At 32.3% G+C, this 140,889-nt stretch overlaps 18 protein-coding genes and 5 long non-coding RNA genes across 31 annotated transcripts; 9 read left to right on the top strand and 14 right to left on the bottom strand.

Annotated features, from left to right (window-relative positions):
* Positions 1–176: 176 nt before the first annotated feature.
* LOC108452690 (egg cell-secreted protein 1.1-like) lies at positions 177–722 on the bottom strand. Its single transcript, XM_017750488.2, has one exon. The coding sequence runs from the start codon at positions 665–667 to the stop codon at positions 254–256; it is 414 nt and encodes a 137-aa protein (XP_017605977.1). The 5' UTR covers positions 668–722; the 3' UTR covers positions 177–253.
* A 1,606-nt stretch (positions 723–2,328) lies between these two features.
* LOC108450077 (putative E3 ubiquitin-protein ligase LIN-1) lies at positions 2,329–6,690 on the bottom strand. 3 transcript variants are annotated; one of them, XM_053029148.1, is made up of 7 exons: positions 5,339–6,690; positions 5,092–5,236; positions 4,031–4,998; positions 3,795–3,942; positions 3,360–3,602; positions 2,933–3,242; positions 2,329–2,714 (listed from the first exon to the last, which is right to left on the bottom strand). In XM_053029148.1, the coding sequence occupies exons 1-7, from the start codon at positions 6,382–6,384 to the stop codon at positions 2,707–2,709; spliced, it is 2,868 nt and encodes a 955-aa protein (XP_052885108.1). In that variant the 5' UTR covers positions 6,385–6,690; the 3' UTR covers positions 2,329–2,706. The 3 variants fall into 3 exon arrangements, with proteins under 3 accessions (XP_052885108.1, XP_052885107.1, XP_017603013.1); XM_053029147.1 differs by having other exon boundaries at positions 2,329–2,696; positions 2,939–3,242; XM_017747524.2 differs by having other exon boundaries at positions 2,329–2,696; positions 5,339–6,689.
* A 6,393-nt stretch (positions 6,691–13,083) lies between these two features.
* On the top strand, positions 13,084–17,205 carry LOC108453495 (uncharacterized). 2 transcript variants are annotated; one of them, XM_017751625.2, is made up of 9 exons: positions 13,084–13,401; positions 14,314–14,528; positions 14,758–14,846; positions 14,942–15,080; positions 15,463–15,537; positions 15,908–16,029; positions 16,102–16,177; positions 16,489–16,548; positions 16,874–17,205. In XM_017751625.2, exons 2-9 carry the CDS (start codon positions 14,388–14,390, stop codon positions 17,030–17,032), a joined length of 861 nt encoding a protein of 286 aa, XP_017607114.1. In that variant the 5' UTR covers positions 13,084–13,401; positions 14,314–14,387; the 3' UTR covers positions 17,033–17,205. The 2 variants fall into 2 exon arrangements, with proteins under 2 accessions (XP_017607114.1, XP_017607113.1); XM_017751624.2 differs by lacking the exon at positions 13,084–13,401 and adding an exon at positions 13,411–13,808.
* On the bottom strand, positions 17,140–20,750 carry LOC108453496 (ras-related protein RABF2b). The gene is made up of 8 exons (XM_053028351.1): positions 20,357–20,750; positions 19,646–19,723; positions 19,383–19,550; positions 19,004–19,052; positions 18,766–18,843; positions 18,419–18,508; positions 18,229–18,329; positions 17,140–17,503 (listed from the first exon to the last, which is right to left on the bottom strand). The coding sequence occupies exons 1-7, from the start codon at positions 20,393–20,395 to the stop codon at positions 18,229–18,231; spliced, it is 603 nt and encodes a 200-aa protein (XP_052884311.1). The 5' UTR covers positions 20,396–20,750; the 3' UTR covers positions 17,140–17,503.
* Positions 20,751–22,665: 1,915 nt separating this feature from the next.
* LOC108452408 (trihelix transcription factor ASR3-like) lies at positions 22,666–25,856 on the bottom strand. 2 transcript variants are annotated; one of them, XM_017750192.2, is made up of 2 exons: positions 24,463–25,856; positions 22,666–24,118 (listed from the first exon to the last, which is right to left on the bottom strand). In XM_017750192.2, exons 1-2 carry the CDS (start codon positions 25,160–25,162, stop codon positions 23,769–23,771), a joined length of 1,050 nt encoding a protein of 349 aa, XP_017605681.1. In that variant the 5' UTR covers positions 25,163–25,856; the 3' UTR covers positions 22,666–23,768. The 2 variants fall into 2 exon arrangements, with proteins under 2 accessions (XP_017605681.1, XP_017605683.1); XM_017750194.2 differs by having other exon boundaries at positions 23,843–24,118; positions 24,467–25,856.
* An 18,051-nt stretch (positions 25,857–43,907) lies between these two features.
* LOC128292894 (uncharacterized) lies at positions 43,908–45,263 on the top strand. Its single transcript, XR_008282870.1, has 2 exons — positions 43,908–44,025; positions 44,975–45,263. It is a non-coding gene; the product is annotated as an uncharacterized LOC128292894 (long non-coding RNA).
* An 18,028-nt stretch (positions 45,264–63,291) lies between these two features.
* On the top strand, positions 63,292–65,557 carry LOC108452068 (LOB domain-containing protein 4). The gene is made up of 2 exons (XM_017749804.2): positions 63,292–63,764; positions 64,900–65,557. The coding sequence occupies exons 1-2, from the start codon at positions 63,588–63,590 to the stop codon at positions 65,236–65,238; spliced, it is 516 nt and encodes a 171-aa protein (XP_017605293.1). The 5' UTR covers positions 63,292–63,587; the 3' UTR covers positions 65,239–65,557.
* A 2,729-nt stretch (positions 65,558–68,286) lies between these two features.
* Positions 68,287–69,460, top strand: LOC128293058 (uncharacterized). Its single transcript, XR_008283086.1, has 2 exons — positions 68,287–68,389; positions 68,532–69,460. It is a non-coding gene; the product is annotated as an uncharacterized LOC128293058 (long non-coding RNA).
* LOC108450651 (photosystem I reaction center subunit III, chloroplastic-like) lies at positions 68,858–70,023 on the bottom strand. Its single transcript, XM_017748370.2, has 2 exons — positions 69,137–70,023; positions 68,858–69,022 (listed from the first exon to the last, which is right to left on the bottom strand). Exon 1 carries the CDS (start codon positions 69,830–69,832, stop codon positions 69,152–69,154), a length of 681 nt encoding a protein of 226 aa, XP_017603859.1. The 5' UTR covers positions 69,833–70,023; the 3' UTR covers positions 68,858–69,022; positions 69,137–69,151.
* Positions 70,024–72,383: 2,360 nt separating this feature from the next.
* On the bottom strand, positions 72,384–73,028 carry LOC108452790 (uncharacterized). The gene has a single exon (XM_017750580.2). The coding sequence runs from the start codon at positions 73,000–73,002 to the stop codon at positions 72,577–72,579; it is 426 nt and encodes a 141-aa protein (XP_017606069.2). The 5' UTR covers positions 73,003–73,028; the 3' UTR covers positions 72,384–72,576.
* A 599-nt stretch (positions 73,029–73,627) lies between these two features.
* LOC108489963 (uncharacterized) lies at positions 73,628–75,208 on the bottom strand. The gene is made up of 3 exons (XR_001872064.2): positions 75,080–75,208; positions 74,398–74,452; positions 73,628–74,138 (listed from the first exon to the last, which is right to left on the bottom strand). It is a non-coding gene; the product is annotated as an uncharacterized LOC108489963 (long non-coding RNA).
* Positions 74,430–83,180, top strand: LOC108489961 (serine/threonine-protein kinase BLUS1-like). Its single transcript, XM_017794732.2, has 22 exons — positions 74,430–75,311; positions 75,409–75,446; positions 75,833–76,019; positions 76,890–77,144; positions 77,586–77,710; positions 77,968–78,012; positions 78,096–78,177; positions 78,272–78,340; positions 78,429–78,599; positions 78,708–78,773; positions 79,108–79,176; positions 79,280–79,399; positions 79,511–79,581; positions 79,796–79,966; positions 80,569–80,672; positions 80,811–80,908; positions 81,612–81,758; positions 81,842–81,890; positions 81,987–82,051; positions 82,565–82,626; positions 82,725–82,776; positions 82,867–83,180. The coding sequence occupies exons 3-22, from the start codon at positions 75,861–75,863 to the stop codon at positions 82,870–82,872; spliced, it is 1,986 nt and encodes a 661-aa protein (XP_017650221.1). The 5' UTR covers positions 74,430–75,311; positions 75,409–75,446; positions 75,833–75,860; the 3' UTR covers positions 82,873–83,180.
* Positions 83,181–85,460: 2,280 nt separating this feature from the next.
* Positions 85,461–89,787, top strand: LOC108450360 (putative glucose-6-phosphate 1-epimerase). The gene is made up of 8 exons (XM_017747943.2): positions 85,461–85,739; positions 86,801–86,875; positions 87,405–87,461; positions 87,544–87,704; positions 88,038–88,178; positions 88,713–88,815; positions 88,915–89,014; positions 89,253–89,787. The coding sequence occupies exons 1-8, from the start codon at positions 85,647–85,649 to the stop codon at positions 89,465–89,467; spliced, it is 945 nt and encodes a 314-aa protein (XP_017603432.1). The 5' UTR covers positions 85,461–85,646; the 3' UTR covers positions 89,468–89,787.
* Positions 89,788–90,756: 969 nt separating this feature from the next.
* Positions 90,757–93,208, top strand: LOC108453548 (uncharacterized). Its single transcript, XM_053028324.1, has 2 exons — positions 90,757–91,085; positions 91,687–93,208. Exon 2 carries the CDS (start codon positions 91,711–91,713, stop codon positions 92,833–92,835), a length of 1,125 nt encoding a protein of 374 aa, XP_052884284.1. The 5' UTR covers positions 90,757–91,085; positions 91,687–91,710; the 3' UTR covers positions 92,836–93,208.
* An 805-nt stretch (positions 93,209–94,013) lies between these two features.
* On the bottom strand, positions 94,014–96,325 carry LOC108453549 (uncharacterized). The gene is made up of 2 exons (XM_017751706.2): positions 95,835–96,325; positions 94,014–94,440 (listed from the first exon to the last, which is right to left on the bottom strand). Exons 1-2 carry the CDS (start codon positions 95,914–95,916, stop codon positions 94,238–94,240), a joined length of 285 nt encoding a protein of 94 aa, XP_017607195.1. The 5' UTR covers positions 95,917–96,325; the 3' UTR covers positions 94,014–94,237.
* An 8,977-nt stretch (positions 96,326–105,302) lies between these two features.
* LOC108450286 (ribulose bisphosphate carboxylase/oxygenase activase, chloroplastic) lies at positions 105,303–110,086 on the bottom strand. The gene is made up of 12 exons (XM_017747841.2): positions 109,698–110,086; positions 109,506–109,591; positions 109,092–109,101; positions 108,611–108,673; positions 108,120–108,233; positions 107,924–107,985; positions 107,083–107,137; positions 106,729–106,930; positions 106,482–106,588; positions 106,293–106,348; positions 105,942–106,034; positions 105,303–105,551 (listed from the first exon to the last, which is right to left on the bottom strand). Exons 1-12 carry the CDS (start codon positions 110,023–110,025, stop codon positions 105,444–105,446), a joined length of 1,284 nt encoding a protein of 427 aa, XP_017603330.1. The 5' UTR covers positions 110,026–110,086; the 3' UTR covers positions 105,303–105,443.
* Positions 110,087–112,194: 2,108 nt separating this feature from the next.
* Positions 112,195–116,327, top strand: LOC108452232 (uncharacterized). 4 transcript variants are annotated; one of them, XM_017750001.2, is made up of 3 exons: positions 112,195–112,437; positions 112,612–112,820; positions 114,870–116,327. In XM_017750001.2, exon 3 carries the CDS (start codon positions 114,975–114,977, stop codon positions 116,046–116,048), a length of 1,074 nt encoding a protein of 357 aa, XP_017605490.1. In that variant the 5' UTR covers positions 112,195–112,437; positions 112,612–112,820; positions 114,870–114,974; the 3' UTR covers positions 116,049–116,327. The 4 variants fall into 4 exon arrangements, with proteins under 4 accessions (XP_017605490.1, XP_017605489.1, XP_052884736.1 ...); XM_017750000.2 differs by having other exon boundaries at positions 112,195–112,442; XM_053028777.1 differs by lacking the exon at positions 112,195–112,437 and adding an exon at positions 112,440–112,502.
* Positions 116,328–117,655: 1,328 nt separating this feature from the next.
* LOC108450927 (E3 ubiquitin-protein ligase RSL1-like) lies at positions 117,656–119,049 on the bottom strand. Its single transcript, XM_017748692.2, has 2 exons — positions 118,086–119,049; positions 117,656–117,977 (listed from the first exon to the last, which is right to left on the bottom strand). Exons 1-2 carry the CDS (start codon positions 118,895–118,897, stop codon positions 117,905–117,907), a joined length of 885 nt encoding a protein of 294 aa, XP_017604181.1. The 5' UTR covers positions 118,898–119,049; the 3' UTR covers positions 117,656–117,904.
* Positions 119,050–120,845: 1,796 nt separating this feature from the next.
* Positions 120,846–122,470, bottom strand: LOC108452211 (E3 ubiquitin-protein ligase RSL1-like). Its single transcript, XM_017749978.2, has 2 exons — positions 121,423–122,470; positions 120,846–121,172 (listed from the first exon to the last, which is right to left on the bottom strand). The coding sequence occupies exons 1-2, from the start codon at positions 122,253–122,255 to the stop codon at positions 121,100–121,102; spliced, it is 906 nt and encodes a 301-aa protein (XP_017605467.1). The 5' UTR covers positions 122,256–122,470; the 3' UTR covers positions 120,846–121,099.
* Positions 122,471–125,194: 2,724 nt separating this feature from the next.
* Positions 125,195–129,838, top strand: LOC128292953 (uncharacterized). 2 transcript variants are annotated; one of them, XR_008282951.1, is made up of 2 exons: positions 125,195–125,281; positions 129,088–129,838. It is a non-coding gene; the product is annotated as an uncharacterized LOC128292953 (long non-coding RNA). The 2 variants fall into 2 exon arrangements; XR_008282952.1 differs by lacking the exon at positions 129,088–129,838 and adding an exon at positions 128,623–129,054 and having other exon boundaries at positions 125,198–125,281.
* LOC128292952 (uncharacterized) lies at positions 128,655–129,274 on the bottom strand. The gene is made up of 2 exons (XM_053027963.1): positions 129,036–129,274; positions 128,655–128,921 (listed from the first exon to the last, which is right to left on the bottom strand). Exons 1-2 carry the CDS (start codon positions 129,213–129,215, stop codon positions 128,655–128,657), a joined length of 447 nt encoding a protein of 148 aa, XP_052883923.1. The 5' UTR covers positions 129,216–129,274.
* On the bottom strand, positions 129,750–131,199 carry LOC108450928 (protein SUPPRESSOR OF GENE SILENCING 3-like). Its single transcript, XM_017748693.2, has 2 exons — positions 130,611–131,199; positions 129,750–130,534 (listed from the first exon to the last, which is right to left on the bottom strand). Exons 1-2 carry the CDS (start codon positions 131,036–131,038, stop codon positions 129,826–129,828), a joined length of 1,137 nt encoding a protein of 378 aa, XP_017604182.2. The 5' UTR covers positions 131,039–131,199; the 3' UTR covers positions 129,750–129,825.
* A 4,920-nt stretch (positions 131,200–136,119) lies between these two features.
* On the bottom strand, positions 136,120–139,545 carry LOC128292954 (uncharacterized). Its single transcript, XR_008282953.1, has 3 exons — positions 139,442–139,545; positions 138,422–138,493; positions 136,120–136,345 (listed from the first exon to the last, which is right to left on the bottom strand). It is a non-coding gene; the product is annotated as an uncharacterized LOC128292954 (long non-coding RNA).
* Between the last annotated feature and the right edge of the window lie 1,344 nt (positions 139,546–140,889).

Here is a 140,889-nt window from a genome sequence, read left to right as displayed (position 1 = left end):
AAAATTTTAAAATTTTAATCTATTTATAATTTTACTTGTTTTAAAACATGGATTAATTTTATATTTAAATTTTTTATAGATTATGTTATATTAAATATATATATATATATATATATATATATGATTTCATTCATAATTGGAACAAAATGCAAACATTGAAATACGCAATGAAGAAATTAATAATCTTCATATTCAAAGTAAATACTTTTTCCATTAAGCATGTTATTTCATTATTAGATAACAGATGATCTGCTTAGGGATTAAATAAGTTCGAGGAACCAATTTCATCAGTAAGGGCGATGGATGGCGGTGATCGATCATCTTCATGGTCGCAGTAACCTTCAATAACGTGGGACTCTTCAGCTGTAAAGCCTAATGCATCGATCATGGTCGGCCAGCATTGGTGGCTTATAGTACGAATCGCTAGGCAACAGCTTTTCCCTATTTCGGTCTCACCATTCAGGAAGAACATAATAAGCTCTCCAGTGCATGATTGAAGCTGAATCAATGAGCTCCAGCAGTCGGGTGATTCCTCATCCAGTTTCAATCGAGCCAACAGGTCGCTTGTTGTTGTCTTAGGGAGGTCCAACGGCCTTGCCTTAGCCATGAAAAGCAAGCTCGAAAGCAACAGCAATGCAAAAAAGAAGACTCTGAACGTGGAACCCATTTCTTAGAGATATAGACAAGTAATTGGGGTAGAAATAGATTGATGATAAGATGAGGAAAAAGACTGGGAATTGTTGTGGCTTATATAGGGATGGCGACATTGATGATGGAAAACAAAGGAATCTTAAAAGACCTTTTGCCTGTATTAGTAGGAAGAAGCTGATGAGACTCATCAGTTTTGCTTCTTCAATTGCATATGTTCACTACATTGCATTGAAAGATGTTAAAACCATTTGATTTAACCAGCAGTTACTTAAAACTTTTTATCTCTCTCTCTTGTCCTTTCAAACCATTTACTCTCTTGAAATCCTATATAATCAAAACTTAACTAAAAGACAAGTTTCTGTGGTTTGGATGGAAATTTCTGCAGTACACACTTTAGAGGTAAAAGCAAAAGACATGAAATGAAATGAATATGTTAGTTTCATAAATTTTCTGTATAAGATCAGTGATTTTCTGAACATTATTAGATTTAAAACTGTTCTGGTTTTCTTCTAACTTGAAGTCTTGAAGGTAATCAATTAAAATAAGTTGAGGAAACTCCAATCCTATGAACTGCAATTCTATGTAAGAAATGAGAATGCACCACAATTTCATGAACTACCCTTAGATGAGTTTAGTTAAAGATGTTCTAGATTATGAGCAAAGTTGAGGCTGCTGTTCTTGATGTTTAGTTGCTGAAAGCTTGAGCTCACATGGTTAAAAGATGCTATTTCCATCCGTCCCCTTTACCTAGATATGAACCGTACCATTGGGTGCCTGCCATTGCTTAGACCTGAGCTAAGATTCATCTACTAGGAATTAGTGATTGAACTTTGAATTTGGCGTCTGGCAATTGTCAACTTGCTAGAACTATTCACCAGTGAGTGACCCCATTACCTGGATGCCTTCGAGTTTGAATCACACATTATTGTTTTGCGACCATTTAGAATAAGTCATGTGAGGCTGGGTCAATTCGACAGGCAGAGCTGCTGGGGCAGGTTTTCTTCTAGTTGCTGCTGCCGCTGCCGCTGCTGCCATTTTATTATTCACTGCAAGGACCTTCCCCTTTTTTTTCCCACTTGAAGACACCACCACAAAACTCATTTTGTTGGATTTATGTGATGTCTATGGAATTCAGACATCCACTGCCTGCCAGCCACGTGCCATGACATATGTGAGCAAGTAATTTTTAAAGATTTTGAGGTAAAACAGCTGGACCGTGAAATCCTAGTGTCATTCATAGCTAATCGGACAAAACCTGTGACATTCCGTGGAGATAGGATGGTGACAACTGATGTATGTTTGAGAAAGTAGGGAAAGTACCCCTAAACCCTAATCTTTAACCAACGAATGTCTGAACATTAGTGAAAAAACTAATGCAACCGGTCGGTACTTGGAGACAAAATCCAGTCTTATTGCAGACTCAGATTTTTATACATGTCTTTTCTTTAGTGCATCATAGAATTCAGTGGTTTTTACCATTGCTGAATTTGAAAGCTGATAAACTCAGTGAAAAGACAAACCAAACCAAAAATTAAGGTCTGGTTCAAATTTTCCATTTCTTGAAACCTGGAGCCATTGGATACTTATATGTTATTTAGGGTCTACTTATGATTAAATTTTGAATCATATAGGTCATCATGTTTTGCAATTCTCCATGCTGTATTGGGGGAAACCATCTTTGTAGATTAGACATTTCACATCTCTCTAAATCGCTATATGTTAAATGTGCTGTATGTTACATCATTTACAGAGACACTCTCAAAAGATGGAAAGGAAATTGAAAGAACTACAATTTAATCATCCTCTCTAAGGTCAGGGTGGTTAATCAGACCCTCTGATAGTCACCCTTTACAATCAAGACTTCAAATGAGTTCCTGCATTTCTTTAACTGGCATGGCCAGATCTTCCAGGCTTCCAGCTAGGGCCACTGATGCCTCGCAGTGCTTGGTGATGGTCGAATAAGCTCATAAGCTATCCATGTGGACAATGATTGCCAAGAGGATTTATCTATGTCGCATCCAACGAGGCAATAATAGAGGCATATTCTAGCAAAGATTAAAAGACTGAAATTAAACAGATAGGAAAATGCATTGAGATCCCATTTTCTGCTTGCATGTAATTTTACAGATTATGCCTTGCCAGAAGTTTATCATAATGATCTTCGTCGGAATTTATATGAGCATTTACTGTGTATCATTGAGGATAACAAGAGGCAAGGAAGATAAAGAATTGAATAACTGCCGAGGGGTTAGCTTTGAAAATGTCTGAAAGTTTAAGATACCTGAACCTTTTATGAGCTGCTGCAATGAGATAGAAGCAAGCACCGTTTCCTCAATAGCTCTACTGTAATTTGAGGATTCAAGTAACCGAGGCACGAGTACTGAACATGCCATGGACTGGAAATCTTTATCTCGAACTGAATGGAGAAAGCTGCTCATCCAGGCAACAGTTAAGAGGCTAGCTCGTGCTAAACTAGGAATGCCATTGGCCATGGAATTTGAAAGAGCGGCCAAGAATTTCTTGTTGCCACTGTTTAGCAAAGCGATTGCTGCTTTTCTCTGCCAATTTTTTATTGCTTCCTTCTCTTCATGCTAGTGGTTATAGTAATAAAAGGGAACAAAACATTGGCAAGCATGGATTAGAGAAGAGCATTATTAAAACTTGATGTGAAGCAACTATAATGGACATTCCACAATTGACAAGCTTACCAAGATTTCGTCAACTATTTCCTTTCCATGGAACGAGTCCCCCAAGGTTTCATGAAAGCCTGCTTGTTCCAAAAGCCAGTTTTCTGTTGTTGCCTCTCCCACGTAAGAAAAACAGCCTCCCAACATCATAAGAGCTCTGGCGGCTTGTTCTTGAATCCTGTCATTACACTTTTCACAATCTAAAGCTTCTACAATGGCCTCAACTGCTTCTTCTCTGTAAACACTGTACCTCAAAGGATCTCCCTGCAAAAAGACTGTAATCCATGATTTCTGTATCAAAACATTGCATAATTGATACAACAAGATGATTTGGCTTCTGAATAAACTAAAGTAAATGGAACAAGATGGGATGAATATCTGATGGATACTATTTGATAAGCATGAGGCTTGGACTTCTTGGTGTATCATGCTTTGAATGGCAAGGAAATTAATTACCAGAAGGTCAAGCTGCAATAATATGGCTGCAACCAGGGGGCGTTCTTCAGGTTGAGCTTTCTGCAGGTATACCATTAAGATGTGCATGGTATTCAAGCCACCCCATCCATTGAGTAGATCGTTCAAGAATTTGGTAATCTGTGTTCTTCTGTTAAGATACCATATATCATCAGGATATGCATTTGACCTCTGGAACTACTAACAAAAATCATAGTTAATCATAAAGGATTAGCAACCTGTTTAGGCAGAGTAGCTCAGTTAGTAAGGCAATAACAGATCCATTAGAATCCTTATGATTCCCAACAATAAGTTCAAGTAGAGATGCCTTGTTTATTTTATCAGCTACGTAGTTCCGACAACTCCCATCGGCTCGAATGCAGCAGGATATGATCATGGCAGCATTGTTCCTTTCAAGAACACCTCCCATCTCAACATTTCTTATCAGAAGGTTCAATCCTCCAAGAGAAACTACTTGACTTGCATTCTCTAAGTTCCTATCTTCATTAAAACCAGTTAATAGTTGGTCTAGGACGTAAAATGCTGCTACTTGAGGACTACACCTTACTGTAAATAGAGTCTGCAACTGCTCACCGAACTCTAAAACTCGAAGAACTAGCGGAACCCAGTCCGTTGATATCATTTGTTTGGCCTTTGGCTTTATCAAGTAAAGCAGCACAGCTGCTTTTAAAAATAGACTACTATTTCTTAACAGTCTTAAGAAGATCTCAAGATGAGGATCTGAGTTAAGTATTATCTGCCTATTCACCTCACTCCTGGCTACAAATTCTGCTAAAATCGATATTGCTAGTTCTAGAATTTCATCATCACTGGAAGCAAACAATACCTCGAGGATTCCCTCGATAACGGGTGCCTTTGCTATTGCAGCTTCAATGGCAGGACCACCATGTGATTCCAACCATGCTTTGGTCAATAACCGGACTGCAATTTCACACTCAGTTAGATTGTCCGAGGAGCAAATAGTAGCAATGGATCTACTTAGATCACTCAAAGGAAGATGAACATTGTCCTTCCTTCTCATTGAACTATGTCTGACAACATTTTTTCCGTTTACCAAGCATTCTGTTGGCCCACTCTGGCAGGTAAACAGCCTAAAATGGTCTGATTTACGTGTTTCCGGTAATAAGTCAGTTCTCGGAGTTCGATAAATCTGGCTTGATGAACTTCTACGTGTCTTTGTCATGTTCTGTCAGGTTCAGAAACATAAATGATACTCTCAATGTAACGATATCTGAAAGCAAAGAACTGTAATTTTCAGAAAGAGACAGAATCTACCCACATGAACATAATTGCAACCATTGTAGTTTTCTTCATCGGTGAATTCGTTTTCTTCTGCCTGGAGGTGACATATGTCCATTGATGCTCTGATTCGATGGTCAAGCTCAATGGATTGCAACTCAGTTGTGCCAAACACAGTTCGATACCTTTCAAACATCATGGCAAATCAAGAAACAAGTTAGAAAATCAACATGATTAATGATGATAAAACTCTTGAATGATTAAAATTATCTAAGCTAATAGCTTACAAGTTTCTGTTGATTGAAGAACGCGAAGCAAAAGAATCAGATGATCGCCTTCTTGATGATCTAAAACTGGGACTCGATGGCAAAGGCACTGTGGGAACAGCAGGGGCTTTAGCCCCAATTTTAAGCCACTCTTTATAGTACATGGCGAACTTAGCTGTCCCCATATCCATTTGATCATTGTAGAGCTTGCACAAAACTTTCATTCTCTTCTCTTTCTCACCATAATCCAAGTTGGAGAGAAGTTCAAGCTCTTTGTGGTACCAAACCTTAAGGTGAAGAAGATGGGGAAGGAAAAGATGCTCCCATAGATCAGGAAGCAAGTGGGTTCTCGCTAGGAAAGCCGAATCACAAAAAACTTGAAGCAAATGCCTAGCCGAAATCCTATGATTCCTCTCGAGCTTGTAAAGTATAGATAAGTACAGCTGAGCACATGCCGAGAGATGAGAATTGGGAACTCCGCAAGTTGAACCATTCCTTGTTTTCTTAGAATTCAAGGAAGCAACAATGCTCAAAAGCTCAATCGAATTCCTCAAAGTTTTCATTCTAAGTTCCTTTTTGTTCCCCGGATTTTGTACTAAGCTGTCAATGCTCTCAATACCAAGTTTCATATTCTCAAAAACCCCATCATCGGAACCGGTTTTTCTCCTCGTTAAGCAGGAGCTGCATTTTCCTTTGATCATTCCGCGAAAACTCTCATCTTTAATGTACTTACCAGTGAATCCACCAAGTATGGATATCACTGCTCTAATGGCAACGTCATCGATTGCAGGCTCATCTCTCCTTGGCGTACCGTCGTTTGTCGATGATTTGGGTTTCGGTCTATCCGAATTCGACACCCTTCTAGATGAAAACACTGAGGATCCATTTCGAGTAATAGTCTCCTCAGCGTCGTGCTCGGGTTTCCCCAAGCTTTTTCGGGCATGGCAGATGTATATAGGCAGCGCTACCGACTCATCTGGCTTTGCACTACTTGGGTTTCTAAGACTGATTTCCTTCCCTCTCTCAAACCCTTCTTCTTTAAGCAAATTTTGTAAAGAAGAAGCCATTTCTTCAAAGATATTCCAAGCTTGTTCTTGACATGGAAAAGATTAATGGAGATCGAGCTATAAAGCTTCACTGACATTCTTGCAATAAACCATAAAAAAATAGAAGATAACGAAAGGACAGCCATAGAAGAAAGAAACAGCAAAAAAAAAAAGAAAAACAAAACAAAACAAAACAAAAGGAAATTATGACAAGAAGATTTTGCGGGTGGTGATTTTGTGTTTTTGTCCCTTTTCGACGGTTAAAAAAAAAGGATCAGGCCGGTTTGTTCCAGTTGAAAGCAGTTAAACTTCCCGCCATAAGGGGTTCAAGTGTTGTCAAAAAAAAATATTAGTGAAAAAAGGTCATTTTTATCAGAGGTCTGATTTATTTTCTTTTTTTGGTCGGACAGATGTCTGTATCTAATTAAAAACCAAGTTGTTTAAGGGTTAAAAATGGTATCAAACAAGAGAACAGCATATTTTGGGAAATGGGTAGCATGTGATCTGCTTATGTAATATCGACGCCACTTTGTTAATCACCCCCCCAATTTGTGTTTTACTCATTTGAGGCTTCATGATTCTCATACAAACCAACTTGTAATTTATATTAATGCTTGAGTTTTGCTGGATTGGTCAGGTACAATTTGCATTGCTTTTTACAAAATTTGGGACTCAAATAATTGTTTTTATTTAACCTTTTCACTTCACATTGTTAATAGCGGATCTTTATGTTTATGTACATGGTTATATTGGAAAACGTGGATGATGATAAATTTAGCTTTTAATATTTATATTTTTTAGTTAAATTTAGTTTTTAATTTTTTAAATGAATCTAATTTAATTATCAAATACTAACATTTTAAAAGAGTTGAATTTTATTTTTTAATGAAAATACAGACTAAAATGTTAAATTTTAATTATGACAACATGTATGGTAATTCACATTTACTTTATGATACTTTTTTAAAATTTTATGAACTTTGCTCTTTTTTTTGAATTTTTATTTTATAATTTTAAATTATTTGTTGATGTAAAATATAAGTCAAATAGTATCATATTAGCATGAAGTATATTCATGCTAATATTGTTAAAAATTTTAACATTTCAGTTATTTAAGCGATTTCACTCTTTTAAAAGAAAAATTAATAACCAAATTTAATTAAAAAATAAAGATGAAATTAATAAAAGAATAAACATTAAAATTAAAAACTAAATTTATTATTATACCTATTTTATAATATATCTATGGCTTCGGATGGAAAAATCCTCGATAAAAAAGGGTTTAAATATAACCTTGTATGTATCAAAATACAAAAGGATAAATCTTTGATAATTCTGAACAAACAAAACATAATACAAAAAACAAGACAAATAGGACAAATTGGACATATAAAAAAGTTAAATTAAGACTGTACCTGAATTTCATACACAAACATCGTTCACTTTCTCATGCACAACTTAAGTAGAAAGACAAATAGATTAGATCAAAGGATAAATAATTGTTAGCCAGGTGTATTTGATACCGTGAAGGACCAGTCCATATATACATATATATGGTGTGATTTAGAAGCCATATGCCAGATCATTATTTGTTGATTGAAACAAAAATTTGGACCGTTGGATAGCGACCTATCAACTTTTATATGACAAGGAAACTAATTCACGAGACAACGGAAATGGATATTTTCGAGGAATAGTTTGTCTATTAACTCTTGTTTATCCAAAACAGACCATGCAATAATAATCAATTTAATTATTGAACTACATAATTATATATTATATATAATTAAATCTATGTGCTACCACTGAATTTTTTTTATATAAAGTTAAAAGAAGAACATCATTTTGTCTATCCATATAGCAACTTGTAGGAAAATTTTCATTCTTCTATCTATACAACTTGTAAGGGGAAAAAATATTAATGGTCAATGTAGAATCAATGTTATTTGGTTTAAAAATGAGTGTTGACTATTTTTTATATATATTTGAATAAAAAAGAAATACGAATCTGGATAAAATAAGAAAGGGCAAGTGTTTTCTGCCATAGCTAGGATTGTAGGATGATTTTTTAACGTTTTGTGGCCTTTGTTTATTGTCTTTCTCTCCTCCTCTCATTTCTCTCTGCCATTTTGTTTATTTCATTGCAACTCGGCTGTTTTCTGTGTTTATTCTCTCTCTTTTTTCTAGATTTTATCTATTTATTTAGAGTTAGGGTTTTTTTTAAACTATAATTAGGTCACCTAAAAACTTTATGGAAAGATGAAAAGTGTAGCATATCACACACAACAACAAAGCTTTTGAAATCTTAATGCAAATCAGTGTCAATCATGTTTTTGTTTATTGAAATAATTGAGTGAATGAATCTAAATTAAGGTTACAAAATGAAGAATCTATAAGAAAAAAATAATAATTGCAGTACAGTTTTCTTTTGGCATTTTCTGCTACTTATTCAAGTGTATTGACAAAATAAATTTGCTAGCTAGAATCTTTAGTCTTTTAGCAGCATTGGTATAAAATTAAAGTAATTCATATGCTTTCGTAATCATTTGTAAAGTTGATACTTTAATTTCATGTATTATTTACATAAATAGTGATATTATATTATTTGAAATTAAAAATATTTAATTATTTGATCGCTGTAAAAATATTTAACTATTAAAAATAAAGATATTATATCTATTTGAAATTTCATATGCAGGAGAAGTACAATGGTACGACTAAATTCAATAGATAAGTTGCTAAAATATTAATAAATACAAATCTTAGGAAAGTGTGTAAAATTAAATTATTATGAGTGGGTTTATTTTATATATATAATTTCGACATTTACAAAGCTGTAAAACTGAAATATTTTTTAAAATTTTATCTATATTATATATATTTAATTGTATAAAGATCTTTTACTTAAAATAATTAATTAGAAATTTTTAATTTATGTCAAATTTGATATACATGATCTATAATCTATATGAATAGAGCGATAAATTAAACTGTTGAATTATTAAAATATTAATTATTGTTTATAATTAAATATAAATTAATTGATAAGAAAAATTACTTTGAATCCTAATCTTTTCTTGTTGATGTAGTGGATGCTTTTACTTTTTTACATGTAAAAGGAAAAAAGAAAGAATTATTTTAATAAATGTAAGTACAATCTGTAAGTTAAATATTAAAATAAATTAAGTATTACTTTTATTATTATTTTTTAAAAATACTTAGTTTAAGTTTGGGTAACTTTAATCAATTGAGTCTTAACTCGGTTAATATTAGCATCGTTGTCTATGCAGGGGATGTGAATTCGAGTGTATTAAAGGACATTTATCCTCCTAAAAGATATTCGGGTTGAACAAGACACAATAATACTTATGATTTTTGTCTCTTTAGAGAAAGTTCGAAATGCTCTTTTTGACATGACTCCGGCCTCCTCAAAGCTACTGGAGTGGTAGTATAGATGAAAAAATCAATCGAATTTTGTTGATATTTATGCCTAGTCATTGGATCGAAATATATAGCACAAATTCACCCAGTCAATTTGTAGAATGTTTTGCATAAAATCATCACGAAAACTATTACAAATCTTACTTGGCCAAATAATGAATAAACTCATCAAGCCTAATCAAACAAGTTTTTGGGTGCCATATAACTGACAATATTGTGATAGCGCAGGAGGTGATGCATACAATGCGGACTTGCAAGGGTGATAAAAGTTGGATTCCAATAAAAGTGGATTTGGAGAAGCGTACAACGAGTTGGACAGGATCATATAAAGGATACTTTGATGTGAGATTTCACTTCCTTTTGTTTAGGTTATAATGCATTATATCTCGACTTTCATTATGCAATTCCTTTGGAATGGTGAAGTCACTAAAACATTTGTTTCAATTCTGTCCAAGGGATCCACTCTTGTCATATTTTTTTGTGTTGCGAATGGAGCGAGACACCTAATTGAACAGACAGTTACGAACAATGTTTGGGAGCCTATTAAACTTTCTCACCATGGACTGGGCATCTCACACTTATTCTTTGCGATTGATTTTATTTTATTTTTTAAATCAGACTTAAAAGGATAGTTTGCAAAAAGTTTTGAGCTTTCTTAGGTTACAAAGTGAGTGCTCCTGAAACTCAAATCCTTTTCTTGAAAAACATCCCATGATATTAGCTTGAAGCTAGGGTTTGCAAGGGTGGATGACTTGAGAAAGTATTTAGGCAGCCCACTTCTTCATGGCCGGCTTATTTCGGGTTCTTTTCAGTTTACTGTAAAGAAGGTTCGGAAGAAGCTCAACGTATGGGATGCTAGGAAACTCTCCTTAGCAAGAAGAGTTACTCTTGCTAAGGTGGTCTTACTCGCTATCCTTAATTACCTTATGAGCTCGACTCTCATGCTGGTGGCAATCTGTAATGAGATTGAGAAACTTGTTCGCACTTTCATTTGAGGATCTACCTCCGAGACTAGAAGGCCGACTTTGGTGAGTTGGGATAAATGTTGTTGAACTTGAAGCATGGTGGTCTGGGGTTTCAAAATCTTCGTGAACAAAATAAAGTGCTGCTACTGAAGGCTGGTTTTTCACTTATTTCAAAAACAGAAGCTTTTTGGGTTCAAATACTTGATCAAAATGTAATGTGCATCACTCCACTCTCGATCCATAGAAGCTCTTGTTCTTATTTCTGGCAATCCTTGGCGAAACTTTGTAACGATTTTCCCCTTGGGCTTATGTGGTCTACAAGGAATGGTAAACATGGTGAATTTTTGGAATGATTCTTGGCTGGGAGGTGTTGGGCCATTGAAAAACTGGTATATTTGCAACGAACCTTTAAGGGAAGACACTTATGTTAGATACATGGTTGAACCTTCAGGGGTGTGGTCATAGCACAAATTGCGACCATTCCTACCAAGGGAAATCATTCAAAAAAAGGGGACTGTCGTGGCCCTGGCGAATGAAGCAGGCAAGGACACCCTTATATGGAGGTGGTCACAACACGGAATTTTTTCAGCATCGGATACGTACAAGGCAGTAGCAGGGACAAATGGGGGAGCGAAAATTTGCAGGCTGGGATTTAATTTGGAAGTGTGAAATCCCTCAGCGAGTAAAACAGTTCCGTTGGCTTGTCATTTCGGGGCACAAATGCTAAAAGATTAAGAAGAAACATAGCAGATGATGACCATTGTATGTGGTGTGGTGGAGCAATGGAGACCAACATCCACGTGTTACAGGATTGTAGCTTTCCGAGGAGTGTTTGGATGTCTATCATGCCGAATAAGTCCAATGAGATCTTCTTCTCTTTGTAGGTTGAGCAGTGGCTGATTTGGAACCTGAGAAACATATTGGTGGAATAGTGATAGAGGAGCCAACTGGAGCGCTTTATTTTCAATCATTAACTGGATGTTATAAGAAAAAATAGGAATGAATTCGTTTTTACTGGAAGCCACAATAGCATCAAAGAGTTGTCAACAACAAGCTTGTCATGGGCCCGTTCCTTAGCGGACTTGAGATGTCTGAAACTTGACTCCGACTACGTATGAGTCGTGGCAACCCCCTAGGGAGGGTTGGATAAAGCTTAATTCGAATACTAGCTACCATGAATAATGCCACAGATTTTTTAGCAATCGGAGGAGTAGTAAGAGATTCTAAAGCTGAATGGATTATTGGTTATGCTCAGAGATTAAAAGCTACTTCGGTATTTCAGGCAGAAGCTCGCGCATTTTTGGAAGGTCTTCAAATAGTTTGGAATATGGGTTTATGTCGAATGGTGGCTGAGAGAGACAATGCATTGCTGATAAAACTCCTAAGGGACAAACATGGAGGTGCCAGTAATATCACTGAAGTGCAATAGATTTAAGCTCTTTGTAAGAGAGGATGGCAAGTACTTTTTTATCATGTTCGGACGCCATGGCCAATATTGGAAGAACAATGGGTTCAACGATGCGCCTGTTCGAGCAACCCTCGCCAACTATTGAGGGAATGCTACAACAAGACAAGAATCTAGAGAATTCTGGGATTGGACCCACTGATATTGGTCAAAATTAGATTCCTTTAAATTTTTTTTATTTGCTACTCAAAATCGAATCGAATTAATAAAAACAAGTTTTTGAGTATGGGTCAAATTTTATAGAGATTTTATTATTTTAAATATGATTTTCCTTTTTCCTTTGCCAAACCCACGTATTATACACTCTCAATTCCATTTGCAATGTCTTTGGCTCTTTGCCCAATTTCCGTACAAACTGGTTGGAAGCCTTGGGGCTAAAATGATTGGTTTATTTACGATTTATACTTAAAATCAAGAGAATTTGGATACAACAAGAATAACAGCTCATGAAAAAATCAAACTCATGATTAATAGTTCATTGAAGATTGACAAACTTTTTGTCTAAAGGCAGCATTTTTTTTTTCAAATTAACCTCATGATCATGGGCATGACCCACTATCACAAATGAGGTAATTATATGATCTGGTTTCAACTCAAGTCAAACTCATAGGAAACTTGATTAAATCAATTCCTTTATGTAATATTTTTAGATATTGATATTCAATAACTTTGAATTTAATTTTAATATTTTAATTTTTTTTAAGATTTAAGTAACTAACTCTTTTTGTAAAACAGAAAAAAATCAGATTCTATAAAAGCCTAAATTTGATGATAATGAAAGTTTGAAATCCAATAGCAATGGCAATGCTAAATTTATAACTAGTATTTACACGATTATGAACCAACATGAAATCATAATTTCTGAAAGTAAAATCCAATTTCCAACAAAATCCTAAAAAAGAAAAACAAGTGTCACAAATTTACCATTTTTTTTTATCTCATTCTCATCTCCACCCCCAAGCTTTGATCTTTCAAAGGATAAACTAACACACCAATAAATTCATCTTTCAATCCCATCACCCCAAGTATCCAGAAATCAACTTTATTTCATTATCGTTATTATCCCTTATTTGATTTTGGTTTTATTCATTAAAATCATTCATTATTTATTCTGTTGGTAGGAGCTGGAGATTCAAAGTACTCTCCCAACATTGATTAAACTTTAAGGTCGGTGCTACACTTTGGTTATTGGTATCCAAATGATGATTGGATTGGATTTCCCTTTCTTTTTATTTCGTTCCTTTTTGCTTTAATTGAAAAGCATTTGTTTTCATTGTCATGGCCATTTCTTTTTTGCATTGATTTCCTATTGTCTTTATTTTTTACGTTTTTTTATTTCCCATGTTTGTCATGTGCCCATTCGTATTTTCTCCTTATTTTTGTCTTAAAAGTTTTCTCCTTTCTGGGTCTGGGGCATTGGATTGATTGGCCTTGGTTTTACTTCAAGAACCCTTCTGGTCCCTGGTTTTAGGTTTCTCTTTCAAATTTTTTTTTTCCTTTTCCTCTTTAAAGATCCAGCTGCATTTTGTTTCAATCTCACCGTTGCTTCTTCAAATATGTAGAACGTGCTTATGGTAACCACACTTATCACATTCCTCATCTTCTTCCCTTCTATTGTATTACCTTTGATTGCCTTGTGTTACTTTTCATGCCAATTTATTTGTGTTTTCCTCATGGATTTCTTATAATTTTAATGCCTTTTGCATTGTATTTACATTTGCTTTTCTGAAATGGAAATGTTTTTTGTATTTAGTCAAACATTTATTATTTGCTTTCTTCATTTTAATCAAACTTTCACAGTTTTGGTTGGTTTCTTGTTTGTTTCAACATGATTGAATTGAGGTTATCTGTAAATGGAGAATATTTTTACATCTGATATTTCTTGGATTAAGATGGATGTTGGTAACTGCTTTGATTACTCACCCCTTTTAGTGTTTGCTTGTGAGATCGTATGGTTGGTTGTAGCATCAAAATGTGGAAACTTCCTCCATATCCATGTTTCTTTATTACCTTCTATTCTAAATTTGACATGATTGAAGCTTTTCTTTTCTTGACTGCCATTTTTTGTATTTGTTATAGAATTGATGAATGAAGGAGGGACAAGACTAGGAGAAGGTACTCTTTCTACTAAGGTGATATTGAGATTGTAATATATGGCAGCAGTGCCTAAACAGACAACTATGGCAATAAAGTCTTACAAAAATCAGGCTCAGATGTTGGTTAAGAATTACTTATTAGCTGATCCTTTCGCTCCTTATACTTCCATCCTCGGTGGCATTCTTGCTTGCAAAGTGGTATGCTGAATCTTTCCCCTTGTAAATATGTTTTAACTTTTTAATTCAGGATCATTGAATCCTATGGCAGGATGTTTCCTTATACCCTTTAATGAATCTTGCACTGAATGAATTTTACATATTTTAAATTAACTCATATCTGTTCTGATATTTTTATGTAATTACATGCATGGTTGCTTTTCCCTTGGATTCTATTGAAATTCTGTTTACATGTTCCCTCATTCCTTAGGTCTATGATCTGTCTGACTTAATCAGCAGCTTTTACATCAAGACTTACCCTAGTCTTACTAAAATTCAACGAGTAGATTGGAACAATCGGTTAGTGTAGCGCATGCTCTAGTTTTTTCCTTCTCTTTTTTTTGGTTCTGTAATCATGTTCATTCTCTCATTGGTTATTCACATATTTTTGGCAGTGGCATCTCTACAACTCATGCGATTTTTGTTTCTGCTTTGTCATTGTACTTCGTTTTCTGGTCAGACCTCTTTTCTGACCCACATCTTACGGGTCTTATGGTCTTCCGAAGCTCACAACTCTCTACTTTTGGATTAGGGGTATGTTCTAACCTTCTTATATGATCTTTAAGTTGTCCAGCCATGTATCTTGTGGGCAAATTATCTGTTGGGTTTAGATTCTCAACTGTGAACTTGGAACCATGCTCTTTTCTATCCTTATTTAATGAGGCAATGAGGCATCACAGTAACACTATGCCCTATATATGCCTTCTAATGCCTCTGTGTTTTCAGCTCATTCATTAGTCTTAAAACTGATTTTGTTTCTTTGAACAAGTTATTTTTAATCATTTTCTCCTTTTAGATTGAAGTCATTATCGTCCTTTGTAGTTCTTAGCAGCTCCTTTGACCCTTTTATCGGATATTGAATTCCAACTTTTGTCATAAATCCTAGGACTTCTAAAATATTTGTTATATTTTGCAGGTTTCTCTTGGATACTTCTTCTCAGATCTTGCTATGACTTTATGGCAATATCCCGCTTTAGGTGGAATAGAATATGTTCGTATATTTTCTACTAGAAATGCACTCTGGCATACACTTTATTTATTTGTCTATCTTGTTACTGTTGTAAGGAACAAAAGTAACTATTCAACCGTTGCTACTGACCCTTAGAATTTGAATGACAAGCTCCAATATCCTTTCAAACTGTATCTTTAAAAACTGTGTTGTTTCCTTACACAATTCAACTTATGACAAATCTATTTGGTTCAGTAACTAAAAATGCAACAGAAAGCATGCAAGCATAGGGTTGTTATGCTTCTAGGTCAGAGGATTCAATTCAGTTCATCAGTTAAATTATTGGAATAACTTTGACTTACGGTGGATAGAGTTGAATCTTTTTAACTGGTAACCTTATCATCTTTTGCAGGTCATCCATCACCTCCTTTCTGGAACTGCAGTGGCATATTCAATGTTTACTGGAGAAGCTCAGCTGTATACATACATGGTTCTTATATCTGAGGTGACAACCCCAGAGATCCATTTGAGATGGTAAGTTCTATGCAATTAGGATTGTTTGCCGAAACCTACATTGTAAACCATCTAATGTTTCTGTGGTTGAAGGTATCTTGATACAGCTGGTATGAAAAGGTCCACTGCATATCTCATTAATGGTGTTGTCATCTTTATTGGCTGGCTGGTAAGCTCAACTCTTCTGAAGTTTCCATTATAAAATTAACACGCATTGTTAAATTCCACCCCACAAAAGTATGTCTCATAAAATAGGAAAAATAAGGGAATAAAAGTTGAATAGATGACTGATTAGACATGAATGGCCATCAAAACGAGCTGGCTGGAGTTTCTTCTTAAGTTATAAGCTTCTTTGATGATGTTGCATATAGATAGCAGAAGCTCCTTGGTTTTGATTTTCTTTTGTTGATGTTCTTCATTTTTTAGAAGTACCTTGAACTTTAACTTTTTCTATAAACTGAAGTAAGTTCTTAATCGCAGATTGCGAGGGTTCTTCTGTTTGGCTACATGTTCTACCATGTGTACCTACATTATGATCAGGTCATTTCACCTCCCTGGTTTTTAAGCTTCAATTAAATATTTTTGTTGTTGTAATTAACTAATATTTTCAGCCAAAGAGGGTGTTTGCAAGGTGCTATTTGATTACTTAGTGATAGATGAGTTCCAAGTTTCATGACCGTCTCCTTTTCAACATGAAATTCACCCACTTCTGAGTATATTCTATAAATTGCTATTATTTTTGTTGACTGGTCATGTACACCCTAACTCCTTAGAAATTCCATGGCCTAAATGCAAACTGTTCACTCATTGCTTTCCTGCAAGTATTTTGGTAAGTATCTGTTCTAACTTTTGAGTGACTCAGTAGGTGATCAAGATGCATGCCTTTGGTTTCGTCTTGGTTTTTGGTGTGCCGTCTGCATTAGGCATTCTGAACTTGATTTGGTTCGGGAAGATCATTAAAGGTTTAGCGAAGACTTTAGCGAAGAGGCGATCACGGACAAAGGAATTAGACAGTGAAAATTAATGTTCAGTCGTTCTTCTTTGTGTATTTTTCCCACTTGTGCAATGTATAAAAGAACTTTAAGTACCAAGAAAATTGCCCGATATGAATTTTTGAAGTTGGAGATGGAATTGTTGTAAATGGATCCCAACTGAATATACTGTTTCATTTAATCACTCGAATATTTTCTTGGAAAACTGCAATTATTTAGTTCTGGCAACAGCTAAACTTTCGAATATATGATTATATATAACGTACCAACTTTTAATACTCAAAACTAGGCCTAACTAATCATCATAATGTCTTAGAACAGATATAAACTGGTCAAGCTTTAAATCTTTTAACGCATGCCTACGTTATAATTGAGACAGCATTGATCGATCAAAACAATCAACTGAAGGAGTGATTTATAATGTGCTTTGTATTAATTGGGAGGAAAGTTTAGGCCTTAGCATGTCGAAGCTTCTGCAACTCCTAAAGCATGGCTAGCACCAGCTACACAAACAAAAACAGCAGCAGATGTGATAGCATCCTTCACTAAATGCAAAACGAATGAGCCAAAAACCCACTATTTCGGATATCATCAAAATATAAAATTATTTAGCACGTTAGCACCATGAGTATAGGGAAAGAAGAACTTTAAACTACGAAAAAATAGTAAGTGAAGAAAAATAATCTCCAACCGTAAAATTAGAACTGTCACAAGAATTCACCCTTTTGTCGTAAAATGAGCATTCTAGCCAAAATCTGTCTTAGTACTATTGGTAATGTGATTACCTTCTTTGAAATCCAAATATGAGAATGTGATTCTATAGTTTAAAATTTTAAGATTACCACCAAAAATATAAAATTTCTCAAACCAAACACCCCTTAACACTAACAGACTAAGAATTCAGCATCTTGTGATCAAGCAATACAGACAGCTGATAATGAACCGAACCCGAGCAACCATTTCGATAGAGGGGATGGCATTTTATTTGAACATTTAGGTTGTAACCATGGAAGTGAAACATAATACCATTATCAAACTTTAATATACAAGAATAATCAATCTTTAACACAATTGACTGGTAGATATCATCAGGTCTAGATAACAAGCATGCATGCACAACCCATAATGAATAGCACATAAACATGGCAAAGTATGGAAGATAAAACTTCGGTCGCAAAGAGTATTGCGTAAGCTACTTAGAAGATACAGGAAGGAAACCGTCCAATACCTAAGAGCAACAAGTGGCACTAGCACTCCGTTCTGCAGGTCTATCCATGAGAACCATTCCAGCAGGATTTTGTGCTGGCTGCACTCGAGGTAATCTTTTGGCTGCATGAAATAAAAATCAGTCAAATGCCAGTTTGTAAAAGAAATACAGCATTCTTATTGGAAACTCAACAAAGAAACAAATAGAACACCTATTTCGTAGAAAATCTCATTGACATTGGATGCTGTCTTTGCAGATGTTTCCTTGAAGAAAAGACCATTCTCCTGAGCATAAGTTTGTGCTTCCTGAGTCACCAATGAGAATAAGAAGTCAAATTGACAAGCATGTGCATTGAAGCCGAAACAAAATTGAACAAGGAATCCATTAGAACGTTTACCATCTCAAATGGAGAAAGAGTTGTTTTGAAATGTCAAAAAATCAAAATTATAATTATCCTAAAAGTCATTCTACCCTCAAAATCAGGCTCAGAATTATCAATTAACAGTAATATTATGTTTAAATTTTGAGGTAAAGAAATATGTAGTAAGAACTGATAACTTGCCTCTGCTGCCACCTTCCTTGCATCTAGTAAATCAACTTTGTTCCCAGCAAGTGCCATTACCATACCAGGATTGCCTTCAGAGGAAAACAAAAAGATTAAATTCAACATTAAAAATTAGAAATAAATTACTTGGCCATTTAAATTAACATGTTATGAGGATAAAAAAAAATAACAACAATAAACAAGATCCATTGATAATCAACAATGATGCCTTCAACGAATAGATAATGATACCTTGTGCTTGAAGTTCTTGGACCCATTTTTTGGCTCTCTCAAATGATGCCTGCAAGATACAAAGAATGCCATTACAAATCTTTTGGACACCATATGTCATCCCACATCTCTACTAATATTCGACAAACAAAATATTCAACAAGTAATCTTGATAGAGACGTCAACTGAACATAACCCAAGTAAAACTTGATGTTGGAAACACCATTAAAATAGATTCCAAGAAAGCTTGCCTTGAGACCATAAATGATTAAGGAATTTAACTAAGTGTGACCTCGACTACGTGCTTCATCTCCCAGTGTCATGATTAGAGCAATGCGTAGTTTAGTGTTTAAAAGACAAAAACAAACAGAGAAGACATTGGTTAGGCATCAGAACTTACTTGATTTGTAATATCATACACAATGATAGCAGCTGCAGCTCCTCTGTAATACATTGGTGCCAAGCTATGGTACCTCTCTTGACCAGCTGTATCCCAAATCTCAAACTTCACAGTTGCATCATTCACAGCCAATGTTTGGGAAAAAAAAGCTGCACCTATGGTTGATTCCTACATCATTATAAGACAAATTGTCAAGCTAATATTCCCAACTGAATTTTTAATTAATAAGGTTCTAACTCGCAACAATCCATAACAGCACCGACCTGAAATTCAACAAATTGCCCTTTAACGAAGCGCAAAACAAGACTAGACTTTCCAGCTCCAACATCCCCAAGTAGAACCTGAAGAATAAAATGCACATTAATAGCTAATATATAATAAAAAAACACCACTTCAAAGTTCAAACAAAAGACGTAATTTAACTTTCGGATATACAATTTGGTACTCAAATTCTCAACATGTTTGGATGCATCATCGCATATGAAAATATGAACCATTTACACCATACATGCATATAGAAACAGACATATACAATCTGAACAACAATTAAACCCAAAGAAATTAGGCAAAAATAAGCATATCCTCGAAAGTCAGACACAGTCAAAATCTTAACAAAACCTAAATTGCAAATTTGAGAAGATATGTACTAAGTTTTCGAGCTTGCTAAACTAAACCAATCTAAATCGAAAGCATAGATACAGATCAAAAGAACAAACAATTGACCCTTGCATGGGAATTGATCGGCTCTGAAACTACCAAAATCAAAACAGTATTTTGCAAAAATAAGCCAAAACTATATCACAATTCACATAAAAATCAAGTATGATCCACAATTCATCCAGACCCAGGTTAGAATTCAGCATCTAAGAAAGAACCAGAGCAAAAAATACTAGTATTAACTTTAAAAAGAAAAAAAAAACTACTCCTGAAAGCAAAAAGAGGGTTTAAAGAGAGAGAGAGAGAGAGAAACCGACTAATTTAGCATTGATGTTCTTGTTTCCAGTAGTGGCCATGAGATCCCTTCTAACCAGACTGATGCTCCGATCAAAATCAGATGAAGAAAATATTGATTAAGTAATATGTGTTGGAGGCGTTGACGAACAAGAACAAGAAAAGAGTGGCTGACAAAAGCCAAACGATAAAAGTAAAAGGAAGGATCCTCCTTAAGCCTCCACCCTAAAAACCAAATCAAACTCTCTTTAATTTCTAAAGACACCCTGATCCCGATTACCAAACTCGAAATTGATTGCAATTTTAATTTATCTTCCCTCTTAGATTTCCTTTTTATTTTTCCTTCACCTGCCTTTTTTTTAAAGAGTGCTTAACCCAACAACACACCTTTTGGCATTTTTTTCTTTCATTTCCGTATTAATAGTTTTTTAATTAAACTCAGGATAAAAATAGATAAAAATTTAAATTTTGGATTAAATAGTTCTGAGCTAATTGAGTTATTCAGATTTATTCAAATAAAAAATTAAATTTTTGGTTTAATTTAAATATAAATTATACAAATTAAATTGTTTTAAAATTGAATAAAAAAGTAAAATTATATCGTTTTAATAAATATTTATAAAATTAAAATTAAAATCATTAGGTTAAATGGTAAAATTATGTCGTTTTGATAAATATTTATCTCTTAAATTAAAAAGGCAAAACTATTATATTGTATATGTAGTTATATAATCTTATACTTCGTCTACTAGTTAAATAATCGATACATGTAAATACAATATTAAGTATAAATAATAGGACTTATTAACTTGACTTGACTTGACTCGAAATTTTTTGACTCGATTAGATTCGATTCGATTTGAAAAAATTTCAAATTGAGTTCGGTTGCTAAAATAAGATTCGTCAACTCAACTAACTCAATATTTTTTGACTTGATTCAACTCGACTCAATCGAATACTCAACTCTATTAATATATACGATGATAATCTTAACTAATAATATGTTAGTTTATCTTACAATATTTGTTTAAAGTATTTCATTGGTATATAGCTTTAGACATAGAGATAAATATTAAAATTATATTGTGTAATGTTGTATATTAATTTTATTTTGTTTATTTTTATATATTTGGAATTTTAGTTTGATTTAATTTTTACAAACTATAAATAAAATTATCGATTTAATACTATTTTATGTTAATATATTGCATAAAAATAATTATATTAATTTAATATAAAAATAAATTTATGTATTCATTTTTAAATGTATATAATTGAATCAAAATTTTATATATCAAATTACATATTAAAACATTGAAATTTTATATAAAAAACAATAATGGAAACTTTAAAAAACAATAATGGAAACTTTAAAAGCCCACGATTAGGATCCATTACTGAATGGACTCCTAACAAGATTGAGCTCTGTGAATCCAGTTTTGGAACTTCTAGGCTTGTTTGGGCTTTAATCTCATTACCAAGAAACTAAATTTTCAAGGATTGCTGGTACACCGAAGTTGAAATTTTATATAAATTTCGATTTAATATATAATAAAAATTTAAAAAAATTATTTTAATAGTATTATTATATATATATTTGATATTGTAATTTGATTGAAGAAATCGGTGCATAAATCTAGAGGGTCTAAATAGAAAGACTTTTTGACTTTATCTTAAGACAAGAAATCTTATTCTATCTGTCAGATCAGAACCAAAGCTTTTATTTTTAATTTTTTGGTTTCAGATCAAAGAAGAAGCAAGCAGATTTGGTTTCTTTTTTATTTTTATTTTTAAAGATTCCTGTATGGTTCTGGTATTAAATTTTTTTGGTAGATGATAAGGGAAACTCTTTAACAATTGGAATTCATGTTGTGGGCATGAATGGGGTCCTCCTCCCCTGCCACTGCCAACTAATTGCTTTTCAATTCTCAACTATCTATAACAACTCTTTTTTAATCAACTGTCCACTGTGCAACCACTATTACATACTGGGGTTTGCTAAGTCGGCAACCCCAACTACCCCTTTAACTTTGAATTCTGAATATCAACCTCAACATATATATATATATATATATATATATTGTTTCTTGGGTAAAAAGAGGGTAAATACAAAGAGAATTTATATAAAAATACAAACTCAAGACCTGTTAAATGTTTCTTTCTTTAAAGACTGAGTAGTGGGTATGATTCATCTAAGGTCAGGTTAAGTTTAACAAGTGAACTAATGTAGCAGCAGTACCGTTCTACCAAAAGAACCAGAGAAATTGTGAAACAGTAAAGTGTAAGAAAGGGGGAAACTTTAGTAATTTGAGTGATGATAACACAGGAAAAAGGAAAGAAAAGCTGAGAAATAATAGCCATTAATTTGCAGTGTACATACATTTATGTGTACATGTATCCGATCAGGCTCTCTCTATCATAACACTGTATCTGTATGAAGGAGAAAAGGCAAACTTTAGTAGGCACACACGCTTTTGTCAGAAGATTGCAAGCAAGCCTACCAAATTAGCCAACAGTGTCCACTTCCTTCCATTTCTGAATTCTCACTCTCAGTGGAAAATAAAGAGAAAGGAAGGAAGAAAGAAAGGCCCAACTTTTGCCACAGCCTTCTCAAGAGAATACGAGACTAGCTCCAATAATGGCCCCCATTATGGCATTTCTGTAAATCTATCAATACCTGACATCCCTCTCGGGTCTCTCAGACATCCATTGACCGGTCGCCTTTGACTAGTACCAGAGAAGTAATGCTCACTGCTACACATTTCTCTCACATTTTCTACCTCATTAATGATACACATGAGCAGCTCCTCCCACACTCCCCCTCCGTGGCATGTGTGACTCACACTCCTACCCCTCTTTCACAAATTATGTGAACTCTGAAAGCATTTGCTTTGCTTGAGAGAGTTCATTAAGCAAGGGAGAGTAGTGCATTTCTACCCATATCTGTCATGAATCTCCCCTTGGCATTTTTTTTCAAAGGAAAAAATAAAGGTTGTATGACAATCTAAATGTCAAGCACTTACGAAATACTTACGGATATATTGGATGAAGAATACAATCATTTTTTCTCTCTACAGCTGTGTATCAGTGTATGTATACAGTATAATTTCCTTGAAGATATAAACCCAGATACAATGTTGCTTATATTTCACTTTTGGTAGTATTACTAGTTTACAACCAACCAACCCTAGTTTGTGTTTAAACATAAACTATGAAAGTTTAAACACTTGAAATGACATAAGATAAAGATAATTTTTAAGGCTAATTAGAATGACCAATCAGAGTGAGTGCAACATAAAATATAGGTCACGATTAGTATAAACAACCACCGATTAATGTGATTAATTAATTAACCTCTCCCTCAGTCCTCTTGGATATTAATGGGTAGTATTTTCCTTTTTTTTTTTTAAATCAAGAAGAGGATATATACCCACTTCACTTGGGAGCTGACTGTTTCATGTGGGTAGCTAAAGCAAGGATGGAATTAGCAAGCTTGTTAATGGCATCAACCAGGCCATCAAGCCCTCTTTTGTCCATCTCTGTCTTGGATTCCTCCATCTTTAGTCTCCTCTCATGCAAACTAACAAGATCCCTATGTCTTCTCTCCTCTCTCTCCTCACTGGCCTGGATGGCTTCTACTATAATGGAAGCACTTTTAGAGATTGCAGTGCCCACTTCGTTTGAGTTGTTTGCACTTGCTGTGCCCCCACTGCTGCCTTCCCCATTACCAGTTCCTCTCTTCCTTCTCTTTGCTGGCGAGTCTGAATACTCACTTGTATCAGAATCTGAGCTATCACACATCTCCAAACCATTAAAAAGAGAAAGATATGGAACCAATGAAATCAATCAATACCATCTGAAAATATACGACACATGCACGAAGGCTATATATCAATTTTTGTGACGAAATCTGCTAACTCTCAGCCCCTTCCGAGAACATTGAAGCACAAAAATGGATGATATAAAAACGCATATTTAATCAGTGCATCATCAATACATCATAAACACTAGTCTCTAACATGGAATATCAAAATTTTAGCAAGTGCATAAATCCCTCGAGCTTACTATGTAGCAAATTCAAAGCAACCCTTAATGTAGTGGCAATAAGAGAGAGAGAGAAAGAGAGTACCTACTGTGGGCAACGGCTGAGCATATGAAAGGGGAGGTGGTTGTACCAGTGGTGCAGCAGCAGCAGCAGCTATTGGTGGCGGCGGCAGCTGTGGCGGTGCTGGTAGAGTTAATGGAATTGCAGCTGGAATAGGAGCTAATAACTGATGTTGCAATAGAGGAGGTAATGAAGTTTCTACACTGGTAATTGGTCTATCCATAACATAAGGTATGTTGGGAATGAGACCTGAGCCACCAGCAGCTACCGCAGTTTTATCTCCTTTCTTGTCCACCACCTCCTCCAAACGCTCATATATCAGGCGCAACATGTTACTTGGCAAATTCTTTACTTTTCTTTCATTCTTCTCCATCTCCCAATAAGAAGAACCTTCATTGCTGTGAGTCCCTTCCCCTCTCTCAGCTGTTCTCCTTTGGTACTCTCTCACTTTCTTGTAGTCCCTCATGAGATTATCCCACTTGTCATTGCACTGGTTTTGGCTCCTCAAACACCCTTTCCTCCAACAATAATCTTCCACCCATTTCCATCTCAGCTCTGTTGGTTTGCCCCTCCCTTCAATGTCTCCACTTCTCTTCATTCTTCTCTCATCATCCATCTTCTTTGCCTCAATCAATACCAATGTTTCGTTGACGGTCCAGTTCCCTTTCCTGTATTCCCTGCTCACAATATTGTCACCACCTTGATCAGCCATCACCAACTTCATGCAAACACCGTTAACTAAAACAGAAGGGAGAAAGAAGTGAGAAACTGGAGCTTCATGTAATGCGTAACAAAAGGAGGCAACATGAACTCTTTTTAGAAGAAAAACTTGAAAAAGAACGAAACTTGGCCCAAAGGGGGGTCTAATCTAATACCGATCACTGTACAGTGAACACTGTTTGTCTTTCTTTTGCTCTCTTTTTGGGGGGCTGATTTGATGTTGGGTAACAAAGTAGTCAAATATCACAAAGATTGCTAATTGAAGCAAAGGAATCTGGAAGTACTACCAAAAGCTAAAGATCAGTGATTCAATGAACATAGGTAAAATGATATACTCACTGCCTGCTGTCTAAAACAGTGATTAAAACATTCATTTGATACTTAAACTATACGAATTCAAACTATCTCGCATGTCTCCTTAATATTATAATGATAAAAAAATAAATAATTATAAATTGTGACAAAATTTGTTTAAGTCAAAAAAAAAAAAATCCTTTCTTGTGTTAGTCTCAAATAGTCAAATGCAAGACACCACCATAGGATACCACATTTTTTTGGTCTTCATCTTGAAACTATGGTAAACTTTGAGGGCATCATCAAATTCAAACCAACCAATTCTTTTACAAAAAGAAATTGATTGCTGATAAAAGTTGTGGTGCAACATAAAATAAGTCTGCTGGCTGTGATGTGAAACAAAAGAGAGCAGCAAATAATCTTATGTTATGCATGATAAAGGATCGAGGCCATCAAAATCAAAGTTATTGTGGGACTCCCTACAGTAATAAATTTTAGGACAGTGATGAAATGATAATATATATTTATATGAGAAAGAAAATATCGACATACATACACTTGAATATTCACAACAATTCCATTAACAAAGTATTGTTTAGACATATACTTTTTACACGCACACGTGCAGAAGAACAACTTTTTTTTCTTTATTTCCTATTAATTTATACGTACACTCTAATTTTAAAGGAAAAACGAAAGTGTTCATTAGATTGTTCTGAAAACCTTTCTTCAATGTTTAACTTTTACCGGCAACTAGTGTCCTTTCTAAGCTGTTTTCACTTTTCTCTCTTTTCTCTTACGGTAATACACATTTTTTGAGCTTTGTGTGGCTCATTTCTTTTTTTTCGTTGTTCTTTTTTAAAATTGATTTGTGCTTTCTTTGTTCACGGGTGGATCTTTCCCTTCGATTATTCTTGTCTTTTTTGTATGATACATATATATTGATGGAAAATTTTGAAATCATGTTCCGCTTCATGAAAGTTCATTGACGGGAAAAAAAACAGTTTTACCGAAATTTTATAGAATTGTATAGGCAAAAGGTGGAGGTTGAATCCATTAAATCTATTTTCCCCTATTCTTCATTCAAGGTAATTTGTATTTAGGATAAATCATAAAATTATATATAAATTTTAATGCAACACGTAATATTATATATAATTTTTATTTTGTATAGTTTTATACATTAAATTTTTATTTTTAATTATTAATGCAGAATTGATTTAATTTTAAATTATATATTAAATTAAAATTTATATATAATTTTAAAATATATCCTTCCTATTTTATTAGTCAAAGTACCGTGTTCATAAAGAGAGTTGGATTTGTAAATTGGGTTTGAACTTGATAAAAGATATTTTGCTTGCCCGAGGAAGGATTTCTGGAATAAAACAATTAATATTAAAAGGTGGATCCAAATCTAAATGGGCTTAGTTTTTGGACTAAACCCTTCTACATTATAGGCAGAAGTCGGTTTTGTATCAACACCACCGATAAAGATATATATATATATATATTCAAATTGGGGATAAGGGATGAATTTGCACACAAAATTCACGTCTTGAATATGCGTCAATAGACTTGAAATTTGCACAAATTATTGATACTAAATGATTGACGTGCATCTGGTTCCTTTGTATAAATAAATAAATAAATATATATATTTACTCGAAGAGATTGAGGATTATTGCATGGATATGAATTTGAAGGAAATAGTTCAAGCCTTGTTCTTGAGCCCAGTCCACGTAACTCAACCAAGAAACTATAATTGGATTTGGGTTTAGCGATAAAGCCCATCAAGGCTTAAAAGCGTTTCTACATACAATAACATAAGAAACCGAACACCAAACCGAAGTAAGCAATAAAAAATTGAAACGTATTCTAAGCGGTTAAAATGTATATATAAAATTTTAATCTTAATTTAATCATTTACATTTATAAAAATAAATACATCAATTAATTTTTATATTAAATAACTATAATTATTTTTATATAATTACATTAATAATTTATAAAAATTAAATCAAATAAAAATCTCATTTATATCCAATTACACAAAATTTATCAAATTTATCCTTAGTAGTAACTCAATCTCTTGAGCAACACGCGCGTATGAAAACGTGGAAACCGCTTTTTGTTCAAACAACAATCTTTGTCTTCTTCCCTTTACTTTTTTACCAAGAATCCTGAACTTCCACGGAAAACAAAACCTGCATTTGAGTGGCTTTATTTACTGCTTTCAGCAGCTGGTCCTCTCCTCTACTACCCAAAATCAGAACCCATATTGGGAAGTCGATGGGTAAGTTACTTTGCAGGGCTAACTTTTGGTTATTATATAAAGATATTAGGTTATGGAATTTAATAATTGAAATAAGGTATTAACCAAAACTGAAAATTTGTATCCGGGAGATGATCATGGGATTCTCTTTGAGACAAAAATGAAAATAAAATAAGTAAAGAAGAGATGAGTAAGGGACCGAATCACCGAACAGCATATATATGTTCATTTGGAAGATGTAATAAGCCATTTTCTGCCACTCTCTTTGATGGGTTTTCTTTTGTGACAAGAAGCATGATTTTTCTTGTTGGCCATGCATGCTTATGTTTTCTATGTACCAACCAGTGCAAGGCAGTAAAGGTTGAAGAGGGCCCCCCCCCCAACCATGGTTTTAGTATTTTCATATAAAGGATCTTCTAAGAGATGTCTTTTCTTCTTTATTCCAAAACATCGTCTTTTTGCTTAATCCAAAAAAACTAAAGAAAAAAACTTTGATAGATTTGTGGCTCTTTTGCAATTTGCACTTCCTAAGTACTAATCAATTTCCTGTAAAAAGAATCCCATATTTGACAAGGAAAATAATTCCCCCACCAAAATAAATCAACCCAAATATACTTTGCTTCAACAAGTTAAAAGATGAAGAGGATGGGATGGGAGTGAGAGGTAGGGTTCACTATTTTCCACTTTAAATATTTACTAGCTTATAGAAACAAGACGTGAAAACATTTACGTAATATATTTATAAAAAATTTGTTATGAAAATTAAACACGTGAAATGATAAAGTTAAGATGATTTTAATGTTTGAGTTTCAAATGTTATTATTTACATTTATATGCATATAATTTTTTTAAAATTTATCAAATATAAAAATATATAAATATCTCGAAATAATATTTGTTGTTTTATAAAATGAATGGATATATAGTAATTTTCTAATTGAGTTTGGTCTCGGTTATTAGGTTACATCAACTCAATCAACTCCTTAATCTAGTATAGATGATTTTTATGGTTGCATGGTATAGTATATAATTACATAAGAAAATTATTAAAACTCCATATGTGTATGTAAAAAATTAATTTAAGTAAATTATTAATATGTTACAATTTATATCAATAAAAATTAAACAAATAGAATATGAATATTTATATTATGTTAATTGTCAATAAGTTAATGTCAAGAGTCAACTAGACACTAACTTATTTGGAAATTAATAAAAAACATAACATTTTTACAAAGTAGCAAATATTACAATATAAAAGTGTTTTTACATTTTCTACAAAATATAATAAAAACAATTTAAATCCAAAATACATATAGAAAAAAAACAATAATAAAATTTAAAATTTTCAAATTCTCAAATTCTCAAATTTATCATTCAAATTAAATCTCGTTTTTATATTAATTTTAATAAAAATAGTGAAGATATCATTCTCATTAAATAAAATATAGTGATTTTATTTTAAAAATAATTATATATATATATATATTTAACCCTTATAATAAATTTCATTTAAATTACGATACAAATATAAACTTTAATTTCAAGTCTGTATAGCATATTAAGTCAAACATTACTCCCATTAAAGATAGACCTCACTTAACTTCCTTTGTAACTTTGGTCAAGAAAGATAAAAGGGAGTATACATATATAAACATCAAAATTATAGTTCAAAAGAGAAAAGAGTGATTAGGGCTGATCGACAATAATGATTAAAGATTGTCCCAATGTGTGCCCTCTACCGCACAAAAGAAAGAAAGAAAAACTATCAATAATTCTATTTGTGTTTTTTTCTCCCTCTAACCTTTTCCTCGGCTTCATAAATACCATTGATAATTAAAATAAATATATTCATTGTACTGCACGTGCACGGTGCACCCCACGATATCCCAATACAAAACAAAAAGCAAGACAGAATTATGTCATGTAGACATAAACTATTACACACTTGAAGACAAAGGTAGAGAGATGATAATGTAAGGGATTAGAATACTTTATATAAAAATTGAAATATCGGGTCATGTTATTTGAAAGCATAGGTATACATGTGATTCATGATTAGAGGATTGAGTTCTCGGTTCCTCTATACATAAATTTGGACGAGCTTGTGAATGTATATGTCTTTTATATGATCATTTGGACAAGAATAATTTTTTTTTATCCACGTTTTTTGCTTTTAATGCAACCTGAATAAATAAAAATTTTGTTAATATAAGATATAAAGATAAACTTTATGAAACCATGGCTTGAAGTACATATGTATGTGTGTATATCTATGTATTGATGAGTCGACAATGAGTTAAAAAAAGTAGTCTTCCAAGGCATGCAAAGCAATCTTATCGTATCATAATTTTGTCTTTAAATTATAAACATTATGTCGGTTAAAACATTAAAAATAAAGGCCCTTAATTACTTTTGATTAGTGGATTACTGGACTTTGGACCTAAAAGATTTTGCTTAAGAATCAAGGCACCTCAAAAAAAAAAAAAATTTATTCCCTCCCAAATGATGTGAGATCATCAAAGTTTTCAACTTTGATAATGTAAATCTTAATTATTATATCCCAATGCATCAACTTATGAATTTGGGGTTTTATTACTAAATGTTAATTAGAGCCTTCAAAGGTCAATATCATCAAATCATATATAAATAAAAAAATATTTTGAATTTCTTCATGTGGAGCTCCAGGGAGGATCTTACCATTGTAATCAAGATCTTTGCTATCAATATTCACAAGTTTCAATTATTTTTCTTCCTCCTGGGAGAAAGAGTATTTTAACCGCATCTCCAACAATTTAACTCTAAAAATTCAAAAAATTTGTAAAAAAATTAGAGAGTGAAAATTCAACAAGTTTCGAGAAAGATAAATATTGTTATTCACACTCTGACTAGATTGATGAAGGGATTTCCTTATAGCTCTCATTTCAGGATAACTTATAATGATTACCGCTCAAATAAAGAATGATGACCAGATTTTGCATTATGATTCTTATGATACTTTGTAATTGATCTCTTTTTTTTTTTTTCAACCGTTATTATTTTTAATTTCTAAAATATTATTAATTTATATAATTGAATCTATTATTAATTGAATTAGTGATATTTTCACATATTTTTCACGGCTTGAATTCACGTACAAATCATTTCATCATTCTGGTTTGCATGTGGATGTCTCAAAAAGATAGGATTCAACCTAACATGTTAAGGAAAATTTCACTGATGTTAATTCAATTCTAATTTTTTTCCTAAGAAAACTATTACAGTAATTGTGTGCCGGTTATGATAATTCATTTATTTATTTGCGCCTAGTAAGGTAAATTATGTACTATTGCCTGCTCATCATCCTTTATAATCCACATAAAAAAGCCTAATCATATAATTCTTTTTCCTTGCAATTTTTTTTATTTATTTTGACTCATTCAAGTCAGTGCATTGACCTTTGTTTTCATTGAAAATTACCGGGCCGTATTTCATTATATTTAATAATTAACATCTAAAAAAATTAATAATTAACGCTCACATTAGATGTTGTTAATTTACTTTTGCCTACATTTTGGAATTATATGTGTTGCCATCGTCACAATCATAAACTTTTACACCAAATGGAAGACCCAAAAAGTAAATAATTTGAGAAGTTTTATCACAATATCTATAATTTATTGCAAGAATTGTAGTTTTGACCTTACTCAAAGTGCATCACTAGATTCATAGTTTCTTACACAACCAACAGTAATTTAAACTAATGTAGCTACTAGAATGTTCTGTCGACCTTATTTTAGCAATTAATGAAGCATCATAATATATTTTTTATACAATTAATATTAAAAGTGAAAAATAAAATAATATGATTTAAATCTGTATTAGATAAATATCTAATAAGAAATAAAGCATCATAATTTTATTCAACAAAATAAAATTGATACATTTATTTTATTTAAAATCATATTAGCATTAAGATTTTCTATAATAAATAATATTTTTTTGAAAAAAAAAATAAAGAGAGAGAGGAAAGTTCACCCTAAGTGCAGTGTCAAGGCATATACTTCCATCCAAAACCCAACCTCCTACCATAGTATACTAAACATGTTTAATACATTTATTGCACTCTACATTTCATTTATTAATTAGGAAAATTATTTCATATATTCCACAACTAAGTTAAGGATTTAACAAGTATATTATAGGGTGTAATAAAAATAAAAATAAAAAATATAAATATAAGTAAATGTAACTTTTGTTACATCCTTAATCTGCATGTAGAGTAAAAAATACTCCATGAAAAATATATGAAATAATTTCTCTATTAATTAATATATGGAGTTTTTGCTAAATTAATTGTTAATAATAAAACTTCTTCTATGGAATAAAATAAAGGTTATTTGCATTAACTTAATTTGGAAACATCCAATAATGAACCTAAAAAAACTTAGAAATAATATGAATAATTTGAAGTTTGAAAATGCAGGGTGTTAGGTGTTTTTCACTCTCTAGAGTTGCTACTAATGGCGGTTTTGGTCCTCCTTTGGAAGAGCAAGATTATGGTTTTATGATCTTTCTCAATACTGATGGGGCAGTACGCTCGGATACTGGAAATGCATCTGCTAGGGGGTTGCAAGAGACATAAATGAACAGTGGCTTTTTGGTTTCAACCGTTGTCTTGGAAAGTGCTCGATCTTCGATGCTGAACTTTGGGGCATTTTTGAAGGGCTTAAGCTTGTTTAAAGAAGAGGTCATAATCGCGTAATAATCCTCTCGGATAGTCTAGACGTTATTCAAGTCATTGAAGGAAGTAATCTAGCCACATCAAACTCTGCTCTAATCAGACGTATTCAGAGTATTCTATCTCTGGAAAACTCTTGGGTATTGCGTTATATTCCCAGAGAACATAATGAAGCTGCTGATTGCATGATAAAAGGAGCGTTATATTCTAGAATTAAGCTACAATTTTTTTATTTTCCCTCTCTTAGGGTTCGAAATTTCTTAGAATTGGACTAGACTAGGGGTTTTTTCTCAAACCTTTTGGATGTATCTAATTAGTTTTTCGGTTTTTTTTTTTCACCAAAAAAAAATGCAGGGTGTTAGGTGTTCTCAAACATGCAAGAAATCAAGCCTGATATGCTAAAATGGATTTTAAACTATACGACAGAATGTGAAAGAGGGTATATTCAAAAATAAGCAAGGGATTCTTACAGGATATTTATCTAAGTATGTTTGTTATCATGAATACGAAAGAAAGAAGTAAAATTCTTAAGATGCAAAAAAGCATAACAATTGAAAATGGCATGGATTTTGTAAAATCCCAACATTAGATCTTCTAAATATTCGGTGAAAGTGACATAACCTAACATTCCTTCAACACTCAAGTCAAATTCCATTTTTGGTTTGGGAAAGCATTCCTGGGCGAAACACAAATATATGGCATCAAATCACTAAACCAGAAACTAGTGTCACGGGCCAGAGTTCAAAGCCCGTGACCATCGAACCAAATGCATCCGATGGAGGTCTATTACTTAGATGGGGATCATTTGGCCCACGTGAGCTGGCCCGATTCAAGAAACTGTTGGAGAAGCTTGTCGGATCAAAGTCTGGTTGGCCCGATCGGACTGGCCCGTTGCTTGAAGAGATTGAAGGTCCATCTACAAATATGGAAACATGATATGATATTATAATCTTAGAGATCTTAGATATGATATGGAATCTTATAAGATATTATTTTATAAGATTACATATCTTATCTAAGATATGTAATCTTAGAAGATATGATATTATATTTGGTAGTAGGTAACCTTTAATCTCGTCCGTCGATGTAATTGTATCTTGACCGTCGGTTTTGGGGGAGCTCAAGTATAAATAGAGAGCCTCCCCCTCATTTGTACTCACTCCATTCATTGTTTCATTATTCTTTGTGAATAAGAGAATAGAGAGCATTTACTCAAACACTTTGTGTGCGTCCCTTTCTGTTGTTCTTTATAAGCTTCTTTTGGCATAAGTTTGCTTCCGCTGCACGAGTCGGTGCCTTGGAGGAGTTCTTAAAGAATCCTCATTCGAGTAAAGGCTGACTTGGGCGAGTTTGGACGAGCGAATCGCCTAAGGCCGCACGGATTGCGAGACGAAAGGTCTAGCCCCGTGACAAGTGGTACCAGAGCTAGAGTTCGAACCAAGAAGTATTCGAGCTGTTGGTTCGAAGGCACTGTTGGGATGTCGAAAGAAGAGTTCGAACAAATACGGGCGAGAAAGTCTTTGAGGAGATCTTGTCGGCGAGAGAATGTGCGTGGGTAAACTTGAGGAGTCTATGGAAGCCGTTAAAGAGTCTGACAATGCTCGTGGGGAAAGTATTGAAGACATAAAGGATCAGTTCAGAGACTTTGTGACCACGTGTCTAACTTCCCAAAGGGATAACGTGCAAGAGTTGCTAGATTCCCAAAGGAAGAAGCTGACAGAGAAGAACAATGCTCTCGAAGCCATGGTGAAGGCTTTGAAGGAGGAAACAATGGCATGACAATGACTTTAAGCACAAGAATAGAGGAGCTCGAGGAGAGCGGCCTTGTGTCGAAAGCGGTGGAAGAAGGAGTGTCGAGTCAAAGACTCAAGATGGCGAGTGTGTCCCGGAACCGAAAGAGTTTGGGGACAAGGTCTGCATGTGATGTGGACAATTTCTTGTGGAGGATGGAAAACTACTTCGTGCCAAAGGCATCGTGGATGATGTGGATAAGGTACAAACCGCTTCATTATTTCTTATTGATATTGCGCTTTTATGGTGGCGAGGTAAAACCACGATGAAAGGCAATGTGAGATTGGAACATGGGAGAAGTTCCAATGCGAGTTGAAGAGACAGTTTACCCGAGTTTGCCGAGGAAGAAGCTCGGGCAAAGTTGCAAGGAATAACAACGGGCACGCAGTGGGGAGTATGTTTGTGAGTTCAAGGAACTCATTCTCCAAAGTTTGGATATCACCGAGAGAAGCAATGCTTGCTTTTCAAGAGGATTGAAGCCGTGGGTCGACGGAAGGTGGAAAAAGAGGTGTCCAAAAGTCGCCGGAAGCCATGAAGGTAGTGGTATCCGTGGTTAAGCTTGGTCTAGAGAAAGACAAGCTTGGATCTTCCAAGTCCAGGAAAGGGCGTATGTGAAGAGAATCACAAGGAAGATACGGATGAGTATGGTAATGGCAACGGTGACAATTGTGGTAATGGGAAACCACGAGTTGGGAAGAAAAAACCCAAGAAGAGAAGGGACAAGCTAAAATGCTTTCTCTGCGACGGTCCACACATACTAAAGAAATGTCCGATGAAATCCGCGCTTAGGAAGAAGCCGGTGGGTAAGGCCTTGGGACTTGGTTCGAGCGCAAGGGGTGTTGAAGCCAAGGAGGCCGAAAGCGAGAAGAAGCCAGTCGAGTGCTTCTTATGTCATGGTCCGCATAGGTTGCGGAAGTGTCCGAGGAAGTCTGTCATCGAAGAGAACGATGGAGCAGACAAGGAGCCCAAGAAGCTTGGTTCGAGCAAGGGTAAAGCCGAAGCCAAGAGGGCTAAGAGGAGCAAAAAGAAGCGAGTAAAGTGCTTCTTGTGCCGTGGTCCGCATGAGTTGCGGAACCTGCCCAAAGCAAGCCGTAGTCAAAGGAAAGGCAACGTCCGAGCATAGTGAGTCGTCGGAGGGCTTCCACCCAAGGGAGAGGTGAGTTTGTCATCGAACTTAGAGGAAAAAGTTGCGATGAAAACAGTGAAGCTTGGACCAAAGAGGCTCGTATCGAGTGAAGCGTCAGAGTTGGCCGAGTCATTGACAAGGCTTCCACCTATGGGAGAGGAGGGTGGTGCATCGGACTTCAAGGAAAAAGAAGTGATGCATGTGGGACAGTTGACCCGAGTAAATGCAAAGGTACATTCGAAACACTCTGATAGTGTTTTGCATTCTAACTTGTGTACTTGGCGAGAACGTAGGGGCCCTTTCGAAGTTCTTGAGCAAGGAGGCCGAGAGACTTTGGGCCAAGCGAAGCCAAGTGTCGTGAATCATGAGGATTCTGTCCAAGGGAAGTTAGAATGTGGGCAAGGAGTGACATAACTCCTTGTCATCGAGATGTACAAACGAGTAAGACGGCTCGAGTTAAGAAGTTTACCAAGCCGAGGCAAAAGTCCCAAAGGAAGGGAAGAGCTAAGACAACGAGTGGGATCCAAGGCGAATCAAGTCGGTGCCATTCAGAGTCGCAACGAGGACGTTGCGAGAATGGGTGGGGAGAATGTCACGGCCGAGTTCAAAGCCCGTGACCATCGAACCAAATGCATCCGATGGAGGTCTATTACTTAGATGGGGATCATTTGGCCCACGTGAGTGGCCCGATTCAAGAAACTGCTGGAGAAGCTTGTCGGATCAAAGTCTGGTTGGCCCGATCGGATGGCCGTTGCTTGAAGAGATTGAAGGTCCATCTACAAATATGGAAACATGATATGATATTATAATCTTAGAGATCTTAGATATGATATGGAATCTTATAAGATATTATTTTATAAGATTACATATCTTATCTAAGATATGTAATCTTAGAAGATATGATATTATATTTGGTAGTAGGTAACCTTTAATCTCGTCCGTCGATGTAATTGTATCTTGACCGTCGGTTTTGGGGAGCTCAAGTATAAATAGAGAGCCTCCCCTCATTTGTACTCACTCCATTCATTGTTTCATTATTCTTTGTGAATAAGAGAATAGAGAGCATTTACTCAAACACTTTGTGTGCGTCCCTTTCGTTGTTCTTTATAAGCTTCTTTTGGCATAAGTTTGCTTCACTGACGAAGTCGGTGCCTTGGAGGAGTTCTTAAAGAATCCTCATTCGAGTAAAGGCTGACTTGGGCGAGTTTGGACGAGCGAATCGCCTAAGGCCGCACGGATTGCGAGACGAAAGGTCTAGCCCCGTGACACTAGTTGGTAGATAGGATTGTGAATCGAAGCAGAAAAATCCGGTGTCCAAATATGCAAAGAGACTAGAAATAAAAGGAAATTTTAGAGTCCAAAACATTGTATCAAATCAGCTAATCTGATCTTATCATCATTATTAAACCTATTTCTTCTTTTTTATATATGACTTTTTGGCAACCTTAGACTTTTGACTTTGTGCTAACAGACAACAACCCTAGTCTCCACCTTACTAGCTTTGCCTTATATAACGTGTTTCACTCAGACCACCTGTTTTTCACATAAATTATAAGGAGAGAAAAAAAAAATGTAGCATCAACGTGATATATTGGAAGTTATTTGGGAAACTAAAAATGAAAAAGGGTTTTAATTAGATCTAATAATATGGGACCCTCTTGCTTTGAATTTGTTTCTTGTACATTAATTTGAAATACCCTTTTCTATACCTAACCCTACCCAAGGGATGTAATTGCTTTTATTTATTTATTTATGCTTTCTTTTTTCTCCAACGGTGCAAGGGGTGTCCTTTTCGGATTGGCTCTATATTCAATTACATGCCCTTGTGTCACACACCAAAATTGAAATTGGACGAAAATTATGGTCATTTTTAATATGAAAGGAAAATGTTAATTTCCATTTCTTGGGGAAAAATCTAATAAATTATTTTTAAGTAAAAAAGCTATTGATTAAAAATAAAAATATATAAATATTAAATTTTGAATACTTCAACTAAGAACATGAACCCAGTCTACCACGAATAATTTGTTGTTTTTTTTTTTTAAGTTTAATTTCTTACATCTTCCTTTAATATTTTAATTATTTAATTTATAATGAAAACTTTTACCAGTCAAAAAGATTGTATTTTATCCAAAAGAGGTAAAGGTTGAACCCGAGAAAGAAACCTATCGTGAAAAAGTACCACTATAACTATCAGACGCTTTTACCGCCATTGGGAATTCGGCTTTAATTGGACACTCCCGCTAAACGGCTAAACCCCAACGTCTAATAATCAAGGTTTTTTAATAATAGTAGTAGTAATAAGCTCTCGGGAAGTAAGTGACTTTATATCAAATATATGATTACGTTTAGAATAAAATTATTAAATTATGTAATAAAAAATCGATGGAAGATTTGTCGTGCCGACACAGTTATCAACTGTCATTTGAGGTTTGTTTTGTAAGGTAGTAGACTAAGTAGAGCCCTAATAAATGAACTTTAAAGGATGTTCATTGACTGAATGGTAGGACACCATAGTTGACCACAATTGCATTTCATGATTCTTAAATGCAAGTGTGTTACAAAGTAAACTGCTGATATATTCATCCTCGTTTTAGCATGTTTCTGTTTAATTTAGTTTCAAATTTTATTGATTTTAATTTAATCAATTTTGTATTTTAATTATTCTATAGTTAAAATATATTTAATCATTAAATGAAATGTTGCCATGATATAATATAATAATAAATTTAATCACTGATTTTTTTATTTTGTTAATTCAAATTTAATTTTAAAAATTCAACAAATACAATCAATATTTACACATCCAATTAATGATTTTAAAATTTTTAAAATATAAATTAAAAATAAAAATTCTACAATTTTGAAAATAATAAATATATTTATCACGTCTATAATTTCGTAAAACATTTAAACAAAAAGTTCTAAAATTAATTTAAAATAACATGATTTTGATTTATATTTATGAAAATTCAATTAATTTAAAGATTTTAAAAATAATAATAAATTTCAGTTGAGTTTTAATTTAGTTAACATTGACTCTATTGTAACAATAAAAATAATATGAGTTCAATCATGTTTTAAGTATTTTTTTAATTTAAAAGTATAGAGAATTATGGATTAAAGTAAGGAAGGTATTAAAAATAATAAAAGGATAAAATTTAAATAACAATAAATTTAGAATGCATAAATTTAAACTATAACAATACAAAATTTATTTTCAAAAGTCAATTTTGTTTTAATTATCCTAAAATTACTTTCACATTTGATCATTTTTAAAAAGCCTCAACCTCCTCCAACTCTTGAGAGGCTTGTCCCTCCATGTTTCACTTTTGTTTTAATTATCCTAAAAATACTTTCACATTTGATCATTAACTTAGAAATAGTGGCATTGAGCCATTGAGCACCTCATTATGAGTTTTACTTGTTGCCGGACCCATCTACCTTTCCCCGTTGATGTCTTTTCTCTCCTCCTCTCTCTCTCTCTTTCTTTTTTTTTTTCACCACCTTTCACTTTTGGCGGTGTATATGATTTGGGCATGCCATGCATCCAAAGTAGAACAAATTTGCAATACATGCTCTTCTATTTCTACATGTATGATAATCTTGCGTTTTTCTTTTTCTTTTTTCTCCCTTTGTTTTTTTGCTTATTCGTAAAACATAAATACAACAAAATATTACTCTGATGTACAAGCGAAGGCACTTTGCATGTAACGGCCTAATTTTCAGTGGTGTCGGAAATGGTGATTTGAGATCACTAAATCCGACAAATAAGATTGAACAAGATAGTAATTTAATATTTATGAGTCAAGTAAGAATTTAGAAGAATTTGTGAAATGGTGAAATTAGTGAATTAAAAGAATTTATTAGGTCAAGCGGGTCAAAAACGAGGTATCGAGACCTCGAATTTGAAAATCAAGCTATAAAATATTTTTATAAATATTTATGAAGTTTCATTTAGCTAGTATTAAAGTTTGGTTGAGAAATTTTAACGATTAGGTAGTCAATTAAATAAAAGGACTAAATTGTAATAAAAATAAATTTTGCTAAAAGGATTAAATAGCTCAAGTGTTAAAAGAAGGAAGATTTAAAGGAAATTAAGCCTAAAAGTGAATAGGCTGGACGGCAAAGGCAAGAAAATCAGCAGAAAAATAAGGAAATAAGGGCAAAATTGGAAATTTTACAACTTTAACATATAAAATAAGAATAAAATTGAAGAATCTAGAGATCTCTTCATATTTTATCAGCCAAAACGTCATAGAAGGTCTGGAGAAAGCTGGTTTTTCATATTTTACATCATATCAAGAAAACGAACTGAATCGTGGAAAGGAGAAAATTCAAGAATAGCCCCTGAATTTCTACGACTTTTGCAAATTAGTCCAGGTAAGTTCATATGGCAAAGTTCAATGTTTTGATATGAAAATCTTATGATTGTTAAAGTATTTTATTGTTGATGAATACTATCAATTTGCATTAACTAATAAATAATGTGTAACTAAAAGTACAAATTAGTAGGAACAATGGATTTGAGTGCTTCTATTCTGTGACCCTAATGAATTGACGAAAAATATGTGATAAGTGCGCCCGTTTAAGACCATAGCTGGGCTATGGCATCGGTGCAATGTGATAATATGACTCCGTATAAGACCATAGCTGGGCTATGGCATCGGTATAATGTGATAATGTGATTCCGTATAAGACCATGTCTGGGATATGGCTTCGGTGTGTGATGCGTAACAATGTGAAAGTCCATAGTTTACTATGGTAATGTGATAATGAAGCACTCAATTCCCTTATTGTTCCCTAATTTAACAATGAAGTAAATGAGAAATGGGCCTAAGGGAGTTAAATTGTGAGTAGCCATATGGAAATTATTCCAATGAGTTATTAATGAAATTGTGATTTGGAGGATGAAATAGTTAAACTAATAGATATATGATTGTGTACAATATTTGATATGATTTGTGTTTTTATGCCTATGAGCTTACTAAGCTTCAATAAGCTTATTTGTGTGTGTTTGATAATTTCTTTTGTAAATTGAATTAAAGAGAAGTTGGTAGATCGGATCAACACAACAGGGCACACTATTCAGATCAATTCCGTAGTTTTGTTTTATGTTTAAAGATTTATATGGCATGTATAGAGTTTGAATGAATTGAAGTAAAGATGTTATAAACTAGTTAACAATATTTGTACTAAAATAGTTTTTGGTAAGTAGCAGTAGTTTGACTTTGAAAATTCACCATAAATTGTGGAAATTGAGTTAAGGGCTAAGAAAAAAATGAGATTAAAGCCTAATGAGTCTAGTTTGATATAGAGGAAACGGTGTATACAATTGGATTTTATGCTATGAGATATTTAAATTGTTGTGAGACAGAGTTTGAATGACTTCGAGATCCCCTGTTCTGATTTTAGAAAATAATTAAAAATTGCACAAAAATAATTATGAGTCAGACTGTATATGTATGGATTCCTCATTGGGTCTATTTTTAAAAGAAATAAACAGCATGGTTATTTGAATTTTTTACAGAGAGAAATTTGGTTCGTAGTGCACAGGGGTCAAAGTAGCCAAACCCTGAAACAGGGGAGGATTTAACTAATAAACTGTACTAATTGGACCAACCAAAAATTATATAAAAAAATTGGTAAGTAGATATATGAGTATAAATTTGGGGAAAATTTATGGATTTGGATTTTGAGTTTTATAACTCAAGATATGAATTATTTAGCAACTATGATGCAGTTGGACAGCTTCTCTGAAAAGTATGATATAAATTATCTGAATTTGGTTAAGTGCTCAAATAAGTTTAGTATATAATAAAAAGATGCAACGAGATAGAAGAAGTAAAGAATCTTTCAAAAGAAGTGCATCTAAGTCATTTTCGGCTTTACCGGTGAAGAAATCTAAAGAGGAATTCAATGAGCCACTTGATCTGGAAAGATCAGAAAAAGTAGGCCAAGACAATCGATTACAAAGCATCCGATGAGACCATTGTTAGTGTAGGTAGTGTACAAAATACCCAAAGGCCTAAGTGTCAACATTGTGGAAGAAGTCACCCCGGTGAATGTAGAAGTAAGTTAGGGGCTTGTTATAAATGTGGGGCCACTGATCACTTTATTCATGATTGTCCCCAATTACAAGTAGAAGAAGTGGAACAGAGAGAGAAACAGAAAATTCTTCCTCAAAAAGGAAGACGCTCTGGTCAGAGCAGTGCTACAGGGCTACTCGTTCGGGTATGAAAGATACTACTAGCCGATCAGAAGTTAGGGCTCCTGCTCGTACTTATGCCATTCGAGCAAGAGAAGAAGCAACAGCTCCAGATGTAATTGCTGGTACTTTCTATCTTTATGATGTTCCTGTGTATGCTTTAATAGACCCTGGGTCTACTCATTCATATATTTGTACTATGTTAGCATCTGAAAAGAATTTATTTGTTGAGCCTACTGATTATGATGTACAAGTTACAAATCCGTTAGGTCAAAGTGTGATAGTTAATTTAATATGTCATAACTGTCCACTGAAAGTTAAGGGCTGTAATTTCCCCGCTGATTTGATGCTGCTACCCTTTCGTGAATTTGATATTATCTTGGGCATGGACTGGTTAATGAAACATGACGCGGTAGTGAATTGTCGAGAAAAACGAATTAGCTTGAAATGTCAAACAAGAGATATTATTTTGGTTGAATCTGGAAATTTGGATGACATGGTTAGAATGATTTCCTTTATGTCTGCTTAGAAATTGTTGCGTAAAGGAAATGAGGCTTATTTAGCCTATATTCTTGATACTCGAAGTTCTAAATCAAAGTTAGAGCAACTATCTATTGTAAATGAATTCATGGATGTATTTCCTGAAGAATTACCAGGTTTACCACCCGATAGAGAAGTTGAGTTCGTGATAGATGTGCTTCCGGGAACAGCTCCCATATCAGTGACACCGTATAGAATGGCTCCAGCAGAATTAAGAGAGTTAAAAGCGCAGTTGCAAGAACTGTTAGACAAAGGGTTTATCAGACCGAGTATGTCACCATGGGGTGCACCTGTCTTATTTGTGAAAAAGAAGGATGGTTTATTGAGGCTGTGCATAGATTACAGGCAGCTGAATAAGGTAACGATTAAAAATAAATATCCTTTGCCTCGTGTTGATGATTTATTCGATCACTTAAGGATGCTACTGATGTTTTTAAAATAGATCTCGATCTGGGTATTATCAGTTAAAGGTAAAGGAATGTGATGTACCGAAAATAGCTTTTAGAACTCGGTATGGTCATTATGAGTTCTTAGTTATGCCATTCGGTTTGACAAATGCTCCTGCTGCTTTTATGGATTTAATGAATCGAATTTTCCAGTCTTACCTGGATAGATTTGTGGTTGTGTTTATTGACGATATCTGATCTATTCAAAGACGTAATCCGAGCATGCTCAAGACTTGAGAATTGTACTACGATATTAAGGAAAAACAGTTATATGCAAAATTTAGTAAATGTGAATTTTGGCTTTATGAAGTGGGATGCTTGGGTCACATTGTGTCAGTTGATGGTATACGGGTAGATCCGAGTAAGGTGTCAGCGGTGATTAATTGGAAAACTCCAAAGAATGTTACGGAAATGCGAAGATTCCTTGGATTAGCTGGTTACTATCGTCGATTTGTGAAAGATTTTTCACTGATTGCTTCACCGATAACTAAATTATTACAAAAGAATATTGAGTTTGTATGGTCTGATGAGTGCCAACGAAGTTTTGATCAATTAAAGAAAATATTGACAGAGGCTCCGGTGTTAACTCAGCCTGAATCAGGTGTGCCATATGTAGTATATAGTGATGCGTCTCTAAATGGTTTAGGTTGTGTATTGATGCAGTCAGGAAAAGTTGTAGCATATGCTTCTCGACAGTTGAAACCACATGAGAGGAACTACCCTACACATGATCTTGAATTAGCTGCCATAGTATTTGCTTTAAAAATTTGGAGACACTACCTATATGGAGAGAAATGTTATATGTATACAGACTATAAAAGTTTGAAATATTTAATGTCGCAGAAAGAGCTGAATTTGAGACAGAGGCGATGGTTAGAGCTGTTGAAAGATTACGATCTTATCATTGATCATCATCCGGGTAAGGCAAATGTAGTGGCAGATGCATTTAGTCGGAAATCATCATTATTTGCTCTTCGGGCGTTAAATGCTGTAACGACCCGAATTTTATTGTTACCGAAAAAGTGTATTTTCGGGTCTCCGTTTCTGAAAAATGGATTCGTAAATATTTATTAAAAATATTTACGAAGTCAATTGAGTGGTTAATTAGAGTTTAATTAAGTAAATTTAGTTTAATTAAGAGTAATTAGAAAAAATGACTAAATTGAATAAAGGATGAAAGTTGAATTGTAGATTAAAAGAAAATGAAGAGGACCAAAATGGCAATTATGCCATTTGTCCTAAGTGAGGCGGCATAAACATAAAAAAATCTGAGATTTTTATGTGTTAAAATATATATTAAATTATTATTATATTATAGTATATTATATTATATATTATATTATATAAATAAGTAAAGAAACATAAGAAACATAATGAAAGCAAACGAAACAGAGAAGAAACAGGGGAGAAAGAAAGAAAGAAAAAGAAAAAGGAAAATTTGGGTTTCAAGGCTCAAAGTTTAATTTGGTAAGTCAATTAAGTCATTTCTTCTTAAATTTTGATGTTTTAGAAGCTTTGGAACAAGACTTTGATGAAATTAAGTTGATATTTTGAGAGTTTATAGATTTTCAAGTATAGTTCATGTTGAATAAAATAGTGAATTAAGGGTTTAATTGAGTAAATTTCAAGCTAGAATTGATAATAGGATCAAATTGTAAAGTAAGTTATAAGTTTTATGTTGTAGGGACTAATTTGATGAAATTTTGAAATTAGGAAAGTATGCTGGAAATTTAATATTTAAATGAGAGTATGGATGAAATTTGAATAGAAATAAAGTATGAATTAAGATAGAAAAGTAAGTGAATTTAGTTAGAATTAAATTGAAATTAAAGTAAATCAACATTTTGTACTAAGACTATTTTGGACAGCAGCAGTAGTCTAAGTTTGAAAAATCACCAAAAATTTTAGAAATTGAATTAGAGGATGAATAAAATATGAAATTAAATATTATTGAGTCTAGTTTCTTATAGAAGAAACAATATAAGCAATTGAATTGTAAATTATGAGATATAATGAATTTTGTGAGACAAGGTCAAAATGAATTCGGGTTCCCCTGTTCTGACTTTGGAAAATCACCAAAAATTGAATAAAAATAATTAGAGGCTTAAAGTTATACGTTTAGAATCCCTAATGAGTCTATTTTTATTAGAAATCAACGAGAATGTTATCCGAGTTTTGTACTGTGAGATAATTAATTTTTAGTGAAGAATGGACGAAATTGTCAGACAGCAGAATAGGGGTGAATTTAAAGAATAAACTGTACTTAATGGCTAAACCAAAAATTCTGAAAATTTTATTGTAAGAAGATTTGTGAGTCTAGTTTCAGGAAAAATTAGCGGATCTTAATTTAGAATTCTATAACTCAAGATATGAATTAGTAATGTATTAATGATTATGAATTGTATTAATTTCGTAGTCAATGTGGTACCAGAAATCTCGGCTAAGAAAGGACAAGACAAAGTCAACGGGGGTTAGCTCGAAAATTACGGTTTGTATTTCTATAATCCGAACCTAATACTTAATTGTTGAATTTATTTCTTAATATGTATATTAAGTGTTTTGAAGTAAGAATTATTGTGTTTTGCAAATGAAATGGATTGATATAGTATGTGATGAATTTATTGAATTTATATTGATTGAATTGGCGTATATATATATAGATATATATATTGAATATTGAATATATATTGATTATTTGAATTGAATTGAAATATAAATTGTTTGAAAATTTTAAATATGAGATTTGTGATATTTGGATATTTGTTATTGAAAAGTGAATTGAGTTGTATTGGATTACTAATTTATGTGATTAATTAAAATGTGTATTGATTGAAAAAATTGAAAGGGTAAGAATACCCTATTATGATGATCGGGCTGAGTCGGATATAATTGGCATGCCATAGGATTGGGAAGTGTTCAGGATTCTTCGACCTCGAGTCGATGAGACACTGGGTGTCACTATATTTCTTGGATAGATTCGATGAGGTCTGGTACCAACTTTACTTGGCTAGGCCGATGAGACACTGGGTGTCAAATATTGCTTGAACTATCCGATGAGGCCTTGGGTGCCATATTGGTGTGTATGGTTGGATCCGTATCCGCCAAGGTCCGAGTCTTGTTAATAGGGGTAAATAAGTGAAAAGATAAGTCGAGTGAATTTGATTGATTGAGCTATTGGAATGAAATGAGAAATTGAATTGAGAATTGAAATTGAGATATGAGATTGAAAACATGAACCAAAAGGTTCATGAAATGAGTGAAGTTCAAATGGATGATGATTGATGTTAGAATGAATTAAAATGGTATATTGTTAAGAAGTAAAGTGTGAAAACAAGTGAATTGTAAATATATTGTATAGAATTTATACGGTAAGTAAATGAAAAGAATTGAACAAATATGTTATTGTGTTTGTTATATGACTTGTATAGAATTTATATGGTAAGTAATTTAAATTTTATCTATAAAACAAATAAATGAATACTTATAATTGTTATTGTGATTTTAAGTTTAATTGTTATATTATTAAGTGTTCGGATTATGGAAATACCATTGAGTATACCATACTCAGCGACGGTTTGTTTCGTCATGCAGTTTAGTAAAGATAGAACGTTGAATCAGCATCCCAGTTCGATCCCGAATTCATTAAGGTAAAGTGTGTTAATTATTGGTAATGGCATGTACCTAGGATGTTTTATGAGAGTCATTTAGGTTGTAGATGTACTCATGAAATGAGTAAATTATGGTTGGTAACGGTATGTAGTATGAATTTTGAAATTTACTAAAAATTCGTAGTGATTCTAAATTAGTCCCGAATTGAATTTACTGTTCATATTGGACGAGGGCCCATTAAAGGGACGACATCTTAAAACTAGGATGTATGTAAATATTTATTTTAATTAATGACCGAAATTGGATTGTACTGACTGGTAATGTCTCGTAACCCTGTTCCGATGACGGTATAGGGTTAGGGGGCGTTACATTTAGTGGTATCAGAGCTATTCAGGTTTAGCCGATTCTCGGACTAAATCGAGCTCGAAATTGAGTCTAGGGGTATATGCCATAATTGAGTCGAAATTGAGTCGGGATCGGATGCTGATATATTTGTTTGGTACTGTTTTATAGTGAAAATGTTAGACAAAAATATCGATGGTATTGATTATGAAATGTGTACTGGAGACGAATAGTCTCGTGAATTAGATGAAAACTGAATCAACAACACTGGGTATAAACTCAATGGGTAATTAATTACTGAATAATGACTGATGAAATAATAGAAAAAAAAAGGATACATAATTATTTAGAATTATAACGATGTTTTCAATGAATAGAAGAAATTGTATTTGTTATGATATCTACCCTCCTGTTTCTCAATCGGTTCCAAGTGCTTCAAGGTATAGAGCTTGTCTGAACGGGTAAGTTATCTGCTGTTAATGATCTGGACATGTATATATATGGTGTGGATGAATTGAGAATTACAGTTGAGAATGATCTTGAAAGAAACTGAAACCTGGTTAGAGAATATTATCGGGATTGTAAATGAATTATTCTGATCACCGATTAAAGGTTAGAAGGGTATGATATTTCTGTTAAAAGATTCAGCTTACCAGTGGTAGAAAACATTGATTATGTTGTGATTAAGAAAGGGTTATTTGAAAGTTTTCGAGATGAGTTCGAAAGAAATATATATATATCGATCGAGATTTCTTGATCGAAACGCATGTAATTCTTGAAGCTTAAACAGGATCATATAACGCAACTGTGTATGAAGGGAATTTTTGATTAAATAAATATATCGAGGTATATTCCGATAGAAACTGTATGATACAAATGGTTTGAAGATGGTTTAAATGAAGACAGAAGCTGAAGAATATAGAATAAGGAATGGAATATGTGTTAGACATGATTCTCCTGATTATTATCTTAGTGATTGCTTGAAGAAAATTGAAAAAAAAAAACATTATTCAGAGTTCAAGATCGAGTAATGTAGTTAACAAAGGTAGGTTACCCTGTAATCTCAAAAATACGAGTGAAAGTCGAAGTGTGACAAATGACTTCACTGTAAAATCTGGAGAATGAACATCAGCCAGGGTATATGTTAATTATATATGAGAAGATTTATCTCTACCGGATGTCATTACAGGTACTTTCTTCTTTATCGACACTAATATGATTATTTTAAATTGATCTTGGTTTGACTATTCCTATGATTACATAAGTTCAGTATCTATTAAAGATTTGCCTGTTGGGTTTGCTGAAATTTTTGGGTTGAAGCATTAAATTTTTCAGATTAGTATTTATGGGCTGATAAGATCTGCAGGAACTGTTTGATAATGATACTACTGTTTTCTGAACGATTTGATGTTCTTACTGTTTGATATAATCTCAATAATGGAATGGTTAATTCTGCATGATATGGTGGTAAATTATAAGCAGAAGTATAATATGTTGCAAGATCAAGATGATGAAATGTTTTGTTGAATCAGAGAAGATTGAGCTAATTGTCTATTGTGATATTGAACATGCCAACATAGATATATATACGGAAAGGGTCATGGTATTTACCTTGTTTATGTATTGAATATTAAAATATTTAAGTTAAGGTTTAAATCAGTGGCAATAGTGCAAGAGAATTCTAATGTGTTTCCAGAAGAGTTACCCGAACTACTGTTGATTGAAGAAGTTGAATGTGCTATAGATTTTGTAACTGAAATGATAGTGAAAAAATATATTTGAAATCAGAGGTTTTCTAAAACTAGTCGGTTATTATAGTAAGATGTGGAATTGGAATGATCTGATAGACGTTAGCAAGGTTCTGATTAGTTGAAAGCTCAGTTAACTGAAGCACTAGTTCTGGTTCAGTCTGAAATCCGATAAAGAAACTTGTGGTTTACAGGGATAGCAGTGTTTCGATGTAAAAAAAAAAAAAAAAAAAGAGAAGAAAGTGAAGTAATGGTTTATGTTACGAAATGTTAGAATCACATGGGAAGAATTATTTGATACCTGATTCAGAAGTGGTAGTTATTGTTCTTGCATTAAAAGATCAAGATATGATAATTAATTATCATCCGAAAAGACAATGAATGTATGTGTATTCAAGTTGAAAGCTTTGTTTTGTGTTATGAGCTATGAACATCTGACTGTTATCATTTGAAGATGGTTCAATTTTGGTAGATATAAAAAAAAATTAAACCGACTTCTTTACAGCAGATCTGCGAAGCTCAGAAATGTGGTAATGAGTTATCGATTAAATGGATATAGTATACAGATTTCTGATTAAACATTTCAGATTGGATATGATGGTTGTTTGCTATTTAGAAATAAAAGCTGAACAGAGAGATTCAGAACTTATACAGGAGAATTTGCATGAAATTATAGTAGTACTATGTCTATGCATTTTGGAAGAATAAGATGTACAGTGATTTGAGGAAGATGTGTTGAAGACTGGAAAAGAAAAGTAGTACTTTGAAATTGTATATAAATGTTTATATCAGATACAGATATCTTCAGAACTGTTACAGCTAGAAAGGATATCAGAATGGAAGTGGGATATAATTTCTATGGGTTTGAATTGGAATTATCTCGATCTTTGAAAAAGAAAGATGGTATTTGAGTAATCATCGAAGGTATGGTGAAGCTTGTATATTCTATTCTAGTATGAATAAGTTTCTTACTCAATAATTGTTTGAAATCTAGGTTTCTGAGATTATCAGATTACATGGTATGGTGGTTTCTATTATTTCTGATTGAGATACGTGGTTTATACTCTGATTATAGAACAAGTACAAGAAGTTCGGTGCGTAATAATAGTTTTCAACATCGTATGAAGTTCGAGTAATGATTGATGTAAAGCGCATGGGATTTGATTAAATACTGATGAGAAAAAGAATATGCGAGTTGTTTAATTCGTGAAATTGAAGAAAAGTGGAAGTGATTCGAGATAGATTGAAAGTAATTTTGATGATAAGAATCATATGTGGACTTGAAACGTTGGGATATTGAGTATTTAATTAGTGATATGATATTTCTTAATGATCCACCTTGGAAGAAAATTTTAAAGATCAGATTGAAAAAGAAATTGAGTTCTTGTTCTGTTGGGCTATGTGAAGTTGTAGAAAAGTTAAATTGGTAAAATATTGCTTGGTTTTGCTTCTAAAGTTACAGAAAGTTTATGATAATTTTTCATGATTTGAAGCTCAGAAGATTATAGAGATCAAATCTCTTGCATGTTATACCGACAAAGGATATTGAGATTTGATGTAATCTATAGTATGAAAATGAGCCGGTTGAGATACTAGCCCGAGCGGTAATGTCATAATATTGAAGAAGCAATATGGGAACCGAGAGGAACAGCGAGATCTTTGTACTTATATCCCCACCTCTCTCAGGTAAATTTCGAGGACGAAATTATAAAAGGGGGGGAGAATTGTAACGACCCGAATTTTATTGTTACCGAAAAAGTGTATTTTCGGGTCTCCGTTTCTGAAAAATGGATTCGTAAATATTTATTAAAAATATTTACGAAGTCGATTGAGTGGTTAATTAGAGTTTAATTAAGTAAATTTAGTTTAATTAAGAGTAATTAGAAAAATGACTAAATTGAATAAAGGATGAAAGTTGAATTGTAGATTAAAAGAAAATGAAGAGGACCAAAATGGCAATTATGCCATTTGTCCTAAGTGAGTAACATAAACATAAAAAATCTGAGATTTTATGTGTTAAAATATATATTAAAATTATTATTATATTATAGTATATTATATTATATATTATATTATATAAATAAGTAAAGAAACATAAGAAACATAATGAAAGCAAACGAAACAGAGAAGAAACAGGGAGAAAGAAAGAAAGAAAAGAAAAAGGAAAATTTGGGTTTCAAGGCTCAAAGTTTAATTTGGTAAGTCAATTAAGTCATTTCTTCTTAAATTTTGATGTTTTAGAAGCTTTGGAACAAGACTTTGATGAAATTAAGTTGATATTTTGAGAGTTTATAGATTTTCAAGTATAGTTCATGTTGAATAAAATAGTGAATTAAGGGTTTAATTGAGTAAATTTCAAGCTAGAATTGATAATAGGATCAAATTGTAAAGTAAGTTATAAGTTTTATGTTGTAGGGACTAATTTGATGAAATTTTGAAATTAGGAAAGTATGCTGGAAATTTAATATTTAAATGAGAGTATGGATGAAATTTGAATAGAAATAAAGTATGAATTAAGATAGAAAAGTAAGTGAATTTAGTTAGAATTAAATTGAAATTAAAGTAAATCAACATTTTGTACTAAGACTATTTTGGACAGCAGCAGTAGTCTAAGTTTGAAAAATCACCAAAAATTGTAGAAATTGAATTAGAGGATGAATAAAATATGACATTAAATATTATTGAGTCTAGTTTCTTATAGAAGAAACGATATAAGCAATTGAATTGTAAATTATGAGATATAATGAATTTTGTGAGACAAGGTCAAAATGAATTCGGGTTCCCCTGTTCTGACTTTGGAAAATCACCAAAAATTGAATAAAAATAATTAGAGGCTTAAAGTTATATGTTTAGAATCCCTAATGAGTCTATTTTTATTAGAAATCAACGAGAATGTTATCCGAGTTCTGTACTGTGAGATAATTAATTTTTAGTGAAGAAGGGACGAAACTGTCAGACAGCAGAATAGGGGTGAATTTAAAGAATAAACTGTACTTAATGGCTAAACCAAAAATTCTGAAAATTTTATTGTAAGAAGATTTGTGAGTCTAGTTTCAGGAAAAATTAGCGGATCTTAATTTAGAATTCTATAACTCAAGATATGAATTAGTAATGTATTAATGATTATGAATTGTATTAATTTCGTAGTCAATGTGGTACCGAAATCTCGCTAAGAAAGGACAAGACAAAGTCAACGGGGTTAGCTCGAAAATTACGGTTTGTATTTCTATAATCCGAACCTAATACTTAATTGTTGAATTTATTTCTTAATATGTATATTAAGTGTTTTGAAGTAAGAATTATTGTGTTTTGCAAATGAAATGGATTGATATAGTATGTGATGAATTTATTGAATTTATATTGATTGAATTGGCGTATATATATATAGATATATATATTGAATATTGAATATATATTGATTATTTGAATTGAATTGAAATATAAATTGTTTGAAAATTTTAAATATGAGATTTGTGATATTTGGATATTTGTTATTGAAAAGTGAATTGAGTTGTATTGGATTATGAATTTATGTGATTAATTAAAATGTGTATTGATTGAAAAAATTGAAAGGGTAAGAATACCCTATTAACAGTATCGGGCTGAGTCGGATATAATTGGCATGCCATAGGATTGGGAAGTGTTCAGGGATTCTTCGACCTCGAGTCGATGAGACACTGGGTGTCACTATATTTCTTCGGATAGATTCGATGAGGTACTGAGTACCAACTTTACTTCGGCTAGGCCGATGAGACACTGGGTGTCAAATATTGCTTCGAACTATCCGATGAGGCACTGGGTGCCATATTGGTGTGTATGGTTGGATCCGTGTATCCGCCAAGGTCCGAGTCTTGTTAATAGGGGTAAATAAGTGAAAAGATAAGTCGAGTGAATTTGATTGATTGAGCTATTGGAATGAAATGAGAAATTGAATTGAGAATTGAAATTGAGATATGAGATTGAAAACATGAACCAAAAGGTTCATGAAATGAGTGAAGTTCAAATGGATGATGATTGATGTTAGAATGAATTAAAATGGTATATTGTTAAGAAGTAAAGTGTGAAAACAAGTGAATTGTAAATATATTGTATAGAATTTATACGGTAAGTAAATGAAAAGAATTGAACAAATATGTTATTGTGTTTGTTATATGACTTGTATAGAATTTATATGGTAAGTAATTTAAATTTTATCTATAAAACAAATAAATGAATACTTATAATTGTTATTGTGATTTTAAGTTTAATTGTTATATTATTAAGTGTTCGGATTATGGAAATACCACTGAGTATACCATACTCAGTGTGACGGTTTGTTTCGTCATGAGTTTAGTAAAGATAGAACGTTGAATCAAGATCCCGATTCGATCCGAATTCATTAAGGTAAAGTGTGTTAATTATTGGTAATGGCATGTACCTAGGATGTTTTATGAGAGTCATTTAGGTTGTAGATGTACTCATGAAATGAGTAAATTATGGTTGGCAAGCGGTATGTAGTATGAATTTTGAAATTTACTAAAATTAGTAGTGATTCTAAATTAGTCCCGAATTGAATTTACTGTTCATATTGGACGAGGGCCCATTAAAGGGACGACATCTTAAAACTAGGATGTGTGTAAATATTTATTTTAATTAATGACCGAAATTGGATTGTACTGACTGGTAATGTCTCGTAACCCTGTTCCGATGACGGTATAAGGTTAGGGGGCGTTACAAATGCTCATTTGTCTGTTAATGAAAATGGTTCTATATTAGCTGAATTAAAGACAAAACCAGTATTATTTCAACGAATTCGGAATTGCAAGATGAAGATCCGAAGTTGGTGTTGAAACGACAAATGGTTCGGGATAATTTGAACTTAGATTACTCTATTGATAATAGTGGTATGTTATACCATCGTAATAGAATTTGTGTCCCGAATAATCTAGAATTGAAGTAGGATATCTTATCAGAGGCTCATTGTAGTATGTACTCGATTCATCCGAGTAGTACGAAGATGTATTGTGATTTGAAAAAAATGTATTGGTGGCCTGGTATGAAACGGGAAATTTGTGAATTTGTGGCAAAATGTTTAATCATCAACGGTAAAAGTTGAACATCAAGTGCCTCTGTGTTTGTTACAACCCTTAATGATTCCGAATGGAAGTGGGAACATGTGACGATGGATTTTGTATATGGATTGCCGGTGACTCAAGAAAAAGATTCGATTTGGGTGATAGTAGATGATTAACTAAATCGGTAGCATTTTATTCCGGTCGTAAGCAGTTTTTCACTTGATAAGTTAGCGGAATTATATGTGTCGAAATTGTGAGATTACATGGGTGCCGACATCAATTATTTCGATCGAGATCCGAGGTTTACTTGAGATTTTGGAATAAACTACAGGAAGCTTTAGGTACTAAGTTAAAATTTAATATAGCTTTTCACCCTCAGACAGATGGACAATCAGAGCGAGTGATTCAGATTTTGGAAGATATGTTAAGGTGTCAGATACTCGAGTTCAAGAGTAGTGGAAAGGTACTTACCTTTAGTTGAATTTGCTTATAATAACAGTTATCAAGCTAGTATCAAAATGGCACCGTTTGAAGCTCTGTATGGAAGGAAGTGCAGAACCCCGTTGTATTGGTCAGAATTAAGTGAATCGAAATTAGTCAAGTGGATTTAATTCGGGAAACTGAAGAGAGTTCAGATTATTCGAGAAAGTTTGAAAGCTGCTTCCGATCGTCAAAAGTCGTATGCAGATTTGAAAAGAAGAGATATAGAGTTCAATGTGGGTGATCGTGTGTTCTTGAAAGTTTCTCTGTGGAAGAAAGTTTCTCCGTGGAAGAAAGTTTTACGGTTAGGTAGAAAAAGAAAGCTTAGTCCACGATTTATCGGACCATACGAAATCATTGAGAGGATCGGTCCGGTAGCTTATAGATTGGCCTTGCCTTCAGAACTTGAGAAGATCCATAATGTATTTCATGTATCTATGTTGAGACGATATAGATCAGACCCTTCACATGTGATTCCTCATACTGAGATAGAGCTACAATCAGACATGACTTATTCGGAGGAACCAGTGAAAATATTAGCTCGGGAAGTTAAAGAACTACGGAATAAACGAGTACCGTTAGTAAAAGTGTTATGGCATCGACATGGATTGGAGGAGGCAACCTGGGAAACGGAAGAATCTATGAGATCACAATATCCGCATATATTTTCAGGTACGAAATTTCGAGGACGAAATTTCCTAAGGGGGGGAGAGTTGTAACGGCCTAATTTTCAGTGGTGTCGAAAATGGTGATTTGAGATCACTAAATCCGACAAATAAGATTGAATAAGATAGTAATTTAATATTTATGAGTCAAGTGAGAATTTAGAAGAATTTGTGAAATGGTGAAATTAGTGAATTAAAAGAATTTATTAGGTCAAACGGGTCAAAAACGAGGTATCGAGACCTCGAATTTGAAAATCAAGCTATAAAATATTTTTATAAATATTTATGAAGTTTCATTTAGCTAGTATTAAAGTTTGGTTGAGAAATTTTAACGATTAGATAGTCAATTAAATAAAAAGGACTAAATTGTAATAAAAATAAATTTTGCTAAAAGGATCAAATAGCTCAAGTGTTAAAAGAAGGAAGATTTAAAGGGAAATTAAGCCTAAAAGTGAATAGGCTGGACGGCAAAGGCAAGAAAATCAGCAGAAAAATAAGGGAAATAAGGGCAAAATTGGAAATTTTACAACTTTAACATATAAAATAAGAATAAAATTGAAGAATCTAGAGATCTCTTCATATTTTATCAGCCAAAATGCCATAGAAGGTCTGGAGAAAGCTGGTTTTTCATAGTTTACATCATATCAAGAAAACGAACTGAATCGTGGAAAGGAGAAAATTCAAGAATAGTCCCTGAATTTCTACGACTTTTGCAAATTAGTCCAGGTAAGTTCATATGGCAAAGTTCAATGTTTTGATATGAAAATCTTATGATTGTTAAAGTATTTTATTGTTGATGAATACTATCAATTTGCATTAACTAATAAATAATGTGTAACTAAAAGTACAAATTAGTAGGAACAATGGATTTGAGTGCTTCTATTCTGTGACCCTGATGAATTGACGAAAAATATGTGATAAGTGCGCCCGTTTAAGACCATAGCTGGGCTATGGCATCGGTGCAATGTGATAATATGACTCCATATAAGACCATAGCTGGGCTATGGCATCGGTATAATATGATAATGTGATTCCGTATAAGACCATGTCTGGGATATGGCTTCGGTGTGTGATGCTTAACAATGTGAAAGTCCATAGTTTACTATGGCAATGTGATAATGAAACACTCAATTCCCTTATTGTTCCCTAATTTGACAATGAAGTAAATGAGAAATGGGCCTAAGGGAGTTAAATTGTGAGTAGCCATATGGAAATTATTCCAATGAGTTATTAATGAAATTGTGATTTGGAGGATGAAATAGTTAAACTAATAGATATATGATTGTGTACAATATTTGATATGATTTGTGTTTTTATGCCTATGAGCTTACTAAGCTTCAATAAGCTTATTTGTGTGTGTTTGATAATTTCTTTTGTAGATTGAATTAAAGAGAAGTTAGTAGATCGGATCCACACAACAGGGCACACTATTCAGATCAATTCCAGTAGTTTTTGTTTTATGTTTAAAGATTTATATGGCATGTATAGAGTTTGAATGAATTGAAGTAAAGATGTTATAAACTAGTTAACAATATTTGTACTAAAACAATTTTTGGTAAGTAGCAGTAGTTTGATTTTGAAAATTCACCATAAATTGTGGAAATTGAGTTAAGGGCTGAGAAAAAAATGAGATTAAAGCCTAATGAGTCTAGTTTGATATAGAGGAAACGCTGTATGCAATTGGATTTTATGCTATGAGATATTTAAATTGTTGTGAGACAGAGTTTGAATGACTTTGAGATCCCCTGTTCTGATTTTAGAAAATCATTAAAAATTGCACAAAAATAATTATGAGTCATACTATATATGTATGGATTCCTCATTGGGTATATTTTTAAGAGAAACAAACGGCATGGTTATTTGAATTTTTTACAGAGAGAAATTTGGTTCGTAGTGCACAGGGGTCAAAGTAGCCAAACCCTGAAACAGGGGAGGATTTAACTAATAAACTGTACTAATTGGACCAACCAAAAATTATATAAAATTTTTTTTAAGTAGATATATAAGTATAAATTCGGGGAAAATTTACGTATTTGGATTTCGAGTTTTATAACTCGAGATATGAATTATTTAGCAACTATGACGCAGTTGGACAGCTTCTTTGAAAAGTATGATATAAATTATCTGAATTTGGTTAAGTGCTCAAATAAGTTTAGTAGTGCCTTGTGCTCGACTCCGGCAACGGTCTCGGGTAAGGGGCGTTACATTGCAAAATATGTATCATTCTCAAAAAATAAAAAATAAAAAAAATCTCAAGCTTCAACTCTCGAGTTTCAACACCATCTATAGAAAATAAAACATGGAACAGTCAATAGATTCATGCCAAATGGTTCTCGATTAAAAGAGACCCCCCCACTCCAATGATTGGACCAAAATGGGTGCCCGACACATCGGATTCGGTCGCTCATTCTTTCATTCAACCAAAAATTTGAAGTTTTTGAGCACAGAATAGAAAGAAGGCAAAATCTTAATCTGCCGATGCCGACACTACCCACTACCCTCCCAATTCCAAAATTGGATTCAAACTATTTCTTGCGGCCTCACCCTCCATCCTATATGTTAAACATACACTTAAAATTGATAACATCAATTCATAATAAATTAGAATGTAATTAAATTATGTAACATAAGTGAAAAAATATTATGCAGTAAATTATATTAAATTTATTTAGTGAAATGATAGAATTAAGAGTTTAAAATTATATTTTTTCAGTTCAAATCCTATTAAATATATTTTTCTAGATTTTAGAGGAATGATGAAAATACTCTCTCGTTAATGTATCATGTTTTGTAATGACCCAAATTTTACGGTTATCGGGAAAGTGAATTTTCGGGTCTCCATTTCTAAAAAAATAGATTCGTAAATATTTATTAAAAATATTTACGAAGTCAATTGAATGGTTAATTAGACTTTAATTAAGTAAATTTAGCTTAATTAAGAGTAATTAGTGGAAATGATTAAATTGAATTAAGTGTGAAAGTTTAATTATAGAATAAAGAAAAGTGAAGGGACTAAATAAGAAATAAGCCAAAAGAGGTGACAAATGTATGGTTAAAATAAGTTAAATGTGTACAAATATAAATGGTACACATGTATTATATATGTGTATTTACTTATCATATAAGTAAAATAATAATAATTAAAATATATTATATTAATACTATTTTATATTAATTAATTAAATAAATAAAAGTTATCACAAGTGTAAGGTGCAAAATTAATACATGTGTATTAATAAATATACACATGTATAAATAATAAATATTATAATAGTTTAATAATAAAATAAATAAATAAATGAAATAAAAGAAATGAAAAAGAAAAACAAAGCAAACGAAACAGAGAAGAAAGAAAGGAAAGAAAGAAAGAAAGGGAGAAAAGTGAAAATCAAGGTTTTGAAGCTTTAAACTTTAATAGGTATGTCAATTTAGTCCTTTTTACTTAATTTTGATGTTTTAAAAGCTTTAGAACAAAGTTTTGATGAAATTAAGTTGATATTTTGAAAGTTATTAGATTTATAAATATTGTTCATGTTGAGTAAAATGATGAATTAAAGGCTAAATTGATAGAAATTCAAGTTAGAAATGAAATAAGGATTGAATTGTAAAGTGATTCATAAGTTTTATGCTTTAAGGACTAAATTGAAAGAATTTCGAAATTATGATTTTATGATGAAAAATAGATAATTATGTCTAAGTTTGGTTAAAATTGAGTAGAAATAAAGTATGAATTAAGATAGAAAAGTAAGTGAATTTAGTTAGGATTAAATTGAAATTAAAAGTAGAAAATCAACATTTTACACTAAGACTATTTTGAACAGCACTAAGACTATTTTGAACAGCAACAGTAGTCTAAGTTTTAAAAATCACCAAAAATTGTATAAATTGAATTAGAGGATGAATAAAATATAGAATTAAATCTTATTGAGTCTAGTTTCTTATAAAAGAAACGGTTTAAGCAATTGAATTGTAAATTATGAGATATAATGAATTTTGTGAGACAAGGTCAGAATGAATTCGGGTTCCCCTGTTCTGAATTTGGAAAATCACCAAAAATTGGAGAAAAATAATTAGAGGGTTAAAGTTATATTTTTAGAATCCCTAATGAGTCTATTTTTAGGAGAAATCAACAGGAATATTATCCGAGTTCTGTACTGTGAGATACTTAATTTTTAGTGAAGAAGGGTCGAAACTGTCAGACAGCAGAATTGGGGTGAATTTAAAGAATAAACTGTACTTAATGGCTAAACCAAAAATTCTGAAAATTTTATGGTAAGAATATTTGTGAGTCTAGTTTCAGGAAAAATTAACGGATCTTAATTTAGAATTCTGTAACTCAAGATATAAATTAGTAATGTATTAATGATTATGAATTGTATTAATTTCATAGTCAATGTGGTACCGGAAATCTCGGCTAAGGAAGGACAAGACAAAGTCGACGGGAGTTAGCTCGAAAATTACGGTTTGTATTTCTATAATCTGAACTCAGTCATTATTTGTTATATTTATATACATATGACAATTGTTAGTGTTAGAATTATGATGTTTTACAATCGAAATGGATTGATTTTGGTATGTGATGAATTTATCAAATTTATATTGATTGAAATCATTTTGATTGAATTTATATTGATTGAAATATATATTATATATATGATTTATGTAAAACTTGAATATTGAATGAATGTTATATTGAAAAATTATATTGATTGGAATATGAAGGAATTGATATGAATATATGAGATTTGTGATAATTGAATATTTGATATTGAAAAGTGAATTGAGTTGTATTGAATTGTGAATTAATGTGAATAATTGAAATATATTTGTTGAATTGAATGAAAATATATGAAATTATGAAAATGTGTGAATATATGTGATTATTAGAATGGTATATTGATGAAAGATTTATTAAATTCAGAAAGTGAATCGAATACCCTATTAATAGTATCGGACCAGATTGGATACAAATGGCATGCCATTGGATTTATAATGTGATGAGGAGATTTGTAGTTCGGCCGAGAAGATGTTCTGTTATTATATACTTCGGTTTATCTGAAGAGGCATTTAATGCCTTATTGGTGTGTTTGGGAGGATATGATATACTGGTGTGTTATGGAGGATTTATAATATTCCGGGTGTGTTTGGGTTGGATATTCTGGTGTGTTTGGGAGGAATCCACGTATCTATCTGAGTCCGAGTCTTGTAAATAGGGGTAAATAAATGAAAAGATAAATCGAGTGAATTTGATTGATTGAGTTATTGGAATGAAATGAGAAATTGAATTGAGAATTGAAATTGAGATATGAGATTGAAAACATGAGCCAAAAGGTTCATGAAATGAGTGAAGTTCAAATGGATGATGATTGATGTTAGAATGAATTAAAATGGTATATTGTTAAGAAGTAAAGTGTGAATACAAATGAATTGTGAATATATTGTAAAGAATTTATACGATAAGCAAATGAAAAGAATTGAGCAAATATGTTGTTGTGTTTGTTATATGGCTTGTATAGAATTTTTATGGTAAGTAAATGAAACTTATCTATAAAATAAATAAATGAATAGTTATATTTGTTATTGAGATTTTAAGTTTAATTGTTATATTATCAAGTGTTCGGATTATAGAAATACCACTGAGTGTATACTCATGCACGGTTTGTTTCGCATGTGAGTTAAGTTAAGGCTAGACTGTCGAATCAGCATTCCTGGCCGATCCCGAATTCAATGAGGTAAAGTATGTTGAGTATTGTTTATGGCATGTACCTAGGATGTTTAATGAGAGTCATTTAAGTTGTAAAAGTATTGATGAACTAAGTAAATTATGATTGGCAACGGTATATAGTATGAATTTTGAAATATAAAAAAAAAAATTTGTATTGATTCTAAATTAGTTTCAAATTGAATTTATTGTCTATATTGGACCGCGAGGGCCCATTAAAGGGACGACATCTTAAAATTAGGATGAGTATGAATATTTATTTTAATTAATGATTGAAATTGGACTGTACTGACTGGTAATGTTTCGTAACCCTGTTTCGACGACGGTATAGGGTTAGGGGACGTTACATGTTTTATATAAAAGGACTTGCTCAAATAAATCTTAATTGGGTTGATATCATATTGTGTTAATTTAGTGGATATGATTTTGAAAGTAGATAAAATATAGAAATAGTTTAGGCATTAAATAAATAATTATAATACCATGGAAAATTTTAAATTTAACCAATATAAAATACACTTATTTTAACACATTCTATCGGTACAAGTGTAGGAATAACATACAAAAACAATGATAATATTCAAAGTAAACAAAATGAAAACTGAAGTTAAAATTTGATTTCATATTAAGTTAAAGTCGAATCCCAAGAGCACAAAAAATACTCAAGTTAAAATGAAAATTTTGTAATTTAATACCCTCATCGAATGGTAAAATTGCAGTTTAAACTAAAAATAAAATAAAAATCTATTTAACTCCTTAAAAATCTGAAATCATAAATTAATGTAACATCTTAAAATTTTAAAATTTCATTTTATATTATATAGTTGGAAAATCTAAAATTATTGCTTTAATTTGTCAGCTGATACAATTTTTTTTATGTAGTAGTCTAGTAGAAAAAATAATTGTCTCATATATTCCTAAAGTACATTCAAAAAATTGTGCTCTCAAGTTGAAATTATTGACTTTTAAAAAATATTTTGGTTATATCTTGAAACTCTTTACTTTAAAGCTATTCAACAAATTGAAAATGCAAAAATAGAAACAGGCGAGAATAGTTTGTATTTTTATTTTAAAATCTAATACATATTTTTCCTAATTAAATGCATAATTGCATGCTCAACTAAAACAATCTCATGATAATCATCATTAACTAAGTTGACACTTGACAGGCCAATTGATTATTATATGAAATAAAGCTTCTGTTTTGAAAAATGTTATCATCATAAATCAAAAAGTAAATACTGCATAACTAACAAAACTTCCTATGTGAACCAATAAAGAAAGGAAGGTGCTGCTTTCAATTAATTTAAACCCAACATTGTCTTTGCAAATTACTCTTCATTATTACCATTCTTTTTTTCTTTTTATTTATTTATCATTTTGCCGCATGCGTTCAGCAATCTTATGTTTCTCTTTATTTCTTTGAATTTTTTAAATAAAACAAAACATTCAAGCATGATAAACTTCGCATTCATGTGTTAATATATATATATATATATATATTTTAATTCTACAGACATCTCTAGGATTAATTTCTTCTTCTCTATTTCTGGACTAAAATCTCTTTAATTCTCACATATCTGTTAATTTAATATATCAACAAAATTATTTTTTTATTGATGAGATTATAAAATAATAAATCAAAATTATGAGATCCGTACTCATCATGTAAACTTCAACAATCACAAAGACCAATAAGCCTCTTTACCTATGAACAAACAATTTTATAGATAAATTGTATATGTGGTTTGTGGATACAAAGAAAACATATGGGTGCTTGTTATAAAATTTTCAAATGAACCGGTTTCAGATTAAATCGAGCCTGATCCGGTTTTATTAACAGCTCGAAAATCTTTTGTTACAAAAATCTACGCTTGCGTCCATCGTTTGATCATATGAAGAAGAAATATTAAATTAATTTGTGATATACCTCAATTTTTTTAATTCACACCTCACCCTCACACTATCACATGAAGATGGAAAAGGTGAGGATTTCCAAAACATTCATTGGATCCACAAATATGAATATATATATATATATATATATATATATCCTGTTGGCCAAACTCTATTTTTTTAATGATTAATGTTGAAATTATTATTAATTAGCATGTTATGTTATGCTCCCAGGCATGCACATGCATCATTTTCACACTACTTAAGAGTGTGCTTACATGCAATGAAATTTTAGGACCCCACCAAATTAGCCTCATTAATTCTTAGCAAATTCACCTATACATGAAAAATCATATCTTTATTTTCATCATTATAATCCATTTATCTATGAGAATTTCAATTTTTTTATGTTATAATCAGAAGAGTATTTAGGGTTCGCAGGCTCTTAATTTTTTTAAATTTTAAATTAGTAAAAATAAATTTATACTTTGATTTCCTAAAAATAATAAAAATTTAATTTATTTTATTAAAAATTATAAAAATTTAGGCTATTAAAATAATAAAATTACAATGTTTACTATCGTAAAAATTACAATTTAATTTCGGTCCCCTAAAATTTTTTTCACCTTCGCCTCTGGTTATAATTGAAATATAAATTTGGATATATATTATTGAATTTATATATAGAGATTTATATCAATGAATTGATGATATATAATTTTATAAGTTAATAGTGAATTAAATAAAAATTTTCAAACAATAAATTTAATTATCAAATTATACATTGTCAATGAGTCATCAAGTGTTAAAATTTTTATTATATTATATTTTATTAAGAAGAATGATTTATTTACCTCGTATCAAATTAGATCATTTTGTATATTTATGTACAATAAATATTTTAATAATTCGATCATTGAATTTATCAATATAATTGTACATATCATTCATATAAAATTTTGAATCGATTTATATCATGTCAATCTAAAATATTATATATATTAATATTTATTATACAGAAGGAATTTTTATATAAAATAAATAAATAAATAATTTTAATTTATATCAAATATAACATGGATGTTCAATATTAATAGAATGTTAATACGATGATTAATTGGTTAAAATATTAATTCTACAGTATACTAAAGGTGTAAGTGAATCACTTTTTCTTTTTATGAAATATATATTTTTAAAATAAAAATGGGGTCCATTTGAAATCCAATGCCCATTTGCTTATTTAATACCACCCCCTACTTCTCCCTCTAGTAAAACGCCTCCTTTCCCTACTCCTTTTGCACTCTCAATCTTGATCTCTTTCGCTAATTTTCTTCTTCACCTATCCTTCTAATCGTTATCATCATCTCCGAGGGAAAGCATGCAGACTTAAGAAGGGAGAGCTTTTTTTTATTTTGAAAGTGCAAGTACTAACATTGACTGAGAGAGGGCAGTCATACATACATACATTCATACATATATATAGAGAGAGAGAGAGAGGGCGCGGGAAGCAAGCATGAAGGAGAGCGGGCGGAAGCAAGGTGCAGCTCCACCATGCGCAGCATGCAAGCTTCTAAGGAGGAGGTGTGCCCAAGACTGCGTATTTGCTCCTTATTTCCCTGCAGACGAGCCCCAGAAGTTCGCTAATGTGCACAAGGTGTTTGGTGCTAGCAATGTCAACAAGATGCTCCAGGTTTCAATACCCACCATTTTACATATATAATAATATATTGCTTAGCTAAAATGACCTTTGGGGATCCTTATTCAATATTTCTTAGCTTTAACTTGATAACAATAATTCTCTGTTTAATGCTCTCTCATTCTACATTCCCACTTCCCAGAGTATGTCCAAACTCATCATTTTCAACTCCTGCTGCTTCCTATGAAAAAGGGGAGGGGGGGGTTGATGATTTTGTCTTTCTCATCATCTTAATTAAGAAGCATGTTTTGTTTAACATTAAAACAAAATTAACAAACAGTTCCTGGCCCCATATAGATTATAGAGTCCCCTTAGGGTAATAACGACAACTTTTTTGTTCCATTCTTTTCATTTTGAACTTCTCCAGATTTATTATAGGACCCAGCTAGAAACTCGAAATTTATATATATATTTTTTGAATCCGAGTAAATATCCTAAAATAAAATTTTAATTTCTTTTTATATAAGAAGATCATATGTTAATATCGAATTTAAATATATGAAAATTAAAAACTCTAACCATTATTGTTTTTTTTTGAGAAATAAGTTAAAAAATTCATTTATTAAAAATATATGAATAGAACTTTTTGTTTGCTTATTTTTCTTCTTCTTCTTTCTGCTTAAATTTCTAAGGGCTGTTCGCAGATCACGTGAAGATGTTGGCTAGGTGCCGAGCGGGAAATTACATAAACTATCTTTTTGACCAACTTCTTTTTTTTCCCTTTATATTTTGCTTGGAAATAGGTAGATTCTAGACCCCAAAGTAAGGAAAATTGTCTTTTCACCGAAGAAGTCCCTTCAAATAAAAGAAAGACTAACTAATAAAGAATTGAGCCAACAAATTTAAGCATTGTATATATATTAAATATATATCATATCATTTTAACCTTATTTACAAAATAAATATATATAAATGAACTTGCTTTAAACTTTAAAACAATGCTTTCCACTTTTGACTAACTCAATTGATAATACGAAATGATGCAAGGGGAGGTTGTTAAAATGATGTCACTATGAGCTCATATTACCGCGTCTTTTTGGCCCATGGGCCTTTACTTCGGCACGCACCTTAACACGGACCTCACTTTTAGGCCCTGCAAGCTGACCGAATTAAGCTATCGAACTTGCAGGAGTTACCGGTTCACCAGCGAGGCGACGCCGTTAGCAGCATGGTGTACGAGGCCAATGCCAGGGTACGTGATCCAGTTTACGGGTGCGTCGGAGCCATATCATCACTTCAGCAGCAGATTGATGCCCTCCAAACCCAATTGGCCATGGCACAGGCGGAGGTGGTGCACCTACGAGTGAGGCAGACCGCATCGTTTTCACATCATGGATTCGGCCCTGGAAGCCCGAGTAATAGCGGGTCACCCTCATCCAAGCTGATGGGTTCACAAGCTAAACCCATTTTTGACATGGATATGGTAGTTGACCAGGCTAGCTTCGGAGAGTCCATGTGGTCATGCTAGGATATTATTATATATATACAATAGGCTGCATTTTTGTCACCCTATGCTTGATTTCCCTCTTAAGTATAATCCCTAAATCATTTTTATATACAGCAATATGAGTAGACAAAAAAAAGAGAGGTGGTGGCGGTAGCGGTGGCGCTGTGGCGGCTAGAGTGGTTGTCAAGGTCATTTAGCATATTTTGGTTTGAAAAGGGTCTTTATCATTAACTATATATGATGTACATGTATAATTTTAACTTTTTATACATGAGCTTGGTTTTAGCCTATTTTGGTTGATGCAATCAATTTCAAAGGTGACGTTTATTATGTTTGAAAATCGAGCACCCTTAGCTACTTCTTCTTCTTCTTCTTATTCTATCTTTTAAGTTATATAATGACTTGAATTAGTGCATAAATTTCTCCATTGCTATCTAATTGATGTTGATGACTGCTTATATAGTCAGCCCTGGGTTAATACTTTTGTGGTGTTGGTTTACCTACCATATAACACCATTATATGAAAATCTTTTAATCTATTATTTTTCTGGGGAAGCTTTACGTTGGCTTAATTTATTTGGTTTGCCTCATGAGTTTACCTGAAACGTAGGAGCATTGAATTGGTTCAGTTGACAGAAATTTTAATATCATTATTTTAGGGTTAATGTAATTAAATAAAAAAATTAAGTCGGAAATAATTGTGGAATTCAAGCTAGCATGCTAACATGGATAAAAAGAATTTCAGTCTTCAATATGAGAATAAATTATCTAATTTAAGTCTTCAACGTGAAAAAAATTGTGAATTATATAAATTAATTTGGACAAAAAATTTTAAATCTCAATATGTAAAACAATTACCAAATTTAAGCTCAAAATAATATATAAACGCAATTTTTATATTAAATTCAAATTTTCAATGTAAAACCAACGACTTGAGATGTGGGAAAGTAAATTTGCTGGTAAGTAAGATAAGTCTAGCAAACCATTTTCAAAAGAAGAAAAACCATTCACAATTACTATTATTATTATTATTATTTAAAATTTCGGACTAAAACCTTTTAATTAGAAAAATGAAACATATTTAAAATTGTATTTTAAATGAAAATTTTAAATTCAAATTTTAGAATATTATTATTGAAAGGACAATCATGAACTAAAAAATTATAAACCATAAATCTAACATAAAAATAACTTAATTATAAAAAGGGATAAATCTCAAAATTATACATGAATTATGGTTTAATGTGCAATTGTATATATAAACTTTGATTTTGTGCAATTTTATGCATTAAATTTTAATTTGATCTAATTCTTGTAAATTATTAATATAATTATTGATATAATATTATTTTATATTTATATATTACATACATAAATAATTATATTTATCCAATATAAAAATAAATTGATATATTTATATTTTAAATGTGTATGATTAAAATAAAATTAAAGTTTGAAGTATACATTTGAATCATTATTAGAGTTTTACATGTATAATTGCACCATATTAAAGTTCATGTATATAATTACACATTAAATTATAATTCATATATAATTTTAAAATTTATCTCTAAAACACTACAAACAAGATTATTATTTAACATAATTAAGTTGTTGGAAGACAGGTTAACATCAAGTAATGGGTTTCTTATTGTGACATTAATTCTTTCCTTTCGGTTCCCAACAAAAACATTAATCAAACCCATAATCATGAACCCCAGTTGAGCTCATGTACGCTTGAGGGTGGTTAATGTGCCTATAACATACATGCATTCTCTTACGTTGACGTCTTACCTACTTTTTAGTCCTTTCGCGCCCTTTACTTAAAAAAAAGAAAAACAATTTATATTAAGCACCGGGGGAATTTTTTTTTTTTAAGTGTTGAATATGTGGGTGGTGTCAAATAATGCAACATGGGATTCTACAGAAAGTCAAACCCCTAACCCAATCATTTCCACATCCAGTAACCTGTAGTAGTGTTATTAATGTATGTGTTTGTTTAAACTGAACATCCCTTTTTAATTGTTTCAACGAAGGAATCATTCGTTTCTAGTAGGAGGTCTTAGGTAGACCTAATTAACACTAATTTTTCTTTGCATTACTTTTTCTTTGAAAGGAGAAAAAAAAAAAAAAAACTTTGAATGAGACTAAATTGGCTATGGGTATCTGATAATTGATTCAATAATCATAATTGTTAATGTTGAATTACGGAAGCAAGAGAAGTTTTTATTGGACTTGAAACCCTGAATCAAAATTTGGAAGAAGGAACTTTGCCAAGTGTGCAGTAAAATTGTCAAAGGAATCTAAGCAATATCCCTAAAGAAATAAAACTAGTATGAGCTAATTTATTTTTAAAAAGAAAAGACTTGTTGTCCAAAATACCAAAATCAAATCACACCTTTATACCAGTTTCCTTTTGCTCCCCATTAGGGTTACCAATAGTGAAGCGGTAGGTATATTTTTTTTGAAACGAGGGGATATGGACTGGTCCATCTCTCTTCTCTCAAGGAAGGGAAAGCATGGTGGTTGGTGGAATGCACTCACCATTATGGACTTCTGTAAGTCAAATTACTCTCTCATTATGTCCCTTTGCGATCACTCAGACTGCATAATTAACCCATAAACCCGCATTATTTTTGTACTGTAAAGTCTAAACACAAAGAAGGTTGATTGTGTTTTTTGAATTTAAAGACATCATCCATCATTTATCTTATGTAACTAATAAACTCTATGAATATGGGTTCTACTTTGAGATAAAAAAAAAAAAAGAGGTTGTAACTATTGGAATTCGAACCCGAAATGGACTTAAACTCCATGTTCGCAATTCAGATTTCATTAAGTAAACTAATTTGATTTGTTTTTAGTTTCGTACTTGCTCTTGTGGATATAATATGTCAACGGTAACCAAACCAAGAAATGAGAAGAGAACTAGAATGATCCAGGCCCAACTTGGTTTGATATCAATCTGGGTTACAAGCTGAAAAGGAAAAAAGAAAATTCATGTTTGCTACTTGGATCAAGGTCCAATTTTTGAGGTCTATAGAGCTTCGGACAATGGCTAAAAAAGATGGGCTAACCACGAGGAACCAAATTTGCAAATGTCTTTTGGTTATTTGAAGACAATGTCCGGTTTCCATCGATGATCAACTTCAGACAGGGTTCACTACTAACCGTAAGACTTCTTCCAACACTAATTCCTTTATTTCAGAAGACAGTCTTAACATGTCTGAATGATCAAGGCCTGAACCCAACCTTCACTACTTTATTGAAGTAGATTAACACACACTTTTAAGATATTATTTTGTGCCATGCAGGTCGAGTTCCTGGCCCTCCTTATCGGTCTGTTCATTTAGTTTGTGCCAGTTGATGAAGGGCCTGTTAATGTTACTATTGGAGCACAGCTAAGCCAGTCAAGAGGCTGACTGACTGTTTGCATTAGAATCACCACCCATCTTTCCTTAAATCTCACCTTCTATTCTCAACTTGAAATATATATGCATCTCTGCTTTACGTTTTGTCATCCACTGGTGTGATTAAACATCTATGTTGATAGTATAGGATTTCATGGTATTCAAAGTTTCCTGTTTATAGCACACATTTGTATTTACTGTCACATGAATTTGGGTGACAACGATTGAGATGGAGAGAAAAATCATATCCAAATTATGTTTTAACACTAGCATTACATAAGCTCACACAGATTAAAAAAACTTTGCATATACAAGTAGAAGAAATTTCACAAGACGCCTCTTTTCTCCATGAGCAAAGTCAGTCTTCGCATCCTAGTTGTTGTTCCATTCAATCTCTGTATGCCCAAAAGAAAATGAGAGAAAACAATTATAATGATTAATGACATTGTTGGTAACAGGAAATATCATTGTCGAGAATTCAAGAAAAAACTTGAAGGGATGCTGGAGACCTGAGGCAGATAAGATTAAACGTCCTTGACAACAAGGTCACCATTGATAAGCTCTCTGTAGGCAGCAACAGGCCAAATAAAGCCTCTGAAGATGAGACCGGTAGCCAAAGGCACATCGATGATGATCTCCTTCATGGCTGGCTTCTTGTCATCGCTTATAGCAATAAGGTAGCTCCTTCCGACCCACCCGATCCATCCAGCGATGTACAAGAACAACAGGCCGGGCGTGATGAACTCACCCCAGTGCCTCTGATCGCCGCTCACTATCAAATGAGGCAACCCATCGGAGCCGCAGAGCAAGCCGTACTTGCCGTAGTTGTCGAACCGTCTCTTGGTTTTCTCGATGGTGGCTTTGATGGCGAGAGCCGGTGCGCTATCGGGGGCGTAAAGCTTCAACGAGGATTCCAGCTTCTTGATCTGCTGCTTCTCGCGCTTGGCGAATTGCTTGGACTCTTTGCAAGGAGTGAGCCCCGCAATGTCGGCAACAGCAGGGAGTGGAGCCGAAAGAAGGATGGAAGAAAGAGCGAGAGCCGCTGAGAAGGCCTGGAGTGATGAAGCCGATTTGTCGGAGGAGGAAGGATTGCTGGAGGAGCATACAATCAATGATCTGGATGAAGCCTTGGGGATCACTTGGGTCTCCAGCTTTGGCTTCAAAATTGATTTTGAGAGATTAGTTGGGATTGTAAGAGACATCATGGGGATCTCTTTTCTTCTTATTTTTGATTTTCTGGTATATTTCTTTGCTGATGATGAAGAAAGAGAGGAAGGTGAGGGATCGGTTTTAGTCTTTTAGATTCGGGTAAGGGAGAGACTAGTGGTGGGAGGAAGGATAAGAAAGCTGAGATGGATGGTTGTGGTTGGTTAAAGGGCGACTGTTGGTTGTGAGTTTCAGATTCTCTTATATCCATATCCTCTCAAATTTGGGAGCTTTGTCATTAGTTCGTGTGTTGCGCATGAGCCAGACCCTACTCACTACTGCATGTAACTGTAGCAATATCTTTGGTTACAATAAAACAGGACATCATTCAAAGGGGGAACTCAAAAATATCTAGACCCCGTAATTTCAAAACATAACATCAATTTAACATGGGATGGGAATTCCATTCCTTTGTCACAAAATGCAAAATCTTTAGACATAAAATTAACATGATGTGCCAAAATAAATCTTTAGGCCTAGCGATGATTAGTGTAATGATCGTTACGACCTGCTTGCAGGGGCAAAGTGAAAGGGGCAACCAGAGCCAGGTGTTTAATATTCTCTTACAAGAGAAATAGTGAAAATTTTATCACTGTCCTAGTTACTAAGTTGTATCCTATCAAAAAATTCCCGACTTTGTCGTGCTCTATTTCTGCTTGATGTCTTTACCAGATGCATTGGCTCTGCAAAGTTCTGTTTCACTCAACGTGTTGTTAGGTAACTATTATGAAGATCAAAGAAAGGAAGGATAGTCATGATTTTGAGAATCATCTGATAGAAAGTTAGAACTGTGACCCTGATGATGGTCAACTTCGAGCATTTGAAAGGCCACTTGCCCTGAATAAGTAGCAATCAAAGCTCACCAGACGATGTTAAGGATTTTAGGCTTGAAAATAGAGATGGGTGTAGTTCTAGCAAACAAAGCAGAGAGATTTCGAGGGGTAAGTTGCAGCAAGCAACTGGAGGATCAGAGAGAGGCAAGAAAATCTGGCCTGGCATACATGATGGGTAATTTGCGAGTGAAACATTGTTTAAGTGGTTTCTTGAGAAAGAACTGTAAGCGTCTACCCACTCACACCGCTTGTGCTCCCACATACATATCTCTAATCGAGTGTAAATCACGGTAGAAAGTTTTGATTTTTTTAAGTACTATCTCTATGAGATAGTGTGCTGTGATTGTTCTTTTGATAAAGCAACCAACTGTTTATTTTAATCAAAGTTTTGTTGCAGTTTTATGGTTTAGTAACATCGGCAACCACTACTATGGTTAATGTATGTGCTTAGTTATCTGCAAAGTATCATAAAATAACTGATTTAAGCAACATCAAACGTTCAGGCTAAATTATGCTTCAGAAAATAGATTTTTAGCTTTTGTAATTTCAACCTGTTAAATTGGAACCCTCCATTTTTAATTGATATTGATATTAGATGAACAACCTCAATTTGAATATAAAAAACATAAACTCGAGACATAATGGATACTGCAAATACACCATTTCAACCATTTTTTTTCATGTGACAAAAGTGCACAGGGCGGGCAACACAAACAAATCCAATCTAAAATCAAATGACAAAGGCAACCCTAAACTTAGCCCTGATGAGATAATATCATTTCAACACAGGTAACCAAACGTAGTTTGTCTCAAATTCACACAAATATAAGCAACCAAACAAACAAAAAAACGAAAAACTTGTCTACAGTAAAATAAAGTACAGGGATGGGAATTTTCTTTTCTAAAGTTATCCCAGAGATAAAAAATCCATTCTTGGAACCTGTCAAACACTGGCCAAGTTGTCAGGCTTGGTATGTGGAGGAGGAGGTGCACCAGGCGGCGGAGCTGGTGCCCCATAAATCTGAGGGTTGGTAGCTTGTCGCCGTTTAGCTCTTCTGAAGAAGTAATATGCCGCAGCAAGTAAGATGCAGAGGATAAGTAGTGGTAGAGAGATGATTACAACCAAACCCATCTTTACTTTGAGCTTTTCCCTATGAAATCTCTTTGTAAAGAGGAGAAATATATTTATAAAGAGGTTTCTTGTGGCTTCTTAAATAAAGTGAGGGTTCAGATTCTGTGAAGGACAGAGTGGAAGAGAAAGATAGGTGTTTTTTAATGTGTTTGCTAACTGTATGCAGCTTAATGTTCAAGCCTCCACGGCTAAACTTTCCAACCCAATGCAGGCATTTCTCAATTTCCAGTGGACAAAAGTGTAGTAACGCTGAGTTAAGTGCTCATGAACAGGTCTTTAATTTGTCTGCCAAATCACTACATTCTGATTCTCCTAGGATGTTACTTTACGGTAGTTTAGTAGTATTATTTTTATTAAGATACAACTCCACTCCACTTGCAAAGGTTCTTTCTATTTAGGCTCTATTAGTATTGGCCAACTTTTCTTCTTTTTTTCCCCTTAAATTTTGAGGGAAGTAAATACCGATACTCAGAAACAAAAATTGCTGCTTACCAAGAATTGTAGGTGGCTAGGGCTATGACACACATATGATGCGAATGGATATATAAAAATCTATACAATACAAAATGAGATGAATTAATCAAACCAAAAAGAAAAGGAAAGGAAAAAAAAGAAAATTGAAAAATTCAATCGATTACAATAACATATAGCCCTAAGAAAATTAGTTATTAAACCAAGAAACTACACCAAACTCAAATGTAGTTAAAATTAATCAACAACAAGGATACATATGAAGAGCTTGTTTAGTTCATAACGACATGAAAAAACATGAGAACTTTTAAGCAGCGATCATGCCATTTTGTTGCTTCAAGTAGAGGGTATTGGGATGATGAGGTGTAGGAGAAGGGAATGCAGGTTGATGAGGGGAAGGAACAGAAGGGAATGCTGGGTGTTGATGAGGCGGAGGTGGTGGTGGAGGGGTCCCTGGGGGCACCATTACACCATCTACAACCGAAACCATTCCCTGTGACTGAGGATTAATCCCAAGTTCTTGAGCAGCCAATGCACGCCCTTCTTGTCGCCCTTTGTTCCTTCCCATTACAAAGCAACCAAAGCTCAACATGATGAGCAGAATCACCATGGGAAGTGAAACCACCAGCACATATCCCATTTTTTCACTCTCCTGAAGATCCCTTCCTTCTAGAGATAATGCAACTTTTCCCCTTGAGCTGCTTAAGGTCTCTCTCTTTGGATTTAAGCTCATAAAATGGCGAGAGAGAGAGACTAACCATGGAAGGATTAGTTGTATGTCTTACGTCTATTTATGGGCACCTGCGAGCTCTAAGAAAATTGCAGCCAATTGACTTTTTTCCCCCTAATGTTCTAAAGTAAGTTGAGGGAAGAATTTTGATTATATATAATTATATATGCGGTTGGTTCAAAAGATATGACTAATTAATTTGATTATATAGTAAAATGATGGGGAAAACTAATGCTGGAATGGACGATTAGTGCAAATTCCTGGAGTTAACCACAACATATATTCTTTTTTCTTAATTTGTATCAGGTAGCTGGCCTTTTTTTATATGCTCTATGTCTCTAAACTCAGCGAGGTTTTGGGTTTGACTTTTACCCTGTCAAGTGTCAACTACAATCAAGTTGGGCTTAATTTATTTTGTAGTTTCTTTTTCCTTGCAGAATCCCTAATCCATCGATTAGGCTGGCACCATGTTCTGAATTCCTCTGGGGCTTGTGCAAGTTAGACTTTTTTTAGTTAAGTCAATTTGTCATTACTCTTATTGCAGCTTCCAAGACCTTCCCTTTATAGTTGAAAGGAAAATGGATGAATAATACATATATATATTCCCAACTACGAAAAGAAAAACAACTTGCTTAAAGATTTTAATTAATTAATGCAGGTGGTTTTACATTAATCTGTCTATTAATTTCTCAGGCAAGTACACCGGAAGAAATTGGTTCTAGCTAGCCGACGATGACTTTAGTACGAATCTCATATATAGCTATTTCCAACAGAAAAGAAAACATTATTGATTGCAAAAGTTTCTTAATACCAGGAAGGTTGAGAAAGGTTACAGTCATCCTCAATACTCGGCTGGATTGCCAATAATGTAGCAGCCAACGGGGGCGTCCATGCATGCGTTTGCACACCAGTTACAGAAGTGAAGGAGTTAAGGTAGCAAAGGTTATAGGATAGCAGCAAGGACATATATAATGGATCTCTCATCTTCCTTTATTCACAAACATTTACTGGGGATCCACTTGACCACTTAGTACTACCCTTGAAGTGGGGGTCAGTTGGATAAAGGGTGCTTCGTTTTGTTGTAACGCTAGAGGCTGGTCCGGTCGGTTCAAAATTGAAAATAGTGGTCTAGTACGTGCCTGAAAACATCATAGAAAATATATCTCATGCATCTGGAATTATATGTCCTTCACACAGCAGTGAAACATGAAAAATGAAAAAATTGGCTAGAGAAGAGGTTGAGTGAAATGTAGGAGAGTTGGGAGCAACATGCTGAACAACAGGATCTTATTTGGGCTTGAAGCCCAGTTAGTTGTTGTTGAGCGTAACAGTATCAATCATAGGCTAAACAGCCTGCTAGCGGAAAAGGCTTTCAAACTCCAATCAGTCCAAACATACCATAGGAGACACCTTCCTTCTTCATCCCAGTACTACCTCTTCTTCTGTTCATCATCTGCTTCAATCAAACATTCTGAGTGAGTCAAGCCTCTGTAAATCTTACGGTCATGCACTCTTTTATCAGACGGAACATCCATAATATATAATAACACATTAACACTCCTGAGGAACTTGTGTCCCAACACTAATATATACACTCCACCTCCCACCCAAAACCCATTGCATATATAAATATTCCTATAATTTTTAGTTATTTTTGCGCATAAACCATGTCATATGAATATTTTTATCCAGAAAAATATTCCAAATTTCTCATGAAATAACGAAATTATCCTATTTAAAATTCCTTAAACCTCATCATATATATCTCCTGGACCTGTATATCCTTACAAAAACGTTTTGGAGTAAATAAATATGTCACACATGAAATTTTCTGAACAATTATAGTAATAATATATTCAAAAAATTGATTAGTGATTTTTTTCAAAATTAATGAAAAATAACATAAAGATACTATATAATTTTAAAAAAAAAAAATTGAAAAACTCGATCAAGCTTAACAAACCAATTCAAACTCTTAAAATTCAATTTGAAGAAAAAATCAAAGAAAATAATGATTATTAGCTTATAATGTTGCTTAAATCAAAGAAAATAAAAGAGAAAGAGAGAGAAAGAGAAACACAAGTGGCGGGATTCCTGCATGCAAACGATATTTAGCGGCGATCCGAGAGCCTCGCTGTCTATCTTTCTCTCTCTCTCCTTTAGCTCTTTGTTTTCACGGGAAAGCGAAGCCAAACAACAATTAAACCCTTTCATCTCATCAATGCCTCTTTTCCCTTCCCCTTTCTCTCTTTTATCTCCTTTCCTTTTCCTTTCTTTTCACTTCTCTTTCTCTCATCTCATTACATTGCACGGTAATCATTTTTTCTTCCTTTAACTTTTTTATACATGCCTTTTCAATGTTTTATTATAATACGCCTCATCTTTCTTTCTTTCTTTCTTTTTATGCAGATTGATTTCGGGATGTGGGTTTGAAAAAGATATTTCAGGTTTGTTTATTGATTCTTTTTTTGGAAGATTGGATACGGTATATACGTGAATAAAAATCACAATATTTATATTCTATATTTGTTTTAAAATGTTTTATTGGTTTTATATTGTTATTAAAAATTGGATTCCATTTGGGATCTCTTTCTAGACTTTGGAAGCCTTTGCTTGCTATTTAAGAGAACGAGGCTCGCTTGTATATGATTCAATACTCCCATTGCTTGATTTTTTTTTTCAACATACATGTTTTTTCCTAATAGACCGCAACAAATCATTTTTTATTATTGTTATCATGGCTTTGTTTCAAACTTTATGCCCTTTTAAGATTTGTTATCAAGTTTTGCCTTTTAATGCTGGAAGACGATTGAAAGTTGAGTTTATGTGACAGTGAAGGGGAAGGAGAGGTCTAAATTATAATGGAGAAGAAGAAGTATCCAATTGGACCGGAGTATTATATTCTGCATGAGGAGGTCGGGCAGGGTGTTAGTGCTTCTGTGCGCCGTGCTCATTGTATACCCTTTGATGAAATTGTTGCAATAAAAATTCTTGATTTTGAACGTGATAACTGTGATCTGGTAATCCCTTCATTCCGATTCTGCTATTGTTTTTCTCTTTTAAGTTATTATCATTTTTTCTGGGGGGTGGTGGTTTGGTTCTTCATTTACTGAAATTTGGTTTTGATCATTTCTTATCTGATTCGGGCTAAAGGTTGTGCCAAACTGGATCAATATAAAAATAAAATAAAATTACCGTTGCTTCTTTTTATCTGTTGTGCTGCACAATGATGAACTACTTTGAAGAATTTCTGTAGATCCATTGTATCTTATGTTGAAGATCGGTCAGCAATTTGATGAGATTTCATTTTTTTTAAAAAAGGATCATTGATATTTGCTTGAACCCCGTTTCTAAACTTCACTTGAAAATCAATAAGTTTGTGCTTTCTTCATAGTTGATACGGCATACAATTAGTTAACATTCGGCAACGATATTCAAACAATCTTGATCACCTACTTGAGCTTGGCTAAGCATTTTCTTCTTGATTTGGTAGATATTGATTTTTAATATCTGCTGATGTAGAATGCTAAGGGACACAGATTTATGTTCACGTATAAGAGGCACTTCTCCCTCAATACGTGATGTAGATATTGGTGCATTTGGTCAACTCAAATTAAATCAATCATTTGAAATATGCGTAGGATTAATAGAAGTTAGAGATCAATCATTTTCATAAGATCAGCTTTGGAGCAAAGCTTTTTTCATTCCAAACATAGCTAGTATGTTTAGAGTTTGGCTGAATGCTTTTGCATCAAACATGATTGTTCCGAAGTTATTAACACTAGTTCTATCTTCTTTTAAAGGGAATTTTGTTTTTTTCTTCCTGTTCAGCTTCAGCTAATAAAAATTGGTAGTTGTTTTGATATCATCCTTGTATTGTGCCTGTGTAGAATAACATTTCTCGTGAGGCACAAACAATGGTCTTGGTTGACCATCCAAATGTTCTTAAATCTCATTGCTCCTTTGTTAGCGATCATAATCTATGGGTTGTCATGCCATACATGTCTGGGGGATCTTGTCTTCATATACTAAAGGCTGCATATCCAGATGGTTTTGAGGAGGTTGTTATAGCAACAGTACTTCGTGAAGTGTTGAAAGGTTTAGAGTATCTTCATCATCATGGGCACATACATCGGGATGTTAAAGTAAGCATTTGGTCTTCATCATGATTTAAAGCTATTGTGTTTGTGTGTGCTATTATATTTTAGTGATTATTACAGTTTGTAGCATCATTTGAGCTATACACATGTAATTCTTTGGGCCGGGGGGGAGGGTTAAAACCAAGCTCGTACTGGTTCAGTTTATTTTATCTCTAATTCTCTACGATTGAGCAAGTTATTTGCTAGTCAAAAGGCATACATACTGAAAATCGTTAGGGCAAGTGAAGATAGTATTTCTGCTACAACAGAGGTTCTGATTTGTGCAATATATGTTTGAGTTGATTATTTCTTCATTGCAACTTCAAGTGGAATATCTTGATTATTTTGTTGTGAGCTCCTAGAATTTTGATTAAAGCTTAATTATTTGTTTCTTATGTAAAAATGAAGTACTTGGTTTCTTTGTTCCTCAATGATCTTGTTCAACAGGCTGGGAATATTCTTATTGACTCCCGCGGTGGAATCAAGTTGGGGGACTTTGGTGTTTCAGCTTGCATTTTTGAATCAGGTGATAGGCAACGCCTGAGGAATACATTTGTAGGGACACCTTGCTGGTATGTTTACATTATCATGTCTAAATTTCAATTAGTTCCTAGTTCTTAGATAGCATTCTTGAGTGCCAGATATTTTATGTATAGCAAAGGCTAGATATATCCTTATCAACCCATAGAAATGTAGATTACAGAACAACCAGCTAATCCTGTTCATAGAGCATCTTAATTTTGAAGAGATGTCTCACTGGACTTACAAGAGTGGCAAACTTTCGATGTTTCTTATAATCTGTGGACTAATTTCCTCTCCATTGTTTCAGGATGGCACCTGAGGTTATGGAGCAACTTCATGGTTATGATTTCAAGTAAATCTATTGTTTTCTCAAAAAGTATATTTATGCTCCTTAGGTGGCATCATGTTGATGTTTATTTGGCAAAATCCATGTAGGGCGGATATCTGGTCATTCGGTATAACTGCACTAGAGCTTGCTCATGGCCATGCTCCTTTTTCAAAATATCCTCCAATGAAGGTGGATAGCTTCTGTGATCCCCTTTGGCATAATCCTGATCATTTGCCGGACCTTAACAGTTATTCTGATTTAAAAACCTATCTGTTGTTCTTAGGTATTGCTTATGACCTTGCAAAATGCACCTCCTGGCCTGGATTATGAAAGAGATAAGAAGTTTTCTAAGGTAAGCTTTAATCACTCCAAAACTCTCAATAGTCGGATTTAATTAGATAAAGTGATGTGTTCATCTTGTGTTTCTCTTTTCTCTTCAGTCTTTCAAGCAAATGATTGCTAGTTGCTTGGTGAAAGATCCTTCAAAAAGACCTTCAGCGAAGAAATTATTAAAACATTCTTTTTTTAAGCAAGCGAGGTCAAGTGATTATATATCACGAACACTTCTAGATGGATTGCCTGCTCTTGGTGATCGTATCCAAGCATTGAAGGTTAGCATGCTACTTTTAGGCATATGGTTCTTAGTTTGTATCATTAAGCCTCCCGTTATGTTTAAATTTCTATGTTATACTCACAAATGCTATCATTTTCAAACATAGAGAAAAGAAGAAGATATGCTTGCGCAAAAGAAAATGCCAGATGGTGAAAAAGAAGAACTATCGCAGGTTAGAACTTTAAAAACTTGAAACAAGTGGTCTTTATGATGTTCTTGTGTTAAGTCATGATTATTGAATTAAAACTTTTGGTTAGATCATGAAGTCAATACTAGAGTATGGGTTTAGACTGCAATTTATATTATTAACTTTGATTGGTAATTTGTAAGTGTATGTTCGCTTTGTGGATTTTTACTTCCACCAATATGTAATTTACTCTGTTCTATCATGGATGCATATTCTACTTTCCTGCTCATGGATGTAATATATTCTGCTACTATGGCTACTGATAGGATTTCATGATCTTAAGTTCATGATTTTTCTATGCTTTTGTAATAACGAGCAGAATGAATATAAACGTGGGATAAGTGAATGGAATTTCAATCTTGAAGATGTGAAAGCTCAGGCTTCCCTGGTACAGTAATGGTTTCTTTCCTTTCATCCTTTACATGAAACTTCTATGTTTGTTTTCAAATTCTTTGGAATTGGCATATTCTTCTTTTTTTCTGTTTTGTCAGATTCAGGATGAAGATGTTATATCCGAAACTACCCAGGGAGGGAGTTCAAGTTCTTTGTCTACTCTTGATGGACAAGAGAAGCAATCAGAACCGCACACCTCTTCTCAGGCCACATATAAAGTACTTCATTATTATTAGTATTTTTTTTGGTTCTGTATGCCTTGTGCTTGGTCATTTATTCTTTACTACAAGATCCCTTTTGGGTGGTTCATGATGGTCTAGCTTCCACAGGAAGATAATGATCTGGTCCTGAATCAGCCAGTTTCTTTTGCAGCTGTTGAACCAACAACAAATTTTGCCAAGTATGTTATTAATTATCTGACATTCATGCTTTTTTAAATTTTTTGTCTCTTTTGTTCAAGTATAGGAAGTTATAAGAACATAGTGTATCATGCCTGTGCTAAATTAAATTTTGAATAGTCTTCTTTCCCCAGAAGTGTCACATCAGGTCTCATACTTTAACTAAGTCTTCATTTACTGTAAGTAATGTAATTATGTCTGTGTTTGACCATCCAGAGCTAGATCTGAAAGATCTGATGATGACTCGAGCGTTGCTAGTCCCACCAATGAACTGAATGTGATTTCCCTTTGTCATGATGATCATCTTGAAAGTAATCCAAGTGAAAAGCATGTTTTGGAACTCAATGGAAAATCTTTTGATAACATGACCAAACCTTCTCTTCAAAGGTTAGCAACTTTAGGGAGCACCCCTACACCAGAAAGGTTTGATACTTTATTTTGCTTGTTTAATGCTTTGCCTGCATAATTCTTCTAATTAAAGGAGAAAGGTTTGATACTTTACCTGCATAATTCTTTAAATTTTCTTGGTTCTAATGCTTACTTCTCTGTTGCACCAGTAGTGTGGCAACTTAATTTGCTTGTCTTATTGTGTAAAGTTCCTCTCCCAAGAATTAGTTCTGCAAACTCCATTCGTTGCCTGTTGTCCCTTTGAGATAAAGCATGATGTCCTGCTTTTTATGTCAGCAATGAAATTGTTGTTGTAAATCTTGGCCTATGATTATCATGGGCATACCAGATGCTTGATTTCCAATTTGATAGAATAAAAGCCAAATCATGTGATCTATATTTACCCATATGGTTCGAGTTGTGTGAATCAGAGAGTTGACAAGGGGTAATCTTTAGACATCTGGGAAACATTTATCCAAACTTCTATTAAACTATCATCCCATCCAATTCATTTACACAACATTAACCGTAGTATTAGTATTATTGTCATCCTTTTATCATACTATTTTTTCAACATTCACTCATTTTATGAAGTTTTCCAGTGATAAGCAAAACCAGTCCCAGAATATTTCTGGTGTCAATGGAGTGGCAGTAAAGGAGGATAGTATTTCAGAGCTTCCTTCTAAGGCATCTACTAAATCATCAGGCAAGTGTTAATTGTTCACTCTCTAGCTTTTGTCGTGCAAAAATCCAGTTTTTGTCTTTTGGTTGGTTGATTTGATTATTTTGCTCTCTTGCCACTCCAAGTTGATTTACTTCCCAAGTAACGAAAGTGTAATTGCAGCAATGAACAGTGATGATCTAGATGAGAAAGCAAAGCCACCTGTTGTTCAGCAAAGGGGTCGTTTTAAGGTTACCTCTGAAAATGTGCAATTAGAGAAGGTGATTTATATCTTTCCGGTCTGGCTCTTGCTTCTTTTTCTCATAAGGGATATAAATTAGCCTTACTCTTTTCATTTTTCTATCTTTCCTACCAAGCACACCTTTGGAAATAATATTTTCCATATTTCTATTTTTCCACCTCTTCAATTTTTTGTCTTTCCAATTTTCTTTCCACTCTACCAAGCAAAGCCTTATGTGCCAAATTGCCTTTTACACCCAGCATTAGAACTATTACCCCATTTTGTAGTTCTCTAGTAAATGCATGATTAGGTATCTGACTTGATTTATAAGAGATTGAACTGTATCCGTAACAAAAAATTTTCGGACAATAAGTAAGCCTAACAAGTATTAGTAAAGAAGAAAGGGGAGCTTAAAGCTGCTTTTCCAGAGATTCAAGGAAAAGCAGGCTAAAGGGATGCTCTAAACCTTATGTAAAAACTAACCTTACCTTATGACTGCTTTGAGAGCTGATTGAGCATCACATATCACACTCAGAAAATCTCAGAGTCCACATGAACCATTGTGTAGGTGGCTTGTGTTCAAGCATCAAGAAGGAAGTGATAATTGATCTTGGATGCATGCGTAGTTTTTCAATCAACCTAACTAGACAAAGATGCCTCGTACGCCTGGAAAAAATAAACATATCTATAATCTTACTTATTTTCTTATAATCTTTATAATGTCAGTGTTATGGGTTATGCAGTTGATGGACCCACATCCTTTAGTGTCAGCAGCAGCACCATCTGATGCTGCTTCATCATCAACTCCTGTTGCCACACCATCAGCTTCTTCATCCAATCAACTTTTCCCATTATTGCAATCCGTTTTGCAGACAAACATTCTTCAAAGGGTATAAGTTAGACACATATTTTTGCCATTTTACCACTGTATCTGTAAAGCTAATGTCTCTACTTGGCTTGCTTTCATCAACAGGATCATATTCTTAATCTGATGAAGCAAGTTTCTGCTGGTGACTCTATAGGTGTGCTAAAATTAACGCTCCTCAAAACTCTCCTATTCCTCTCTTTAATGAATCCAAATTAGATGATCTTACATTTTCTATTTCTCCATTATTTAGCCAACCGCCCATTCGAGGGAGCTTCCATGCCAGCTAATGTCTCAACTGTCACAGAGAAATCTTTGGTACGTCGTATAGGGTTCTATCATTAAAAATCAGCCAAGGTAATCTCAAAAAATATAGTCTCTGCCGTAAAAAAATTGTGAACGCAGAGTCCTGCACTTTATGAATTGAAATTTTGGAATACATGTGTGGGATCTTTAATTAGGATGAGTTGTCGACAACTTAAGGGAACATACAATAAAAATTGAAGCATGGAATAATATTTTGGTGATAGAGCAATGTGAAGGTCAATAATGAATTGAGCGAAATGTGTTGCCGAAAAGCAGGAAGTAGTAGTTTGTGTGTGTTTCCAACAGGTTCTACGAAAGCTCTACAGTGGAGTTCCCATGTTTCCATTTGGCATTGGTTTGTTGGTTCGCTGTCAATCATTATTATGCTATAACGTTCAACTTTATCTTACATCATCTGTAATCCCCTCATCGACCTACATGATTTTGAGGTTGCATGAATGATCCCGAATCTAGATCTTCGTCTTGCACAATTCATTTGGGAAACATATTTTTCTTGAATTGCAGTTGGAAGTAGCTCATGATAGGGAGAAGGAGTTGCTTCATGAAATATCCGAGTTACAGTGGAGGTATTCCAATGTCTAGTGCATTCTGTTCTCTTTTTGCTTCTTAATTTTACCATCTCAAAACATAAAAACTAGTCTGAACCTTGGTTTGTTGTATGTAGGCTCATTTGTGCCCAAGAAGAACTGCAAAAATATAAAACAGATAACGCTCAGGTTAGTTTCTGAATTACTTTGCTCATCTGTTGCCTCTCTTCTTGTTTCTTACTTCTACAGCCTGCACATATCTTAACCTTCTAAGTTCAGGTGTAATTTTATTTCCATCCGGTGCACGGATGGAGGTAGAACTGAGCTCTTAAACCATATGATCCTAACAGAAGCTAGAAAGAGACGATTCGAAACAGTTATGACCTACTACAAATGAGGTCATAGTCTAAGGAAAAGGAAAGGTGGAAAGGAGTTGTAGAGGTTGAGATTCGAATTGTAAATCTATTGGACCCTGAATTTTAAAGGTGATTGCATAACTGGATTAAGCTTCTGGTTTGTAGCACGATACTCTTTTTGTATCATATATAGGTTGTTTTACAGTATTGACTGAAAAGAAAATTTATTCCCCCAAATGCCCTACTTGTTGTACAATGTTCTTTTATAGAATATATAAATACTGAAATATAACTTTAACCTTAAACAGTAAACCTTTATAGAAAAAGAAGGTATGCAACATCACATCAGAGTAAATGACTTTGATTTTCAGTTCAGTATGTATATGAAACAATACTACATTTAACCAAAGCAATCAAATCAAATTTGATGATGTTTCATTTTCTCATAAACCAAACACGGTATATATATATGATGAAATCATGTGAAGCACGGCATCTTAAAGGTGGCCGACAAATCAAAATCTATTTCTTAAGTGAACGTGTGATACAGCATTAATATACGAGGATACAGCATTATTGCATGCTTCTGATGGAGCGTTGGTCCTAAATTAAGTATGGTGTTAAAATGTCTGTTTATGTCTATTGGTTGGACGAGAAAAAGAGGTATCAATTCAATCAATGAATTTACAAAAATAAAAAAATTTAAGTTAATTAAAAATATTTGAACGAGAAACAAGTTTAAAATATTATAAAATAAAATTTTTGGGGTTCATATATTTTAAATTTATCTGCCTTAGTTTCCCTCATTTTGCTCTGTAGTTTTAACTTTTTCCTTAATTTATTATTATTTTTAGTTTAAAAAATAAACTTTAGCTGCATTTACCATATACGACACAAAATTTAATGATTCTTAAATGCATCATCACGATTTGCAACATAAAATTCATGCTAGATTATGAATATATATATATATTGTGTATACCATATTTGATCGACGATGGTATATAGTTTTCTTTTCGCTAATTTTTTTACGAAAATTGGAACGACAATCTCTTAAAAAAGTTTATAAATTCAATAGCGAGTTTAGTAGAGACTCGGGTTTTGACCTCTTAAAATGATAAAATTTTATAATTTATAAAATTTTAAATTACTAATAGTAAAATTATACTTTGTTCTCTCAAAATAATAAAATTTAATTTAACCTTTTAAAAATTTTAAAAATATATACTATTAAAATGATAAAATTATATTTTATTATTATAAAATATATAATTTAATTCTGTCTCCAAAATATTACTAAAATTATATAAAAATTATTAGAATCATCTAAAACTTTACGAAATTCATTTTTAAAAGTTAGTTAACCTTAAAATGGGCTAATTTTTTAATATTATTTTGGAGTAGAACAGGTGGTTTTAAAATATAGTATTTTCATGGTAAAAGTATAAGAGAAGATGAATTGCATTTTGGGTTTTACAGAGTAAATTAATTTTTATATATTTTGAAATGTACTAATTAGTCTATTCTTTAAATTTTATTTGTTAAATGGTACGTGAAACGTTATATTTATGTCGAAATTATTTTTATGAGTAAACAATAAAAATAATTATGCAATTATGTCTTTCGTTCTATTTTGTCACACAACTAATAATTTCTATTGATTTAGTAACTAAATTTTTAAAATTAATTATTTTAGTCCATTTGAACTGATGTAAGTTTTTTTAATTAAAATAAGAAAAAAGTATCATCTTTCAAGTCACTTGCAAAATGACTTTAAAAAAGTTGAGATAAAATACAAAAAAAAAATTTAAGATTCAAAAGAAAATAAAAGGCATTAAAAACGTTACTTTTCGGGTGGTAATGCAATCAATTATTTCAGATAGAGTCTAAATTAATTGGTTTGGTCCAATGTGAAGCACAAATTATAATAAAAGAAATTGATGCAAATGTCTTGTAAGAGTGTACTATTTTATCATTTTAATATCTCACGTGAGTTACTCAATGAGTTATAAAGAACTAAAATGACAAATTTTGTAAACATTAAGGGTTAAATTTGTTGAATTTTCTATATTTATAATTAAATTGATTTAAGGTGTAAATATTAGAGGGCTAATTGTATTATTAGACCAATAAAATACTCACATTTGCTCGATTAAAATATTTAATTTTAAAAATTTTAGTAATTAAATCGAAAATATTAATTGCGAATGATCATAATAAAATGAAAAATATAACTGGATGACTATTTTATAGTTTATCTGAAAAATAATTTAAAACATAAATTTAATATTTCATGAAGGAATTAATTTACACATTTTAAAATATATAAAATTAAATTGCTTTTTTTAGTAAAAAAATCAAATTAGAAGCTTCACTCGTTTACCTATTTTCATCGATAATAATACGGTTAATGTGACTTATTCTAGCAATCGTGATGCCGTCGTTTTTTAAAAGGATAATAATGGAGCGTAAAGCCGTAAACACACGTTATTGTTACGTTCCGAAATAAAATAAACTTACTAAAAGGAAAAGAAAAAAACTTACGAAATAAAAATAAATTATCTGATATTTCCTTAATTAAGTAGACCCCCTCAGAACAAACATCCTCCGAAATACTCCACTTCTCACTCTCTCTTTCCTTCTCTCCTTTATATGATTTTTCCCCCCTCTGTTCTCTTTCCAGAAATTGAAGAATTTCATTAGATGGCTTCAGAGAATGTGTATGTCGAGCACTGTAAAGGCGTTAATGGCCTCGACAAAGTCATCTTAAGGGAGATACGTGGTTGCTCTGCTGAGGTTTCCCCTCTCTTTCCTCCGATCTTTCGTTTGCGCTTTCTTATCTCATCAATCTTGTCTCTGTTTTCGGAGCCAGAGTTATTCTTGTTATTTTTTTTGTTAGGAATCTTCAAAACTTTGTTAAAATGTTAAGCTGCATTTAAAAGATTACCTGTTCTTTTTCTTTTATTTTCAGAGTTTTGCGTGTTATGCATTTGATTGTTGTGTTCATCGATTTAGATCTTGTGATTGTTAATTGTTTGTATAATGAAACTGATGATTTTTAGTCTTGTAACGGTCGGGTTTTTTTGCTTAATATATCTGATGAAGATGCGTTGCGTTTGCATTGAATTTATATTAAGAATAATTCGTTCTTTTGTCGTACTCGTGAATGGGACCGAATGTGTTCTATGAATCTCCTGAAGATGCGTTGCGTTTGCATTGAATTTAAAAAGAAGAATAATTCATTCTTTGTTGTAGTCGTGAATGGCACCGAGTGTGTTTATAAAAAAGACAAAAGAAGATGTCAAGAGAAAGGTGAAATGTATGAACCGAAAGATTCTTGAGAAACCAATCTTGAGGGTGCCGATTAAAGCTCATTATTACTATTTCTATACACCTACAGGGAAGTTTAAAACGTGTGAGTTGATATGCTTACCACATCCTATTGGATGACAAATAATAAAGTTGATCTTGATTTATTATGTTAACATATTTAGTTAAATGGACGCATGATGATAAATTGAGTTCACTAGAGAAGTCTTTGATTTCCTCCACCGTAGTATACTAGTATAGATAATAATCCATTTCTGTGTCCTTAAAGCCATGAGAATCTTTATCTCACTCTCTTTCTTCTGATGATAATTATTTCTGAAAATTAATTCTTTTGTTTGAATATCTGCAGTCTGTTGATTTTTTTCCTTATATTAACCATGCTTAAAAGTGGAATCAGTGTTTCTTGAAATCCCATCGTATCAACAGAGAAAGTTGTGATTGCTGCTTAGGCAGTCTTCCTGAAAAACTTAATACACTCTTAGACAACACAAATTCTGTCTTCATTTTCCATTTTTCCTCTTAAACAGGTCTATCTGGATGGAGGCCAAGTCACTTCTTGGAAGAATGAATTCAGGGAACAGTTGCTTTTCCTTAGTAGTAAGGTATCTGTTTTAGAATTATTCTTGTAAGAAGATGTTTAGCTTACGGATTTAAAAGAATTAAAGTTACCTTTTCCGCATTTTATTAATTATCTTCAGCAGAGATAGTCCCAGAATGTGCATGCAATAGTTCATGGGATGACTTTTACCACATTGGTCACTTGTAATCCTGTTATCTTTTTATCCCATTTAGTCAACCATATGCTTGTAGGGTCTCATAATTTTGCAGTGTGTTGATTAATTCTTGCAGGTTATAGTTATTTAGTTGGTGTTTCATGTTTGATCAACACTTGATGGTATTTGGTATAGAGGTTAGTGCTTAAAAAGCACTTCTGAAAAATGAGTTAGTTTTGGGAGGGAAATGTCGAAAGAACTGTCAGTTTTACTTACCTTTTGATATAAACAAGGTTTCTTGATTTTCTTGAAGTACAAAAACTTTCTAATTGAAATGATCCATGTATATTGATTTTTTATTTTGGGAGAAAACTAGCAATAGGATTGCCTTATCAATGAATATGTGTGCTTTCTGCAGGCTACATTTAAGCCCCCTAATGCTATTCGTGGAGGTATACAGATCTGTTTTCCTCAAGTATGTGCTTCAATTCTTGTCTTTGTGTTTTTGCAATTATTATGTATACTTTTCTTCCAGCTCAAATGTTTGCGGTCTGCAGTTCGGGACTATTGATTCTCTTGAGCAACATGGATTTGCAAGGAATCGTCTTTGGAGTGTTGATCCTGATCCCCCACCATTTCCGGCAAATACTTCTCACAGGGCCTTCGTGGACTTAATCCTCAGGCACTCTGAAGAAGAAGTGAAAATCTGGCCTCACAGGTGCATATCTCAATACGAAGTTTGATCTATTTAATTATGTTCCTAAATTGACATTTTAATTTCAGTGCTTTAGTTTAAGCAAAATTGTTAAAGTGGCATGGAATAGAGTTTGTTATTCCCATAAAACATTATTGTTTATGGGATCCGGTTGTACACTGTTTTTGAAGTCAATCTTAATGTGCTCTAGTACTGGTCTGTATATAGATTTATGGATTAACCGATTTCATTTCTATGTTACTTGTCCTGTTTATTTAATGTGTACATTTAGGTAGGCATGTGAGATTGATACTGAAGTTCCATTGTTTGGATTAAGGGATATGCTATCTTGTGCAGGTATGAGTGTCGATTAAGGATAGCTTTGGGTCCTGGTGGTGATTTGATGTTGACATCCCGCATTCGAAATACCAACACTGATGGAAAGTCGTTTACATTTACATTTGCCTATCACACCTATTTTTCAGTCACTGATATCAGGTTCAATATATTTTTCTTGCCATCTTGTGGTTTTTAGTTTTGAGAACCTTCACATGTAAATATGGTATTATGAATTTTTAATTTTACTTGTTGCAGTTATTTTCTTTATTTAACAATGCTGGTCTCTTTTCCTTAAGTCTTGAAAGCAATGTGAGATGCAATCTCTGAACATTCCTTGATGAAATCACCCTATAGTTCTAGTGGGACTATCAAGAGCAGGAGAATAAATATGAGATCAAAGTTATTAGTCACTGGACATGAGTAGTTTACTTACACGTATGGTTTATAATCATGCAGGCTACAGTCTTCTACATTGTAGCTAAATATATTTGCTTTACTATTTTGAATAGGTGTTCTAGATACTCTTGCAAAAGATGATGACTTTATATTGAAATGTTAATAAAGTTGTTTTAATAACACGTTTGTATTACAGATAGAATGAAAAAAAGCTTTGTTTCTAGACATTGTTGTATGATAAATTGCAAGGGCCTACTCATTCTTGCTCTTTGTAATTTTTTTTTCTATTTTGTTTAGTGAAGTGCGAGTAGAAGGACTAGAGACGCTGGATTATTTGGATAACCTGAAGAATAGAGAGCGGTTCACTGAACAAGGGGACGCATTAACATTCGAGTCAGAAGTTAGTGTTGATTTTCATAAGCAGGCTTATCCATTTTCCTGGTCTTTTTAATTCTACTTTGTGTTTATTGTTTTATTACTGTTATCCTTAATGAAAAAGGTTGACAAAGTATATCTCAGTACACCTACAAAAATTGCCATCCTGGACCATGACAGGAAGCGGACTTTTGTGTTGAGAAAGGATGGACTTCCAGATGCTGGTGAGTTCATCGTCTCTATACACTAATTATGCGTGCTATGGATATTTTGTTGTTGGTCCGTTCTCACCTTGGAAGTTAATAACTATAGATCAGCTGACTGTATTTAGAACGACTAAATATGGCGAAGATAGGTTTAATCATATGGTTTCTTTTAGATGATTGGATAAGGATGTAAATCATGGTTAGATGTGTTGATTACAGTTTTTTAATTCCTGTATTTCCCTTTTTTTCTTTTCAGTCGTGTGGAACCCCTGGGATAAGAAAGCAAAGGCGATGACTGATTTTGGTGATGATGAATATAAACACATGCTATGTGTCACAGCTGCTTGTGTAGAGAAGCCCATCATTTTGAAACCTGGTGAAGAGTGGAAAGGGAGGCTGGAGATTTCAGCTGTTCCTTCCAGTTACTGTAGCGGACAACTTGACCCTCGAAGAATATTCCGTAGTAACTGAAAGTCTGGCTTTTTCTTGGTCATCTCTTTGTACAGCTTAAAAGACTGGCAATCCGGTTGCCAATTAGGCCTCACCTTCAACTGGCTTCACAGTAAGAGCAAGCAAAGCATTTTAGTGCAAAGCATTTCAGGTTCTTTCGGTGTTCTGATTAACTGTCCATGATTTTGTTTTTTGTTTAAGGAAATATTCCTTCATTACATTTTGAAATCCATTTTCCTATTAATATATAGTAGAATTTTCCCGAGACTTGTACAATCGTTTTATTAGAGTTTTCCAGTTTGGTAATAAAATCCTTTGCTTCAATTTCAGAGATCATAGAATTTCGTTTTTCAGTGGCGTATATAGTTTTTCTTTGTTTGGCATCCGACTTTGATTTTTTCTTTTTATTATAAAATAGGTTATTATTTGATTTGGTCCGCTTCCAGTGAAATTTAAATAAAATGTCACATTTGTTTATATAATTTATTTTTGACCACATTTATCAAGAAAAATATAGATGAGACTATACAAATTAAATCCACTATTTGTAAACAAAATGTAAAAGTTTTAAGAACTGAATTTGACAAAAGTAAAAAAATTAAAATTTATTAAATTAGAGTAAATCTAGGTTATTTAAATCGAATCGGTTGATCTAAATTAATTGACTAGGAAAGTTAAATTGAATTTTTATATATATTTTTATTTTATAATTTTTATTGATTTAATTTATGGAATTGATTAAATTGATTGTATCATTAAACGAATCATTTAATTGATTCGATTATCTGTTTGAATCTTAAAACTTTTGAATATAAATAAATTAAATAAACAAATAAAAGAATTTAATTTATTAAATTAATGCATTAAATATTAATTCATTATAACATTCAAAATTATCTTCTATATCGGAAATCACATATTTTATCATATTCACTCTCTGACAGTAAACCACCCCATTATTCCCTCAACTTCAGTGGAAATTGTTTTTGGAGTTCTTACATTGTAACATTTATTTACAATATATTATTATATCATTTGTAACTTGTTTTAATATTTAATTTAATACTTAAATTCTATCAATATTTAATATTTGTATTCTAGTAAAAATTATAAATATTTAATTGGGATAGAAAAAATTTAAATGTTAAATTAAGGATTGATGTCAAACTCATATATTTAATTGGGACAAAAAATTTTGCTAAGTATCAAATTAAAAAATTTAGATATAAAATTAAACATTAAAATTAAATTTAAATACAAATTTAAAAATAAATTTAAATATCAAATTAAACGTTGAAATCAATATCATATATTAAATATTATATTAGCCCAATACAATATACACGAAAATACACGAAAAGGATAAAAAAAACCAGAAAGGAAATCGTAGAAAAATAATGGATCAAAGAGGGTAAGCTGAAGAACTCTTTGATTTCAAACCCAAAATCCATCAAAGATCTCTGGAAGAGAAAATCAGACGAAAATGTGTTGAAAATGCTACAAAAAGTTCTTTGATGAGAGAATAGGAAGTGAAGATATAAGGAGAAGGAAGCTCGAGTTCGAAGGAAAGATAGCAGAACGGTATTTTGTTTTTCTTTATCCGCGGAAATTTTCTTCCACTTTCTCGAGCTCCAATCAGGTCAGAGCAACAATAACGTTTCTTTTCGAAATTCTCTCTTTCTGGAATCTCATGTTTCCTTTGCTCTCTGTTGTATTCAATTTCCCCCATGAAATTCAAGCTTATTGTTGAAAGTTGGCATTGAACTTATATTTTTAACATTCGTTGATCCGCGTAGCAGCACTTTGCTTTTCGAGGCGGTATTTTTCTTTTAGCTTCTATTTATTGAATAAAGAAGAGATGTTCATGAACCGGGTTGAGCTCATTTTCGTGGATTTTTTAGTCAAATTTATCTCTGAATAAGTATAAAGGAGGTTTTTTCTGGGTTGATATGGTTCAAATTTGGCTTTCTTTCTTTTTCATTTCTCTGGGTTTTTATTTGAATTTTGTTGATTGAATTTGGAGGGACGAGTTTAAATCTTTGAACTTTATGAGAGCTTTGCTGTTGGGTTGCAAAGATGCGTTTTGTAATGGTGTCCATGGGTCTTTCTGGAGTTAGTGGAACATCTTTAGTGGGGTTATGGAAAGGGGGTTTTTGAAATGGAGCAAAGAAGCCCTAATTTAATTGAAGTTTTTGGGGTGAAAGGAAGTGTGTGACTGCATTTTTTGGTCAATTAATTAGGTTATGGATTTTTAGCGGTGAACAATGCAACCGCCAAATCAGCACTCGCGGATCAATCTCCTTGAGTTGAAAGCTCAGTTAATAAAGAGACTGGGGCCTGAGAGATCGAAACAGTACTACCATTATTTGAATAAATTGTTGAACTTGAAGCTAAGCAAGGTTGAGTTCAATAAGGTTTGCTTTCGTGTTCTCGGGAAAGAGAATGTTAGACTACACAATCTCCTAATCCGTTCAATATTGAAAAATGCTTGTAATGCGAAAGTCCCTCCACTGCCTGTGACTATCCTTGACGGTCAGCAAATTGGGGATGTTCTATTGTCACCTTGGAAAGCAAGATCTGGAGCATCCATTAGGCTTACTGCCAAGGTGGATTCTGCTTCTCATGAATCAACAATAACTAATGACATTATTGTATCTGAAAATCAGGATCTGACTTCTCGTGGTACAAAGAAGCCGGTGCAGCATCATCAAGAAGTTTCAGGCAAAGCAGATAATGGAAGAGATGTTCTGCTTCCTAACTCTGAAGTAAAGGGATCAGCCAATAGTTTTGCTTCTGAAGATGGCAGAGGTCAAAGTGAAGTATTGTTTGCTGCAGATGGAAAGGAGTTGTGTGCTAGAAGTTCATTGCAAGCACCACTTGGAATTCCATTATTCTCTAGTAGTATCTCTGAGACCCGAAGGGCTTTGACTTTGGCAAGAAGTACTAGACATGCCAAGTCATATGCTATTGGTGGATTGCTCGACTCTGAGGCACTGAGGGAACGCATGCAACAAATTGCTGCACTGGAGGGCCTTGAAGGTGTGCCAATGGATTGTGCCAATATCTTGAACAACGGACTGGATGTCTACTTAAAGAGGTTAATAAGGATGAGCTTTGAGCTAGTAGGAACCAGGCATGGATGTAGTTTGAGTAAAAATAATACAGTGAAGCAGCATTCCCACTGGAATCTTGTTAACGGTGTCTCACCAAGTCACCATAATCAGGTTCAAAATAGCAGCTGGAATTTGGAAGCTATAGACGAACAGAGATACTACAAACTGATTTCTTTGCTGGATTTCAAGACTGCCATGGAATTGAACCCACAGAGGCTTGGAGAAGGCTGGCCAGTACTGCTTGAGAAGATATACATGCATTCACCCGAGGAATAACATTCAGGAACTTGTGTGTCTGTCAGTAATTTATTTGGTAACTTAATGTCAAAAGGTTCCCGGAAGTGGAAATAAGTTTTCGTGAGCAGGGTGCTGCATTTAGGATTATGCCCCCTAAAACACGATACTTGTGGTTAGTTGGCAACTAGTCAAAAGGGATAAGGAGAAAAGCAAACACATGATTGATTGCCCTGTTGTTGTACCTTTAGCATTATTTTGGTTCACTTAGTTTTTTCTATAATAGCCTATGAGGAAAAATTTGTATTACAGTTTTGCAGGAATAATATCTTAGCTTAGGAGGCAGACAAATTTCATGATGTGAAATTCCACTTTATTCACTTGCAACAATCCAGTTAGAATCTTAATATCAAAAGTTATGCTTTCTTTATCATTCTTGCTGATTTTACCTTTTTTACTCTGAAACTCTTCGATGAACTGCTGTCATATTTAATCTGGAATTGTTGTGATATTCACTTATTATAACCTCATATTTTCTGTCATTTCCGATGTTCTTCGTTTTTGTATCTTTGTATTCCATGGCTTCTCTTCTTGTGAGCTGATGGAGAATAGTTCTATTACACCGTAATAATAGCTGGTACTTTAAGTACTCAAGAGTCAAGACTCCCTTGCATAGCTTAGATAAAGTGTTACAGTGACAAATACATACTCTTAAGTTTCTCTGATCAGGTATTTCTCCTCACATTCAATTCTTACACAGGAATTATCATATTTTGGAGATTGTTAAGCTGCCTTTGCCTGTGTTTTAATGTTTTATTACAGGGGCATGAATACATGAGATAAAAGATATGGTATGGTATGGGACCAAAGGTTTAATGGAGAAAAATACACGAGAAATAGAGGTTTCTTATGCCATCTTTCTTCTCGCTTTAGTCATTTCAACTTGTTTGTGATGGTTTGATTGGTCGTAGTAATTTGATTTGATGACAATTTTATGGAGTCAAGTAATTGCTTAAATCATTTTCAATTGCCATGCATACATACGTACAACCTTTTGTTCCTTCCTAGTGGAATTTTAAGTATTATTAGTCTCTTTATCCTCCACCGATTGAACTACCGTACTGTAATTTGATTACAGTTGATAAGTATATATACGCATGTATGCATAATAGTTGTGTCATTTGAAAGCAATTTTTGAACCCCCAGCAAAAGGAACAGAGTAATACATCATCTTATATTTCCATTTCAATTTGAACATTGTTCATGGTTGCAACAGAGCTCTGTACCATGCCACTGTATGGTAGGCCGTCAGAGTTATAAGTTCAGTTCTAAACGTAAGACGCAAATGTCCATGCTGCAGGACAGTAGGAACACATTATTATTATTACTATTATTATCATCATTATCATTATTATTAGGAAGTATGCATGCAAATGGTGTGAAGTTAGGCATGATTGGGCGAGAAGGATGAAGTGTGGTTAGAAGACCAAACGAAAACTCTCCAGAAAGCTGGGCGGTGCTTGCGCTTGGGATTGTTGTTAGCAGCCATCAGCTCCGATTCCGATCTTCGCAGCATTTCCCACATCACCTGCACATCTTCGTATCCACATGTTTGTACATCATCGTGAAGCTTCAACAACCCGGCTCCTGCATTAAAAAAAAAAAAAAAAAAAAAGAGTTATTCTGGTTGAGTCATATTGAAAATAAAATAATGTTTTCGTCCAATCTCAGCCGAGCTTCCGGAAAAAGATAAAATGCGTAATTACTTTACCAAATATCTTCAATCAACTTTCTTTTTTATTTATAGATCAATCATCTTTCCTTGATTATTGTAATTTAACTAAATTATCTTTAACCTAATCTTTCTCATTAAGTAACTTCAAAACCAAGATATTGATATTGATATTTGGTAAATTACTAAGTGGGGGCTCACGGGCCCCTTAGTTAACCATTCTATTTCTTAGTAAAAAAAAGCCCCTTTTTTTTTTTTTTTATTCTTGATCGTCAAATTTTGAATTCCTCTTTAATATTTTAAATGAAAATAAATAAATAAAAGTACTTATTATTCAACCAAATGTTTAACTACATAAATAATTAATATTTAAATAACTTTATATGTTGTTAATCAACACATGATATCACTTATTTAAAAATTATATGTATATATCTTTCCTTGTTAATAAGTAAATTCTATACATCCACAAAGAGTCAAATGTAAGTCCATTTGAAAAAGTAATACTTCAATTTTATCTTCTCTAAATAAGAAAACATATTGAATAATTATGTGCATCTAATTAAATTAGTACATATATAATTATTGTTGACACAAGTATCTTATACTTACTAACAGCCTTCCATATTGCATTATCTTTAGAAATTGAAAAAGAAAATCAAAGAATCATTATGGAATAAATTAACATGGTTTTCTTTTCCCTTGTTTCAATTTTAAAATTTCGCTGTTTCTTTTCCTCCAAATGAATTGAAACTAAAAATACAATCAAGGAATAATCCATTTCAAGATGAGTTTGTTTTCATTCGAAAATACTTTAACAAAAATATTCAATTTCAAACTTAAGCATTTTTGTCGGTGCAAGATGTGTTCTATATTACTATAATTATAGATTTTAGGAGAAATATATCTTCTTCTTTTTTTAAGAGGATATGATTAGATTTATATTTTCTACCAATATTTCGAATAGACTCAAGCTTAAGCATAGATTAGATTTGATTCAATAGGTCATATAATATTTTTCCCTCTCTTCTCTTTGTCCTGAATAGTTGAACTCTTTTCGGAACTCAAAAAGAAACAATAATACACATCAAAACAATTTTAAGAAATTTGAAAAAAATAAAATAAAAGAGTTCATTAAAACCTTTTGTTGGCTAGTGAATAATTTCTTTTATTTTGAAAATTCAGTAATACAAGAAGGAAGAAGAAGAAAAGAGAGAACTCCAAAGAAAGAATAAAAGCCTCTGGGAAACAAAGAACATTAACTGAGAAAGAGAATGGGGTGAAAGAAAGGAAAGGGAAAGAAACGCACCATTTTTGCGAGCCTTAACGCGAGAAGAAACTACAAACCAGAGTCTTCGAACAGGGAAGATCATCTTATGCCACCAATCCATAGAGTTTTCCTAATTTGTTTCGCTTTAATTTTGTTCGATGTTTTCTCCTCCTCCCTCAAATATTCTTCTTTGATTCCGGCCACAGCCAGACCTGTCCAAATCTCCACCCTCTCTCTCTCTCTCTCTCTCTCTCTCTCTGATCTAATACTAACGGAAATGAGCAAACAATAAGAAACAAATTAAGAGAACGGAACTAGAAACAGAGGCTTTGCTTTGCACAGATGAGGACGAAGAAAGGTAGCTTGGCTTTGCGCAGATAATTAATTATCTTAGGTAGTAGAAGCAGTAGTAGTAGGCTGCAACTCCCTCCACCATAACCATAACCATAACCATAATTAATTAATTATTACAAAATTAATAAAAATAGCAGTTTATAATGTTTGGGTTTGCTTTTCTGTTTTCGCCAATATATAAGTGACTATGGCCACCGACACGTGACTAATATATCACCTTAAGCGAGATAATTATTTATTTACATATTCGTAAATTTAGTCCTTAATATTTACATATTTTGTTAATTTGATCATTTTAATAAAAATGCTAACTAAAACCTTACAAATATTAATATGACTACTCGCATAATAATTTATGTGTATTTAAATGCTTGACATGACATTATTTTATTTTATATGTCACATTAATAAATAATTTAAAAGTTATGAAAATATTCACAAAAATAAAATTAATTCAAAATTCAAAGAAATATAAAAAGTTAATAAAATTAAAAAAATATTATGAAGTACACATAGATTACCATGTTTAAAGATTTAATATTTTAGTTTGTATTTTCATTAAGAAAACAACAATTCAATTCTTTTAAGGTTAATGCCAAATTTGATATTTTTTCAAGTTGATGGTGAAATTTATCTAAAAAAGGATCATATTGACAAAATTATAAATATTAAGAGCTTAATTTATCATTATGCCTTATTTATTGTTTTCATTTATATTTCATAAAAGAAAAGGGTAAACTACACCATTAACTATGGGTAAGTTTTTGTTTTGGTAAACTAAAAAGTTATAATTTGGTCATTGAATTATTCAAAATTTTTTATTTAAATTACTAAGTTATTAAAGTCGATGAAGATAGCTTTCTCTATCCCCAATATATGCACCAATCAAAAGTTCTCTTTCTTTTTCTCTTCTACAGTTCATTTTTTTTTTCATAAAACAATTTTAGAAGTCATGAATTTGCAAATCAAAATTCAAACTGTTTTTTCTCCGATCTCCAACATTGAGCATCAAATCGACTTGGATCTAAGATATGCTCTTCTACTATTTTATGGGTGTTATCCACCGTATCGGTCGTCAAATCATCACTTGAAGCTTATTGGAAATTTTTTAAAAAAAAAATTAACAGCCTAATAACTTAAATAAAAACATTTGAATAGTTTTGTGACTTAAATAAAATTTCTACATAATTCAAGTGACCAAATTATAACTTATTTTAATCAAGTGACTAAAATAAAATTTTAACCATAATTTAATAACTAATGATCTAATTTACCCAAGACAAAACCAACTCTAATTTGGTCGTTATAATAGTAAGAAGAATGGAAACAACAACTTGATATAGAAGTTGTCAAATAAATATATTTGTGTGATATATAAATTAGGATTAATCAATAAAATATTAGCTAGTGTTGTGGTAATACATATTATATTTTTAATGATAGAGTTTAGGATTATTAGAAGTGACAACTATAAAATCTAAAATTAATATTTATATATGATAAAAACCAAAATGATAAATAAAAATAAATGATATTTAAAATTTTTAATATTCATAGACTTGTATAGAGAGATGATTAAACTTCTTATTAAATACTAATTCGGTACAAATTTAAATTGTGTTACCTCATTTCTTACCCTTAATATTGTATAAAAAATTAACAGTATTTAATAAATAATCAACAAATAACACATAACTGTTTTTTAAAAACTAATTTGATCTAAATTTAAATAAAAATTTATTTTGTAAGTAGTCGGATATCTACCATCAATTGTAATGATTAATCCTCTCATCATGAATATTCTCTAAATAAATACATGTTTCATTATAAAATTTACTCTGTTCTCATGAAAAATTATATCTTTTTCATTTATTTTCAAAATATAATTAATTTTTAAAATATGTCTTACCCACATATTATTTTCACAATCCCGATTACAAAATGTATAATAATAATAATAATAATAATAATAATAGTGATTTTAAATTTAAAATCATCACTATTAAAGAAATGAGGTGCTTTATTCAATGATCAAATTTAGGATCCGTTTAATCACTCTGTGTTAAGAATCATTTAATTATTATATATTAATTTTATTAAATTAAAATTAGGGATGTGGATAAAACGGGACGAGAGTAGATATTGCCAAATTTATTATTGCCTCACAATTGTTACGCTTTAGTTTATCGTTTGTCCCATTTCATTATGGATATAAAATCTTGAAAACACTATCATATCTATGCATGTTAGTTGCATTCATTCCTGTCTTCGCTTGCTTTGCTTCAATTTAATACCTATCTTTAATATTTAAAAATAAATTGTAAATTTGAAACATCATAAACTTATAATTTTTTGATAATATCATAAACTTACAAATTAATTACTTGAATTTAATAGTTTGTGATAAATAAAATAATTTAATAATTTATTTATTACTTAAACTTGTTAAATTCATGAACTTTATAATTAATAATGTGATAAGATGTAAAATAAAATATTCATAAAAGTAATACTAGACTCACATATTATACTATCTTTTAATTTTGTTAATTTGATTTTCACTTTTTCTTCTTTTTTAACACAATTTTCACTATCTTTATTTTGATGGAAATTCATTATATAAATCTTATGGTAAGCTATTATCTTTCTATAATAACCTATTATTATAGGTATCTAATAATTATTTTTCTGTAAAATTGGACCAAAAATAAAATTATTATATAGAAAGTTGGCTATATTTGTAAATGATAAATCTCAAACTTAAATATCGAAAAAATCAAGATTTTGGACAAATGTTTTAGTTGATAAAATTAAGGCTCCATTCTGTTTGAGGAAATAAATTTTATTTTTAAATTTAGAAATAAAAAATAAGTTTATTAAAGCAAAATAAATTTTAAAATTTGTATGTGACAGAAATACGTAATTTGAGTTTGTTATTTTAATATTATATTGGTGAGAATAATGCTAGTGTCGGCAAGCGGTTCGCCACGTAGATAATAAGAAACCGGATATGGCCATTGAACGTGTCTGACCTGATTTTTGACGAAGGTTTTTTTACTTTTTACCCAATTAGTAAATTCATGATTGGAGACTTTGCCCATTTCACTAGGGTCTGGTAAATAATTGAATCAAACTATTATTAATTGAAATAAACGTTAATTAAATTAATTTTTTTTAAATATATTAACTAAATTGAAATATTATCACTTAATTTACTCAGTTAATCAAAATTTAAGCTCACCACGCGCCCTACATTCCCTTGTTAACCAAAAAAAAAAAAGGATAGAACAGAAACGTAAATAGAAAATAGGGGGGGAATTTTTTTAGGAAAAAAGAAAGAAAACATCATCAAAGCATGGAAAAACCCAAACAATAAAAAGCAAGTTGCTTGAAAGCGGTATGGAATGAATTCCAAGAAAAGTAACAACCCACATCCTGCAATTTTAAAACCAAACTTAAATTACCCAGAAAATAAAAAAGGAGAAAAACCATAAAAGGAAATAGTGAGTCAAAAAGAAAAGGTTGAAAGAAAACAATGTAACGTTTATGGGGAAGAAATGAAAGAGAGAATGTGATCATTTAGGATCTGATGGAATTGACAGAAGAAGCAAACTGTTAGAGAAAGGGTATAAGAAAGAGACGAAGGAAAGAAATGAAGGTTAGAGAATGGATAGAAGGAAAAAATAAAAAGAGAAAGAGAAAAGGGGGGATTGGAAACTATATCGGTAATAAAAAGAGCAAGGGAAATTGGTTAATTGGGAATTATTTCAGTTAATTTAAGTAATTTAATTAATTATTTGATTTTGAACTTTAAAAAACCTTTAACTAATCTCTAATTCAACTAAATTCGACCATCGACTGATTAATCAAATTAAATCAATTCGATCAATTAATTAAATTTTAACTAAACTATAAACACCTCTACATTTCACTATAACACCTAGGCTTTTTTCTTCCTTTCATCTCTATTTACGATTTTTTTGAATAATTATTGTCATCTTGGCAAGTTGATTGAGATTATTCTGTTTTTTATTGACCTTAACGAATTAGATTTCTATTTTATATTTATTCTTGAGCTATATTAGAAAATATTCTTCATAGTTGAAGTTCAAGATACCATTAGCATGAAAAACAATTTAATTATGATGTATTTATTCGTTGAAAATAAATAAATAATTTTTATTCTTGTTTTTACTATTTCTGTTATGCAAAATTTAATTAAATTTAAAAAAAATATCTCTTTTTAACTTATAATTCAAAGATAAGTTAATCATTTATCTATATAATATATTAAGTATTTGATTGAGTATGTATCACAAGTGAATCGAATATTAATTCAATTAGTTAATAACAAAAAACATATTTATTTTACAAAATAAATTGCATTATTTTAAAAGTGCTTTTATCATATTACTTTTTATAGTTTTCAACATTTAATATTTACCGTGCAATCTAAATTTTATTTTATTTATATAATTTTTATAAATATATTTATTATATAATTATATTTTTCACACACATATATCATAATCTAATACTAATAAAACTTTAAATAAGTAAAATACATTTGAACACTCAGTAAAATAAATCTAAAATTAACCTACACATTATGTTGATATTTATGGACTTAATTTATTTCCTCCAAAGCTAATTTAACATCAAGAGTATTAGAGCTGCACATAAATTCAAATCTTTCATTGTCTAAATCAAAACACTTGATGGTAGGTAAGCACCAAGTTGAATATTTTTGAGTTTTTTGTGTGGGGGCGGGGAGGGGGGTTATTTTTTATTAGTATTTTTTTTGTGGGGCAAATATACTAGTCGTTCAATTATAAAATTCAATTTTATAGTCATTAATATTTGCATAATTTTCATTTAATTCCTAATAAATGATTGATGATGCATCATATATGATATCATATGAGTGAACATGCACACATCATAAAAATGATTTTTTAATTACATTCTCCAATTTTCTTTTTGCCTCTTTCTATTTTTACGAATAATAAATAAATATAAATAAACTAAAAAAAAGGTTGGAACTAAAATTCCTTAATGTTTCCAACTTTTAGGTTAAAATATCATCAACTGTCCATTGTTAATTTACTATAACCTTTAATTCATTATAATTCTTTTAATATATTGTAAAATTAGGAAAGGAGGAGGTAATTATTAGTATTTGAACCTTAAATTGCTAATATATAACTTCAATGGATAGCTCTGAAGTTGTTGAAGTGTGCAATAATCTGGCAAATGACGTGTTAGGATTTGGTATAGTAGCTCGGAATTGTTTCGAAGCAAGACAGTATTTTATTTCTTTGTCTTTCTAATGGAAGTATAGGATAGCATATAGAGCAGCTTATAGCTTTGCTCGGGTGGCTCTGTTACTTGCTGACTACTTTGCGTCGAACAAGGTTTTTAATTGTATTTTAAACATTCTTATTTCGGATAATCTTTTGATGGGTTCTACTGGAGCCAATGGATCATATAGGTGTGGGGTTTGGGGGTGAGTCTATTGGTTCAGATTCAATTTTGAATTTTTACCCTGTGTTTGTTTTTGATGTTTTAATCTAATATGAATTTTTCTTTAAAAAAAAAATCAATATCGAATTTGACATAATAAACATAAATCCACATCATATTGCCTTAATAAATGATAAAGACACACCAATTAATTGTTCCAATAATTTGGCTTGTAAATTAAATGCAATATTGAAAAGTAGAACTTCGTTTTCACTTAAGGAAGGCAATATAGTATAAATCAATGTGCGGGTTTCGTCAACTTCAACTAAAATTGAAAAAAAAAAAAACAAAAAAAAAAATGGTGGGTCACTTTTAAACACTTCATAAAGTATGGAAGGCTCTTCTTCATACCTAATGCAACCCTAACCAATTTGCAAACCCATATTTCATTGTCGTCTTTGTGCCTAATCACATCTCACCCCTTTTGGGGGGTTTTGCTTAGTGATCTCAACACTTTTTCTTCCATATACATATATACACGTATAATATTAAAAAAAAAAAAAAAAGGAATGAAGAGTAGGTTATTGTTATGGAGTGCTTTTAGAATAAAGTAACCTTTTAAAGATAGTTAATATATGATTTATTTATTCTATAAAAAAATATAATTTATAATAGTAATAAAATGTTGAGCTGAATTGACAAGTTGAATAATAGCAATTCATTAAAATAATAAGAGTATACTAAATTATATGCTATAATATTATAAAATTCAAGACATTAGTTTTCCTGTTTGTAATGATTATAAGGTGATTTCATTTGGAGGTTCATGTTTTCAATCTTGATATGATTAATTTGTACTTAAAAAATATTGAATGTACAATTGCAATCACTCACCATTGAAGACAAGCATATCTTTCGAAGTTTTTCTTTTCTTTTTTTTTTAAATACAATGTTATCATTTATTTTTAAAGAAATAGTAGGAAAATTTGTAAATGTGGAAATTTAAATACTGAATTATATTTTATGTTATATATATATTGCATTTTCCTTTCAATTAGAAGTAGGGAAAGGATTGTCAAAATTTGAGCTAAATTTTTTGTCAGTAATAAAATTTTTAGGTAAACTATAAAAATAGTTATTTTTATCTGTTTCAGATTATATTTTGATTACTTATGTTATCTTTTTGTTACAAAGTGGTCACTTTATCGTTAAACTCTATTACCTTCCTAACGACAGTCCAAATGGATTTTAAATATCCAATTGGGACGAGAATAGATTTCTAATTAAATAAATTTAATTAATTAATTTTTTTAAAAATTAATTACACTTTGAATTGGAAAAGAAAAATCAGTCATCTCCTTTTTCTTTTAGATTTTCTTTTCCATTTTGACTGAAAAAATTATTTTTTTCCCAGTTGGACATCCAAGTTGGCATTTAAAATCTATTTGGACTACCACGTAGGAATGCCGTTAGAGAGGCAACGGAGCTTAACGGCAAAGCGACTACTTCGTAACAAAACGATAACGTAAATGACTAAAACGTAACATTTCAAACATAAATAACTAAAATATAATTTGAAACAAACAAAAGTAATTATTTTTATAATTCACACTAAAATTTAATTTAAAAAGAATGAAGTGATAGATAAATTGAAAGGTAGAATAAAACTACCATACACTTAATAAAAATTAAAAATACTATCAACATTAGGTCGAATAGTAAACTTGATGACCATATAGAAGACGTAAATATATTTCATAATTCCATAAACAAATTGGAAGATTAGAAAAAACTTGATCCAATGAAAGTCAAAGCTGAAAGGCCAACATGAATGGAAGGATATGACAAAGAGTAGCACTCATCAAAATGCACATCAAGTTTTGCAAATAGAGTCAAATCGTAAATTACCAATGTTGCTTTCTATTGGAAGTATTCTTGGATTTAATAATGTCACCTAAAACTTAAAAACAATGAGTGAAAGCAGTCTGACCACAAAAAAAATAATATTATCCCCAATATATTATAAATAAATAAATAATGTAGCAATTTTTAAAATTCCATTTACGAAAATAAATAACTTAAAAAGAAGGGTAGATTCCATTCATTGAAAAATGAAAAGTTAGTAATAGCATCAAGATATGGCTCCTTTGCTTTGCGTATTAGAGAAGGTATAAAAATGAACAACCAATCATATTGTAAATTGAAAGAGATAAAACCGAATCTAACATGCCAAGCAAGCATCAAACATTTGCCCACCATAAAGTAGTCTAAAATAATTGGAACTCAAAGCTTTAACATATGAGTTGTAAGGTATAAAAGATGGGAGTTATCTGATAAACAAAGAAATAAAGAATCCTTTTTCTTTTGTGTGTGTGTGTGTGTGTTAAAAAATTATTTTGACGAATGAAGACAATATAAGAACCAAGATTAGCGCCTTTACTTTCTTCTATTAAGCAGTGTCAAGTCAACTAAGTTTTACTTCTCTTTTCAACTCAAAAGAATTTCCCCATAAACCATCACTAGAAGCTGTAGGAATATTGTCCCAGTTGACGAGAAAAGTTCGACAATTTTTGCTTCTTCTTGATTATTATTGGGTAGCCCAAAGGCTTTAAAGTGAAATAGGAATGTTTTAGGGGTGTTCAAGAAACAAAGCATCGGATTCCCGATTTAATTGTTCTTAGCCCTGACATTACTTGATGGAAAATGAATGTCACTCCATTGTCAATATCGTACTAATTAAGCTATTTTGCCTTTGAAGAATGGTTTAGATGACATAAACATCTTAATCATAGTCATAATTAAGGAATGAAAGCTAACTTAAATGTTATTGTTAAAGTTTAAATAAGTTTTTATTCCAAGGAAATCACATCCTCAAACATAGAAAAATTATCGATATTAATATACGTGGGTGAAATTTTTATATAATTAATTTATAAAAATTTAATATAGAAATTAAATATAGCTTCAGTTGAAATACTAAAACTTTAAAAATTATATATATATATATCATGAGTTCAAATCTTATAATTTTCATATTGTGAATTTATTGAAATATAAAAATATAAATACTCTCAAAATAATATGAAATTACATAAATTATCATTATTACATCTTATTTATTTGAATAAAATAAGTAAAAAAATTGTGGTTTAAATCTATAACTTTTGGGTAAACTACAAAAATAACTAGTTTAGTTAAGTTTATATTTTGATCTATGAACTTTGATTTGTTACATTTGACAAATAACGTTATCATCTTATAACATTTTAATCACTATGTTATTATATGTTATAAGAGGTGTAACGGAAATTGCATATAATTATGCCATGTGTGATTCAATTCCCATTACACCTCTAACAACAGATAATGACACAATGACTGAAATGTTAATTTTATTTTTGACAAAACTAAAATAGCTATTTTGAGATTAGATAGTCTAGGGACAAAAATTTTAAATAAAATCTTTCTACTGTCCTGTCTTTAGAATAATAAGATTAGAAATGACAATAGTACGAGAGATCTTTTTCTGCTTGCCCCAACCCTAACTTGACCTCTACTTTTATACCTCTCACTTTGTCCCGACCCAAATCTACTCCATTCCATCTCTAATCCTATTATTTTGAAGAGGAGAAAAAAGAAAACCAAAATCCATAATTAAATTTAACAATATTTTTCATATATAACGGTTGATTTAAAAAAAAAATAATCGAATTAGATAAATATAAATAGTATAAAAAAGTGAAATACACATCAACCACCAGAAGAGAAAAGAGAGTAATCCACAAATTAAAAATATTAATAATATTGAGAACACATGGTATCGAATCAGAGTTAGTCATCAATGTTCTTCATGTACTCCTTTGAAAGTTTAGTGTCCATTATTAGCTGTTGCTCCCGCAGGAGAGAATACCCTGATTCAAGTAAAGCCTCCACCGTTTGCTGTTCAATGAAATATCCCCACTCCCAGTCAAATAACACACAAAAAAAACTACATTCACTTCTCTTGCGAGCTTCAACTTACTAAAAACCATCTTTCAGAAAGACAAAAAAGGGGGGGGGGGGTCATATCAAGATGTTTTTATAAACTAACAATCAAAAAGCCAGTGGCGGGGCAAAGACTGGAAAGGGAATTCCACCATGTTTTGATTTGTTCATCACCTGATAGAAGATGTAATATTTTTGAAGTTCTATTGGCTTCTGTATGTTGTTTTCGGTAGTTATTCTATGAAAAATGATCACGCACTAGTCATTAACCAATTTTCCTTGAAAACTTAACTAACAGCATATGAATTTGCGCCTCTAAAAGAAAGTTTATGATCATCATACTACCTGCGGGGGAGTATATACGGGGAGTTCTTCATTCTTCTTCCGTCTGAGAAGTTTGTTTCCAAGATTTTCAATTCCTCCAATATCTTCAATCCACTGTAATATAGAAGGAGTAAGATGATGAAAATACATTATATTTACTTGTTTTCTTTGAACCGACGAAAAAAAATAAGTGTCCAAATGACGGTATAAAACAGGTATGGACATTTTAGATACCTTCCTAACATGGTGAAACTAATAATCACTAACTAGCAAGGTAAAAGCAACAATATTGCACCATGTTAGGTATGACGATCACTTAAGAAAGAAAATCCACACCTAACTTGAGAACACCTAAATGAAGAGTTAACATACCTTTGAAATCGACCGGTCGTATGTTCGAGATCTAAGAGCTCCATAAAAATCTAAGGCTGTCCAAAACCAAAGAGGAAAAACAAATCAATATGCACTCCATGATATAGTCATTGTTTTTCCCTCTACATATTTGCTATAGAAGTGACAGAGAAAATCTAATCATGGAGATCATGCAGGATCTGAATATACCTTGATTGGGAAATGTTTCCACAATACTTACGACCTCGTCCTTAGATATGCCATCTTTCTCATACATTCTGTGAACAATGTTCACAATATCTTCCTTAGTAGGCTGCCTGTATCACAAATGATGTGTTAGATAATAATGGAATAGCTTGATTTCTTTCTTTGAACCACCACAAGACCATTTTATTGTATTGTATCAACAAAGCACCACAAGGGAAGTAAAAAAGTGCGGAGCTTTAGTATCATGTACCAGTAGAACTTTTCCATCCTTCCATCACGGATCAAGGGAGCATAAATGGTTGAAAAATCATTCCCCGTGACAATGATAGGGACTCTATTTGTTATATCTGATTCTCGCCAATCTTGTCCGATGCTAACTCTGGTTGGATTATCTGACAAATTCATTAAGGTACCAACAACAATCTGATTGTTGACCGTCATTTGAGTATTACCTAGATAAGATGTGAAAAATATATAAAGTTCAAGATAAAGAATCAGTACATAAGTAACTTTTTAAAACTTATTAAACAAGAGGAAATTTATGAAACTTAAAGCATAATTGGTACAGTTCAAGGTTTTCTGTTCCAGTAAAACATAAGCTCACCAAATCTACCAAGACCAGCATCAATGTCATTGATCATCAGACAACTCATCTTGCCCTGCATTAGTTCAGAAAATTCAAACAAACATGCAATTAAGAACAATTGCAGAAAGTCATTAACAATGATGTGGAACATACATCAGCATACTGAGTATCTGTAAATATTTATACTGAAAGCTCCGGATATTATTATGGTCATAATTGTTCTATTTTCATGCTAATATGTTTGCCATAGTTCTGACTTTCTAAGGCAAGGGAACGACTTTAGCCTTTCCATTACAATCTCTGTCAGGCACTGATGAACTTAAAATCGGAGATGGAAATAGAAACTCTGACGAAAAAGCTTCACCGCTTTCTTGATCGAAAGGTCGTACAGAGTTGAATGTGCTCGTGCTATTTTGGAACATTAGGGCATTTATTTTGTCCAGCTCTCCTCTAGGCGGAAATAGAATTCAACATCTCAACTGATCATTTTCATCTTATTTGGTAGATTATTCACAGGATTTTGAGGAGTTCAAGCATTTGCGAAGGCTTTGAGTCAAAGTGGCAAAAATGCTCTCACTATCTCTTCTTGTACTCGGATTTTTCTCAACTCTCTTCTGCTCTTTTACACCATTATCATGGTTGAATATTTCATCTTATCATTGTAAGAGGACCGCAATATACTTGAAATAGATGTTGGAGAAGGAGGAATAATCCGTTTGTTGACACATTGAATATCAGTATATCCCTATGCAAAGGCTAATATGACATGCAGATTTTACCATTGGTATTAAAGAGCATTATTAAACTTCATAAACCTAGACATACATATACGAAGAATGAGGGTGGTAAAGCTTCTAACTTGGTTCTGGACCACTTGGGAAGCTGTTCTATAGCGTTCGCGTATCAATTTTCCTGGTTCTCCTGTCAAGGGAACAACAATGTGAATAAATCATGTCTTTTCACATAAAAAGGTAATAATAACTGAATGGATCGAATCTCCTTATATTCTTGCAAACAAATGGCAAGGAAGGAAAAACGGTGGATACCAATCTTACCAGCCCTATCAGATTCTAGTTCCCCGGCAGACATAATTACAGGTTCAATCCCCATAGCCTGAAAAATGAGTTCAGTTTGGAATGTTTTTCCTTGACCTTTTCCTCCCCAGACACCTTCAAGTCAAAATCCAATATTTCAGAAATAAAATAAATGAGAATTCAAGCTATATACTACATTGGTTTTGCGAGAAATGCCAGAAAAAGAATCTGCAGTCCATAAGATATTTAATGCAGTGAAATGTTGTTTCCAGCATAGCTGTTGAAACCATCATAAAGGATTCAAGATTGTTGTGAGCAGTCCTAAGACCCAAACCGTTAAGGACAAATATAACAATGAGAAGTATGGAATTTATACTTAACACTCCCATATATAAACCGATCTACCCACAAAAGTAAAAAACAAGTATGTCTAAGCTTTTAAACATCCCCTCATTCCTTCCCAATCAAAGTAGAAAAAAAAAAAAATTCACTTGACTATTTCAAATATATACCTAGAATCAAAGGAATTTTCACGTTGAGAAGATGAGCAAGGTAGTTCTTCACGATGTGGCATGCTGCAGCAAGTAAAACAGGAAAAAAATACAAGTCATCATTCAAGAAGACAAATGATAGGATTATTTCATAAGTTCCAAAATGATAGGATTATTTCAAGAAGACAAATAATAACTATATGACAGGCTCAGCATCAAGTTGGAAAATCAGAGAAGGTTGGCAAGTGGAAGATCACACATCAGAGATGATAATATCGTGGAATGGTAAAGGGTGATGGATAATAGTATCGACAGTAATATATCGGATTTCTCCTCATTATTAAAGCATTTAATAGAAACAAAATAATCTTAAACTCCATGGATATTCCAAAAAACAGAAAATTGACGGAATGCTCCAGTCACTAATTTCTGCCAGATTTCCTAATTTTCCTGTATCATTCATAGCAGTCTTCTCATCTTTGTGCAGTTCCGTAAAACTTACCAACTTTATCCTGACAATGAGAAAAGCAAACATAATGCAGTGTTAGCTTCTGACAAATAATAAACACATAAGAAGAAGAAAGGAAATACAATAACAACTTGCTGTCTCTATAGATAACAGCAGAAAAAAAGATAGTGTATATATGTTAACTGCAATTGAATTTAAAGCAAAATTAAGAACTAGACAATGAAAATCTAAGTTCAAACAAGATAGTAAAGTTGAACTGAAAATTATTATTTTATTATTATATGCTAATCACAGCAGAGGTGAATATTTGATAAAGATAAACAAGACCCTGTAAAGCTAATCACATTCTAGTTCAAACCTATCATCAGCCTGAATCATAAAAGCCACCTTTTAACTCAACTTTTCCAAAAGAACTGCAAAAGGAAATTGTTAGCCTGGAAATTTTACCAAGAATACGGGAGCAATGTAATAATCCCCTTGTAGATACTCAAAGGACCTCGTCGCCTTCTGCCTGTAATCAAACACAATATCCGCTACAGATAAAAAAAGAAAAGAAAAGAAAAGATATTCAATTTCATTTCTTTAAACGGTTTGTCTTAAGTTAAATATAAGAAGGAAGAGCGAAGGGAAGAAAATTACAGTCTTTGCCAAGAAAATTCCCAGTGAAAAGATCATCAATCACACCAGCCCTAGCACCAACAGCTATGTTCATGTTATCAGCCTCTTTGCCAAGCCTGTATAGATAATCTCTCCCTTCTGAATCTTTGGCTTCCCAGGAAGATTGCTCTGATAGTCTCTTGGATTTCTTGGGATTATCAGTATTGCTGTTATCATCGTTGTTTTTGAGTTGATTGGGAGTGGATTTTGAAGAACAAGAAATTGAAAAGGAGGGAACTGGCAAGAGTATCTTTGGAAAGAATGATGGGAGAGTGGAAGGGAAAGAATAAGGCAGTCTGAAGAGAGCCATTTGGAGCTTGGGTACTATAAACCGTTGTTTTGGGTTATGTGGTTCTTTTTATTAATGGATAGGTAGGAAAAGTTTTTGGAACATTTGGCGCCACAAACAGACAAGTTACAGTTATGTGACTCTCCTTCTCACCCACCTTTTCGAAACTCAAACGGCTAAAGTATAATTACTCAACTCAAATGACATTGTGTTATGAAAGGACCGGGTCTGGGACAACCTCAACCATTGTTAGCCAAAGCCGAATGTAACCTTTTCCGGCACGACGAAGGGGGGTTTGACCCTTGACTCCTCTCATGAGGGAAAGTTTCGTGAGTCGATAAAGATGCCTGTTTTCTCAATTACTCAAGCCTTAGTTTTTTTGTTTACGTTTTGCAGGTATCTGAGAGGAATAAAATTGTTTATGTCCAATTCAACACACCAATTTGTGTTTTTCCGCTTAGTAATTTTTTATCGATATTATTTCTTTAATGTATTTTTATTTGAATTTAATTTCTAATATACTATAAGCTATAACTCATCTCCTTTAATTTTATTGAATTATATACCAATGAAATATTTTCTTTTAAGAATAGTCAACAGTTTTAGTGAATTATTTCCATAGAATAGCTTATTTCCGCCTTATTACCCCTTTGCCGGTAATAGCCATTGTTTGGGGAAACCCAAGAGTAGATATTACAAGCGCGCGTGGATTCGGAGACATCATCCCAACGAACAACTCATGGGAAAGATTTTTATTCCTTCAAATTTCAAAAAATCATAATAGTTGGCAAATGGTACAAGCATAACAAAATTTGGACATCTCAAAAAGTGAAATTTTTGTTAGATTTTTGAAGTTCTTTTAAGTGGAGTTTTTGTTTTATTTATTCTTTCAGAAGAAGATTTCGGAAAAACTAAAAGGAAAATCAAATAGAGAAGGCAAAATATTATATGAGGTGAATTTCTGGAGTTAAAAGAAGTTTTTGGACAATAGTGGTCGGCGGTTGACAACCATGCTCATCACTCTTTCATCGGAAACCGGTTTTCATTTCTTAAAATTCAAGAAAATAAAATAGAATGAGTTGTAAAGGTGAAGGAGAGGAAAGACGAAACAAATTATGAAAAAAAATAATATAGGAGAGAAAAAATTAGGGTAAATTTCACCATTAGTTACTAAATTATGGATAAGTTTTCGTTTTGGTCACTTAATTAAAAGGTTAAAATTTGGTTACTAATTTATTCGAAAGTTTTCATTTAAGTCACTGTACTATTCAAAAAATTTTATTTAATTCACTGGGCTATTAAGTTTTTTTTTTAAAGTTTCGCTAGCGAGTTTCAAGCAGTGATTCAACAATCGATACGATGAATCAATACCCATTGATAAGTAGAAAAACATACCTTAGCTCAAAGTCGATATGACTGTTAGTGTTGGAGGCCGAAAATTTTTGTTTTTTGAATTTTGTTTGTAAATTTGTAACATCTAAAGTTGTTTCATGAAAATATTTTGAGTTGTAGAAGAGAAGGAGAAAGAAAGTTTTCGATTGATACAGACAATGTGAACAGAAAAAGTCATATAGCATCGATTTTAACAGCTTAGTGACTTAAATGAAAACTTTTGAATAGTTTAGTAACCAAATTGTAACATTTTTTTTAGTTAAGTAACTAAAATGAAAACTTATGTATAGTTTAATAATTAATGGTGAAGTTTACCCAAAATATTAATGTGATTAGTTAGAGTCGGATGAGACTTTTTATTTTCTCAATAAACAAGGAGGCATTGGAGAGAGTGATTGAGGGAGGTATGGGAGAAGAGTGAACATATTTAAGGATTTATAATGAGAGAGAAAAATCATTTTTAAATATTTTATACGTTTTTAAATACAATATGTCAAGGTATAAATTATGATATGAAATAAAAGAATATTTTAAAATGACAAAACATTATTTATTTGATATATTAAATCGGTGCTTTATACTTAAATATTATGAATACATAATTTATACTAAAGTTAATTATAATTTTTATAAAGTATTTTTAGATATTATTTTATTAATTTCATTTTATATTATGATTTTATTTTTTAAAATATTATTAACCTTGATTTGCAAATATTTTGCTATAATAAAATATATCCAAACACTCCCTTAATCAAATTTATAAAATTCAAATTATTACTATGTAGCTTTGACTTTGAAGATTTGAAGCACAAGCACTATTTTTCCCTTATAGTAGCACCGTTTTTCACTTATAGGTATATATAGTTATGTTTTTTAACACAATGGATCATACAAATGAGCTGCCTATAACTTGGTACTTTGAATGTCCTGGACAAGTTGATTTGATTCGTTTGATCGAGAGAATCTAATCTGATGTTCCTTCTGAAGGCTTATACGAAGCTGATGCGAGAAAACATTCTCATTATCTTGCTCCTCCAAGTAAGGTTAGTCTGCCCTACTACTTTCTTTTTGGAAAACAATTTCTGGAATTTCTCATATGTGTAGTACTTCTCTAATTTCTTCTATGGCCTTGATTTTAATGTGTTTTCTTTTATCTTTATTGATTCATCGAGATGATGATTTTGTAATTTTTTTTATTTTTTTATTGTCAAGAAACAATCGCCAAGCAAAAAAGGGAGCGGTCAAGGATGTGACCAAAGCGTCTGTGCCTGGAAGCAGAATACAGTCGGAAATCAATGACAAGCTAAACAAGTAATTCCGGAACATCTAATCTCCTAATGGAGCACTGTAGGGGGTGAATCAGAGAAATCACAACACATGTTACAGGCAAAACTTGAAATCCAAAATACCATTACCCGGAGGTAGTTTTTTTCCTTCTTTTTCTTTATTTTTCCCCTAATTTTTATTATTCTATTCGCATGCACGCTACTAGTTCGTGAATAAACCCAGATTTTAAGAAAAGACTGTTGAAACTCCGGAAATCGGAGAAGAGCCTTCGATGATACAGTGTTTCATATGATTTCGAAATCATCAAGCTGAGAAGGCAATGAAATCTCCATAATAAATAACACACACAAAAAAAGATAAAACAGAAATCATAATTGTTTGTAGAGATTTAAATAGGTAAAATATATAATAAAAAAATGGTGGGTAAAAGAGGAAGCCATGGGAGAGCAAAAAAAAAAAAAAAGGGAGAGTTGGGAGAAGGGAAAGAAGGGTTTTAGGTTTAGAAAGAAGAAAGTAAGAAGGAACTGAATTAAAATAAATAAAGTTTTTTATTTTTATTTTATCCTCTCATCGCGTCAAGTGGGAAATTTCCCGCTCATGTGTTAGATATTTTTGGGCTTCGGGGAAAATTCCTATTCTAGTCCTTCGCCATTTGACGTGTTTGTAATCAGGTTTTTTGTCTGCTTCAATTTAGTCTCTGTGCATGAAGTCTCAGTCCTATTTCAATTGATCCCTGAGTTATTTTAAGTTTTTATATTATTGAATATTGAGTGATAATTAATTTGCGAATATGTTCTAGGAATAAATTTTTAGTGTTATATATTAGACATATTGTTATGGGGCCACAAACGGTTGACTCTTTTTAATTGTACCCCCAAAGACCGACGTCGTTTTTCTTTAATAATAATGAATTCAAATTTTTTTTAAAAAAATATGTGCTTGAAATAAAATAAGATAAAATTTACTATTTTGAAACCTCAAATGGTCGGTTGGTTAACTCGTACTACATAGATGACCTGTTTATTATTTCATTAAAACAAGCGGGAAATCTACTACCTTCTTTTTTGCCGTTCAGATTGTTGGGGGAATAGATTTTTAGAATTTTGGATAATTGTCAGTTTAGGTTCTTCGTTGTCTGGTTATTTTTTAATTCGGTTCTTATATTGTTCAATTTAATCCCTACGTTTGTGATTTCAATTCAGATTCAATTTGAACCTCATGTTTTTAAATTTTTGATGGATTGCAAATGGTTGACCGATCCATGGTGTTACTGCAAGTGGTTGAAGCCGAGTTTCTTTTAAAAGTAAATATATATCTATATATATAAGATTTCTCGGAATCGTGGAGGGTCGTTTTCTTAATTCGTACCTTGCAAATGATTGGGGTATATTTTAAAAAAAATGTCAATTGAACCATTTTATTAAATTAATAAAAGTGATATTTATGTTTTTGTAAATTGAAAAATTCATCGAGTTGTGTCTCACAATTGACTAAGGCTTATTTTCCTTTAAAATTAATAATAAACAAAGAGTTTTTCGCCCCAAAAGTTTTGAGTTTATTCCTAAACTAACAATCAAAGTATTTTCAGATTATTTAAAAAAATTATTTCATGAATAAGTTATTTTTTTCCAAAATCATTTTCAAACATTTTAAGTCTCGTAAAAGGTATCTTGTAAATGGTTGAGGCGTATCTCTTTAAAATTTAAAAAAATGAAGTATGTGAATTTCTTTAAAATTAATTTAAGTAATTATAGTCAAATTAGATAAGAATAAGTTAGAATAATAATCAAAATTTTAGACACTACAAATGTGGTATTGTCCATTAGAACAGGGGTTGCAGGGTGCTAATTTTTATCCATATGTTCAATAAGTGTCTAATCACATTTAATCTAAAATGATTAGTGGTAATTCTATATAAAATATTTTCGTGTCTAGTATGTTTGGATTTTTTATTTTTATTTGGAACCATCACATTATTATTTATTCTTATTTTTTATTCATTTTCTTCGATTTCCATTTTTTGTTACGTATATTTGTATATATGAGTTAAAACTTATATTTCTATAATTCATATTCACTCATATATAGTATGTGTATAAATTAAAAAAATATTAAAGATTTTGTATACTGTTACATTAGGCTGCTGCTTTTGAAGTATCGATTGATTGTGTTTGTTTTCGCAGGTTTTCTTCTATCCTTCTTATGTTGTCTTGGTTCGTTTTTTAGTACTCCTTAGTCTTCACCTGGCACACTTACTCTTTCCTTACTCGTACAAAAAATTGTTTACCATGCCTCCTCATACCTCCTATAATAGAGCTACTAAGAAGAGGGCTAGGACGGATGATGCGTCATCTAGTGCGGTTTATCCATCGTCCGCATCTGATTGCTTCCGCAGTCATGACGATCTTAATAAATTCAAGACTTCCTTTGCTACTCGAAATGTCCATATTTCTCGCCCTATTGACCTTCCCTTTCTTCGCGATGAACTCGATTTTCGACACCTTCCCACCTTGAACGAATGGGGTTGGCTTTATTGCCTCCAACTTACTGGCACTTGTCATGACAACCTCGTCCGAGTCTTTTACTTTAACGCCGAATTCAAATACGGTGATGATGGTAAAACTGTTACTGCAATCACTTCGTATGTCATGGGTGAGAAAGTAACCATTACCCCTGCCATTTTGTCTCAATACCTTAGGATTCCTCTCGATGGTGATCCGACTTTTTTAGGTTCTTTCCCTTCGACCTTAATCCTTAAAGATGATCATGCTAGTGATTTAGAATTACATGATCGGATCCTTCATCTCATCCTCACTTGGACCATTAATCCTACAAACAAGCATGCGATCTTGCGCAAAACCGATTATTGGTTCATTCATTGTTTTCAAACTAAGCATCATCTTAACCTTCCGGTCCTCATGTTCCTTAACATGATTGAGGTTGTTCGTTGGCCCCTCTCTAGCAACAAAACCCTTAAGTATGGGACCTTTCTCTCTTTCATCTTTCGCCAACTTAAACTCAAGGTGTCTGTTGATCCGGGTCGAGCCATCAATAGCTTCATCGATGTTTCCTCTGTTCATAGTTGTGGCTACTGTAAGGAGGATGGTAAATGGGTTCATAAAGACAAACTACAGGCGGCAGCGGCACGACAATCACAAGGAGAAGTACAACCCGAGGAGGAGGTACTTGCCTTACCTCCACCACCGTCACCTCGCACTTCGGCCATCCTTGATGCCATTCATGGTCTTTCCCAGCATGTAGATGCTCGTTTCGATGCCTTAATGCCTCGGATTTTTTATTTGGAGGATCAAATGGCTCAAATAGTGTCACGTTTCCCTCCTCCGCCTTCATCAGACGATTAGTGGTTGTTTTAGATGTGGATTTTGTGGCTGACTTGTTGATTCTGTTTAGAATTGCTCTCTTTCCTTGTTTTGATTCACTTTTATGACCTTCGTTTATATTGGATATTATTCTTGTCGATATTAGGCTTTTGTCACATATTTTCGATTTGCATGGCTCTTTTTGTTGGATATTTTGATACCTTGTTGCCGCGTTATTTTTTGTTGGGCGGTTCTTGCATGATGTTTATTTTTGTCATATATCATTGAATGTTTACGGAATATCCGACTCTTGATTTCAAATGTTTATTCAATCGGTATTGTTGACTTTTTCATATTACTAATTTTTTTTATATACCAAAAAAGGAGAAACATTGCTTATAAGCTATGAAAAATTTCTAAAGTTTTAGTGAAGTAAAATAATTTTAAATTATTTTTCAAATGCTCCAAACGGTTAGTAACTTCCTTTTGCATGTATAAATGTAGGAATATAAATACAAGTTAAAAATACTTAAGATATTATTGAGACGCATCCTAGTATTGAAATCAAGAGAATTCACTTTAGATATTCATTTTTATAATTTTTTGTACATTGTCTTTTAGGTATTTATTGTAATATCTTTTATCATTCTAACTTTTATTGTTTAAATGAGCTAACATTTGTAAGCACATATCTTTGAGAGCTATTTATGATTTACATATTTTCTCATTAAAATTAAAACGAGTATACTTAAGTTTTTTGGGTAGAAAATTGTAACAGAATTGTAAAGAATAGTTGAGCCATAAAAATTTAGCCTTGTGAAATGATAGAGATTGGGAAGGTTGTACATTTTTCTTAAAAGCTATTAATTTAAATATAATAAATTGAGAAATATTTGGTTAAGGTATAAAAAGATAGTGGAGGCAAGTAATCGGGGTTGAATCACTAAACTAATTGCCTAAGCTTTTCTTTATTTAGATTCCTTAATTTAAGAAAAATTTGCTAAAAATTTAAAATACCAATTCAACTCCTCCTTTTATTTTTGGATAAATATAATTTATTTAAAGAGGATAATATTATAATATTATACTTATTACTTACCTATTCTTTAAAAATATTTAATCCATTATATATATAATCATTTATTTATTTCACTAAGTCAACCAAATTATTTAGTCCTTTATCACTTTTGTATTTCATTTTTATCAAATAGCTATTCCATTTTTACTTTATTTCATTACAATGCATCAAATATGTTGTGAGAGTTGCTATTTTTTTTTTGGGGTTCAATAATAAATGGGTTGCTATCATATCGACATAATTCATGTGGAATATGGATTGATTAGGTTTGGAAAAATCTACCTTATTTATTTTGTTTTATGGATGATTGGGTGAAAACTAAAATCTAGTTTATGTTAATGAGACATCAGCAAGAAAATTCAATTGGATGTAGGTCCAAGCCAGGGTTCATGCTAAGCTCTGAAATGACCCTAAATCCAGTAACCTTGACATTAATTTGACTCTAATTGTTCCTTCTCTATGTAGAATTTTCTTAGCCTTTTTGCTTTTATTTCAAATCAAGGAAAAATGAATCCAAGACGTGTGGATTCCACTTGTTGAAAGTAATCTGGTAACTTAAAAGAGTGCTCAATTTTGCAGAAATTTCTTTAAAATTACTTCCAGATTGCAGCAAAACAGAGCCAAACGACATTCAGAAAGTGACAAATTCTGTACCAAAGCATTTAACAGAAAACCCAAACTTCAGGACAAGTTCTCTTGGTTTCCATCTGACTGCTAAGAGTGACTTCCAATTATTGAAAAAAGAAACACAAAATCACTAACTGCTGTTTCTCATTCTTATGTTATCCTTGTCATATCTACATTCTATACTTTTGTCTTCTCAGTTGCCTTGACAGCCACCATGATCATGAGTCCACTCTGCTCCACACGCATAACAAAATTCGTACTTACACCTGCAACCACAAGCGTCAACAAGATTCGTAATTAGACGCATAACGAAACAGCACGAATTTCTCGAATTACTTTCTAAGCAAGCAAACAAGTATAATTCATAGACTTACCAGCAAGTCATATGTAGGCAACCTTCGGTTCTTTCAACTATGATATGGCAACGAGGACAACGATTCCATTTTTTCTCTTTGGCAAGGTTCCTTACCATCAGGTCTTCACTTCCTCTCTCATCTTCACTCAGCTTCTGATATTCCTCACAGCTGATCCCTGAATGCCATGAAACTTTACATCGAGCACAGAGCAACCTGTGGCAGTAGGGGCACTCTGTTTCTGCTATGACTTCTTGGTTATCATTCAGCAACAAAGCTGAACAATCTTTGAAAGGACAGTAAAGTTGCCCACCCGTCGCACAAAGTAGTTCGTCGCGTAGTAAATCCCCCCAAAGTTCGATCACCTCTTTAGGAAACCGAGGCTTACACGCTTCAAGCTCCAATGGGACTTTGCAGTTCTCCCTTGGGCACATGGTTATGGTTATGTTTTGCTCCAGCCTTGTCTTTACGTATGTGCTAATACAATCAGCACAAAATGAATGAGAGCAACCCGAGATTCTGAACATTTGATGCCTTTCTTTTCTATCATAACATATCTCACAGTAACTTAAGGAGGATGGACCGACTCTTTTTTTAGATTTCCCTGGCTTCTTGTGCTTAGGCATCGACGAACTTGTCACCTGCAACGTTGAGCTTGAGGTTGAGGACGAAGATGAGACGTTTTCTCTGACCGACAAGAGTATTGCTTCTTGAAATTGCAACTTTTCAGCTAACAGGGCATCTAAGTCTTCCAAATTACCTCCTTCGTTTCCATCAAGGACTGACCAATAAACCTCTTCTGCAAAATCGAAATCAGATGAAACTTTTGCCATGTTACAAGCACTTAATTACAACACCAATCTTTTTTCCCCTTTTAAGTTAACTAGCCATTGGTATATATATGGGCGTAGCTTTGAAGCTAACTTGCTAGGAACATGTCCGTTTCTGATTCTAACTTTCGCGTAACTTTCTAGGAAAATGTCCATTACGATCCACGCAATTTATCAACAAATAAATAAATATAAGTGGATATGAAGCTTTGACTTGTGCTTTTAAGTTTTACCTACATTATTTGCACTTATTTTATTTTTAAATATCCATCTTCAATAGATGTACTTAACATATATGAAGATATAGTATGAAAATCTGATACTCCAACTCCAAGTATATATATATATTTATCTTATATACGGTGTCCAAATTTATTGGGTAACTTCGTAAGGGAAATAGCAATGAAGCCAAGTCCTATTTGACATCTGGCAGCAAAGCAATGCATATTCCAACAGTTTTGACTTTTCTATGCAGTAAAAAGCAAACATCCTTTTGTAACTTGCCTGCGAAAATGTGGTTCTTGCTGCAGAATCTTAGTCAAATTTTTTATGTGATTGTTGTCACTAACCAACAAAAAGCTAAAACACTAGTAGAAGGATGGACCCATCCCAGAAGATGAACAAAGCTTTTGTCATTTTTGCAGATTTTGGTGTGCGTCATAAAAAGGGCAATTAAACATTATCTGCAATGATTCTATTGCTATAGTTCTTAGAACTCATCATCATTAGGGTGAACAAGTTCCTACCTTATTTTACCCTCAATATGGAGCGAAGGCTTTGTTGTCTCACAAGCCAACGTATTGGCACCAAGTGAAAATAGAGATTATACACTTTCTTGTAGAAAGTGATAGAGCACTGAATTAGAACCATAATTAGCTGGAAGGTGATTCGGCTTGCATGGGGTTACGATGGGCCAGGTGCACATATGTTCGATGTATCTGTTGCGAATGGACTATGGACCACAAATTTTTAGGCCATCACTACTATATTTATTAAGATGAAAACCTCAAATTTATTAATTGATATATGATTTCCATTATATTTGTTAACCCACAGTGCAGCAAGAGGAGCTCAATCCGAGTCACAAGTTCAACTTTAAGCGCGTGCACGCCTGGCCCTTCACTGATTTTCGTGTAGCACGTTGACCCTATGCCGGTGCAGGTCAATGACAAACGCGTAGCCGTGATATTGAATAGAAGTGCGAGATAGATAGTAGACGGAGACCTCATATTGTGTACTAAAGAATTGATTTCCTTCTCGCAAAGGAAGCGAAATTCCTACGAGAGAACGAAACAAGGAGATTCACTGCACTTTTAATGTCCTTTATGATAGTGGGACATTAGCCGTTCTGCTTGCTTGCTTCTACTTTCAGACCGAACTTTCAAGTTTGGTTCTTAAAAGTTATCCCAAGGGTATATGAGTATTGGAAAGTGCCTAAAATTATATAATGTAATTGACCAAAGACCTATATGTAAGATTGGCACAATATTAGCACACAAAGGAACTTCAGCAGCAAAAAAGGAGCTATTTTTCTCAGTATAGCTATATTTGCCTGCCTCTGTTAAAACTGATCAGAACATAGTACAACACACAGAATGCAGTAGCACAGGAAAAGAAAACGCTATGACTGAATTTATGTTCTTCCTTTTTCTAATTTCAACTTTATTCTCCTCTTTTAATCCCACCTGAAAAAAAAAAGTTTCTTTTAAGGTTTTATCTATTTTGCCTAAAAAATATGAATCCTTTTCGATTAAGTATTGTTATGAAAGGGTATTTTAGCAGTTTAATCTTTTGCTAGGCTTTAGTGAAATACTAAGATTGCTAACCTGTTTCTAGAGCTTTTTCTTTCATAAAGCTTCTAGAATACAGTTCATAAGGTTCAATACCTGTGTTTTAATGTGTATTTTAGCATGTAAGTTGAACACAAAGACTACCTCAATGAACCACAATCTTCATCAATCAAGAACAAGCTCCAATGGATAAACATCATTCACAAATAAGAGTAATAACAAGCAAATTCTCAGTACTAAATCGAACAAATAGTTCATACCTCATTACATCAGTTATATCTGATGTGTCATAAACTAAGAACATTACACCAAATTAAACTTACTGCACATCTGATGCAAATAGTTTCTTTAAAGAGACTAAAAACAACTTAAAAGATGATAACATTTACTGTGGTATTGTTGAGTTATTGTGTTCTTAATTCCTTTGGCAGCCACCATGAGTGTTACTCCACTTTTCTCCACAACCATAACAAAACTCGAACTGACACCTGCGACCAAAATCATAGGACAACTCCCTTAATCAACTCCAAGTACTCTTTTTAGGAAGCTTTAAATCATTTTCAGTTCCATAAGTCTAAAATAGTCTAGTTTTAACACATCTATATGAGCTCAAGGGAATTCATCACGTTCCAGCATATAGAGCATAAAAAAAATCTAATCATCCAAATTCCAAAGACAAGGGCAATCATTCAGTATCATTGATGAATAGTATTATAAATGACTAGAATATTAACTGACCTGCAAACCATGTGTGGGCAACCTACTGTTCTTTCAACATAGTATTTGCACTTGGGGCACCTAGCCCATTTTTTCTCCTGGGCAAGTTCCCTCACCATGAGATCTTCTCTCCCTCTTTCATCCTCATTAAGCCTCTGGAAATCCTCACATGCAATCCCTGGATGCCATGGCACATAACACTGCGCACAAAACAATTTGTGGCAGAATGGGCACTCCGCTTCTCTAATAACTTCACCCCCATCATTCAGAAGTAAGGCTGAACAATCCCTGAACGGGCAATAAAATCTCTGGGATGCATTAATAAACTCCTGACAGAGAGCATCTTCCCACCGATGGATTACCACCTCCGGAAGCAGAGGCCTACACTCATCGAGTTCCAAGACAGTCTCGCAATGCACTCCAGGGCACCTTACTACGGTTAAGTTTTCTTCAACCCTCGTCGAAACATGCTTGCTAATGCAATCGGAGCAGTAAGAGTGGTTGCAGCTTTGCGTAGTGAACATCTGATCGTTTTCTTTCCTTTCGACGCAAATCTCGCAGAAGCTTAAGGAGGATTCACCGCTTTCCTCTGTTTCCATCTCCAGTAACTCGGGCTGAGGCAGGGCTTGGATTAACAGGGGTGATGAAGCATGGGCGATGCATGGGTTGCAGATGTCATTGTTACCCATTTCGGAAAAGACGGTGGATGACATGAGAGCCTCTTGAAACTGCAACTCCTCGGCATACTTGTCGTCAGATGGTGGAAAGATTTCATGTTCGTCTTCATCAAAGAGTGCCGAGTAGTAAAAATCATCAACAAAATCAAGATCAGATGATGGTGTGATTTGAGCCATGATGGGTACCGAAAGACTATGACTACACTCCACAAGTTTTTTCTTTTCTTTTTTTTTTCTTTTAACAAAATGGAGTAACCGGCATGGCTTTTCAAGTAATTTAGCAATGAAGAGCCCTACCCTGATTCAACTACTTCATTAAGTGGTAATGTCTCCCTTACTCGAAAAATCTTGACTTCTTGACTTCTCTAAAGCAAGTACTTCATGTACAAGTTGAACAAGCGACTTTATTGGTTTAGAGTGGGAAATAAAGCACATATATTTCTCTCTCTTTTCCATTAGAAATAAAGCACAATTATAATTATACCACTATACAATTCGAATTCGTATAAATAATTCTATAAGCTTCATTTCTTTTACTAATTTTGTAGGGAAAAGGATAAGTCTTTGAAACCATGAATCTCTTAATAGTTATTAATTTAGGTATGTTCAAATGTTTTAACTTTCTTAGAGATTGGTTTTTTTTTTTAATAATCAATATTCATTCTTATTACATAAACTACATTGAAAACTATTTATTTTCCCAAAAAATTTAGAATCAGATTCTTTTTATACAACATCTAAATATTAATATCTATTATTATTATTCTTTTTCTACAATGCAATGCTGCTAAATGGTATAATAATTTATTTGATATTTTAATTTTACAAAAGGAAAATTTATTTTAATTTTTATTTATTTTTTATTGTCACATAGATGATATATTAATATTTAATTAATTTTATGTAACATCGTGCAAAAAATTAAATTGAGAGATAAAATAATTTTTTTGTAAAAGTTGAAGGGCCAATTAAAAATCATTGTAGTTTCAACTTCTTTCCAGGTGTCTTGACATGTATAAATTGATACTTTAAAAGTTTTTTAGATATCCATTTGATACAACATATGGTTTTAAACCGTGTGACTCTCATCCCTACCCTCAATATTGTATAAAAAAAAAGTTTTTTCTATTATAAACAAAATATGAAAAAGTTCCTTAATATGTGTTTAAATTGTCCATGAAAACTAATTTTGCTTAAAACAAAATTTAAACAAATTTAAAAGTTCCTTAGTATGCGTTTAAACCAAAGTTTAAATTTGTAAAATCTTGCTTGAAACAAAATTTTGAAGTATTAAATAAGATAAATAAATATGTGAAACTCAACTATGTTCATGTTCTTGTTTTAGTCACTCAGCTTTAAAATTTTTCAATTCAAGTACTGAACTTTGTATTCGTTCATATTTTGGTCTCTCACCGTTAAATTGATAAAAGTAATAATAGCGCTACCTTTTCTAATTGGTATGATAACAATTTAGTCCTTGATACTTACATATTCTATCAATTTGATTCTAATTCTAAATAAATTAATAATTTTAACTTTTTACATTTACAAATTTCATCATTTTAATCCTCAAACTTCCTAACCAAAATTTTGCCTTAGGCATTCCGTCTATAAATTTATAAAACTCAAATAGAAAAGAAGAAAAAACTTATCTAATTCTACCAAATATGCTAATAAAAATTTTATTTTGATTCAAGGATTATCATCACATGTATGGATAGTGAAAGTTTAAATTTTTTTAAGTAAAGTTTAAAAATATATTGCATGTTTAATTTACTTTTTACTTTTTATTTTATTAAATATATATTTATATATGGATAGTGAAAATACTAAACTCAATAATAAACTTTAATTTAATATATGTACCTATTTTTTATCACAAATTTAATATCCAAAACCATAAAAGAAAATAAATTTTATAAGAAGTTCACATTTACACAAAATTAAAATTAAAATTAATTGCATTGAAATAAAAGATTTGGGAGTGGAAGCATTATAACTTACCTTTAGGATTTATTGATTTACGCTTATTATTATAATTTCCTCTTGAATACTTTTAGGTTAGAAAATCTCAATGGAGGGATATTATTGAAAATATGAGTGATGGAGAAATGGATGTAAAATATTTATATTACAAGTACGTTATATTTATATAATTGGAGAATTTTTTCTTCTTGGGTTTTATAAATTTATAGATGTGGAATGTCTCTATTTTAAAAGTTGAGAGCTTTGGTTAGAAAGTTTGAGGATCAAACCGATAGAATTTGTAAATAAAAGGGTTAAATTTATTGAAATTATTTAGAATTAGATCAAATTGATAAAAAAAAATATAAGTATTGACGACTAAATGTGTTATTATATCAGTTAGAAAAAGACTTTCAATTATCAATTTAATGACGAGTGACCAAAAACAAGAACCAAAAAATAAATTAGTACCTAAATTGAAATTTTTAAAGTTGAGTGACCAAAATAGGAACATAGACATAATTAGGTGGCTATTTGTATAATTTACCTTAAATAGATACATAGGTAATGTCTTAAAGGCTAAAAATGTAAGCTTGATTTTATTTTATTTTTAAAAATTATAGTTTGAATAAGTTATCTCTATTTTTAAAATTAAATAATTACATTTTACTTTTATCTAAAACCATTTAGATAATTTAAATATTATATTGATAAGATTAAAATACTATAATATGTCAACAACATACAAGAGCAACAATTAAGATCTTTAGTTGACAGTAGAAGTATTGTAACATCTTGATTTTGGGCTTAGTCGAAACAGTGGTTTCGGGATCACAAATCTGATTAGGAAAATTTCATTTTTATTATATTTTTATGGTCTACGATTTCATGAAATGATTACGTGAAAATTTCGACGTTTGGGCACTCAATTTAGTAAAAAGGACTAAATTGTAAAAAGTGCAAAAGTTGAGTTCTACATTTAGAAGTATCAAATTGTTATGAAATTTTAAATGGGAGGTCCTTAAATGATAATTAAACCATTGTATAACTTTTTGGACAAAAATGGCCTTAATTGGGTAAATTTTGAAAGAATAGTAAAAAGGGTATTTTGGTCATTTAGGGGTAAAATGAATTAAAAGACAAACTTTAAACTCCAAATGTGTCCCTTTCTTCTTGCTACAGCAGAATGTACCAAGAGCAGCCATGGTTAGGGTTTGGCCAAGCTTCCAACTTTAATAGTAAGTGATTCTGAGCTCCGTTTTTAATGTTCTATGTATTTTTGAAATCCTGGTAACATGATCTGCTCATTTCTACCATTATTTTGAGCTAGGATTTATGTTTAAAAATTTACCTATAAATGATATGCATGTATTTTGATGTTTAATGGTAGAATATGAAGCTTGAAATTATGTTAAACAACTTTTGCTAAGCGATTTTACGTGAAAACGAGTAAAACGGTATAATCGTTAAAAATACCTAATGTTCATAAGTACATGTTAGAGTGAGAATTTGATGTTGCCATAGAAGGGAAAAATGATCACCATGTCATAAAACATAAGAAAATAGGAAGAAGTTTAATTTCCGAACCTTGGGGAAAAGTGCAAATATGCAAAAGTTTAGGGGTCAAATGAAAATTTATAAAAATATGATTTTTAGACCCATATGAATAGTGTGACTAATTAGTAGGCTAAATGTGATATTATAGATTAAGAAAATCGAGATTTGGGCTTAAATCAGGAAAATATGAGGTTATGGACTAGAATGGTAAATTGTCATTTTTGGATCCGAGGTAAGTTTGTACGTAAATAATTTATCGATTCTTTTTATTTTATTATATTTTGTTATCATATGAAATGTGACTGCCTATAGAATGATTATTTGTTGTAAATTGCAAATGGAAAAAGGATTATGAATAAATTGTAACATGTTGGAAAGTGAAGAATTTCCTGGTCAAGCCTTCCGAATAGAAACGATACGAATGATCTATTGTGAGGTCACGTGTGTAGTACTAAGTGCAGGCTACTATGCGTACCCGATAACTTCGATCACATGTGTAGTACTAAGTGCAGGCTACTACGTGTAGCAGATTGTTAGGTCACGTGTGTAGTACTAAGTGCAGGCTACTATACGTACCAGATAGCTTTGGCTACAAGTGTGAAAATATGTGTAGACAACTGAGTATAAGTTATTATTCCGAAGAGTTCAACGGGAAAATCGATTAAGTAAAAATACATGTGAACATGATTATGTGATGAATAAGTGCAGGTATATATTTATGAAAATTTTGAGCAATATGCTCGATATTTGAGAGAACTTCGATAAGACAAAATGGATTAAGTGAAATTATGTAAGAGTGAATTTTAGTAATAAAATAGTGTTGGACAGCAGCAATTGTGTGACTTTGAAAATTCACCAAAAATTGTGTAAGTTGAATTAAATTTCAAATAAATTATGAATTAAAGATTAATGAGTCTTTTTTCATATAAAAGAAACAGAGGGAGAAAAAAAGTTGTATATTATGTGATATTCTAATTTTTGTGAGACAGTCTCAGAATGAATTCGAGATCCCCTGTTTTGACTTGGAAAAATTGTTAAAAATTGTAGAAAAATAATTATTGGTTATAATTTATATGCTTAGAATTTTTGATGAGTCTAATTTTAATAGAAACAAAAGAGAACATTATCTGAGTCTCGTACTATGAGACAAATATATTTTAGTGAAGAAAGGTCGAAGCTGTCAAACAGTGAAACAGGGGAGAATTTGAATAATAAACTGTACTTATTGACTGGACCAAAAATTCTGAAAATTTTATGGTGGAAAGATATATGAGTATAGTTTCTGGGAAAATTTACGGATCTTAATTTAGAGTTCCGTAACTTCAGATATAAATAATTTAGTGACTATTACTTAAGAAAACAACTTAACCAGAACATGTGTAAATGTACAATTGGATTAGTTTTACTATGAAAAGCATGTTAGTAAATTGCTTATTATTATTTCATGCGAGCTTACTAAGCGTAAAGCTTACCCCCTCCTTTCCATTTCTTTTAGTGTTGTCAAGTTAGCTCAGGGTACATCACACATCAAGCCAACACCTTGACAGTATAAACACATATGCTAGAATTATCAAGTGAGTGGCATGTATAGGGACCTAGTTTTATAACATGTGTTATTATAATTTGGCCAAATATATTGGTCTTTAGTGAGCAAATGATTCTGACTTATAAATCTAGCTATTTATGTTATGTTTGATATTGGTGATGTCCATATGCTTGTTTGTCATGCATGGTTGGTAAAATGTTATGTGTTGTTGTGAATGTTTAAGTCCGTTAACGCCTCGAACCCTGTCCCGACGTTGGATACGGGTGAGGGGTGTTACAAGCATTCATAAGTTGGGTCAAGCCAAGTTCACACTATATTTAAGCAGGATATTAACATATTTTATATTTGTTTAAATTTATTAATCTGAAATATAAGTCTAAAATTTTACTCAAATCTACTCATATTTATAAAATATTAACTTAATCTCATTTTAGACCGCCCACATTTTTAAATTTGTTTGAAAATATTTATATTATTTATAATTTAATAATTTTTGTTTACTAAATTTTTATTTATTGGTACCTAAACATTTTTAATGTTTATATTGTATAAAAGTTAGGTTGAATTAAGCTAGGCTTGAAGTTTAATTGTTTGAATCGAATCAACTTATATTTTAAATGAGAGTGTAATTATTTTATCTAAAATTATTTTTAAATTTAATATTTTAATTTAACCGCCCTCAACTATTAAACCTATTTTCGAGGACGTAACCCTATTCTTAAACATAATCAAATAATTCTTTATTATTTTGGAGTTGGCCAAGTCAATAAACATAAAGTACCCATGTAATTAGAGGTGATCATGGGCCGGAAGGGCGGGTTTGGGCGGGCCCAGATAAAATTTTAGGCCCGTCTACTAGGCCCGGGCCCGGCCTGAAATATGGGCCTAAAATTTTGCCCAAGCCCGGCCCGAAATAAAATTACTAAGCCCGAGCCCGGCCCGGCCCGGCCCATATTAATTTTTTTCTTATTTCATTAAATAAAAAAATTTTAAAATATAATAAATCAAATATATTTAAAAACATAAAAATAAATATTAAAACAAATAAAAATAATACTAAAATAATTCTTAAAACAATACACAAATTAACAATATAATAAAAAATAGTTATATTAAAAATTTAAAATAATTAAAAATAAAATAAAATATATATATTAATATATAATTCGGGTCGGGCCGGGCCGGGCCGGGCCCGGGCCAAAAAACTCTTACCCGAGGCCCGGCCCGTTTTTTAAACGGGCCTCATTTTTTTGCCCAAGCCCATTTTTCGGGCCTATATTTTTACCCAAAACCTCCCATTTTTCGAGCGGGTCTTCGGGCCGGGCCGGGCCGCCCAGCCCATGATCAGCTCTACATGTTATTATCATGAAGAAATTATGAAATAATAGTTGGTTCTTATAAACAACTAGCACCCAACCCTACAACGCATCCACTGGGATATATAATCCTACACTGATATTACTTTATGAGTTGCAGTAAAGTCTTAAAAGCTGGTGGTTTGAATGTTTTCAATCTCCATTTTCATTGGATTTGCTTGGAAGCTTTCCATTCTCCAAACTCAACCGAAAACTCGGCCGCAACCGCAATTTAAATCTCTGGTTGTACTGATATGGAGTGTGAGTGTGCTCCTCCTCCAATCGGCCGGACATGGCAGGCTCAGGTTTCCCTGTATGTAAAGGACTTGCGCCAGATTCCTTCAACTTGTGATCAAGCACTTTGACTCTTGCTTCCAGAATTTTAATTTGATCCTTATAAAAGATCTCCTGGGATTCCACCTGAGAAATTACGCCACTCAAGTTTCAGTTACCTATATGTATTACATAGTAGCTAACAACCTTATGCGTGAAAGGAAAATTTTGTGTGGAATTTGTTAAAAGAGTATTATTTACCTCTTCTTTGTTATCTTCATGCAGTGATTTGACCCTTCGTTCAAATATGCAGATGTCATTCATTCGCTGTTGCAGTTTCCGACTTAGATCATTGACTGATCTTTCAAGAGTTTTTGCTCCTTTTTTTTCTTCTTCAAGCTTATCCTCGAGCAGGATAAGTTGCTGGCTATCCTCCCTCATTTTCTTGATTTCATTCAGAACCGCTTCTTGATATGATTTGAGCTCATATTTGAGCTTTGATTTACCTGATCAATAGTAATAGCATGTCAATCACTTGAAGAGAATACGAACCGGAAGCAAGTGTAAATCTCATACACGTTAGTTTGAGATTAAATCAGTTAAAATGATCCAGGGCATTTACTTAGAACCCTCAACAGTATGAACGAAAAAGAGCACCTTGGCAATGCTGGTTGAAGCAATCCAGGTCCTCTTTCACTGCCATGAAACCATAAAGTTGGCGCTCTCCTCCTGGCAAGACTTCGTTTGTACAAGAATTCCAAGCGGATCTATCCAATCGTTGGTCCAAAAAATTCTGATGCAGTCGTTCGGCTTCTAAATAACCTACCGCAGAGCTCTCAAAGATTAACACGCTCAAACCACGGTGACCTTGAGGACCATAGGAATGTTGAGCCTTTAAAGCAGGAAACGAGCTGAAGTGTTCAAGAAGCTCTTGACTTCCCATGCCAACAAACTGAAAGAAGTTGTAAATTGCTTGCACATTAGATAATATAATGTATATTACAATTTTCAATCCAATCAGTGCTAGAAACCAGCATCATTGGTTCAATTATTAAAAACCAAAAGATTTTCTGATCATTTTTACCTTTCCATCCTTTGAATTGCTTGTCATTGTGTTCATAATGACAACCATGGGAGGCCAAACTACTTGATGATCTCTTGCATCCTCTTTTAAACCTTTCCAGGTACCAACAATTGGGTCAGCAGGAGGAGAAACCGAGGTTCCCCTAATGCACAGCTCCCCTTCTAGAAGCATCGCGAACTCTTGATGTAACTTCACCCTTCTCGATCCAATCTTTTTGGAATGTGCTATCAGGTCACTAATGCTTCTGTACCATTTGATGGCACCTGGACCACCTTGGCATGCTGGACAGTGCCACAGGGTTTGATCAATCTCCTCTGCATTCAAGGCGTCCATTCTCTCAAAAAATTCCTTAAACCATTTGCTCTTCTTGCGACTCTCTTGGCTCTTTTGACTATCATCGGAATCAAAGTCATCCTCATCATCCAAGGAATCGCAATCATCTTCGTGAACAGCATTTGTGTTGTCATCTTTTGAACCCTTTAAATGATTAGGATGCCCGAGTTTAACCCGCTGTTTGTCAGCACTGTTTCCACCCCTGCTTTGGGATTTCCTTTTAGAGACCAGCAACCAGTCATCATCCATGGCTATGCCTTTACCCTTAGGATCTTCAGTATTACCAGTGCCAATAAGAGGACTGCCTTCACCCCAGGAACTGGTTTTTGCATGAAATTCGTTGCTGGAGAACCAATGTTTCAGATATTAGTTAAAATATGTATTTTTCCATCTGTCATTAATAAGTAAAAAACACTGACCTGGAACTGGTTTGAGGAACATCTTCCACCTTTCTTCCCCTAATGTTGTGCCACCCTGTAGGTTTCCTCCACTCGAAACGGTCTCTTCCATTGTCATCCCAGTTTATCCTCTGTTGCTCAACGTAACCAAACCTCTGCTGGGTACGCCATCTAGCTGACCCCTGTTTATTGAACGACCGAGGCTCATGAATCCCTGAGGCATGGGAGATAGTACATTCCGTGTTGGATAATCCATGGCTGACAACACACTCAGGTTTCTTGATGGCTTCACTAGCTGCATCTTCCAGCTCCTTTTCAGAACCCATAATGGACTCCTTCAGGATCTCCTGGAGCTGCAACTCTTCAGCAAATGTAGCATATGAAAGCTCGAAAATATCCTTCTCATCACCAACTCTATAGAACAGATCAAACGCTAATTCGTTGGCCATATTAGTAATTCCGACTAAAGGAAGCGAACGAATTCAGACTATTCAGTTCTTCACAAAAATTGACCATCTATCTAGCTGCTACATACATATATATATATATATATGTGTGTGACTTGGTTCCTAATGGCTTTCTCTAAAACTTAGCAAAGAAGTTGCTATCATTGGACACAAGCTACTTCGTTAGAGGATTAATTAGTTTACAAGTTGATGCTAAAAGATTTAGTCCACGCCCCTTTATGATTAACTTTACAGTACCACTGGTCTGGTCTCAAAGAGTTAAACTTAGCTGAGAAGAAGTTTCGTTCATTGGGCACTTACTACTTCTTTAAGGAGGATTATACATATTGATTGATCGCCTATATGTAGATTTATGCCTCCTTTAGACAAATATGGCCATCTCCCCAATATTTTTGTGTTGAAACTTCGCTTTTTCGTTTTTAGGCACGAAAACTACTTCGAAGTTTACTATCCTTTGATTTGATTGGATTGCACTGGCAATTGGGTTTATTATAGCTATTGAACTTTATTTTTCTTTTTGGTGGCGTGGTAATTAAGTTGTTGGAAATGTAAAGATGAAATCCGAAAGGAAAAGAAATATGAAGATTGGGATTAATGTTTTTCCCCAGGATGCACCATAAGTTGGTATGGGGGTCAAGGAGTGAATTCGATCGACTGATTATTCATCTGAAATTAATTTTTACTATTATTTGCTTACTTGGATATAGAATACTTTGAGCCCAAATATAATATCGGTCTATAAGTAATGGATCATTACCTTTTAGCAGCACGTCTATTCCAAGAGATTTCAGGCCCAATATTTATCCAGTTTTTAACTCACAAATTGGATTCGTCTGTTTCCTAATATAATATGTTTTGAGTTAATTCCATGTTCCCTTTATTGAATTTAAAAATTGTTTTCATCTGAAGGTTAAATGATTCATGAATTTTAATTTTATCAAATTACTGATTTGTTTTCTTTTTAATACTCTGCACTTCTTTACTCTTGAAAAGGAAATTAATTACACAAATGTTTGAACTCCGATTTTGGGTTCAAACACAAACTTTTTTATTGCTTCATTTGGTTTTTTTAATAAAATTTTAGTAGTTGCTCAAGGCTGACCTTTTGCCCCCCATTTCGTCCATCATCATCGAAAAGTTTAGAATCAGGCATATCTTTGGAAAAGATAGAGGGAAATGATCAAAATTTAATATTGAATTTTGGGATGATAGATGATAATTTTTAATAAGTATATCAATAAGGGAGGAGATAAAGAGGAGAATGTGGTAGTGTTAAGGAATGTTGGTTCATCCTAACTGAGCAGAGCGTAAGAGGGGTGTAAGTAAAGAAACTAATAGCACAAAGGAGAAAGCTAAGGATAATAAGGTGACTGAGTATGCTAAAGGTTCAATCCCTTCTTCATCATGACAGGGGTATATATAGTGGAGGTCCTGTGCTTGATAGTGCTAATATGGTAAACCAGCTACTAATAGGCCATTATTGTGGTGTGCATGTAGGGATGCTTATGATGGGATTTATTTTGTCATTCCTTTTAAGTTATAGTATGAGATTATTACATTAAGGTAGAGTTTGGTGGCCTAAAGAGTGTGTCTACAGTAGAGATTGTGTTCACATTAAAAAGAACGATGGTTTGGTCATAAAGATAAATAGGCAAAGACTTTTCTGATAGTAGTGGGTTGTTCATTCGGAAGGACTAATAACTTAATGGCTAGAACTCTTTCAAAGAGACTAAGAGATTGAATAGAGGTAAATCTTTCGAGGCATTAATAATTCGATGACTATTCAAACAGTGGAGAGAGGAGAACTACTTGCAAGTACTTCTCAAGCAACTTACTTAGTGGAGATATAACAATAATAAACTTTGGTTAAAACTGTGAAATGTAAAAAAAATGTTGCAACAACCATATCCCCACACCCAAAATAAGCTGCCCACACTAACTAAACCTTAAGCATATTCATCTTATCTGACGATAAAAAGTTGACCCCACCATCTCCTCATGATGATACGTCTTAAAATCAGTGACCACCATTTATTTTAGCCAGAATACAATATTCAACAAGCTTTTTGGCACTGCAATTTATTATCATGTCAACTTCCTCGTAAGGAATACTTCTTAGTCTTTGTTTTTTAATTATTATATCTTACCTTTCCATAACCTCCTATAACATCTTTAAGAATACTCCAATTTACATCTCTCAAATTGTTGCAACAATAATTATATTAATCAATTAAAATTTAAAATAATTATTATATTTCACTTAAATATGATTATTTTGGATTTCATTTTACATGAAAATAATTTAATTGGACCACAAAAGTCCAACAATTTCAAGTATAATGGACATTTAGTTATATCCACTAAGCTCATTAGTGTCGACCTCATATATGCTAAAAGAGAGTAATGGTTAAAGTCCCTTATCATTTAATAGTTATATATCATATTAAATTAAATTAATATATTATAACATAAATATTAAAAATACATTAAATTGTTTATATTTAAAATTTTAATAAAAGAAAAAATTATAATAGTAGTAAACATATAGTAAATATTAAATAAAATAATTATATTAAAAATTAATATGCACAAACATAAACATTATTGAGTTAACTATTTACAAAAATAAAAAATTAGATAAAATTTAATATTCATATTTCGAGTTAAGCTAAGATTAAATAACTATATATATTAAATCTTAACCTGCCTCATAAACACCTCTAAATAAATAAATAACATTTAAAATTTATCAATCTGAACAAAATAAACAGGTGAAGAGACATAGGATAGGTTTTATGAGTATTCAAATTATACAAGATGAAATGTGATACTTACCACAAGTAACTTTCAACCCCACATCAAATGTATCTTACATAGATTAGGAGATAGGACCATTAAAATGCTTCAAGCACTCCAACCAAGGACACTTACTCCAATTAACCACATGCAACTCCACCCATTCTCATGCAGGCAGCAATTGTGAAAAGCACCTGCATTTGTCAATCATATACACGAGGTAACTTGGTCTTTAAACACTTTAATGCAAGTAGCAATATCAAGGCAGCCGAAATTCCCTTTATGAATACTCATGTACACTCTCCTTCATCTTCAACCCTTTCTTCAACTTATCGTTGCTCTGCTAGAATCTCTTTTAGCTTTTATTGTTATCATCGTTCTAACTTTAGTATTAGAGAACGTTTAGGAATACCAACTCTAGCGTGTCTATAATATATCCTTTGCTTTGCAAGATTCTCCATCTTTTGAATCTTAAAAAACCGTTAAAATTTTCAAATAAAACTATAAGAGTTATTAATTATTTACTTAAAATAAAAAGTATTTTTAAATAAAAACCAAATACAAGTCAATGGGCTTTTTAGAAGAAAATTTTGACTACTCAAACATTTTATTTCATATATATTATATAAATTAAGGTAAATTACAGTCAAGGTTATTAAACTATTAGTAAGTTTACATTTAGATTACTCAACTCCAAAAAGTTATAAAATAGTCATTGAACTATTCGAAAGTTTTCATTTTAAGCGAAAGTTTTTATTTTAAGTCATTGAACTGTTAAAATCATTGTTGTATAACCTTCTCTGTTTGTACTGCCTACACCAATCAAAAGCTCTCCCTCTCGCTTTGCTAAAATTTATTTTTTTCATGAAACAACTTTAAATGCTACAAATTTGTGAATAAAAAAAAAAACAACTTTCTTATCCGATCTTCGACTCAAGCCATCAGATCGAGTTAGATCTAAAGTATATTCTTTTGCTCAACGATGGATATTGATCCATTGTACTGATCGTTGAATTGTCTTTTGGAGCACACTAGCCGAACTTTTAAAAAAAAATTAAGAGTCCAGTGACTTAAATGAAAATGTTCGAATAGTTCAATGATCATTTTGTAACTTTTAAAAGTTGAGTTACCAAAATGTAAATTTATTACTAGTTTAAAAACATCGGATGTAATCTACCCATAAATTAATATTATAATAAATAATAAAACAAATTCTTAATTATTTATTTCGCGAGTTAACTATTTTAGGAAAAATGTTAGAAGTTTTGTTCGTAACCTCCCAACAATATTAAAGTATTATTTTTGTGTTAGGATTTTATCCACCGCCTTTATCAAGAGATGTATATTGTAACGTCCCCTAACCCTATACAAATCCTTTGGAGCAGGTTACGAGACATTACCGAACAATACTGATCCAATTTCGGTCATTAATTAAAATAAATATTCACACATCCTAGTTTTAAGATGTCGTCCCTTTAATGGGCCCTCGCGGTCCAATATAAACAGTAAATTCAATTCGGGACTAATTTAGAATCACTAAGAATTTTTAGTAAATTTCAAAATTCATACTACATACCATTGCCAACCATAATTTACTCATTTCATCAATACTTTTACAACCTAAATGACTCTCATTAAACATTCTGGGTACATGCCATTATCAATACTCAACATACTTTACCTTAATGAATTCGGGATCGTCTTGGGATGCTGATTCAACGTACTATCTTTACTTAACTGCTTGCGAAACAAACAAACTGCATGAGTATGGTATACTCAGTGGTATTTCTATAATCCTAACAATTAATAATATAACAAATACTTAAGATCATAATAACAATTACAATTATTCAATTATTTATTCATAGATAAATTTCAACTACTTACCATATAAATTTTATACAAATCATATAATAAACACAATAACATAATTGTTCAATTCTTAACTAAATCCATTATTATTTACTCCATTCTTTCACTTACTACTCGGTATAGCTTTCCTTAATTTACTCACAATTCAATATCATTAAACTATATTCAACTATACACTTATCAATCATATTCTATTTTAATTCATTTCAATAACAGTCAATTTCATTTATATCGTAATACCCTACCCGTATTCATTTGCGGAATAGGGTACGAGGCATACTAGGAGTTCACAATTAATTTTTTTTTATATTCAATATAGCCCTTTTATAAATATCTAACCTTCCCTGTAATATTAAATCGAGACCAATCCACATCAACCAAATCAATTCAACATATTTTCATGATAGATTCATGCATTTATATAAAATAACGTCATCACATATCTATAACCAGGTTTGTTAACCATACTAATGGCTAACTTTACATTCATTTCACGTTAACATTTACTTTGTTAGCTTATACATGCCATTGATTTCCAAAATAAAGTTTCTTTATATACCGAAATCCTGAGGTTGACAGTGTGATGTGTCTCCACCAAATCCAACCTCCGAGCTCTTAACACTACAAAAGCAGGGAAAAGGAAGCGGGTAAGCACTTTGTGCTTAGTAAGCTCATGTAACAAGAATTATACTTACCTAATATTTTCAATACAATATAATAAACATTCATATATCCATTCAATGCATTATTACCCTAACATGCACAAACTCAACATTCAAGTTAGTACAATAATTTCCATGTATCAATAATATATATATATATATATATACCATGATTGATGTACTCATCAATACCATGATTTTCATTCCCTTATTATTTTTCATATTTATCCCGATGAATTTATCGGAATTTCGATGGATTTTCAGAGGTACACTTTTAGTATACAATTCCGGGTCCGTCAATTCATATTCATGTGCGACATTTCCATTTCAGAGAGCACACTCCATGAACCTCAACCTTGCAGCGAGATTACCGGTCAGGCTAAATCCACGCAATATAAACTCATAGAGTATTGTCGGGATTACGGTCGAGCTAAATCGCAACGACAATTACTCTAATGAGCTTGGATCTGAATTACCAGTCCGAGCTAAATTCAGACCTAATTCGGATTACCCGTCCGGTTAAATCCATTTACACATATTCTTTGGAGGGCTATATCGGGATAGGATCACCTGTCCGGGCTAGATCTTTTTACCGTCAATTCCTTTTTAGAGATCCATCGAATTTTCCTTTCATTCAAACGGGATTTCTTCCCATTTTATCAAATATATCAATGTTTCATAAATTTCCATATAATGAACATTCAAATCATATTCAGATCAAAACATGCATTTCAAGTATTTAAGAATATAATTCAAGTTACACGAACTTACATTGATACTTGTTTGTAAACAGTAAAATCTATTAATCCCGAACTTTTTCTTTCCTCGATCTAGCTTCAGATTTGAATCTTCGGATCTAAATAAATAAATTTAATTATCAATTTAATACATTTCATGTTCATATGCAACATTCTCTATAATTCAACTATTATTTATAGTTCATTCAAAGCTGTCTACTTGAGTCATAGTCACTAAATTATTTATAACTTGAGCTACGGAACTCCAAATTAAGATCCGTTAATTTTTCCTGAAACTAGACTCATATATATTTTTACCATAAAATTTTCATAATTTTTGGTTTAGCCAATCAGTACAGTTTATTCTTCAAAGTCACCCCTATTCTGTTGTCTAACTCCAATCATATATCATCAATTCGAACTCCAATCATTTCATGAACCTTTGGTTTATATTTTCAATTTCATATCTAAATTTTCAATTCTCAATTCAATTTCTCGTTTCATTTCAATAGCTTGATCAATCAAATTTATTCGATTTATCTTTCACTTATTTACCCCTATTAACAAACCCGAACTTTGACGGATACACGGATTCCAACCCAAACACACCGAAGACGGCACATTGTGCCTAAAGCGGTACATAGTACTGATCAGATATCGACACATAAAGTGCCTAAAACGACACACGAGGTGCCTGATACGACACACGAGGTGCCTGAAATACGACACATAAAGTGCCTGATCGATAAAGCCAGCAAATCCCGTACACTTCCAGATCCTATGGCATGCCAATTATATCCGACTCAGCCCGACTAGTTAATAGGGTATTTCATTCACTTTCTCAATTTAATAATTCTTTCATCAATATCTCATTCCGATTATTACACATATTTACCCATTTTCACAATTCATACAATTTCATTCAATTCAACAAATATATTTCAATTATGCACATTAATTCATAATTCAATACAATTCAATTTACTTTTCAATACCAAATATTCAAATATCACAATCTCATATATTCATATATCAATTTCCTCATATTTCCAATCAATATATTTTTCAATATAACATTCATTCAATATTCAATTTTCTATATAAGTCATATATATTATATAATTCAATCAATATAAATTCAATCAAAATAATTTCAATCAATATAAATTCAATAAATTCATCGCATACCAAAATCAATCCATTCCAATTGTAAAACATCATAATTCTAACACTAACAATTGCCATATGTATATAAATATAACAAATAATAACTAAGTTCGGATTATAGAAATACAAACCGTAATTTTCGAGCTAACTCCCGTTGACTTTGTCTTGTCCTTTCTTAGCCGAGATTTCCGGTACCACATTGACTACGAAATTAATACAATTCATAATCATTAATACATTACTAATTCATATCTTGAGTTACAGAATTCTAAATTAATATCCGCTAATTTTTCCTGAAACTAGACTCACAAATATTCTTACAATAAAATTTTCAGAATTTTTGGTTTAGCCATTAAGTACAGTTTATTCTTTAAATTCACCCCTATTCTGCTGTCTGACAGTTTCGTCCCTTCTTCACTAAAAATTAATTATCTCACAGTACAGAACTCGGATAATATTCCCGTTGATTTCTCCTGAAAATAGACTCATTAGGGATTCTAAACATATAACTTTAAGCCTCTAATTATTTTTCTTCAATTTCTGGTGATTTTCCAAAGTCAGAATAGGGGAACCCGAATTCATTCTGACCTTGTCTCACAAAATTCATTATATCTCATAATTTACAATTCAATTGCTTATATTGTTTCTTCTATAAGAAACTAGACTCAATAATCTTTAATTCCATATTTTAATCATCCTCTAATTCAATTTCTACAATTTTTGGTGATTTTTCAAACTTAAACTACTGCTGCTGTCCAAAATAGTCTTAGTACAAAATGTTGATTTACTTTAATTTCAATTTAATTCTAACTAAATTCACTTACTTTTCTATCTTAATTCATACTTTATTTCTACTCAATTTTTAACCAAACTTAAACATAATTATCTATTTTTCATCATAAAATCATAATTTCGAAATTCTTTCAATTTAATCCTTAAAGCATAAAACTTATGAATCACTTTACAATTCAATCCTTGTATCATTTTTAACTTGAATTTCTATCAATTTAGCCCTTAATTCATCATTTTATTTAACATGGACAATATCTAGAAATCTAATAACTATTAAAATATCAACTTAATTTCATCAAAACTTTGTTCTAAAACTTCTAAAACATCAAAATTAAGTAAAAAGAGCTTGATTGACTTACCTATTAAAGCTTAAAGCTTCAAACCTTGAATTTTCCCTTTTCTCCCCTTCTTTCTTTCTTTTTCTCCCCTGCTCTCTGTTTCGTTCCATTCTGTTTCTATTTCCTTTCATTTGCTTCGTTAGTTTATATATATAGTATAATATAATATAATTAAAACATAAAGTATTTTTATTATATAATAATATAATAATATAATAATATACTAAACATAAAAAAAATCTTACATTTTCTTCACGATAAACCGCCTCAATTTATACTTTTTGTATAATTGCCCTTTTAGTCCTTTTTATTTTCTTTTAATCTATAATTCAACTTTCACACTTTATTCAATTTGGTCCTTTTACTTAATTACTCTTAATTAAATTAAATTCACTTAATTAAACTCTAATTAACCACTCATTTTACTTCGTAAGTATTTTTAATAAATATTTACGAATCCATTTTTCAGAAACGGAGACCCGAAAATATACTTTTTCGGTAACGTTAAAATTCGGGTCATTACATATATGATTCATGAAAAAATGTCACGAATGATAAAATACAACCTACAAAACTCACGAGAAAAAAATTAGTATAGTGTATAATATAATTTGATATCAAAAGAGCTGTAACGGCCTAATTTTTAGTGGTGTCAGAAATGGTGATTTGAGATCACTAAATTCGACAAATAAGATTGAACAAGATAGTAATTTAATATTTATGAGTCAAGTAAGAATTTAGAAGAATTTGTGAAATGGTGAAATTAGTGAATTAAAAGAATTTATTAGGTCAAACGGGTCAAAAATGAGGTATCGAGACCTCAAAGTTGAAAATCGAGCTATAAATATTTTTATAAATATTTATGGAGTGTCATTGAGTTAGTATTAAAGTTCCGTTAGAAAATTTTAACGTTTGGATGGCTAATTAATTAAAAGGACTAAATTGAAAATAGCGCAAAATTTGTTAAATTGTGAGTAAATAGCTTAAGTATTTAAAAGATGGATTTAAAGAGCAATTAGACCCAAAGGTTAATGGATGGACGGTTTGGGTATGAAATAAGCAAGAAAACAATGTGAACAAGGGCAAAATTGGAAATAGCATAAAAGTTAATAGTTAAATAATGATGTAATTGAAAAATCTAGACATTTCTTCATATTTTCTCAGCTAAAACGCCATAGAAGGTCTGGAGAAAGCTGGTTTTTCATATTTTACATCATGTGAGTTTAATTCTTACTTTTCTTGATAATTTTTATGTTTTTATGACTTTTACAATTAGGTCCACTTGTAGAATTCATTAGTTTTTGATTTTATGGGTGAAATTGGAAGTTACCCTGGATGGATAAGGGAATTTTATGATGAATTATTATGAAATTTAAGTTCTAATTTTATATTAAGGTGGTTTTATTAAGTGATTTTGATAGGAAATGATATTCCTAATTGTGAAAAAGTTGTGAATTGAAGGTTTCTGT

Source organism: Gossypium arboreum, chromosome 5 (assembly GCF_025698485.1).
Source record: "Gossypium arboreum isolate Shixiya-1 chromosome 5, ASM2569848v2, whole genome shotgun sequence".
NCBI lineage: Eukaryota > Viridiplantae > Streptophyta > Magnoliopsida > Malvales > Malvaceae > Gossypium > Gossypium arboreum.
The sequence above is the reverse complement of the archived record's forward strand: the minus strand, read 5'-3'. Positions and strand labels throughout refer to the sequence as shown.

Excerpts from the sequence above, each read along its gene's own strand:
- LOC108452211 (XM_017749978.2), bottom strand. The coding sequence starts at position 122,255 with ATGGCTCAAATCACACCATCATCTGATCTTGATTTTGTTGATGATTTT. Across the intron at positions 121,173-121,422 it reads TGCCCACACATGGTTTGCAG|GTGTCAGTTCGAGTTTTGTT; the intron begins GTCAGTTAATAT and ends TTTTGGTCGCAG.
- LOC108452068 (XM_017749804.2), top strand. The coding sequence starts at position 63,588 with ATGAAGGAGAGCGGGCGGAAGCAAGGTGCAGCTCCACCATGCGCAGCA. Across the intron at positions 63,765-64,899 it reads ATGTCAACAAGATGCTCCAG|GAGTTACCGGTTCACCAGCG; the intron begins GTTTCAATACCC and ends TCGAACTTGCAG.
- LOC108450077 (XM_017747524.2), bottom strand. The coding sequence starts at position 6,384 with ATGGCTTCTTCTTTACAAAATTTGCTTAAAGAAGAAGGGTTTGAGAGA. Across the intron at positions 5,237-5,338 it reads TCTTCAATCAACAGAAACTT|GTATCGAACTGTGTTTGGCA; the intron begins GTAAGCTATTAG and ends GATGTTTGAAAG. Across the intron at positions 3,943-4,030 it reads GAGCTACTCTGCCTAAACAG|AAGAACACAGATTACCAAAT; the intron begins GTTGCTAATCCT and ends GTATCTTAACAG.
- LOC108452408 (XM_017750192.2), bottom strand. The coding sequence starts at position 25,162 with ATGAAGTTGGTGATGGCTGATCAAGGTGGTGACAATATTGTGAGCAGG. Across the intron at positions 24,119-24,462 it reads TCAGCCGTTGCCCACAGTAG|ATTCTGATACAAGTGAGTAT; the intron begins GTACTCTCTTTC and ends GTGATAGCTCAG.
- LOC108450928 (XM_017748693.2), bottom strand. The coding sequence starts at position 131,038 with ATGGCCAACGAATTAGCGTTTGATCTGTTCTATAGAGTTGGTGATGAG. Across the intron at positions 130,535-130,610 it reads GTTCCTCAAACCAGTTCCAG|CAACGAATTTCATGCAAAAA; the intron begins GTCAGTGTTTTT and ends TTGGTTCTCCAG.
- LOC108450286 (XM_017747841.2), bottom strand. The coding sequence starts at position 110,025 with ATGGCTCTCTTCAGACTGCCTTATTCTTTCCCTTCCACTCTCCCATCA. Across the intron at positions 107,986-108,119 it reads ACTAGAATCTGATAGGGCTG|GAGAACCAGGAAAATTGATA; the intron begins GTAAGATTGGTA and ends TTCCCTTGACAG. Across the intron at positions 106,349-106,481 it reads GGAAACATTTCCCAATCAAG|CCTTAGATTTTTATGGAGCT; the intron begins GTATATTCAGAT and ends GGTTTTGGACAG.
- LOC108450927 (XM_017748692.2), bottom strand. The coding sequence starts at position 118,897 with ATGGCAAAAGTTTCATCTGATTTCGATTTTGCAGAAGAGGTTTATTGG. Across the intron at positions 117,978-118,085 it reads TGCCTACATATGACTTGCTG|GTGTAAGTACGAATTTTGTT; the intron begins GTAAGTCTATGA and ends TTGTGGTTGCAG.
- LOC108453496 (XM_053028351.1), bottom strand. The coding sequence starts at position 20,395 with ATGGCCACTACTGGAAACAAGAACATCAATGCTAAATTA. Across the intron at positions 19,551-19,645 it reads GGCAATTTGTTGAATTTCAG|GAATCAACCATAGGTGCAGC; the intron begins GTCGGTGCTGTT and ends ATAATGATGTAG. Across the intron at positions 18,509-18,765 it reads GAAGGTGGCAGCAGAGGCAA|CACAAACTTATGCTCAGGAG; the intron begins GTTATCAGTTCT and ends TGACTCAGGAAG.
- LOC128292952 (XM_053027963.1), bottom strand. The coding sequence starts at position 129,215 with ATGAGGGAGGATAGCCAGCAACTTATCCTGCTCGAGGATAAGCTTGAA. Across the intron at positions 128,922-129,035 it reads ATGAAGATAACAAAGAAGAG|GTGGAATCCCAGGAGATCTT; the intron begins GTAAATAATACT and ends GTAATTTCTCAG.
- LOC108450360 (XM_017747943.2), top strand. The coding sequence starts at position 85,647 with ATGGCTTCAGAGAATGTGTATGTCGAGCACTGTAAAGGCGTTAATGGC. Across the intron at positions 87,705-88,037 it reads GTGAAAATCTGGCCTCACAG|GTATGAGTGTCGATTAAGGA; the intron begins GTGCATATCTCA and ends TATCTTGTGCAG. Across the intron at positions 89,015-89,252 it reads GGATGGACTTCCAGATGCTG|TCGTGTGGAACCCCTGGGAT; the intron begins GTGAGTTCATCG and ends TTTTCTTTTCAG.
- LOC108452232 (XM_017750001.2), top strand. The coding sequence starts at position 114,975 with ATGCCTCCTCATACCTCCTATAATAGAGCTACTAAGAAGAGGGCTAGG.
- LOC108453495 (XM_017751625.2), top strand. The coding sequence starts at position 14,388 with ATGGCAGCAGTGCCTAAACAGACAACTATGGCAATAAAGTCTTACAAA. Across the intron at positions 14,529-14,757 it reads GCATTCTTGCTTGCAAAGTG|GTCTATGATCTGTCTGACTT; the intron begins GTATGCTGAATC and ends CTCATTCCTTAG. Across the intron at positions 16,030-16,101 it reads CCAGAGATCCATTTGAGATG|GTATCTTGATACAGCTGGTA; the intron begins GTAAGTTCTATG and ends CTGTGGTTGAAG.
- LOC108450651 (XM_017748370.2), bottom strand. The coding sequence starts at position 69,832 with ATGATGTCTCTTACAATCCCAACTAATCTCTCAAAATCAATTTTGAAG.
- LOC108453548 (XM_053028324.1), top strand. The coding sequence starts at position 91,711 with ATGCAACCGCCAAATCAGCACTCGCGGATCAATCTCCTTGAGTTGAAA.
- LOC108489961 (XM_017794732.2), top strand. The coding sequence starts at position 75,861 with ATGGAGAAGAAGAAGTATCCAATTGGACCGGAGTATTATATTCTGCAT. Across the intron at positions 76,020-76,889 it reads AACGTGATAACTGTGATCTG|AATAACATTTCTCGTGAGGC; the intron begins GTAATCCCTTCA and ends GTGCCTGTGTAG. Across the intron at positions 79,400-79,510 it reads CTTCTCAGGCCACATATAAA|GAAGATAATGATCTGGTCCT; the intron begins GTACTTCATTAT and ends TAGCTTCCACAG.
- LOC108452790 (XM_017750580.2), bottom strand. The coding sequence starts at position 73,002 with ATGAGCTTAAATCCAAAGAGAGAGACCTTAAGCAGCTCAAGGGGAAAA.
- LOC108453549 (XM_017751706.2), bottom strand. The coding sequence starts at position 95,916 with ATGGATTGGTGGCATAAGATGATCTTCCCTGTTCGAAGACTCTGGTTT. Across the intron at positions 94,441-95,834 it reads CGTTAAGGCTCGCAAAAATG|GAGCCGGGTTGTTGAAGCTT; the intron begins GTGCGTTTCTTT and ends TTTTTAATGCAG.
- LOC108452690 (XM_017750488.2), bottom strand. The coding sequence starts at position 667 with ATGGGTTCCACGTTCAGAGTCTTCTTTTTTGCATTGCTGTTGCTTTCG.